Source organism: Podarcis muralis, chromosome 8 (genome assembly GCF_964188315.1).
Source record: "Podarcis muralis chromosome 8, rPodMur119.hap1.1, whole genome shotgun sequence".
In the NCBI taxonomy this organism is placed as follows: domain Eukaryota; kingdom Metazoa; phylum Chordata; class Lepidosauria; order Squamata; family Lacertidae; genus Podarcis; species Podarcis muralis.
This window is the reverse complement of record NC_135662.1, coordinates 41,834,402-41,958,064: the sequence shown is the minus strand read 5'-3', so window position 1 is coordinate 41,958,064 and position 123,663 is coordinate 41,834,402. Positions and strand designations below refer to the sequence as shown.

The following is a 123,663-nucleotide window of genomic DNA, read 5'->3' as shown; positions in this document are numbered from 1 at the left end:
CAAGACAGCGAGCAACGTTCCCCAAAACTCTCCATTAGACGAAATGTTACACGAAACGGGGGGAGCAAGGACAAGGGCAACAAGGAAAACAAACTAAGGGAAACTATAAATGAGGCTGCATCTTATTTTGTTTTATTTATTACATTTATATATCACCTCTTCAAGGTGGTGTACGTGGTTCTCAAATATCTCCCCATTTTATCTGCACAAGAACCCTGTGAGGTAGGTTAGGCTGAGAGACAGTGCCTGGCCAAAGATCACACAGTGAGATTCATGGCTGGGGGGGGGGGGCTAAATCCCCAGATTCTTGTCCAAATTTAGACTTGGTTCCAAAATGAAGACTGGATTATGGATTGGATTAGACCCTGCTAGATGCTTTAGGACTCAATGATCCCTGTTTTTGAAAACCTAAATCCTACACTATACAGTGGTACCTTGGGTTAATAACTTAATTCGTTCCGGAGGTCCGTTCTTAACCTGAAACTGTTCTTAACCTAAAGCACCACTTTAGCTAATGGGGCCTCCTGCTGCTGCCACGCCGCTGGAGCACGATTTCTGTTCCCATCCTGAAGCAAAGTTCTTAACCGGAGGTACTATTTCTGGGTTAGCAGAGTCTGTAACCTGAAGCATATGTAACCTGAGGTACCACTGTATAGGCTACCCGAGCCTTTGTTTTTGTGGTTTTGAACAACCCCCAGACCTCTGGAGAGATTTGACTCTCTTGACTTTATTTTTCACATTCTCCTCGTTTTTTAGAATGTTGTTCTTCAGAAGTCCAATGTGACTCTGCTGACAATTGTCCACTTACACATAAGATGAACCAAATAGCACCATGATCACTTGCTCACCTTCCCTGACATTGGCTCCATGACCAGCTGTTCTTGGGCACAGTCATTTAAGGTATCAAGAAACCTCTTGTCATGACCAGAATACACATTTACCCTGTCGATGTAAGGGCAACTTAAGTCACCCATTACTACAACCGCAATACTTCCTTCTTTCGGTGCCTCCTTTGACTTAATCAGTTGAAGCTAAATGGAAGTGGTTGGACGTGTTACCCAGTGGTAACCCTTAAAATCTCTCTTAGGAAATATAAGTAGGATCATGCTGCACAACTATAGGGCTATTTGTAACCTTCAGTGGAGTTCTTTATCACTAAAGGCTTGGCTTTACCATAGGGCAGCACAAGTAGCTGCTGGGGGCACCAAAAAAAGCAAAGGGTGCCACGGTTGTGCTCTATTGTTCGTGTGTAGAAACACACACATGCATCTCAGCTAGGGCTACCAGCCTATCTTCCACCCCAATCCTTCTGTTAGCACCATCCATCATACTGCCTCTCCTTTAATTGCCCACCTGCAATGTTATATGGCATTGAGAAGAGGATGAGTGTAGCACAGCAGTGATGACAACAGACAGGTTTGCTTGCTCATTGATTCTGCCTGTAATTGGTGTAGCAGCAGAGCTCTCAGTCGTGGAACATGCCTTCCCCTTCCTAGCAGTTTTGATTTGGGGCAGTTCAGCTGCTCCATCCATCTATCCGAGCTGTGTTGCTGGCAGGAAGCAGCGGTGTACCAGCCTTAGACTTCCTGCGCATAGGGATGTGTGTGTCTTTTTTCTGTTCCCTTTGTATGTTTTGTTCTTTCTCTGTTCTATGTCTCATCTCTTGTACTCCCTCCCATGGATTGGCTGATTGTCATTAGGACCGGTCTTTCTCAGATGGAAACAGATGCTATACTGCCTATTGTAAGATATATGTGTATGACAGAAAGAGAAATACGCCTCAATTATAGTGACAAAACAACTTCAGCCAGTTCTATTGGCATTGCTCCAAAAGAAAGGAAACTGATGGCATTGAATGGGATAATGATGTCCTGGAAGAATCCTGAAATATAATGAGCGTTGGACAACTATACTAGGCACACTGCTGGGAAAGTGTACTATGTTCATAGGAACCATACACAGATAGCAAATATTATACTTTTTTGTGGGGGAGGCGACATTAGTAGGAGTTTAGATTTCTACCTGCTCAGGCTCACAGATGTTTCCTGCAAAATTTGTATCAGTTTTGCATCAAATCAGTAATGCTTTTCCTCTGTAAGGAAAAGGTTACACTGGAATTGGACCCCAGTACTAAAAACTGATGTCTTGTCTCTTGAAAGCATACGATTGGCAGCTAGGAATCTTGGATGCAGCTCAAGCTGTAAACTGAGACTTTGTCCCTCAATTTCTGTAACGGTTTTACAATCTCTGATTTGCATATCAGTAGAGGTATCTTATTGGTTGCAAAATAACATTTTTTTGTGTGGCAATGATAACAATTTCTTTCCTTATCCAGGGTGGTTGTATGATTAGCCCCAAGCAAGATGGGAGTTGAAAAAAAGCAATTTGCGTCATAAGCGCTACTGGATCGCTTGAGCTTAGCAATGACTCACACCAGAGCCTGGAGCTTCTTGCTAAAGTATTTATTTATTGCATTTATGTCCCACCATTTCCTCCCAGGAGTTCAAGGTGGTGTACATGGTTATCCCCCTCCTCATTTAATCCCCTCAACAACCCTGTGAAGAAAGTTAGGCTAAGAGGTAGTGACTGGTGCAAGGTCACCCAGTGAGCTCCATGGCTGGGTGGGGATTTGAACCCCGGTCTTCTAGGCCCTAGTCCCGGGGTCAGCAACCTTTTTCAGCCATGGGCCAGTCCACCGTCCCTCAGACCTTGTGGGGGGCTGGACTATATTTTTTTTTTTTGGGGGGGGGGGGAATGAACGGATTCCTATGCCCCACCAATAACCCAGAGATGCATTTTAAATAAAAGGACACATTCTACTCATGTAAAAACACACTGATTCCCGGACTGTCTGCGGGCCGGATTGAGAAGGCGATTGGGCCGCATCTGACCCCCAGGCCTCAGGTTGCCTACCCCTGCCCTAGTTCAATAATCACTACACCACACTGGCTGAGGAACAGGGGAGGGTGTTTAATATTAGCCAGTTATTCTTTCTTGTTTCAGTATAGCCTCTTTAAAAGACCCAGAGATTCCTGAGCAGCTTAGAGAAGGGTAAAGGTAAAGGGACCCCTGACCATTAGGTCCAGTCGTGGCTGACTCTGGGGTTGCGGCACTCATCTCACTTTATTGGGCAAGGGAGCCGGCGTACAGCTTCCAGGTCATGTGGCCTGCATGACTGTGCCGCTTCTGGCGAACCAGAGCAGCGCAAGGAAACGCCGTTTACTTTCCCGCCGGAGCGGTACCTATTTATCTACTTGCATTTTGATGTGCTTTTGAACTGCTAGGTTGGCAGGGGTTAGAGAAGGGTACCAAACAATGGATTGTTTGGTATGTTTGGGATGGTAGTTAGAAGCAAGTAAATATGTTTGTCGGTCAGTTGATTTACGGTATAAGGTGGTGTCTATACGCCCATCCTGTATTTTTATAGTAGTGTCCAAAAATGTATTTCTTGCATAGATTGGTTCATTGTTAGGTTGATGGTGGGGTGAAAGTCATTGAATGTCTGGTGGAAGGTGTCCAGGGTCTGTTGACCATGTGTCCAGATAATAAAAATATCATCAATGTATCGCAGGTACAAGAGAGGTTTGAGTGGGTAGGCGTTTAGGAAACATTGTTCTAAATCTGCCATGAAGATGTTGGCATACTGTGGGGCCATGCGAGTGCCCATTGCTGTGCCACTGATCTGGAGGAACAGGTCATCACCAAATTTGAAGTTGTTGTGGGTAAGGACAAAATGGCAGAGTTTGGTAGCAAAGTCCATTGTGATTTTATCTGAAATGGTGTTCCTTATATGTGTGGGATGTTGGTATACAGAGATTCCACATCCATAGTGGCTAGTATAGTATTGTTAGGAAGATTATTCAAAGATTGTATTTTCCTCAGAAAATCTGTGGTGTCACATACATAGTTGGGAGCACTGAGGCCATATGGTTTCAGAACAGAGTCCATATAACTGGAAACACCCACAGTAATAGTGCCAATACCTGAGATGATGGGCGTCCTGGATTTCCTGGTTTGTGTATTTTAGGTAGAAGATAGAAAGTTCCTGGTCGAGGTTCTGCTGGTGTGTTTGTGAGGATCTGTTCTTGGATGTGTGGGGGTAGCTCCTTAACAATCTTGTTCAGTTCTTTTTTGTATTCTTGTGTGGGGTCTGAGTCCAATTTTATGTAAAAGGCAGTATTGGAAAGTTGTCTGTGAGCCTCCTAGATGTAATCAGTTTTGTTCATGATGACGACAGCTCCACCCTTGTCCGCCTCTTTAATTATAATGTCTGGGTTGTTCCTTAGATTATCTATAGCTCTCCTTTCAGCATGGTTTAGATTTTGTTGTAAGCAATGGTGTTTTCTGGTCACATCCGTTTGGATTCTGTGGTGGAAGCAATTGATGTACAGATCTAGTGTGGTATTGCATTCATCAGGAGGGGTCCATGTGGAATCCCTTTTCGTGTAACATTTTTTCGGTGGTAGTTGGTGGTCATTAATGTGTTGGGAGGGTGGTAGTTGTTCCCCAGTAGATTGAGAGATGTTGTGTTGTGAAGATGTTGTTTGTTCTACTTTGTCTTGTTCTTGTGTGTGTTGAAAGTACTCCTTCAGGCGTAAACGGCAGAAAAATGCTTCCAAGTCCCCACAGAACTGGATCATGTGTGGGAATTTGGCAGGGCAGAATGACAGTCCACGTGAAAGGACTGATTCCTCAGCTGGGCTGAGTGTTTGCTGTGAGAGATTGACAATATTGTTGATCTTGTTGTTTTGATTAGTAGCCTGTAGGTTGGAAAGGTTAGAGAGTTTTTTGTTTTTCTGTTTTTTCAGTAACTCCAGTTGAGAGTGGTAAATGGTTTGTTTTTCCTTGTGGAACTCTTGCCAAGCTGGGTGATTCCTAATAGAGTTGTCCAGTACAGAGAGTTCCTCTGAGAGCGTCTGTTTACAGTACAGAATGCCGATCAGGTGGCCAAACTCTACGCCAAAGGATAAATGGACATAAATCTATATCAGGAATCACAAGACAGAGAAACCAGTAGGAGAACACTTCAGTCTCCCTGGAAATTCTATACAAGATCTCAAAGTAGCTTTTTTATTACAAAAGAATTTCAGAAATAGACTGGAAAGAGAAGTTGCTGAATTGCAACTTATTACCAAACTTAAAACCATGGAGAGACCTGGTCTGAATAGAGGCAACTGGATTCTTGTCTCATTATACATGATAAAGCTATTTTTAGCCATCTCACCCATTGCTTTTTCCTGTAAGACCAATTGCAGTTGTTAACAGTTGTCAACAGGTTTACCACACCTATTGGCCAATCACCCATTCCCACCACCCTTCTGAGTAATACCTCTCCCCACCCTCTCACTATAAGGGTCTGGTGACTTCTATTTCAGTGTATCTGAAAAAGTGTGCATGCACATGAAAGCTCATACCAATAACTAACTTAGTTGGTCTCTGAGGTGCTACTGGAAGGATTTTTTAAATTTTGTTTCGACTACAGCAGACCAACATGGCTACCTACCTGTAACTAGATCTTTTCAGCTGAGTTTCACCCCACTGAGTCCATCTTTCTACTTCATAAATTTCCTGTATAAACAACCAACACTTTCACGAAGATACTTATTATGCTTGTATTTGCATAATACTTTACAGTCCTCCTGTGCAAATCATAGTTTTGTTTATTTTGAACATTTGTAACAGGCAGTTAAATAAAATGTTAGTGGACAGGCAGTGCTGTTGCTTTGTTAATACCAGTAACAACTGGGTATTTTGTATATCATTGAAGGGAGAACAAAATATTCAAGTTCAAGTGTTGGTATGTACAAAATAGATAACGTGATCAGGAAGAATACAAAACTGCTCATCACAGCTTGCAGCAATTTCTCTTTCGTGTTTTTTCATATAGGTCCACTACATCTAAGTCAAGGGATTTACAGGAATTCTGAGGGAAAAGAATAATAGAATTTAATCCAGTGTGAACGAAGTTAGCATTACAATTACTTTCGTGATATTAAGGAGTATATTAATTGAAACAGTTATGAATAACATTAATAATCATTAATAAATATGACTTTAAAAACAGCATTCCATAGTAGAGTGGCCATTCATAGAATCACAGAATAGTAGAGTTGGATGGGATCACAAGGGTCATCTAGTGCAATGCAGGAATCTTTTGCCCAATGTGGGGCTCAAACTTACAGCCCTGGGATTAAAAGTCTCATGCTCTACTGGTTGTAAAAAAAAACAGGTGTCTGCCAGTTCAGGCAGGCCTGTGCTAGTCCATCCGTGTTCATGGCCAGTGGGCCTTGGGCTATTCTGACTTCCTGGTATACGTGTGGTTGACCAGAGCTCAGCTAACTTCTCTAGCAGTGGATAAGCACATCATTACATCTTCACAGCAACCCTGAAAGGCTGTGGATCAGGGTAGCCCGATGACTGTTGTCCACGTGCTGCAGTCCAGTGCTACCCTCAGGACTAAAAGCCTGTTGGATCAGCATGCTGTTCCCTATATGACTAGGCAGATGCCTTTGGGCAGAACTTGAAGACAATCTTGTTCTCCTGCTATTTGTTTCCCAGCAACTAATGCTGAGTGGCATGCTGTCTCTGAACATGAAGATTTCATATAGCAATTATGGCTAGCAGCCACTGATAGACTTATCATCCATGATTTTGCCTAATCCCCCTTTGAAGACTTCTAAGCTAGTGACCATCACTGCATTGTGCGTCAGTGAATTCATACACAAATTATATACTGTATGAAGTAGTGCTGTCTGTTCGGAATTGACTGCAATCTGGAATTCCTAGATTTCTCTCACCGTAGTCTTTCTTTTTTAAAAATAGAAACAATAGCAAAATGCATTACGCTAAGGTTAAGGAATTTAATTCACCAATAGCACTTCAATGTCAGAACAACAAGACTCAGTCTCCTGATGCTGAAGCCAATTCAGGATTCTAGATGCTGTCAAAACACATATTAAGTAAGAGAATGTGCATGACACAAATTTCTTAAATGTATACTTAGGAGGGGAGTGGACAGTATTCCTGAAAGTCATAGAAATGCATAGTTCAGCTACTCCGTTTTTCATTTATTTTCAATTTCCCATATAAAAACATACCCATTCAAGGTAGTTCAGCTCTTCCTAACAACAGAAGCCACACTTTCAAATTAACAGTGTTTTCCATGAGATACAAAGAACAGCCAGCTTTTGTGGACACTATGGCCACCTTTGGGCATAATGCTAACTTATAGTTTTGTGTTACATGAACAAACCTTGGGCTCATCAGCTCTCCATCCCCTCCTGACAAAAAAAATAGTAGCTTTCACTTCCAATTTTAACTAATGAGTTTATTGCTACATCTGAGCTCAGACAAACTGTAGTTTGGGGAAACAAGTCAACTTCAAAGTATGGTTTCTGATCCTGGCTTGTTTCCTTAAACTTCAGCTCCCATCAGCCCTAGCTTGCGTGGCCAGTGATAAGGGATGATGGGAGCTGCAGTCCAACTACATATGAAGACCACAGGCTCTGCATTCCTGCTATATGACAAATGTGGGATGAATGCTGACCACAGTGGAATTCAGTTGTGTTTTCAGCTTGGAGAGTAGGTTTCGGAAGTCCATCTGAATGACTTCTGGCTAGCCTTGCTCTTTGGTGGTGTCCACTTGCCAAGGTCCCTCTACACTTAATGGGTTGGTGACAGGGTCTCTTCAGTTTCTGAGCCTTGTGACACTCTAGTAGCCCCTTTTCCCAGGATATAGGGCTTGGGGAGCAACAGATCCAGTGGGCCTCTTGCCCGCCCCTTCTTACAACCCTTTAGGGTTACCTCCAGTGCACTTGTTATACATCTTCTCACTAGATGACTGGAATAGCAGGGGAAACCTCTTGGCAAAGCCCCCTATCCTTCACTGTTGGTAGGGGAAGAGGCTATAGAAGAGCAAAGACATGGTTATCCCCTAGTCCTCTGCTCTTTCTCCAGCAAGCCAGTATTCCTCCCCAACAGTTGCCTCTGGACTATTTAAGCTCAAAAGCTCCAATAGCTCTTCATCAGTCCCAGGTGGTAGCAGATATGCTGCTGTTTTATATGATAATTTATTTTTTAATGTGGAGTACGTGGGTGGCGCTGTAGGTTAAACCACAGAGCCTAGGTCGCGGTTCGAATCCCCATGACGGGGTGAGCTCCTGTTGCTCGGTCCCTGCTCCTGCCAACCTAGCAGTTTGAAAGCACGTCAAAGTGCAAGTAGATAAATAGGTACCGCTCTGGCGGGAAGGTAAACGGCGTTTCCGTGCGCTGCTCTGGATCGCCAGAAGTGGCTTAGTCATGCTGGCCACATGACCTGGAAGCTGTACGCCGGCTCCCTTGGCCAGTAAAGCGAGATGAGCGCCGCAACCCCAGTCGGTCACGACTGGACCTAATGGTCAGGGGTCCCTTTACCTTTACCCTCTTTGAGGTGAGGAGACCAGAACTGTACATCGTATTCCAAATGTGGTCACACCATAGATTTGTAGGGACAGAGGAACTAGTGTATCATGGTGGGTAGGGTGGAAAGTAGATTTTAGGCAAACTATTGGAGAGATTGGATGGGTCTGAAGTGGTCATTGTTTTGGGACTGGATGAGACTGTAGACTAAGTCAACATGATCAGAAACCTTAAAGTGAGGATCCTCAGGCAGAATGGCCTCTGTGTCTATCCCTTTAAGAAGGCCCCAGTCTGTCTACAGGAGCCAGAGCCCAGCCAACAACGTCTGGAGATTTCTGATCCCAAACTTATAGGTCAGTAGGTAGATGGAGGTACATAGTCAGTAGATACGTATGTTTAAACTTTCCCTTTCTATCACATGTATTTTCTTTCTTCAAAACATCATTGTTTGTTAAGGTAAAGACAACAATATGTAGGCTAAATATATTCACAGAGCAGGAATGAATTTGTATTTCTGGGCCATCTAATTTACAAGATTTGGTCTAAGAAAAAGAAGTTGTTGCAGTGAGCTTACCTTGTTCAATATTTCTTTAGCTAGCACTAAAAAGGCATCTTCAATGTTAATATTGTCCTTTGCACTGGTCTCAAAAAAGGGTATTCCATATTCCCAAGCAAGCTGGAAAATAAAACAAACAAACAAAAAGGAACATGAGTCTGAATTCAAACACTACTAATGCCTAGAAAGTGCAATTCATAGCAAACTCAATTTGAAAAGTGGTTTGCACAATCCCAGTTACAAACTCTGTCACAGAATGAAATCAACAGACCTCATTTCACAGTCTATTTAGGGTTGGGAATGAATATACAGGAACCCCCCCCCCATTAACCGTGTTCAATATGTGCAGGACTATGCACATGTGCATTGCGCCAAACCCAGAGGTGAATAAAAAACGTCACAAAAAGGGGTGGGGTGGGGGTTTTCAGTTGTATCTCAAATATATGCATGGTGCCTTGGAACATAAGCCCACCTAAATGGGGGTTTGCTTTTATATCCATAGATATAATCTATTCTCTCTCCCCTCTGCCCCCCCCATTATTATTGGATAATAATAACCTACAGTAAGTCTCCTCAACAGCAAGATTTAACCAACAGTAAGTCTCCTTAATTAGCTGGGTTCAAACCAATATGGACCACACATTGTCATTTTCAAAGACTGCACAGACAGCAAACAGTCTGGGCTCTGGGATGCTGTCAGAGTCCCCATGCTGCCTTCACAAAGCTTAGTACGTGTGGAAAATCTGTTGGGTGTACAGGTGGAGAAAATAAATAAATAAATGGAGAGTGGGAAATAGTGGGTTCCCCCACTCCCCATTTATTTATTCCCCCCAACACAACATAAATGGGTTTTAACCACGAGTGTCTACATGCTCTCAGTCTTGTTTTAAATGTATTTGTTGTTTTGAGGTTTTCAACCGTTTTAATGTGTGAATTGCAATTAATAAATCAACGACGATGACCATGACAACAACAACAACATATTTCTACTATACAACAATAATTTCATTCTAATCTTAGGTTATACTTGTTTCAAACGTAAAATACTACCAATGTATGGACTCTACAAAGCTTTAAAAACATTTTTGCAGTGACATTTCTCAGACATGCTTTTCAAACATGTTTGGCCTTATGATCCCCATGGAGATCTTACAAAGGAGAAAAGAAAGGTCAAATAAATTGAGAAAGAAAAGAGCATGCATGCCTTTTTGAATAGCAAATCTAATAATTTCTCCTGAAATGAGTGTAGCTCCCTAGAAAATGTCTTTCTTCTAGGCTAGTGGGGGAGGGAGGGAGGCATACAATTTATAGCTATTTTGAGCACCTGTAATTACTGGTTTCTGTAGTTGATTACAGGAACAAATGAAAAGGATTGAATTATTCGTGCCAATAGAAGTAAGCCATGGGGAAATAAATAATTTAATGAATCACATTAGGAAGATTTTTAGAATCCCATCCAAAACAAAGGCTTGAATCCTAACTACCAAAATTTTGGGACGTTTAGCATGAAAATCTGAGGTGAAAAATGTGTGTTCTTGGGGTAAAAAAGAGGCTTATAAAGATGTGTCCCTGAAAAATCTCACATAGGTCTTCAACCTGGTTAATTAAAAATAATAAGAATCGCAAGTGGGTGTTTTTTTTTGCCAGTTAACTGGCAAATAAATGGAAGCTGAAGAGTGAGGGAAGCTTGTTTTGTGTGGAGCTGGTTCTCCAGAGGCAACGAAGCAGCTACTCCCCTGCCCTTCTGCTGGGAAAGGTGAGAGGAAAAGATGGGGAGGTGCTGCTTTAAGCTGCTCAAGGCACTTTGTGGTAGCTCCAAATAAACCAGCTTCCTTGCCCATCCCTCTCTTTGTGCTAGAACCTAGGATGCCTTGAGTTGGCGGCTCTTGATGGGCCGTGGTCAAGGAGCATGTTTGTTGGGGGGGGGGGAGGTGTGTATGTGTGTGTGAGTGTGCATGTGTATGTGGTGATCTTCAGAGAATGAAGGTTGCAGGATGTGATTTTGGACCCACCCAACAACAAACATTACCCTTGAGGAAACACAGTTCTTTGTGGAAAGAAGGTCCCCCATTGCTCAGTTAGAGGTATTCCTTCCTAAACCAAGGAAAGCGGGCACGAAGTGCCTGTTAAAATGGTGCTCCCAACCTAGAAACAGTGGTCATATGGTAAGAAAGCCCCCCTGGGGTCCTTTGGGAAGCAGGACAGGCTATAACATGAATTAATAATAGTAATAAGTAGCAGCAGCAGTAGTTGAAAGAAACTTTTAAACAAATAATTGCTGCCTGAATAAGCATGGGCACCCTTTAAGTCAATTAAACTTTTAGAAACTGAATAATCTAATTGATAACACAGCAAAGCACTAATATGAAGACCATTATTTGTTTATCTCAGTAAACACCTGAAAGCACACGGGGTTGTACCCAACAAAGTGGTCCCGTTTCTGCAAGGACTTCCACTTGTGCAATGCAACTTATACTGCCGTGCTCCACCAACCTGTTCTGGAGGTTCCCTTATCCTTCCAGAGCAGACTTTTTTGTGGTGGTGATGGGGGGTTGGGGCAAGATCAGGAAGAGGAGAGCAGAAGGAGAGATTCCATTGTGCAAGTAGAAGTCCTTGCATAAATGGGTCGACTTCACTGAATACAAGCCCAGATCCTTTTCTGAGGCTATTCTCTGAGGGTCATCTGTATTTGAAGAAGAGAGAAGGATGAGGATATCCAACACTTTTTGGTGTAGCACTCCACCATTAGAATACTCTCCCCCAGAGAGGCTCCCCTGTTGGTGCCATCCCCTTCCAGTGCCAAGGAAATAAATTGTATTTATTTAGATGTTTGGCTTAATACCTTTTAAAATACAGAATAAAACCAGAGCTAAGAAAGTATGAAACTCCTATTTTAATTTTCTGCTCCTTTTAGTGTTGTTCTATACGGTATCTAGTTTATTTTTATTTTTTATTTTTACTGTCAGCTACTGTCAGAAGCATTTGGAGCTGAAGAGCAGGGACAAAATGGTCCAAATAAATAAAATAGCTATATGAAAAAAGGGTGGTGGTGGAATGTTACAAATAGTAATAAAAATGGTAAGGTTTCCGTAAAGGCAAACAGGATTTCCAAGCTTCCCCATATAAAGTGCCACATAAAGGTTAATAAAGATGTAACTATTATATTCAAACAAACAACAATACAAACAGAAAACAGGCAGGACATAAATTGAAATGGATAACCACATAAAGGCATGAGTTTTAAAGCTGGAAAATGTTGCCTAGGCGTTTCTGACTGAAAAACAGCACATTTGTCTAGCCTTTAATATTTCTACCACCCACACAACATATGTCAGAACATCTCATAATTTTAATTAAGGGAATGTGTAAGGCTCTCTTAGAACCTGTACTTAGAGCTTATATGATGATTTTTCAAAAGAAATGTGTTTCAATCTTGGTTTAGTTCACATTCAACACTGTTCCAAAAAGGGAAGTCATACACAAAAGGCAGGGATCTCCAACTGGGTGCCCTAGTCTTAGTAAATATTCCCTCCAAAAACCACAATACACGAGAGACTTTGCATTCCTGCTCAGATCCTGTTTGCACTGGCTCAGCCTCTCCTACATTGAACATGTCCACATTCCACTGAACACAGTGGGAATATTTACCAATACTTTTTGCAGGTGCCATGTGGGCAGGCACAGTGGAAAGCGAGGGAGCTACAGGTGGGTAGCTACAGGTGGGTGGAGATAGAAAGCTTTCCCCCTCTGTGAGCTTCCTTAACTTATCTTAGGATAAGTTATCTTAGGATCTGAGCAATTTTTTTTTGTAATTAGATCAACTGATTAGTATGGGAAATTTGATTCAAATCAAATAATTAAAATTTATCTATTTGCTTAATGATTTCAATAATGACTTAAATCACTCTGCTCAGGACAAGACTAAAGTTCATTTGTGCACTCCCAAAGACCAATGAAGGATTTTTCATACATTCTATCTTTGAAGTCCTCTAAGGAAGAGGTTTTCAACCTTTTTGAGTCCACGGCTCCCTTGACCAACTACATTCTTTCTGCGACACCCCTGTGGGGCTCAGTAGCCCAGTTATATCACCCCTTGCCTGCAGAGCTGGCAGCCTCTCACTCTTTTTCGAACACCCTCCCTTGTGGAGTCTTCCCTCAGCCTCCTCTCATTTCCCCTCTCCTTGGGAGTCTTCCAGGCACCTGCTGCTGCCATCCCTGGTCTCTGAGCTGCCCCACCCCAAAGAGAGATGCCTCTCAGAGGCACCATTTGCCTGGGGAGCTTGTAGCTAAGGCTGCTGCAATAAACAGCTGTGCAAGCCTTTGGAAGGCAGAGACACAAGAGGGCATCAGAGGAGGGAGGGAAGAGGGACAGAGGCCAGTGTTGCCCATGGCACCCCTGACCATCATTCAAGGCATCCCAGGGTGCCACAGCACATTGGTTGAAAACCACTGCCTTACATCTTGGTTAAAATGGTGCATAGGATTACAGTCAGGCCTTCTGAATGGTCTGGAGATACCTAATGATATAGGGCTAAGCTGCCCCAAAGAGAAGTGCCTCCTCACACTGCCCCACAGGGGCCTGGGAAGAGGATGCCCTCAGCCTTAGTGGCCCGATGGAGACTGGCCAAACGTGAACATGAGGCCAGCACCTTACTCACCTTGGGAGGCAGCAATGGCAGCAGCGGGCACTGCCAGGCTTGCATGGCAGAATGGCTCCTCTTCAGCACCAGACACTCAACTCCCAGGCAGGCCTTGCACACAGCAGGCACAGCAAGGCCAGCGCAGCACCTGCCTGCCTGTTCAGCCACCCCACTTGTCTGTCCATTTCCAACAACAAGGGCTGGTGGACTGGCTAGCTGGGCTCCCTCGCCTGCTTGCTTGCTTACTCCAAGGCTGCCTCAGCTCCTGGCAACCAGCACCCCCTGGCCAGCCCCAGAGGCACCATTTGTCTGGGGAGCTTGTAGCCAGGGCTGCTGCAACAAAGAGCTGTGCAAGCCTTTGGGAGGCAGAGACACAAGAGAGCATCAGAGGAGGGAGGGAAGGAAAGAGGGACAGAGGCCAGTGTTGCCATGGCACACTGGTTGAAAACCCCTGCTCTAAGGATAATAGTGAGCTTGCTCAATGTTTACAGTTATATATGACAAAATGCTTCTAATTTATTAGCAAAGCAAATACTACATGATACTACTTGATGAAAGCAGGCAATATTGGCTGTTCTGCTCCCTAGGAAAATTGCACCAAATGGAGAGAAATCAGAATTATTTCCTATATTGTGACAAAGGAATGGAAGAGCAATTCAAACAAAATCTAGAAAGGAATGAGAAATGGTAATGGCTTGTTCCATTAACACAAAGTTACTCTGTTAACCATACAATTGAAAAAGGCATTGAACTATTTAGAAGCCAGAAAATGCGATACGCCAACACTGCCCCCTGGTTGAATATTCATCACGATAGCTTTTAGTTGACTAACCACAAATGTTTCCAAAAAAGCATGCAGTTTGCTCACCTTCTGTAGGAGGCCTGTATTTACTTGTATAGATCAAGTAAAAACTGTAATATTTGCATATTCCAGATGCAAGAGACTGATGCAAAATATGCAAATAATGCATTCTTCTTAAAAGGGAACTCTTATATTGAGATACCACTTGAAAAATCTGCCCTTCATATAGATATTGTATTTTATATGTTTATATCAGGGGTAGTCAACCTTTTTATACCTACCGTCCACTAATGCATCTTTCTCGATGGTAAAATTTCCTTACTGCCCACCAGTGCTTGACGGAAGGAGGATTCAACTTGTGCCGTAGAACCCCCTACTGCCCACCTAGAATCCTGAAATGCCCACTAGTGGGTGGTAGGGACCACGTTGACAACCCCTGGTTTATATTATATATTTTGTTTAAAAAAGAAGAGGTGAAACAATGTGATAAATGCCTTACCTTTTTCCCTCTGTTTTTTGGAATGACACGTTCGGTCTCCTTATCACACTTATTACCCAGCAGTATTACCTCCACGTTTTCATCTGTTTTCTATAAACAAATGAAGTGAAATGAGTATCACTAAAGTGGAATCCAAAGCATGCTGTCCAGCTCCCCCCCCCCCAATAATCATTTCCTCAATAAATATAAAAAACGGAGTCTGAGGCAAGTTGCATCATTATCTACAGCTGTAATGAACTAAGAAGGGATGGAACATGCTGTATCTGGAGCCTCATTCTGATGCAGGGTTCTAGCTTAATCACTATGCAAGGTTAAAGTCCTAGGCCTAGATCAATCCCATGAATTATGGCATTGCACCAGCGACACACCCTTTACACCATTCTTGTATATTATCGGGGGGGGGGGGGGAGCCAGAGAGAAAGGTGCCAAGGCAGAAGTTCATCAGTTACAATCCATAGCCACAAATTAAAAATGGATGAGGTGTGCATGAGGCTTAAAAACCGTGGGGGGGGGGAGGCTGCAAATATGTAGTTACCAGCTAAATGGAACTGATGGAACCGAAAGATACTACTCTGGGAAATCAAAATATTTTCAACATGCATTGTTCAGTGCAGGTGGGTAAAACAAAAGCCACAGTAATTAAGCAGAATAACAACAACCTAGACAGCATCTTAAATCTAGACAGCATCTTAAAAAGCAGAGACATCACCTTGCCAACAAAGGTCCGTATAGTTAAAGCTATGGTTTCCCCAGTAGTGATGTATGGAAGTGAGAGCTGGACCATAAAGAAGGCTGATTCACCGAAGAATTGATGCTTTTGAATTATGGTGCTGGAGGAGACTCTTGAGAGTCCCATGGACTGCAAGAAGATCAAACTTATCTATTCTGAAGGAAATCAGACCTGAGTGCTCACTGGAAGGACAGATCCTGAAGCTGAGGCTCCAATACTTTGGCCACCTCATGAGAAGAGAAGACTCCCTGGAAAAGAATGATTGAGGGCACAAGGAGAAGGGGATAACAGAGGACGAGATGGTTGGACAGTGTTCTCAAAGCTACCAGCATGAGTTTGACCAAACTGCGGGAGTCAGTGGAAGACAGGAGTGCCTGGCGTGCTCTGGTCCATGGGGTCATGAAGAGTCGGAAACGACTAAACGACTAAACAACAACAACAACAGCAACAACAACATAAACATCCCTGTTCAATACATAAGACAGACAAGATCAGCACCCTAAAAAAGCAACCCATTAGCAGAGCTTCTTATACCACATACACTCAACAGCAGGATACGCCTCTCCAAACAAACGGGGTTGTATGCCACTAAGGTTAACTCAGAGTAGACCCACTGAAAGTAATGAACCTAAGTTAGTCACATATATTAATTTTAATAAGTCTACTCTGAGAAGGATGGCTGATGTATACAACTCATTCTTCTCCCGGGGGTTGAGGTGCATTCTCAAACCCAGCTACCTTATTTGACTTATTCCTATGGAGAACTTATAGCTCAGTGATAGTATAGTACTTGCTTTGTTGTCAGAAGTTCCTAGGTTCAATCCCTGCCACCTCCAGCTAGAAGGATCATGTACCAGAGACACCACCAGTCAGAGGAGATGATTCTGGACTAGATGAACAAATAATCTGACTGTCACAAGGCACTGTTCTATATTATTCAGGCCTTCCTGCCCCCTTCTATATTTCTTTAAGCTAAGGAAACTACTTACTTCTTAGTGAATACCAATACAATGATATGAGAGGCACAAGCTGGAAGATAGATAGATGATAGAGATAGATAGATAGATTGATAGATAGATAGATAGATAGATAGATAGATAGATAGATAGATATAGATGATAGATAGATAGATGATAGATACAGATAGATAGATAGATGATTGACAGGTAGATAGATGGATCCTCCACAACCAAGTTTACTACATGCTGGGTTCTTGGTTCAACAAGGACTCATACAAGCTCCCATAGTGCTTCCCAAATCACAAGATCTACTACGAATCACCTGCCCGCCCAATTTAGAATATTTTCCTTGAAAGAGGGTGGTATATCATAGCACATGCTTACTTGCTTTTGCCCAGGGTGTACCCCTAAAGGCCTTGGCAAAGCAATGCACATAGAAATCAATGTTAGAAGAGAAGCCACTACTCCTATCCAGCAATAAGCAAGGCCACAATCCTATGTACATATGCTATGAAGTAAGTCCCATGCACAGGACTGGACACAAATCTTTACGTTTCTGCTTCAAGAAAGTCCCTAGCTCCTACTGGTGGAAACCAATCTCTAGCAAAGTATTCACAATGTTATTGTTATTTTTGACTTTCAATTAGGTGTCTCCTTGAGTTAGATTAACTTCTACTGCTTTCTGACAGCTCACAGATCCTAGGTCAAGACATATATGAACCACAGCAATAATTTTCTCAAGAACAGAGGGTAAAATAATCCCTGTGACTGAAGCATACAATGTGGGCATATAATGGATAGCTCTCTTACTTCAAGGCAATTGATGGCATCTATGAATATCTAAATTAGAAGAAACATGTTCTGAAACAGATCCTGGCATTTACAAATGTATGTGTATTGTAAAGTTAGTGATACTTAATGGGCTGGATACAGAGAACCGTGAATGATGTTATGTTCAAGGAACAGGGCTTTCCCACTCCGTCCTCTGAACTGCAGTTGCCAGAGCCTTCCGAAAAGTAAGTCCTGACAGTGTGAGATGTGGCACAGTGGGCTGCTGACAGAGTGAGGAAACGACATACACACACCTCTTGGGCAAGCCAACGTTTCTGCTTGTGCAAATCGCCTCTGGAGCCAACCAATTAAATGGCTTATTGGAACCAGTGGTCTTCTTCAGTTGTAAGAGGACAAATATCCAGAGACTTAACACAGACCATCAAAACTTGTTCTAATTCTTGACAGGGAAATGGGAGAATTCACTGAATTGCGTGTGTCAAGTTGAAGTGACTTGTTTGGCTTCAGTGAAGCTACAAAAGTCACTTTGCACAAAACATCAGCCTTGTGTTTATGAATTATAAGGGGAGAACAAAGCCCCACCCCACTGTGTTGATGTAAACATCTGAAAAGGCATGAAGGAACATGGTTTTTATTCATAAAATGTCAGTAGAGTTATGCCGACTCACAACTATGTTGCTTCATTTCAGCAGTACAGCAGCAGGCAAAATTATTAAGGTTACTGTTTCATCTTTTTAATCCACTCAACTAATCTCATTTCATAACTGCAGCTGATGTTCAGGATAATGTAGTCTTTCAAATGAAGTAAGCTCATTGCAAGGATGCAAAGCACAAGCTGAAAATAATGAATCAATCTGACCTGGATTAATAGAAGAAAATGATGGTTGTTTCAATAGGTACTGGAGCTTTACTCATTAAGATCATTGATTCTTCTATATAAAATTATATTCTAAGTTCCTAAAACTGCATATAATAAATAGAGTAGTTTACCTTTTTATTATTTAATGAGAGAAGTAGCATGCTTCCTAATAACATTTGATTTAAGCGTTCCACATTTGAAGAGATAGAAAAAAGTAGTACTTAAACAAAATGAAAGTGTGCGTCCTTTTTCCTGCATTGTGAAAGTTATGTATCTCATTGCCTGAGTTGTTCTTCCAAATTCATTTTTTTAAATCACAAAAAGGCAAAGAGAGCAACGATAAACAAATCATCCCCCCCCCCAAAATGCAATTATACATGTTGCTTCAACCGAAATCTTAAAATAGTGAGTAGCTTCTCTTATAGAGTTTTGAAAAATTCAGATTATTAACATTAGTGTTATGTACTAAGCTTGGATCCTAGAACAATAGGCAGGTAGGATCCTAGAATGCAACAACTGATTGGCTTGCAGGAGAAGACCAATCAGGCTCCAGGAGGGAAGCAGAATTGGCCAATTAGATGGGACTCGTTGTGTAAATAATGTATATAAAGGCCTGAGGTTTTGGGGGAAATTCAATCACTGTTTTACAAGCTGCAATAAAGAGCATGAAATCACTGCAGGACTCCGAGCATATTTCAATTAGTTTAAGAAATCTAGGACCAGTTACTTACATTAGCTTCCTATGGTCATCCCTTAAGCCAAGGACAAGAAGATCCTTCAATAAGGGAAAAATCGAGACTGATTTTACAGCTCTGAAGATTAACAACAGTCGGCTCATCATCTGGATTCTATATGATCTTTGGCCACAAGGAGGAGCAGTTTAATAACATGAACACCAGTACACAAAAGTAACAGATTATGCATAGAGGTTCAGTGCAAAGGACATCTTGTACCTGATCAGCCCAAAAGCTGGTATTAAGGGCCCAACAAGCTGTGATGTTAACATGCAGGTTGCAAAAATAAAAATAATGCAATGAGCATTAGCTGGACATAGGGTGAATCAGGCACTGCAGGAAGGGTGCAAGAAATCCCTGCTTCTGAAAGTGCTATTTGCATTGAGAGGAAATCCCACAAGGGTGCCAATGTAAACAGCATCAAGAGGAATCCCCCCCCCCTTGAGTTAAATTCATTCTCCCTGTCTGTTATACTCCTGCTAATTATAAGCCCTCCCCCATCTGATGGTACTTGCATTTAAAAAAATATGTATGTTAAATGCAAAAAGCACTTTAAAGCATCACTTGTAGGGTGGCCTTTGCAGTAAGGCTGCATGTTAAATACTTAGTTCAGTATTCAGATTTGTGGGGTACTGAAAAGCGTGAGCAAATTCACCCAGTCTTTACACAGAGGACCTGCCTCTGCCCTGAAAGCTGCAGCTCCCAGGCACGGGTGCGGGTAGGACTCCTCGGGAACAAGGAGGGCTGGTTGGGGGGGAACGCTTTCTCCTCTCCCCACTTTCTGCCCCACAAACTTATGAGAATACCTTTGTGTGTCATAAAATGGCCACCTCCTTCATCTTTATAAATTAATATTTGACTTCAAAGCCACTTTATACCATGAGCATGCTGAACGATGTTCTAAAACTGAGTACAAGTTTGCAAAATACAAGTTTGCTTTACAAATTTCTCATATGAGGGTGCAAGATTGATATAGTCCTTTCTCTCTCACAGGTGCTCATATTTTTTAATTGAGCACCTGTGAGAGAGAAAGGACTATATCAATCTTGCACCCTCATATGAGAAATTTGTAAAGCAAACTTGTATTTTGAAGCAATTTTCCTGTAATAAACATGCTGATTGTCTTGAAACTTGCTGCGATCAGCATTATAAGCTCAGAGTATTAAGCTGTCCTTCATTTGAAAGGTAAGAATGATTTAAATATTAAAGTCCCAGTATATCTTGACCTGTCTTGAAAAGTAATGTTTCCCCACAACAGAATCTGCAAGCCTTGCACATTATTAGCATAATTGGCATACAAACATTTACATTATTCTTTAATATCGCACTTGCTGGTTAACTCTGACAGATCTACAAAGACGTTGGTTGTGACACAGAGACATCGACAACTATTGGATTAATGATATTCAAAATGAAATATATAAAGCATTAGGATGGTTCTAGACTGCCCAGGGTGGCTGGGGCAACCCAGTCAGATGGGTGAGGTATTATTATTATTATTATTATTATTATTATTATTATTATTATTATTATTATACCACCATGGGTGGCTAACATCTTGTTCTTGGACTCCAACTCACATCAGACCCAGTCAGCATGACTATTGGTCAGGGATAATTGGAATGCAACAATGGTTGAAGGGCCGCCATTTAGCTAAACTAAAAGATGCAGAAATTCTCTGCACACTATTAGTACTTGCAGTGCAAGCAGATCACCTATTCAAAACAAGGCCAACATATTCAAAACAAGGTCAAACCCCATTCAGTCAGCTTTATGATACAAGGTGGTGGAGATTTTCAGGAGGGGTCACTGCTGGGGAGGGCAGAAATAACTCTTACCTCCCCACATGCTATAGTTGCATGCTAAGCATTAAGTGTAACGTTTAGCTTGACCCTGATGCATTATGCAAAAATTGCAACCTTTAAAGTCCTTAACAGATTAGGTCCAGGCTACCTGGGAGTTCCCTTCTGTGAAGTACAGTCGTACCTTCAAAGTTAAACGGAATTCGTTCTGGAAGTCCATTTGCCTTCCAAAATGTTCAAAAACCAAAGCGTGGCTTCCTGCAGCCAATCGGAAGCTGCAGAAGCCCCGTCAGACTTTTGGCTTCCAAAACACTCACTTCCAGGTTTCGATCGTTCGGGAGCCGATTTGTTTGGGAGCCAAGGCGTTCGAGATCCAAGGTACAACTGTACATCAAAATTATTAAAAGGGGGCTGGTTCCCAATGCCTCCTTGCCTGATTGGCAGGGTGTTCTCACTAATGACACCCCCATGATAGAACTCCTGAGCCAGCAAAGCTTGTCCTGCTATCTCTCTTAAGTTTTAAAAGAGATATGAAGACTCTTTTTTTAGCAAACAAAAGCAAAGCAGTGGCTGATTTTTTAATATCACACTTTAACCTGAGAATTGGCTCTTCCTACGGACAATTCATAGTTGTTATCGTTATCTAGGCGTGTAGCAGCATCAGTGTGTATGGCGCTTTATCAAGTACATCAGAATAGGTCCCCAGCCGAAATAGCTTACAACCTAAAGTATGATCATCTTTTAAGATAGTTTGCTTGTCTGTGTTCTAAACATGTTTTTCTCCTTTTCTATTATATTTTTAAAGAAATTTATTCATAAGCTGGAAGCTGCCTTAAGGGCTCTGTGGAATCATATGTATGGTGGGACAATAATTACTGACTCACAGGCAACTGAAGGAGTTGCTTAGGATTTGGCCAGACACTTCTTGTTTTACTCAGCAATGAACCCCTCCAAATATCCTATGCGATGAAGTCGTGGTTTAATATCTTACAAAAAATCTCAAAAAAACCTATCCACACAGCACATCAGCACCAATACAACACAGGAACAGCGCACAACAGGACATGTAGAAATCGCACAACTAACAGCATAATCCTATCCATTACATGGATGAGATAAGACTACACATAAATATTTTGGGAGGAATTCAACACGGCACTAAGCAGATCAGTCCATCGGTGCAACCATTTCTGCTTGCCTGATGGAGCAATCTGCCCTCTCCTTCCATGCCGTACTGTTCAGTGAATTCTCCTGACCCCAGTCCCACAGCCAATCTGTGGTGGCACAGAGGGAGGAGACGCCAAGGGAGCCCCATTGTGCTAGAAGAAATCCTTGCATGGGCTTTTGCTGGTGGGGCTCATTAGCTGAATTCACTGCCACAGGATGCGTGATGGCAGCTTGTTGGAAGCAAGATACTGGAGCATATGGGTATAGAATAGTCCATCCTCTATTCCCATTTACTGTTAAGAAAATAAAACTTTGCCCCATAAAGGTAAACACTGTTAAGTTGTACCCTGTGTAAGGCATAGGATGACAGTGAGAATTAATAGTCTCCAGCAAGACTTTCAGACTTAGAATTCCCTTGAGTGGGTAGGATGTTTTAATCTTGCCTTTTAAGCACAGGATTGTCTTTTAGATTTTTATTTGTTTTCCGTTTTATGCCGGTAAGAATGTAAATGTTTGTTTGTTTATATATTGTAAATTGCTTTGAGTTACCATGGCAAAAAGTAGCCAATAAATGTAATAATAATAATTAATAATTATAATCTACAATTTGATATAGAGAGGCATGAGAATACTGAATATTGCAGAATAGGAATGGGAGTCTAACTGTTTAAGACTTAATATATATTTTTGTTGATTTGCTGGTCTTTTACTATATGCCAAAGCCAATATTCTTATAATTAATTTACAGTGGTACCTCGGGTTACATATGCTTCAGGTTACATACGCTTCAGGTTATACTCTGCTAACCCAGAAATAGTGCTTCACGTTAAGAACTTAGCTTCAGGATGAGAACAGAAATCATGCTCCAGTGGCATGGCGGCAGCAGGAGGCCCCATTAGCTAAAGTGGTGTTTCAGGTTAAGAACAGTTTCAGGTTAAGTATGGACCTCCGGAACGAATTAAGTACTTAACCCGAGGTACCACTGTATTTTTGTTCCTTGCTCTCCAGGAATTAATCTTTGCATATTTCCTGTGAACATGGGCTTTCTCCTTCCAGAACGACAGATTCAGGATTGTATACAATTTTTTAACAAATACTAAATCTGTAGTTCACCCATGACTTCACCCATGTGCTCAAACCCATCCCAATCAATGTTAACGTGTTTGTGGGACATATGCATGTCCTTTGTCACCACCTCTACCACCCCATGTTCAAAAGCAAAAACAGAAATTTGGGGCAACATTGGGAAAAAGTTGGGTAACAACATGATGATGTGTCCAGGATTTTAACACACTGGCAGATGAAATGAGCAAGATGTCTAAGTGAGTAAATGCACAGGTGGAATGCAGGAGTTGTGAACCAAGAGAATAGAGAGCAAGACTGTGGTCCAGACAAATCATGCGGATACTTACCTCTCTTTACCATGATGAAACACTTTACACAAGAAAACAGGAAGAGAGAAACAGTGATAGATCATGGGATATACAGTGGATTCCCCATCTAAATAGCAGCAGCATTAAAAAAAAAAGGCACTCTGTTCTGGGTGCATTTGAGTGTCTGTCCCTAGCTTCTATGAACCTGTCAAAGATCATTGTATATTGAGAGCAAAGGCAGAATGGTATAAACGTACCTCATTTATATCTTTCATCCAGTGTGAAATTCCTTGAAAGCTTTCTGTACTTGTGATATCATAGACAAGAACGAATCCATGTGCTCCACGGAAGAAACTAGTAGTAAATGTATGGAATCGCTCCTGACCAGCAGTGTCCCTGTAATACATTGTAAGGAATCATCTGGTACTGCTTACATTGTAAGATTGTGAACAAAAAGTCCCAAATCATTAATTGCAGCTTTCTGTAAACAGAAAAAAGCAGAAGCTGCACATACAAATAAAAACCAGTTGGCATACCAGTTGAGTACTATGTTGCAGCTATGTGTGACTCAGTTACATTGGCAAAATCATACAGGAAACAAGATGTAACTGGTTTTCTTAGTTATACACAATGTTGCAAACAGGCAGTATTGCAAGACAAACCTTTTACACCACTTGCTTTGCTTATAACCACATTAGCACAAACTACTCTGTCTGCCAGTTGCTGCTAGGTGGATTTGTAAAATCAGGATGTCAGGAATCTCTCAGAATTCACAAAGGGTGTGCATTCAAAAGCTGCCCAATTTCACAGCCTACACCTCCCTCCCTCTCTCACACACAGAGTGTTAGTAGATTGACAACAGCAAAAACATAGTTTGTTCTTTTATTATATTGGGATCTATGAGCAGAGTAGTTAGCAAACCTTTACAACATGAATCCAAGCAGCTGTATGGCCATGATCCATTCACACACATTTCTTCCTATAGCAGGGATGGTAAACTTGTTGTGTCTCATATGTTCAAATCCCATCATCCTCAGCCAGCATAGCCAATGAACAGGGAAGATGGGAGTTATAGTAAAACAACGGAAAGGCCCCCAAGTTTTGTTCCCATTGAATGGGTTTGAAAGTAATAAAATATAAACTCTGTTTTTGTTACTGAACCCAAAGAAGACAACTACTTGTACTGAAAAAAATATGAATACATATCTTAGAATACCAAGAGCAGATTACTAATTTTGATATACTAATTATTCTAAAGTTTTGAATTTATCAGTTATTTATTATGTACACCACTTAGAGATTTTTTTTCTGAATGAATGATCTGTACATTTTTCTAAATAAATAAAAACTCACCATATCTGTAGTTTCATTGCTGTATCATTTACTGAAATGGTTTTTACCTCGAAATCAATGCCTAAAAGAAACAAGGGGGGAACTATTATTGTATCTATAAATATGAAAGGAGAACAAATCAAAGGAATAATAGAAGTGTCAAAGGGTGTAAAAAAAAATTCATCATCTATATATCAGTTCGGACCTCACCAAAGTACTCAGTGAAAGGGAAATCCCCATAGCTGTGCTTCCTTATTAGTTTAGAAAGAACTCTTCCCTTTCCCTATATGGAAGAGACTTTGCAACCATTTGAAGCAAACTGCTGCAGAATTTAAAAGATTGTTCTGTATTCTTTCTTTTTTTTAAGTATTATTTAGTTCAAGCCTAAGGGTTGATGAAATCTCACTAAAGCTTCAGTGTAAAAGAAGTGTAAAAAACCTAATTTATTGGATTTATTTCGTAAAATGAAAATCTAGAAGGATCATTACTTTAGCCAAATTCACTTATATGCCCACATCTATAAACAACATTTAAGAGAGGGAAATTTCTCTTTTCACATAGAGCTTGCAATACAATTTTATGTCTGTATACCTTCTGTACAATAACTGGAAAGGGGCATGATATGTAGTTGAGCACAGGAAGGTCACTTTCAAAACACTGAGCTGGAAATGCTTAAAAATAATAACTCAGCTGGGGATTTCCAGTCCTACATGAAAACATTTTATATTTGACATAAATTTTAATAATAAATTGACATGAGCATTTTATTTATAAAAAGAGAACTAGAGAGTGCTGAATCAGATGAAAATTTAATCTAAATTAAAATAAGGCATATTGACTTCTTAAATCAACTTTACATTTATTGACCTAAAAGGTCAATGAATGTTAGTGAAAAACAGAAGTCAATAAGTATTGCATGCATGAGTTATTCATAGCTTTATATAAAATTTCAAACAAATTTCACAAATGGACATGGCTGTGGGGAGGGGGATGAGAAATGCAGGGCCAAAGCCCACCGCATTGCTGATAAAATTAAGCCATAGTATTATATGACTATGATAACAAAAGTAGGCTTGATTACTAGCCAGACAAATGCTATTTGATCATATTGTTTTTGCCTGCATTTTCATCCTAGCTTCTTCAAAGTATCACAAGCATGGGACACAACAATCCAAACCCAATTCTAATAAATATTTTCAGGATTTTATAATCATTCATTGTATCATGAACACACTGTTGATGCAATTGGTTCTCAGCTAAAGTGGGTACTGAGCACACTAAAGGTTTCTGTGGAAGTCAGAATTTTCAGGTTGTGCTATCTGTTCGGTATAAGTGGGCCTACAACAAATCTGTATTACAGATTGAAGAAAGGGAGGAAAAAGCAACTTTCTTGAGTAACACTGGAACTTCCTCAAATAAGACAGACAGAGGTCAAAAGCTGAAGAAGAGAATGCAGAAGTCTCTTGCTTGATCCCACTGGTTGATATGTTCTGGTAGCACAAAAGAAATGAAGTGCTGGAGGGTGTCAGAACATCTCTGTCTGCAGAGAGCTTACAAATCTTAGGTGACAGACCACTGAATGGGCTTGGCTGCAGCTTGTCAGGCTCCATGAACGAGGTGGATGGGTGAGCTGGCTGTCAATCTACTTGAGCCAGAATCAGGTGACTGTTCCAAAGCAGCCAGGAGTCAAGGTGCCAAGCAGGAGCTGAGAGGGCCAAAGGCAAGTGAATATAGTTGAGGCAGGGATCAAATCTAATGGAACAATTGTGGAAAGAGAGCAGAAACCAAGGCAATGTCCTCAGTGAGACGTACTGATGAGCAAGCCTTGAAGCAAGGGTTTCCTTGATCCGAGTGGGCACTGATTTGCCCTTGAAATCAGCTGAGCACTCAGTCACCTGGTACTGAAGCCCAGATGGCACTCTCAATGTGCTGAGATCCACCAACCAGGCTTTCAGTAGAAACAGAGTTCTGGTGATGCATGAAGTCCTGGAATCTGGGAGCCCTAATTGGAGAGACTCTTTGTGTTTTACACAAAGACTAGGCAGCTGAGGGCTAACGGACACTGAAGAAGACCTTGGGATTTTAACTCTAAAATCAGTAAGCAACATGCACATAGCAATACAGTGGTACCTCGGGTTAAGGACTTAACTCGTTCTGGAGGTCCATTCTTATCCTGAAACTATTCGTAACCTGAGGTACCACTTTAGCTAAAGGAGCCTCCCACTCCCGCCACACCTCCACCTCACGATTTATGTTCTCATCCTGAAGCAAAATTCTTAACCCGAGGTACTATTTCTGGGTTAGCAGTCTGTAACCTGAAGCGTCCGTAACCTGAAGCGTCTGTAACCCAAGGTACCACTGTACAATGTGTAGTTTTGCAATTTCTCAGTGGTAAGCTATTGGCTACCCTGATAGGTACCGATTGTTTATCAAACCCATGTCAGTCTTAAGAAAGGACTCATTTGGATACAAAAAAGAAAGAGAAAAGGTGAAATCATCTGACAACTGTAGAAAAACAAAACCAGTTAAACATTTTGCAGCCATGCAAATGGAAAGAATATTCCCTTTAGTCCTTAATTAAGACATATGAAGCAGAAAACAAGTTGAAGTAAAACTACTTTGAATCCTATGATGAAGTGAAATGAACGATATTTATTTGAACATTTTTATATTTTAGCAAGAGGTAAAAAAAAAAAGTCTTACTTTTACTTTGACAGTCAAGTCATAAGGAGTTTTCTTTAGGATCTGTTCCCACCACTTTAAAAGTTAAGTTTTGCTTCCGAAGCACTCTGAGATCTCTGTGAGTAACTTGTACACAAAATCTGAAAGCACTACAATGAAATCCACTGCAAGGAAATATGTCGTGGAACTATTTCAAAACTTATTTGGTTAGGCATCTCCATGTTCACTTGGACATGCAAATCTTTTCCCCCCCATAAACTTTTCCCCTGGTGTTCAATGAGGTGCCATTGTTTAAACAAAAACAGTTATTCTTTATAGTCTGCTATTCTCAATGTGATGAGTCTGCCTTATGATCCGTATAAGTTTAATTAGAAAACTATAGCTGCTTATAATTCACAAAAACTGCATAATTGAAGAGGAAGAAGGGCAACCATCCCTGAGAGTTTAAGTGCTGAATAAAGTGCTTTCAATGAAAATTTACTGTGAATGCATTTTTTTTATTTTTTAAGAAAAGCAAATCTTGAACAACTAAATGCTACTATCCACAGTTGCAACCCTCCCAATATCGCCAGGAAACTACCAACTTGCAACTATAATTCTGGGGTTGTGAGCAGGACCTGCAATGTCCAAACTATGAGGGGGAAAAGCATTGTAAGTACTGAGAAATGACATTTTACCATATTGTATCTTCATCACTCTGCAGTCCTTTGCACCAGGGCAAAAGAGAGGGGATTCTTATTTCACCCAGATCAACGACTTCCCAACTACACACTGTGGGTGGGAGGGGGACACGGGAATAGGAACTGGGAGTGGAAAGAACTGGAAATATGTGCTCTTTAGAGAACTGATCTGCCTTCTTCCAGAGATACACCTTTTGAGTTGGAGCTGAGCTCTTGTTATGAATATTGGTTGTATTCACAAAGGTTGCACAATTGCAACATGCCCCATTTGTCTGCAAGATACTGTAAGATTTATGCCTAGAGGAAATCAGAGTTTACCAACTAGGTGCACAGAATTCCTCTTTAGTCTTGAAATTCTCCTAGTATAGATATATTTTGACTCTTGCCTGTTCATCTGGGGGAGGTAGCAATCGCATTCGGCAACTGGCAGTGGCAACTGGCAGCCACTATAGCTATACCCAGTATTTCCCAGCAAGCAAAATGTAATAGCCAGCTAAGGCTACAAGAAGTTGTGGCCATTACTTCTATCCATATGGAGATAGGGAATTAAATGCACTAGCCATAGACTCAACAATGCTTCCTCAATAAAGGAATCACAGCTTGGGTTCCAACCATTTTCAAAAAACGCTGTCACTCTCCCCTTCCTGGTAGAAAGGGGGGTGAAAAGTCAGCAAGTGCATTATACTTTTAAAATCACAGATAGCATCACATGGGACGACCCTGCACTAACACTGATCCTGACACCATGCTGATGTGAGCACAGCAATCACATCAGCAAGTGTTCCAGTCTATAGTGTAGATTCTGCAGTTTGGTTGTGCATTGCTATGTAACTGACATACAACAGATGTACGTGATGCAGATTGCTTTTACATTGGCTACACGGCAATGCACAAGCAATCTGCAGATTTTCACCCGCGCACACCCAGTCTTAGCTGTGCCTTAGCTGGAAAACAATTTGCAAAAGAGGATTTTAAAGCTAGTCACATAATAGGGCTTTTAAACATCAAGCCTAGCTGAAAAGCCTTGCTCAGTCCAAGGCATGCACAAAGCTGCTGTATCTAAAACCTTAAAGAATTAGCTCTGGATGATATTGCCAATATGATTACTTTAGAGTACGAAATATTCTGATTTTTATCTACTATAACATTGAAATGCTTTCTTGGTTATAACCGTTCCAGTCCTGTTTAATGAAAATGCCGCTTGTTTGTGCCCCTTCATTTCAAATCCAAATGAACTCATTTTATTATATTTATTATACAGTTTCTTAGAAACAATCTCTTGGCCACGCTCCAGCAAAACCAGGAAAAAGGGTAGGACTGGGCAAATGAGAAGAATGGAGCCATGCAAAGCAGAGGGGTGGAATCGACCCAGTAGTCTAGGATAGCCTTCCCCTGCCACAACTGTGCTGGCTAGGGCTGATGGGAGCTGTATTTCGAAATATCTAGAGGGCACCAAGTTGGGGAAGGCTCCTGAAGGATTACTTCCACCTCTTGCTCAGTTCCAGGTCTATCCTTCCCCCTGGCTTGTTATTCTAGTAGCCATGCTGACAGAAGGTGACCTAGGTGGGACTGAGCCTCCATTCCCTGGTTGGACTGCATGGGTGGATATATTTTTCTTTCTCTGTAAGAATCCAGCAGAGCAGCTTCCACCACAGCATGTCAAGAGCAGCAGGGCATCTATGGTGCTTCACAAGTAAAAGCAGCCTGAGCAGAGAAAGAAAGAAGAATCAACAGGTGCTCAGCTATCACGGACCTTTAGGACTGGCACTGCCTCCCTTTGGGGGTGGCACTGCCCTTGCAGTGGTCCTGTGATTTACAGATGCTCCTCCACTTACCCATCCAAATTGGCATTTCACTAGTATTAATGTGGAGCAAAACTATGTTATTGGTACTCATCTTGGTAATGTGAAATTTGCTATAGATAAACATGACAGATATTTGGTTTTACAAGAATTCCTTCAGTAGTATCTTCTGACTTTTTTGCTGTAGATTTAAAACAAAGATAAGAAACCTCTGGCCTTCAGGATGTTGTTGGACTACAACTCCCATCATCCATAATCATTGGCCATGCTGGCTGATGGGAGTTGTACTCCAACACCCAGAGGGCCACAGGTTCTCCACTCCTGATTTAAAAGGTACGTTTCATCATCCTGCTTCATTTGCTGCTTTCCCTTTTTATATTGTTTACTTGTGTGACTAGTGTAACATGTGAACCAAAATCCATGGATTTCAGCCACAGAAACATTAATGCTCTCTGAAACTTCAGATTTTCCCCATGAGATGACTAGAGTTGCTGTGGCCCAAACTATATTTTGCTCATATAAAGAAATGCAAAGTAATGTGTCGCAGCAGGAGGGAGAAACTCCCTGGATTCTTCAGCTTGACTCATCTCTGCCTCTTGGCCTCCCTTCTCTCTTGCTTTAGCTTTTGACTCCAATTCTGTACTTTTCTGTGCCGTAGAGTCTCCCTGCTCACTAAACCCTGTTACCTCTTCAGCTTCTGACATATCCTCCTCCCAGTCTGCTCCCTGTTCTCCCTCTGACCACTCTGTGTCACCCCATGACCAAGCCCTGGGCTCTGAGCCTTCTTCCCTTGGGGGTTCCCCAGCTGGTCTTTCCCACCATTCCTCCGTGTCTAGCTAGCCCATGACATATCAAGTCTTCTTGAAAATATCTCATGACCAGATATAATTTAGTTTTGTTCCTAAAGATGGAATTCTCATTTAATCACCTTTTAGGACACCCATAGCATCACTTTGCTGCAGGAGTGTGGTTTTATAGTTCTAGAAATCATGTTCTGCACTTCAAACTGAAAATTGGGTTGAAGACCTTTTAGACCTGTACATTAAAGAATGAATCATGTATTACAGGAAGGATAAATTTGAGAAATGTAATGCAATCTGGCAACCTTTTCTAGAATTGTTCTCTAATTGATTGTTCATCTTCTGCTGAAGTCTCACAGTACTCAACATATATTCCCTCTCTTTCCCCCATTTTATTATTTTCCCATTACATTAAAACTGTCTTTCTCAAAACCAACAGTTTCTGAGGAACACTGATTGGGCAAAGATATCAGGAAGGCCCATAAATCAGGAGATTAAAAAAAAACCCCTGCCACCTTCAATTGCAGTATCTTCAATTGCAACATTGATGTTTCTGTTACTCTCCTATTAATAATCCTAAAATTAACAGAATGTTGATATGGTGTGGTAAATCAGGATCTGTGCACATGGAGGGAGAACTAGATACTGCTTCTTGGTATCTATAAGGAACCCCTAATATCTAATCTGGTCCCCTAGGAAAATGGCACAAACGGAATGTGAATGTGATGGCCTGGGATTCCGATTCGGAGGATGAAACAGAGGAATCCCAGCCTGCACAGGAGTCCCCGCCTCCAGGGCCGGCTGAAGGCCTAGATGCTGAAGAGCCTGCACCTGTGGCAGTGCATCAGGAGCTGGCCCCAGGTGAAGCCCTTCTGGCCCCAGAGAGGCTTGACGACTCAGTGGCCACAGGTGAGCCTCCTCCAGGGCCCAGTAACCCTTCGGCCTCTCCTGATCTGCAGAGGCTTAGGACAGAGAGGCGAAGGGAACTGGTTGCCCCCAGGAGGAGTGCTCGCCTTAAGGCCAGAGGAGGCGGGGCTCCTGGGGGCCGGGACCGCCCCTGGCCTTAGAAGAGGATAAAAGCCCAGTCAGCCCGGCCCCAGGTTGCGGGAGCAACGTCGTTGTTGGCTTCGGACCTTCCTGTGTTCCTGATCCCTGCTCGGCCTCCTGTTCCTGACTATCCGGTACTTCTGTTCCCTGCTCAGCCTCCTGTTCCAGCGTTCCTGTTCCCCGCCCGGCTCTCCGCCTCGGACCTCGCCCCTCTTCGTGTGGACTCTGCTACACCCACGGTACCTTACCCCCAGGACCAGCACAGTTTGCTCCCGCCACACCCGCACTCCCCCTTCGTAGGGGTGCGTTCGGGAAGAGCCAGAGGCCATGGCTGAACAGGCGGCTGCACTGGTGGCTTTGGCCCAGGAGAACCAGGCCTTGACTCACACCGTGCAGCAGCTCAGTGACGCGGTTGTGGCACTTCAGCAACGCTTGGAAGCCCTACCGGCTCCTGGGGCCGACGCCCCGGCTCCGGGCAAGTACCCAGTGGCTTTGCCTGAGAAATTTGATGGAGCCCCGGCCAGCTTTCCCATGTTCCTGGCCCAGGCCAAGCTGTATATTCAGGGGCGAGCCCGGAACTTTCCTGACGACCGCACGAAGGTGCACTTTTTGATTAGTTTGTTAAAGGACCAGGCGGCCAAGTGGGCGTTGCCGCTACTCAGGCAAGACTCCCCCTTGCTGGCAGACTATACGGGGTTTTGCAATCGTTTGGAGGCTGCGTTTGGCAACCCCCAGAAAGGGAGTCAAGCCAACCGGGCGATTCGGCGTTTGAAACAGGGCAAGTCCACGGTGGCCGCATATACCACGGAGTTTCGGCTGTTGGCACAGGACTTGACCTGGAATGACTCGGCACTGCGGGACCAGTATCTCGAAGGGCTTTCGGACGAGGTACTGGACCAGTTGGCCACAATGGAACGCCCCACCACGCTGGACACTCTCATTCAATGGAGTCTACAAATAGACGACCGGTTGGAGGATCGTCGTCAGGCCCGGGGTCGCCGACACTTCCAGTTCACGGCACCAGCTTTTTCCGGCAGCCCCACGGTCACAACTGATTTAACGGAGGAGCCTATGCAGCTCGGGGCAGTGCGGCCACGCCTTTCCCCCGCAGAGAAGGTGCGGCGTCGGGAGGGAAATCTCTGTCTTTACTGTGGCGGAAGTGGACACTTCGCTCGGTCCTGCCCTGAGAAACGCCAGCCGCAGGGAAACCGCCAACCCCAGTAGCTGATGGCCCTAGCTACCGGGGGTCCCAAACCGTACAGAATGGGCCCGCACCAATGGACTTGCAACATCTTATGGTTTCGGTACGTTTATACCCTCCAGGTGGGCCCTGGATCCTCACCCATGCTTTGGTAGATTCAGGGGCAACCCGCTCCTATATGGACGCTGCTTTTGCCGCCCATCATCAGGTGCCACTTCGGAACAAGCCAGTACCGATCCAGGTGGAAGCGATTGACGGACGACTTTTGCGTTCAGGTGCCGTTACTCAGGAGACCCAGCCCCTGGTCCTGTGTCTCCAGCAGCACCGGGAGTTGCGAACTTTGGACATTGCCTCTATGCCCCGCTTCCCCCTGGTGCTCGGGATGGACTGGCTGGAAGCCCACAACGTTCAGATTGACTGGGTCAAACGGACCGTGCACTTCCCAGACCCATGTTCCCATGCTCAATCCGGAACGCTGGCGGCCGCGCCCTCAGAGGAGGCAGCACCCACGCTCCCAGCCGTGTACCAGGACTACCAGGACGTGTTTGAGGAACGGGGGGCAGACCAGCTGCCGCCGCATCGGCCTTTTGACTGCGGCATAGACCTCCAACCCGGAGCGCCTTTACCAGTGAGTCGCTTATATTCTCTAACAGAGCCAGAGCGCGAGGCTTTGCAGGACTTCTTGCGCAAGAACCTGGAGCGTGGGTTCATTAGGCCTTCCACCTCGCCTACCGCGGCACCAGTGCTTTTCGTTAAGAAGAAATGTGGGGAACTCCGCCCTTGCCATGATTACCGAGCCCTGAACAAAATTACCGTCCCAGACCGGTACCCCTTGCCCCTTATCTCGGAGCTGCTGGAGCGGGTGCAAGGGGCACAGGTGTTCACCAAGCTGGACCTCCGAGGGGCCTACAACTTGATTCGGATCCGAGCCGGGGATGAGTGGAAGACAGCGTTTGGGACCCGGTACGGGCAGTTCGAATATTTGGTTATGCCTTTCGGTTTGTGCAACGCGCCTGCTGTGTTCCAACGCTACATCAACCACGTGTTTCAGGACTTGTTAGACAAGTACGTGGTGGTGTATTTGGATGACATACTGATTTACTCCCGTGACCCGGCTCGCCATGAGGGACATGTCCGGACCGTGCTGCAGCGCTTGCGTGAGCACCGTTTGTACGCAAAGCTCAGCAAGTGCGAGTTCCATCAGCGGACTGTGGACTTCCTTGGTCACCGGCTCTCTCCAGATGGGGTGCAAATGGACCCGGGGAAGGTGACAGCGGTTCGAGAATGGGCGGCACCCCGGAACCGCAAGGACCTACAGCGTTTCCTGGGGTTCGCCAATTACTACCGGACCTTCATCGCTGATTATGCTCATCGCACCACCCCGTTGACCCGGCTACTGCGCCCAAAGACGCCGTTTTCCTGGGACAAGGAGGCAGAGGAGGCGTTTCAGGGGTTGAAGGCTTGTTTCCAGAGGGCACCAATCTTACAACATCCTGACCCCTCTCGACCCTTTGTGGTGGAGACCGACGCCTCCAGTACGGCTCTCGGTGCCGTCTTGTCTCAACAGATTGGTCCTGAAGCGCCACTCTTACCCTGTGCCTTCTATTCCCGCCAGCTCCTACCAGCGGAGCGTAACTATACTGTGTGGGAGCGGGAACTACTGGCCATCAAGGTAGCCTTTGAGGTCTGGCGCCACCATCTTGAGGGGGCACGACATCCGGTGGAGGTGAGAACTGACCACCGGAACCTGGAGTACCTCCAGACCACCCGCAAGCTGAACCAAAGACAGATCCGGTGGGCGTTGTTCTTTTCCCGGTTCCAGTTCCGGATCCGCTACATCCCTAGCTCTCAGAATCAGAAGGCGGATGCCCTGTCCCGGAAACCTGAAGACAATGCAGACACGGTACAGCAAGCAGAACCCACCACGATCCTACCTCCGGCTGCATTCCTGGCCACCCAGGAGGCGCAGTCACTGCAGGTTCGGGTGCGGGAACAGCAGCGGGTCGACGCTTGGGCCCAGGAACGACTCCGGGAGCTGGCTGAAGGGTCCAGCCCACAGTATCCGGGGCTGGTCCTGCATCAGGGCCTTCTGCTGCACCACGGTCGTCTGTACATCCCACCAGGGCCACTACGGCTGGAGGTTCTCCGGATGGCCCATGATGTCCCAGCAGCGGGGCACTTTGGACGGTATCGGACCACCCATCTGGTCAGTCGTGAGTTTTGGTGGCCCCGCCTGAAGGCTGACGTGGCTCGCTACGTTGCTGGTTGTGATGTCTGCCGGCGCGCCAAGGGACCTACCGGGCGACCCCCCGGCCTACTTCAGCCATTGCCAGTTCCACCGCGCCCTTGGCACACGGTTTCGTTGGACTTTGTAGTGGACTTACCCTCGTCTCGTGGCTGTACCTGCCTTCTGGTTTTCTCCGACCATTTCACCAAGATGGTGCACTGCGCTCCCTGTCCATCTGTACCCACAGCCAAGGAAACTGCTCAGCTGTACCTTCAGCATGTCTTCCGCCTGCATGGCCTACCTGAGCGTGTGGTGTCCGACCGGGGCGTTCAGTTCACATCCCGGTTCTGGCGAGCATTACACCAGACCCTCGGGACAGAGGTCTGCCTCTCGTCAGCCTACCACCCACAGACCGATGGCCAGACGGAACGGGCGAACGCGGTGCTGGAGCAGTACCTCCGGTGTTACTGCAGCTACCAGCAGGATGACTGGGTCGACCACCTGGCATTGGCGGAGTTCGCCTACAACAACGCGGTGAATGCGTCCACCCAGCAGACCCCGTTCCAGGCCAGTTATGGTTATCATCCACGGCTGTTTCCAGAGGTGCTGCCGACATCCGCGGTCCCGGCGGTGACGGAGTGGCTTCAAGAGCTCCAGTCCCAGCAACAGCTTTTGGTGGAGCAACTGCACCAGGCCAAGGAAGCGTACAAAGCCCAGGCCGACCGCCACCGCCAGGTGGGGCCGGAACTTCACGTCGGTGACCTGGTTTGGCTCTCCACTCGCCACCTCCACCCTTCTCGACCTTCGCGGAAGTTGGACGCCCGCTTCACCGGCCCGTTCCCTATCGTAGACCAAGTCTCTCCTGTGGCATTTCGTCTCCGGTTACCCGCAACCCTGAAGGTTCACCCGGTCTTCCACAGGTCCCTTTTGAGTCCGGTGGCCCCACCCGACGAGTTCCACCCGAACCGTCCCCGACCGCAGCCAGTGTTGGTTCGGGGAGAGCCTGAGTACGAGGTGGAACGCATCCTGGACTCCCGATACCGCAGGGGAAAGCTGCAGTATCTCATTGACTGGAAGGGGTACGGACCGGAGGACCGTTCCTGGGAACCAGCGGCCAACGTCCACGCACCTGCCTGCCTCCGCGAGTTCCATGCGACGTACCCCAGCAAGCCGGGTCCGGACCCTCGGTTGAGGGGGGGGCCTGGGAGGGGGGATGGTGTGATGGCCTGGGATTCCGATTCGGAGGATGAAACAGAGGAATCCCAGCCTGCACAGGAGTCCCCGCCTCCAGGGCCGGCTGAAGGCCTAGATGCTGAAGAGCCTGCACCTGTGGCAGTGCATCAGGAGCTGGCCCCAGGTGAAGCCCTTCTGGCCCCAGAGAGGCTTGACGACTCAGTGGCCACAGGTGAGCCTCCTCCAGGGCCCAGTAACCCTTCGGCCTCTCCTGATCTGCAGAGGCTTAGGACAGAGAGGCGAAGGGAACTGGTTGCCCCCAGGAGGAGTGCTCGCCTTAAGGCCAGAGGAGGCGGGGCTCCTGGGGGCCGGGACCGCCCCTGGCCTTAGAAGAGGATAAAAGCCCAGTCAGCCCGGCCCCAGGTTGCGGGAGCAACGTCGTTGTTGGCTTCGGACCTTCCTGTGTTCCTGATCCCTGCTCGGCCTCCTGTTCCTGACTATCCGGTACTTCTGTTCCCTGCTCAGCCTCCTGTTCCAGCGTTCCTGTTCCCCGCCCGGCTCTCCGCCTCGGACCTCGCCCCTCTTCGTGTGGACTCTGCTACACCCACGGTACCTTACCCCCAGGACCAGCACAGTGAATTCAAATAAGAAGATATACAAATCAACCCAGCTGGTCAATTTACATCATGATTCTACATGCCAGATTGCACTGTGCTCATAGCGAAAGGATTGTTTAAACAGCAAAGTTTACATACAAACCGCCATTTTGTCTACTGCTGCAAACCTTCCTAATACGGGTCAACCAGTGGCATGTGGAATTTGTGATCTGTACTTGAGACAAATGCTTCAGATGACAGCTCGGCTGATAGAGGATGAGGCTCTTAATCTCAGGGTCATGTGTTTGAGCCCCACATTGGGCAAAATATTCCAGCATTGCCGGGTGTTGGACTAAATGACCCTTGCGGTCCCTTCCAACTCTACAATGCTATGATCCAATCATCTGGATAGTGGTGAAAAACCACCCGGCTGAAAAACACAGACACAAAGTTGCCTGTGCGAAACAACCAGTCATTTTCTCTGACTCAGCCGAGTTGTAGTTCCTCCCATTCTGAACCCAACACGTATTCATGCATGAGAAGACTATCTCAGTCCACGCAGCAAAAAACCCATTTCATTCTCCATTATGAATTAGAACACCATTTGCTTCTGCGTTTCTTCACTGTGGTTACACAGAGTTGTTTAATAGCATTACAGTGGCACAGCCTGGTTTCAATACATGTCCTGTTCTTTCTCCCATCACAGAACTGACTGCCAATTCTTTCTGATTACCCTTTTTCACAGAGGATGGGCCTATTCGTTCTTCCCTTGCTCCCAGAGGAAGAGGACACTTTCCTTCTCAGAATCAATGGTCTGATGGCAGCTGCTTTAAACTGTAAACTTCCAGATGGGGTTGACTATAAAGAGCAGAGCTTCGTTAGCATATTTACACTAGATTGACGGAATCTAGCCTTAACTCATCTACCTCTCATAAAGATTCTGACATTTTTATTCAGTTTGAGAAATCAAATGGAAATCAGTGGGACTCCAGGATGCCCAAAGTACTACTCAGTATACAAGAGGATTTTTCGGTATAATTTTAATGTAAGTACCCGGTACCTGTTGCATTTACATATTCATATGCCACTTAAAAAAAAGAGGGGAATGAGAGTGATTCCCAATATGAAAAACACATTTACTTTTTTAAAAAGTCATGACCACAACCCAGGACAGAATCAGTTGAACTTAATTTAGTTAATTCAATAATCTTAAGTACTACCAAACCTGTTGGATTCTAAGTAGCCCTTAGCTAAAACCTGCAGGGGGTTGGACTAGATGACCCTTGTGGATCTCTTCCAACTCTACAATACTACACCTATCTGAGTCTATTGAAATATACATTATGGCTGTAACAGTAAATACTTAGCCATGCTCAGTTGTAACCATGCTAAAAAGCATTTGTTCACATACATCCATTGTTACTCTTTGTTTTCCCTTTCTCAGTTGTTGCTATCAAAATTTAGACAGTAAGGTCCTTGGGGGAAGGGACTTTGCTTATGGAAATCTGCAAAATGCCATTACACCGATGGCAGTGAATTATTATTAATAAACAAGATGTATAAACAGTATATTAAGAAGATCACACCAGAAGGAAGGGAAACACTCCTTGTGATTTGAAGGACCCAGACTGCTGAGAGAAAACAAAACATGAACAGCAAGGGCAGCAATGGACATTGGCATGAGGGACGTGTTTTCCCAGCACACTGTGTGTTACAAGTTGTTGCCCACAACATTTCTAAAAGGAACATAAATAAATGTTTCTACCATTAGAACAACAGGATGCAACATGCAATGGGTAATATTGCTTCCCTCCTTTCAGAGAGATTTCTTCACCAACCCAACGGGATTGGCTGCCTGAGGTCATCCTCACAGAAAGGCCTAAGGAAAGATGATAAGCCCTGGGAATCTTCCACTGTAACCAGTCCTTTTAAAAATAATTCAAGTAGCAGAACACACACACACTTTTTTTTTGTATGTGCCAGTCACAACAATAATTTCCCAAATTAATCACAGACACACAATGCAAGCATTTCAGTCCTTGGTTTAATCTGATCTTGATTCTCCTGGGCAACGAAATGTCCACAGACATCAAAGCTAGACATGAGAGTTGAAAGGATTAATTGCTCAGATGTCTATAGAATTAAGTCCTCTTCGGGCACTATAGTTGTAAGAAGCAATACAGTACAGCTGGGGCTGCACAGGAGATCAGCACTGTCAATGTGTAAGGAGCTTCCACTGAAAACACAAAGGTTCCCTCTGCAGATGTTCACTAATCATGCAAGAAGCCAGGAAAAACATAGACTCTTATGCAGAGTCAGACCATTGGTTCATTTAGCTTAGTATTTTTTCTACAGGTATGGCATCTTCCAGATGTTGTTGGTCTTCCATCAGCCCCAGCCAGCTTGACTAACGCTCAAGACTGATGGGAGCGGCAGCCCAGCAGCATTTGAAGGGCACCCTGTTGACTACCCTTGGTCTACCTATGCTGACTGGCAGAGGGTCTCCAGGATTTCAGACAGGAGTCTTTCCTAGCTCTACCTAGATATGCCAGGAATTGAACCAGAGACCTTCTGCTTCAAATGAAGATGTTCTACCAACCAGCTGCACTCCTTATGGGATGAACATTAAGGCTAAGCATTGCAACCTCAGTATATCTTAGAGAAATAAAACCTGAGGTTAGCTAGTTTTCTTTGTGGATTTTAAAATAATTCATTCAGTACCTTTGATCCCCACAGGTTACAGAGCACCCATGATCAGTGGCTCCTTCCACCTATTCATGTAGAGAATGATAATAAGCTCAGGCTATCCACAGGGTGGCCAAACTATACACAGAAGAAACAATGTAGGTGCAAATATCCCTGCACCACGACACACCGTTATTTGCAAATACACCTTTCCACAACTCTGCTTTTGGACTAACATGCCAATAAGCAAGCACAAAAAGTCCTCATGCAGTAGTGCATGCAGTAGCCAAATGTTATTTATGTAAAGTACACACCATCACTATTTCACAACACTTGAATTAGTGATGGCATGTACTTTACATAAATAACATTTGACATGACCATAGGGCATCACTGCATGAGGATTTTTTGTGCTTGCTTGTTGGCATTTTAGTCCAAAAGCAATTTCACATGTACTATACACCTGAATGGAATGTGGGTGGCGCTGTGGGTTAAACCACAGAGCCTAGGGCTTGCCGATAAGAAGGTCGGCGAATCCCCCCGATGGGGTGAGCTCCCGTTGCTCGGGCCCTGCTCCTGCCAACCTAGCAGTTCGAAAGCACAAAGTGCAAGTAGATAAACAGGTACCACTCCAGCGGGAAGGTAAACGGTGTTTCTGTGTGCTGCTCTGGTTCGCCAGAAGCGGCTTAGTCATGCTGGCCACATGACCTGGAAGCTCTATGCTGGCTCCCTGGCCAATAAAGCAAGATGAGCGCCGCAACCCCAGAGTCATCCGTGACTGGACCTTATGGTCAGGGGTCCCTTTACTTTATACACTTGAATATTCAGGGAGCTTGCAACCACATGTTCATGTGGAATACATGTATATAGCAGATTCCAGTGTGACAGTGTACACCTCGTGTATTTATATTGTACACTTTTAATCCATGAAGTGTGTCCTCTGTTGCTATACAATACATAATGTGGATTATTAGTGCACAAAAGTAGTGGAATGTAATGCTAAACTACTTACATTCTAACTTCCCACAATGTTTAAAACACACACACACACACACACACACACACAGGCACACTTCCACTGAGTCTAGTTTCCAGGTGCAATCTGCAAAGTAGTTACACTTCTCTAAATGGCCCTGACTATTAAAACTGAAACAGGAAACACAGGAAAGCAAAGTTAAATAGGGGAAATACTTGATTGCTTCACAGTATGATTCTGCATGCATTTACTTGGAAGTAACTGCCAGTGTGTTGAATGAAGCCTGTTACACATGCTTACAGTAGCTATGTGTATGGGGGTTGTGCTCATGGGAATAGCCAGGCTTTTGTTGGGGGGTGGCAGAACCTCAGTTAGTGAAGTGTTTTTCTTGATAGGGGAGGGGCAGCTGCCCCCTGCCCCCCCTGGCTACACTCATGGTTGTGTCAAGGGCTTCACAGAAAAGGTGGGTTTTGAGGAGGGTCTGTGGGTGCCAGACCCAAACTTGAGAAGCCACTGTAAATGCTAATAGCCCATCTGAACTGATCAAAGCCAAACCAGGGTGGTGGGCTCCGATACTAGCGGAACTATTCACTATGATAGATAGATCTGGTACCATACCTAACTCATGGCAGCAATCTATAATTATCCCAATCTTTAAAAAGGTTGGCAAAAAGCTGCCATCCAATTATCGTCCAATAAGTCTACTGTCAAACATCTGGAAATTGTATGCTAAACATCTGTTAAATAAACTAACTACTTGGCTTGATGGGAATAACATCATAGGTCCAGAGCAGGCAGGGTTCAGGCCAGGGAAATCTACGGTACTTTACGCAACTGTTTGGTGTTATCTCATTTAGCCACCAAGTACACACGGCTTCATAAAGTATGTCTTTATGTGGCCTTCCTTGATATCAAGGCTGCTTTTGACACTGTCGACAGGGGGCTGGTATGGTCCAAATTGGAGATGATGGGCCTAGAACCTAGATTACTTTACTTGATCAAAAAGCTTCACATAAAGAACACCTGTCGCATAAGAACAACACCAGGGAATGTAATGACAGAGCCTGTCATTATAAACAGAGGAGTAAAGCAGGGCTGTGTACTCGCTCCATCTCTTTTTAACCTTTTTCTTAACAACCTTGCTTCTTTACTAAAACAGGTGGATGCCCACAGCCCAAAACTCAATGCATCAAGCATTCCTATCCTTCTATACGCAGATGATGTGATTTTGCTTTCACGGACAAGAATTGGCCTAAAATGTTTGTTAAATTCCTGTATTGACTATCTGTCCAGAATGAAATTGTGCATGAACTTTAATAAAAGCAAAATAATGTTTTTGGGGAACTCACGCAAATGTTATAGCTGGGTATTTGGTGGAAAACCCATCCAGCAGGTATTCAAATTCAACTACCTGGGAATCACATTCCATCATAGGCTTCTATGGTCCTTGCACTGTGCAATAGCGGTCAATGCCACTAAGATGTCTATGCAGGCCATAATGCGTTTCTTTATAACAAGAGGTAATTCGCATATCCCCTCTGCCCTCAAGGTCTTCAACGCCAAAATTATAGCTCAATTGCTCTACGGAATTCCAGTCTGGCTGCCAGGGTTTACCCAGCTCATAGAACAAGTGCAGGCAGCTTTCCTTTTTAAGATTTTTGCCGTCCCACGTTGTGTACCCTATGCAGCCTTGAGTCTAGAGGGAGGTCAACACAAGGTAGAGACCGTAGCCTGGGCAAGATTTCTTACATGCTGGTTAAACATCTGCCTCACAACAGATAAAGATCCTCTCCTTAGTGAAGTTTTGCTAGATCCCTTTCTTTCCCCAGGGCTACAATGGTTTAACATAAAGGTACAGCAACTTGGGCTGTCAGTCGGATTTTTGCGATCATTGTCCCCACCATCTGCCAAGGCTATAATAAAAACCAGGTTGTGGGACACTGAACGCCAGGAACTGACAGCCGCAGCAGAGAAAACACGTTCCCCTCTTAACTTTCAGCTTTCTTGGGCACATGAAATTAACCTCCATTATCTTGAATTTTTGCTTAATCCTCAGGAAAGAAGGCCATTTTCACTGGCCAGGTTTAATTCAAATCCTTCAAACCTCCTATGGGGAAGGTTCTCGAGAATGGTGGAAGGAGAAAGAATTTGCCCATGTGAAGACCATCAGGTGGAAGCTCTTAAACATATGGTTCTTAAATGTAAACTATATGTTGATCTCCGCCAGCAGTTCCTAGATCAACTCTGCATCCCCAAATGGAAACCAGAGTTAGAGGTCATACAATTTCTATTATTGGGGAATAATCAGGAGTTCAGCAAGTTAGTGGCTAAATATATTTACAGTGGTACCTCGGGTTAAGTACTTAATTCATTCCAGAGGTCCGTTCTTAACCTGAAACTGTTCTTAACCTGAAGCACCACTTTAGCTAATGGGGCCTCCTGCTGCCGCCGCGCTGCCGGAGCACGATTTCTGTTCTCATCCTGAAGCAAAGTTCTTAACCCGAGGTACTATTTCTGGGTTAGCGGAGTCTGTAACCTGAAGCGTATGTAACCTGAAGCGTATGTAACCCGAGGTACCACTGTATTTGGTTTTTTGTCGTCGAAACACATTGCAGACGTCTGATCTCCCTGAAGACCTAGAGATGTAATGTTAGACTGCTTTGCCTCTTTAATTTGACAAATGTTTTGTGTCACTGGGAAGGCGGTAATTCTGTATTGATTTGCTATGGATGTCTGTATGTGATGCCAATAAAAGGTTTGAGAATTGAATTAATAGCTGCGAAGTTTTACCACGCAGTGTTTTCAAGCTTCACAGAGATCTTCAGGCAGACTTGGAAGTTTCTGACAGAACTCTGTGTGAGTTGGAAGACTGCACGCTACATTATAGATGAAACTACAACGCGCCGACTGTGTGTGCGCGCGCGCCTTATTATAAAAGGGAATAAACTGCTTTTCGAACCCCCAGGCAGCGGGTGGGGAGCAGCCAGAACGGCTACGTGGAGCAGATAAGAAAGGAAAGCGGAGGAGGCGGGCAAGTGAATGGCAGCTGCAGGCGGAAGAGCGATTACTCACCGACGGTGGTGATATAGGAAGGGGGCGGAGAGGGCTTGGTTGGGCAGGGCTCGGTGTATCGCCTCAGGATCGAGCTTTTCCCCACGTAGGAGTCCCCGGCCATTACTATCTTGGCCTGCAGTACTTTCTCCGGCTGAGCCATGGCCCACGAAGCAGAGAGCAGAGCGGCTGCAGCTGCTCCCGGCGCAGGACTGAACCGAAAGTTGCCCGTCGGGCGTCGCTCCTTTCCACCTCCAGACACGCGGCCAAAGGAGGGCCCGCCCTTCCTCCGCCGCCTTCCTCTCCGAAGCGTCGCCAAGCCTCGGCTTACGCGAGAGATTGGAGCTGGATTTCCCCCCAACAACAGCGGGCCGACTTCTGTTTTGCTGCTTAACTATATGCCCCCAGAGCAGGGCTCCCTGTGCCTTTGAACAGTGGTGTCTCAGGCAGAAATTCAACTGGTCAAGCTGTCCTCCCTCCCTCTCTTTCTCTCTTTCTCCCCCTCTCCCTCCCTCCCTCCTGGCTGCCTACCACGCAGCTGCTATAAGCACAGAGGGAGAATTGACATGACGGCGGATGTGACAACCCGTTCTCGACTAGTTGGGGGTGATGGTGGTTGTAGACTAGTCCATCCACAAGTCCTTGCGCCACAGCTCAGACTCCCAGGCATGTGGTCCAATCCTGAAGTGGCCTTATATGTTACCACTGCTCAGTGGAAAAACACTGAAGTCCTGCTTTCCTAGATCATAGAATCATGAGAGTTGGAAGGGACCCTGCAGTCCAACCTACAATGCAGGAATAAGCAGCTGCTGTCCCATACGGGGATCAAACCTGTAACCTTGGTGTTATCAACACCACACACTAACCAAGCTCCCCTGGTTATTATCTGTCTTATTAGATCATATCTAAAAGATAACGTAACAGGGGAAATGCTGGAATTGGAAGCCACGATTAGTGTGGAAATTGATTAAATCATAGGTACTCCTAGAGAATTTTTTAATTTTTCAGTTCATTGTTCCTTTCATAAGGTGGATGATGGCTAGGACTTGGAAAAGTTGAAATGAATCACCCTAATGGTTTTGAAGTTAATGTCTAATCCTGTGAGTTGTTTTACTGGCAATAAAACATAACGCAACATGTTCACTTGATAAAAGTTATGTGTCCTTATTTGGGGTTTGACAATTAATGGTAGGCAACTGAATGGCTACAGCTTCAGGTTTTGTTTTTTTTAAATTAATGTATTGAAAACTAAAGTAGCTTAATTTCCACTCTCATTCCTAAAAAGGTTATTGGCTTTAGTTGTCCTCCTTTCACTGAGTTCTAAACTGAGTTCTGTTGTCAGTTTGGGAATCCTGTATTCTTTGTAGTGGCATAGGCCATACAGCATTCTAAACGTACATCTCCTAATTTATGAAATATTATGCACTGTGTGAGTCTCTTTCTTTCCCACCCCTCAAAAATACTCTACTTGATTTTGTACCCTTCCCTCCTGAATCTCCAGTCACTTTCCTTTTCTCTTAAGCTTCTGCCTGAAAAAACCTCTTAAAGCTATTTCCAGTTTTTTTATTGTTCTGATCAATGATGTCAACTACCTGTTGACTAAATATGCTGCAATAGCGAGCAAAGGTTTTTAGGCATTGCATTCTTGTATAGGTGTGTGTGTGTGTATAGGTGTGTGTGTGTGTAGATAAAGAGATCGAAAAAAGAAATAGTTCCTACAAAACTATTTCTGTTTCTTTGCAGAAAAGTGCAGGTGGGGACAGGGGGGAAATTAATAAAAAGAAAAAAAGTCTCCACTGCTTTAGATATGGACAGAATATAACTCAAAAGCATACTGACTTGTGCAGGGGTGGCATTCAAAGGAAACTGAACATTTTGATTTGACCCTCTTTTCTTGGAATCTGTCTTCAGAATGGAGGATTAGTAGCAAGTTATTTGACAGTTGCATTCTACAATTCTGTGATTCTATGAAACTGAATAGGAAGGCCCCACCTTCACATATGTAAGATAGGAAAATATTGGACAGAAGGAAGGGTCAATAGCCTCCTTCATACATTAATAATTTGAAGGGGGCTCCATGCAGTGGTCAAACTGCAAATTTGCCCAGTTCCACAGACAACATCCTTGCCTTGCATATGGATGCCTGCAGTGAAGAAGCCGACACACTCACACAGACTTCTGTGGTAGCTGGAAGCCTGTGTGATTAGGTTTCCAGCAGTTGTGGAAGCCTACATGTATAGAGGTCTGTGTGTGTAAGTTTGCCTATTGCAGACCCACCACCCATTTAACTACGTGGAGCCCCTTCATGTAAGCTATGTGTGAAGGGGATCATATATTTTTAACCTCTCCAATTTTTCCAGCAGATTCCATTTTGTGGCTTGTGCATGCACAGTGGGATGTAAAAGTAGCTACTTGGCTGCTTCCAATGTTCTTCTGCATTCTTTTAAAAATGCAACTACTGTACAAAAATGTGACAATGGAAATATCTCTCATTTTTTTGGAAAATCAAATGACTTATCTAAAGGGCCAATATATTGATTTAGTGGCTGATTGTAGTCTATCCAACTGAAATGTTCTTGAAGTTGGTCCTCGCCATAAAAATTTCAGACAGAACCGCAGGCATTGGCTTTGCCCATCTCTCCTAATCTTTTATGCACCTACCGTTTCCAGAATCACCTCTATGAAGAAGAATATTCCTAGCTTGTAATGCATGCTTACCTAATGGAATCATGCTTCCAAGAACCCACAAATCTTAAATGAATTCTAAAGTGTGTGCCCTTGTGAATAGCAATATACACCTAAAATATTTGTGAGCAATAAGATCATGTTCTGAATGGTTAATTTTCCTACTAGGGATGTTAGCTCCAATCTGCCTGTTATGAATTACCATACATAAGAAAAAGAAATCTGTAATTCTACTCCTCCGTGTCTTTATTTTGGAGTCTGAAGAGATGCCTGAGAACTGCTTGGATTTCAAAGTGGCTTCTTGCCATATTAAGGACTTGATTTTAAAATATTTTCCAATAATTCACCAGGAAAGATTATGGCCTATGTGAGGGAGCTCTGCAGGGTATTCATAATGATTTCATCCCTCCCAAAATTATTAGCAGATACTGTGCTGGATTGGTAAATACCACGGTTTGCAAAAGGCAGAAAGCAACAAATGCCCTTGCAAACCTGGAGAAATCTGCTTTGGAGTGGTGGTGGAGAATAGTAAGAACTATAGTTGTTATAATGCAGTTAATGGGTGACAGTATGCTAATAAGTCAGATTAACTAAGCAGGTGATTCATGCAGTAATCCTTCTTGAAAGAAAGTGCCCATTTTGAGATGCTAAATGAGAACATAAATGCAGTCAGGCATAGAATCCTTGAAAGATAGAAAGTGTGCAGACCTGCTTCTTAATGTAATGGGTGAAATTAATTTTTTGGGGTGAAAGGGGCTCATTTTTCACATCCTGCAATCATTTTAAAGGAGTAAGGGTCGAAATCCTAAGAGATACAAGTATATTTCTGGCAAATGTAAATGAATGTAGAGACATAACATAGCAGAATTATATTACTAAAATTGCTGTGTTGGTCACCTGAGACAGGCCCACATGGACAAGGATGTATGGACAGTGAGAGCAAATTCACAAGGTCAGCACACTTGCGTGTCATGACACATGGTTTGGAAAGCTCTGCACTACACCAACTTAAATGTTTGTTCTGCCAGTGCAAGGGGATCTGCTCAACCTATCCCTGTGCAGCCTGTGTAACTTGGGGTTAGCATTATACCCTCCAGAGAGTGTGCTTTAATTACAATTAGAGCTGAGTTGAAACAATCCCCCTGACTTCTGAGTCCCATGTTCAGGATGCAAACCTGGACTCCCTCTCTTGTCAATAGTTTGAAGGGGGCCCTATGAAGCTGTGCAAAGCTCTCCCACTCTGCTGGGGAATGAAGTACAGTGGTACCTTGGTGAAATATACTCGGAGTCGAGAGTGGATTTCATGCTCTTTATTCAGCTCATAGTGGTGAGGAGGAATGGAAGTTCCCCCACAATATCTGCTTTATATACATTATTTACACACTGGGCTGCACGTGATTGGCTAATTCCATGATTCTCCCGTAGGCCAATCAGGTTGTGGATTCACTTCCACCTGGAGCTGGATTGGGTGGCTCCTGCGGACCAATCATACTGCTGCATTGTTCTAGGACCAATCAGATTGCTGCATTCTGAATCCTATTGTTCTAGGACCAATCAGACTGCTTCATTTGGGATCCTATTCAACTCAGTACATAACACTTGGTTTAAGAACAGCCCTGTTTACGAACCATTCGGTTTACGAACTCCAGAAAACCAGAAGTAGTGTTCTGGTTTGCGAAATTTACCTCGGTCTAAGAATGGAAGCCGAACTGTGGAAGGACATAGGTGAAAGGCCCTCCAGATGTTTTGAGACTACAATTCCCATCATCCCTGACCACTGGTCCTGTTAGCTAGGGATGATGGGAGTTGTAGTCCCAAAAACATCTGGAGGGCCGAGTTTGCCTATGCCTGGCATAGGCAGTCAGAATGGCCTTCAAGGAAGGATAGAAGTCTAAGTTGGCCACTTCTGGCTCTCGAACCACACCCATCAATTCCCCCCTTGCACTGGTATTGTTTCCCTGGTGTGGTGTTCTACAAATCCCTGCTAGCTTCAGTACAATAGCATTGCTACACCACTGTAAATATACCCCACTGGAACAATTTCAAAAAGACATCAGTAGAAAATAGGATTGCATTGTTAGATAAGTGAAATGAACTCTATTTATACAAGTTGCAGTCCTGGAAAACTTATAAAAAGCAAACCATAAATTAATATTAGAGGCCACTTGGCCCTTTAGTATATAATTAAATCTATCTAATGAGAAATAAATAAGACAGACAGAGAGTAATGGAACTGTAGGAGAGGAAACTCCTCTACTTGAGGCTTGATTATGTTGTGTGATCACTCTTACATTTTATCATAACAGATAAGGATACTACTGCAAATTTTGCAGTTCAGCGTAATATCTATAACTGGTTTTGATGTCTTACTCAGCTTTGTACCAGTTTGATTTTTAGAAAGAGTGTACATTATTTCCATGAAAACAAATATGAGGATGAGGAAGCATTTTCCCCTGTGTGCAATTCCTACTAAAGAATTTACATTCTTCTAATTTATTGGTTTACTGCATCACTTAGTGCACTCTGGAGATGTGCAGAATGTCCCCGCTGTTAGGAATATGCAGACGAAATTTACCCTTTTTGCACTGAGTCACTCACTGTCTCCTTGAAGTCATCATACTCTTTTCTTTCTCAACCCCACCCCCCTCTGTATGTTGGCAGAGAGAATCACAGCAATAAGGATGAAATCCTTCACCAAACAATGCAGTAGCAATCTGGACTATCAGTAAGAACCAACCAGAGGGGGATGGGATGAGAACAATGGTAAGGGTGTTGTTCATCCACTATTCAAAGGGCTCGGTGGTTTATGGACAAACATGCTACAATTTTTTTTTAGATTGGGGATAGATCATGGTAAACACCTCATTACTAGGATAAGTGAAGATAAGCACTCAATTACAATCTCCAGGATCTGCAGGTGTGAGATGATCTAATTAATATATGCAGACACAATTCAATTAGGTCTACCAGGATGCAGAAAGTCTCATTGATGGATTCTAAGATTACATCTTAAACTTTTTAGGCAAAAGAGAGTTAGGCATAGACAATTCAGGTGCAGAATCACTACGGTATCTAGTTTCCTGTGCTTCTCAAGAGTATTTCAGGAGATGGTTGTTGCTGTTGTTGTTTGGTACTTCAGAAACCAGAATCAAGAATTTGGGGTTGAGTCAGAATTTTCCAATCAGGCAGCTGCTCCTTTCTGAATCTGGAAATGCCCGTGTTTTTTCACCACCAGTCCCACTAAGAGTGTACACAACCAATGGGAGATGAGAATAATGCATATTCCTTTAAGATCATCTTGTTTGTATGCAAATCTTTTCTTCCTTTATTCTGTTTGTGTGAAAAAGATGGGTCATGTACCTTTAGGTTCTGTGTACAAATGAAAAAGAACAGGAACCTTGCAAATTATTTTATATGTGAAAAAGATTGTGTCCAAACTATGTATAAAAATATGAGTACTTTCACCTGGTATAGAACTGCATGTTCTGGTAATTAAATATTACACAGAAATATTACTACAGGGAATTAGAAAATGATGTATACACAAAACTCACATAACAAAAGGGAAAAACTGGTATTCAAGTGAAGCAATGACACATAAGCATATGGAATTCTACGATCTGATCCCGGCAGTGAATGATATTACATTTGTGAATTCTAAAAGCCAAATGCTGTAACACACGTACTGTGTAGTTCAGAAGTGTCACATTAATATGGAATGCCATGAATTTAATCATTAATCTAGTTCATAATTGTAATACTTCAGACAACCTATTACATATGTAGGGGGGTAAATTACATTAAGCGAAACTTATGCCAGTTGAAGATTTGAGCAGTCATCATTTTTGTGGGAGAGCAAATATATTATTCTTTTGCTAATGAAGTATCAACATCAAATCCTGTTTTGGATCAGAAGAAGCTCAGTAGCCCCAATCCAGTGATCCTTGTTGAGATGCTGCTTCTCTTTGACAGTTAGTATTATCAAAAGTTGCATATATACAAAGGGTAGCTGCAGACTGGGCACAAATATTTTCTAAGGCTTGCCCCTTCCACACCTGCTATTTGCAGCTGGTGCCAATGACGGCTTTTCTTTCATTGCAAATAGAGGCAGGCAAATTTTGACCATGACTTCAGCCAGGGCAGGGGGTTGGTGTAAGAGATTTGAGCCCACCCCAGTACCAGCTGCTGTTAAAAAAATCAGCTCCAAACATTTCCATACCAGGGCTAACCATCTGACAAGTGTCACAGCTAATTTGGTCTGAGAGTTAAAATAGTCTGTGTGGCTTTTAAATGCTGTTTGGAAATGCCCTTCACCCCCTGTCAATTATAGCATACACTTCTCCTGCATAATACAAGAGCAAAACTCTAATCCTGTTGGTGTTAGTATTATATCTGGCCAAGAGCTAGAAATGGGTTTTGCAATCTGTCCACTTTCCCCATCTTGTACCTACAATGTTCACTTCAAATATTGGGAGCACTTGCAAGCCTTGAGCAGCTATTTTAGAATTCAGGCTGCTGTGATTTCACAGTGTAGCTAGACCTATGGCCAGGGTGGGGGACCTTTTTCAGCTTCAGTCCCTTTGGGGAAACCTGGGGGCCCCTTGCCAGTGACGGATGTGCTCAGATGCAAAAGTGGTCTGAGCAATAGATGTGACTCTCACCTTTGCACAGAAGGCTACATTCCAGCCACGCAAAAGTGTGGTTGCATACACACAGTACCTTCAAAGCACATTTGAAGCACATTCTTTCCCTCAAAGAATTCTGGACACTGTAGTTTCTTGAGGCTTGCTGGGAATTGGAAGACTGTGAGGAGTAGACTGCAATGCCCAGAATTCTCTGAGGGAAAGAATGCGCTTCAAAAGTATACAGTCTCTGCAATCATATAGGGCAAGGTGACTTCTTCAGTGACTTCCAGGCACTATTTGTCAGTGAAACAGGGCAGGGATCAACACACTCACCCCCTCCTTTCAACCCATCTCCCTTCTTAATGGAAAAACAGCAGCAAATATACCTCTCCCACTTATCTAATGACACCACCTTATCTAGTGGGAGAGGGAAAATATCTCTTCCCACTGCTCACATTTCAAATTATTTCATTACGTTTACAGCATTTATTTGGGCAGTGAACTAGGAAGCAAAACAGTCTGGAATCATGGGATGCACGAAGCCATTTATCCAAAAACTACACAGAAAGTGTATAAATGTGAGGGGAGATGGAAGAGAGGAATAGCATTGCTTCTGAACAAGGAGCAGAAGGGAAAATAAACGCAGCCGAGCCATGGTTAAGTCACCATGTTGACTTGTAAAATAGCAACTTTTGTTTTCCAGAGAAGTAAAATGAATGAAAAAATATATAACCACAGCTGGTCAGAGGCTAAGCCAATGTGATAACAATGCAATAAAAATGTGTTTATATTCAGTACCTTACAATTAAAATAATACACTGAGTGGACACGTCTCTCTGTGAGGTATATGCTCTTCTTTTGCTTCAGTAAGGGATACAAAAGATAATGTCCTTGCACAGCTTCTGTAGTTTTACTTTGCAATTCATGGCTGCTTTATTAATCAACGCAAGATGCATTCATTGAACTGGATTAATCCTGCATAAGTAATTTTTTGAAATTTCCTGCTGAAGTTATTTTTCATTTCTGTGAACAAATAATTTATTTGGATTTTCATATATCAGGATCATAGAGATTTGCCACAGTCAGATTTTAATTTTAGTTACATTTGAGTTGGCTTATATATTAGGGCACAGAGTTTTGCATGACAGCCTCTTCTAAAATCTGTAATTGGTGTGGAACACTGACATGCACGGAATAAATCTGACAAGGTCCAGGGAGCCAAGTTCAGTTCCACTGATCAACATCTATGCTGCAGATTAACTGAATCTTTTATGGCATTACAAGCACTCTAGAATTCATTAGTGCATCTTCCCCTCCCACTAACCATTCTGACCTCCAGTACTAGTAAGCCTTCTTTGGGTGCCATAAATTTTAAAAACTTACAACAAAGCAAGAAGAAAATGAAATGTCCTGTTCTATTTCTCTCCCCCCCCCCACACCACCAGCTTCTCTTAAGTTTACGATAATTATTTTTAAAATATAAATATACAGCTACTTGCACATTCTGCTGCCTTCTTTCTTTCTGAGACGAGGTCTCAGTTGCAAGGATAGACTTTGGAGTTGGCCTTTTAGAAGAAGGTGTAAAAAAAAAAATGACATTCAACCCCTCAAAAGATTTGGTCTTCCATGTATTTATGAATAGGCCTACACAGTCATTTACTCACCTAACTCAAATGTTCACACACCTACGTGACAAAAGGATCTCAAAACATTAAATGTTAGATTATTTAAACTCTTCAGCAGCAGAGATTTGTCAGACAGATGCATTAGTACATAAGTTTTTATTTAAAGTCCCCTCGCCCTACAAGCAAGCTTCATTTACACATTCTAGTACTGTACAAAATTTACATTATTGGTTACTTGGTTGGTTTCCTTGGTCATGCCTTCCCAAAAATTAGAAAGATTTACATATATTCCTCATAAATGCTTTAATTATCTTTGTCTTTTTTTAAAAAAAGAACTTTTAAACGGACAAGAAATCCCCCATCTTTCCCATTAAAGTGGCATTTTAGCAGTGGCATGGGACAACATAGTGGCAAGTCCTGGTATTTTTAAACGCCATAAAATGTTCTCTCATTTGGAGTGGTAACAGGTTTCCTTTCCATATATTTATATATACATATAGATTTCTAAAAACCCTCCCCGCCCCCAAGTTATGATTGCACAACGTATTATTTTACAAGTAAATTTTTTTGATCGGAACAACACAAATAAATACAAAACTAACAGAGATTGCACTACGTAAGAAAAATGGGTTGAGTTTCCGGGACAAACACTCCAGCTTCAGGAACTCTGTAACAGGGACTTCACTATGTTTCCTTTTTTCCCTTCAGATACAGTTCCCTAAACAATTCATTTGCAACATTTGAAGAGACTGAATCTCTGCTAGTTTTCTGCAAGTGACGACAATGGAATTAGCATTAGCAAAACAACAGTAGCAGTAGTATTAAGAAATCCAGTATTTATTGTTATCAGTTTTATTACTTTCTTAGTAGCCTAAGTCTTATAGTTTGAGTTTCCTACCTTTCCTTTTGGTCAACTATGATGTATGACTTCTGCCTACTTGTACCCTGTGCCTCTCTGTTGTTCCCTTACACGTCTGAGATTTGAACATAAAGGTTTATTTTTGTAAAACTAGATTTGATTCTATATTGTCTTGTATTTCTGAATAGACAATTTTATTTTTCATACAGACTATAGGTTAGTGTGTGAACTGGCTGCTGAAGGGGTGGTGCAGCTTGTAGGATTTGGCATAAGAGTCCTAAGAAGGGCAAAAAAAGAAAATTTATTTCCATCCATTGGTAAGGTAAAGGTAAAGGTACCCCTGCCCGTACGGGCCAGTCTTGACAGACTCTAGGGTTGTGCGCCCATCTCACTCAAGAGGCCGGGGGCCAGCGCTGTCCAAAGACACTTCCAGGTCACGTGGCCAGCATGACAAAGCTGCATCTGGCGAGCCAGCGCAGCACACGGAAACGCCGTTTACCTTCCCGCTAGTAAGCGGTCCCTATTTATCTACTTGCACCCGAAGGTGCTTTCGAACTGCTAGGTTGGCAGGCGCTGGGACCGAGCAACGGGAGCGCACCCCGCCGCGGGGATTCGAACTGCCGACCTTTCGATCGGCAAGTCCTAGGCGCTGAGGCTTTTACCCACAGCGCCACCCGCGTCCCTTGCAAGGATAGGCTTTGGAGTTGGTAGTAGGAATCAAATCATATTCCTATGCCCGTACTCATTATTCCTGTGCAAGACGCCCAATGGGACTTGGATGGAGATAGGTAGGGCCAAAGTGTCCCATTCTACAAAAGCCTTGCACAGCACTAATGTGAAATAGCTGTGTCTAGCACGCTACACAAATATGACAAATACAGTGGTACCTTGGAACTCAAACAGAATCCATTCTGGAAGACTGTTTGACTTCCAAAATGTTTGAGTTCCGAGGCACGGCTTCCGATTGGCCAACAGCTAGGTTTTTGCACAGTAGAAGCCATGTTGGACGTCTGTGTTCCAAGGAACGTTCGAAAACCGGAGCACTTACTTCCGGTTTGTTGGCGTTCAGGAGCCGAAATGTTCGAGAATGGAGCCGTTCGAGTTCTGAGGTACCACTGCATTAAAGTAGAAGAAAACATATAGGGCCTAATTTGATGTTAAACATTAGTGTGACTAAACCCTGATGGCCCTTTTTAATTTAAAAGAATCAGCAGCTTCTAGAGAGTGCAATTTATAAACTGGGAGGCATACTAACTGTTCCTGCACCCACTGCTTTTCTGCTCCAAACCTCTCCCACCTACATTTCTCCTTGTAAGGTCACAAATGCATGTTTATCCTCAACACCCCTCCCATTCTGGGCTCAAAATTGCCTCAGTTGCACTGCCTATTGGAATTGAGTTGAGCTTAACTCAACTTTATACCTGTTATGGTAGTTCTATGCCCATATTTCTTTTCAGCACAGGTGCAAAGCTAGTTTATAAATATTTCAGTGTAGATCAGATTAAGGAATTACAGCTACTTGCCAATGATATGTGATACCACATAATCCTCATTTTAAGAAAGAATTTGTTCTTTGGTGTTAAATGGGGGAAAATAACAAATCTATTAGTCAAAATGACTCAAATATTTGTTAGTTTGTATCTGAAATTTATGAATTAATTTAAAGAATAATTTAAATCTTAAAAAAAACAAGAATTACTTGTATAGGCCAGAATGTTTAAATCTGAATAATACAAAATAATATACAGAATAATAAAATCAGGTTCTATGGATTACTCTGGATTTACACTAGTGCAAATAAAATCAAAGATTGGCACCAGTCCTAAAACCTCAATTGTGACACATCTGAAAAACTTCCACTTTTTTTCCTACACTTAGGCATGGGGATTTCAGAGCAGACTTATATGAGGGGCCAATCTGTTCAGAACAGAAGCATTCTCTCTTATGATCTGTCTTCTTAAGTTGTGTTACTTGCAGAACATGTCAGCAGCCACAGATTAGGGTTAAAATGGGGAAGCAATTCTGCAGTTCAATGCATTTGGGCATCTCAGTTTAGAATTAATTGTGAGCAACATCACCATGACTTCAACACAGATCCCATGCAGGTAAAATACAATGCACAATAGTAATTTTGTTCGTTCAGGCAGTGTTTGGATCTTTAGAATTATTCTCTTTAAATTTAGAATTGATATGAGGGTTTATAGCAGAGAAACGTGAGGATCACTCTGAAATGGTCATCTGTTAACATGTGCAGTGTTCCATGCTTTCAAGCTACTTGTTTGACAAGATACCGGTCTGTCTGAGGTGGGAACTATACTTAGTCCTTTTTTTAAATCATAAATGCAGGTATTGGGGATAGGGTCTTGTTGTATGTAGTACCAGGAATTCTGTCCCTTAAAATAGTTAAGTCACCCATCATTTAACAGTGTTCATTTCAGTACTTCCTGTATGTTATTTATTGTACGGCACACACGCAGGTAGTATGACAGTGGAGCAAGCAGGACCTGCCAGGGGCTCAGCTACATCTCCTTCTAGCTCTGTCCAGGTTCCGTTCTCAGGACTGTAGCAAATGGTAGAAGATTTGTAGGCTCCCTGTAAGACAACATAGTGTTGTTGAGGTAACAGATAAATGACATCCAAGCAAAATTTGAACAGCTTCAACTAGAAAACAACTGGTCCTTGGTTGCTCTGCAACCTTTACAACTAAGATGCACACACACTGCCTTGATTTAGTCATAACTTCAAAAAAACTATAGTAGAGTCATCTCGAAAGTAGGGCTTTGGGTGAGCCAAGTGCAAGATAGTGGGAGCTTGAGCTCCTGACAGTCAATTGGGGGGGTTTGGCAGGATGCTGGAAGTGATAATAGATAATCTAGTCAGCAACCCTGCTTTCTCTTTGTGAGAGACTCAGAGAGAGAATGCAGGAGGCAATAGCTGTTGCTGCTGCTCCTCCTTCTCAGGAGTCGCAATGCATCATGACAGAGTGCCAGGGGCTTGGTAAAAACCAATCTCTGTCCCCAGCCTGGATAATAGCGCCCAAGAATAGTCAGATTCCCCCACATCATCTCTTCTCCCCATGCTTTTGGGGATATACTTAGTTTCTTTCCTCTCAAAGCAGTAAAACTGCTTGATTATAAAGTTCACATCTGGAATAAAGGACAAATTCACGAAGGCAATAAATAACTGTGGCATAGATTGTTTGCATATTCTGCACATACAACTTGGCATGGTTAGAATATCACCCCTCAATTCAGAATTTCATTCTCACGTAAATAGCTTTGCAGCCATGTGTCTGGAAACTGGATAAAGGCTGCTGGAAACCAAAGCGTGGCTCACCACTATAAAATTCTGACTCTGCCTACATTTCATGTCCGATCCAGCTTCTTTCACTTTCCACATGCTGGCATAAGCCTGCCACTCCAAAAGGCTAGCTTGCATTGAGAGCAAAATGGGAACCTATGGCCTATCACTTGAGTCACTACTTGTGCTCCCACAACTGGAAGCATTCCAGGCAATCAAGTGAAGAATTACCGTTATAGAGACTGAATTTCAAACCCTTTGCAGTGCAGCCAACAAAACCTGTTCCCCATTGGGGTTGGGAATACTACCTTCATTTGGCCAAGACACTCCATATTCCCTCGCAAGATCTTACCACCTGCAGTTTTGCAAAGTAGATTCTCAAAAATCCCATACTCTGAAATATACTGCCCTTGTGGCACAAAATATGTCGAATCCATCGCACTTTTTTTATTTTACTGCCCATGTTATGCAAAAAAATTGATAAGTATTGAAGGAGGGGATTTATCGCACTGACACTTCCATGGTGCCTTATCTGCTGAACAATTGTAGTAATGGCATTGTGGAGAATGTGGCAAGATTTTTAAATGACACTATGAAATTACGTCACCATGGGTCCTAAGAGCTATCTTTGTACCTCATGATATCTGGACAGTTTTATCCTAAAGTATCTCCTACTGTATTTCATCAACTGTGTTGTCTTCTGATCCATGTATACGATGCACTTTCTTAAGCCAGTAAAGGAGATTGATTGATTGATTGATTGATTGATGTTAATAGCTTAAAAAGAAATAATGACTACTGATTTTGCAAAGCAGGTTATAAATCAGCCAGATATTTTCCATACATCAAAGATTCTGACAGCAATTTATTTAGATATGTATCATTCCCGCAGAATGGTTGCAGCATGCTCTCAAATGATAACTGTGAGATCCCTGTACGGACAAGGGATACATACCATACTCCAGCTGTAGCCTCCTACAAGGTAAATGCTGTCATCAAGAACTGCACAGCCAGGACCACTGCGACCCTCTAAAATAGGAGTTTGCAAAATATTCCATTGATCACCTTTTGGGTCATAGCATTCCACGAGCATGACATCAAGATGCGAAAAACCTGTACAACACAATTATCAAATAATGTGAAGCCACTTATTTTAAGAGAATGAGCACATGGTATTTCATCAATGACATAAAAAACTTCGCCCACCTTAGTAAGTTCATCATTAAAGACTAAATTGTAAAGAACAGGAGAAAACCTCTTAAAGTAAGAAAGTGAAATACTTTCCTTTTGACATCTTCATCACAACCTTCAGCATTGAGCTAACATTTGCTTTTTTCCTTAATAATAAACAACATATTGGCTGCCATTAGTTGCCAAAGAACATTCATGGGGAGTTACTGATATGTGAGATTAGAATGTTTTTTCTACTTCATGATACCAGGAGTGAAATACCAGGACTGAAATGTGAAGGTACTATGGAATATTTGAGCACTCCCTGCCCTTTATCTCTCTCACACGAGGCAGCTGAAGAATGGAAGAAGGAGAAATTAGAGTACAGAGATAAGGGAGAAACAATGAAAGGGAAGAAAGGTGTGTATTTTAGACAATAGTAGACATATGAGTAAAGCAAGAATGGAGAAATAATGAGAGGGGGAAAGTGGCCATTTTAAACAATGGCAGAAATTTGAGAAGATCAGAGGGTGATACTGAGAGGGGAAAGTAGCAGCTTAAAACAAGATTTAAGTACAGTGAGAAGGGAGGTGGGAAAGGCTCTATAGCTTCTGTGTTATACCTATCTCCATTTCTCCTTGTTAAAGCTGTTTGTAAAAAATAAAACAAAAAACTCTCAGTGTTCTCCATCCCTGCTTAACTCAAGCCTCTGCTATTGTTTAAAACTGAAATTTTTCTTCTCAGGGTCTCTCCACCCTTGCTTTACTCAAACTTCTTCCAGTGTTTAAAACATGCATATTTTCTCTTTTCTCTCTTCTCATTGTACACAAGCTTCTCCTTCCATGTGTGAGAGATAAAGGATGTGGAGCCATCAAATATCCTATAACAACCTTCACACAATGTATCTCACTTATGGCATCATGCATTGCCTCTCTTTGTTCCAGATTCAAAGTAGCAATTTAGAAGAGATAATTTATTAACAAAAAACCCCCAAACACCCATATATGTACAACATCCATCAACTGAACTTAACCTTCTCTAACTGAACAAGATCACTTGACAGTCATGTTCTTAAGATTCTGTCATCTTAAAGATACAGTAACATACACCATCATAGCATGTTAGCACAAAGAGGGCTGCTGAAAAGGAGAGAGCAGGAGGGATAGAAATGGTGTGTGTGTGTGTGGCCTGTATGCAAGGGAGAGTTGAAAAAGGAGAAATGAGGCGGTAGGAATGGGGATGAAAGGTGATAATGGTGCAGAATTTAAGAGAGGATTGCTCAGCCCCTGCTCCTGCCAACCTAGCAGTTCAAAAGCATGAAGTGCAAGTAGATAAATAGGTACTGCTCCATTGGGAAGGGAAATGGTGTTTCCGTGTGCTGCTCTGGTTTGCCAGAGGTGGCTCAGTCATGCTGGCTACATGACCCGGAAGCTGTACGCCGGCTCCCTCGGCCAATAAAGCGAGATGAGCGCCGCAACCCCAGAGTCGGTCACGACTGGACCTAATGGTAAGGGGTCCCTTTTAAGGCATGGAAATGGGGATTATCTGTGTCGAAGGGAGAAATGAGAAGAAGAGGGGGGAGAAGGGGGTGAAGGTGAAAAAGGTGCTCAGCAGTTATAAGGTGTGGGAGGAGGAAGGTGCAGGAGATTACCCTGGTGGTCGTTTGTGCAAGGTTACACGAAAGGGGGGAGGAGGAGGAGGAATAGACATAGGGGTGAAGGTGAAAAAAGGTGCAAGGCAGGGTTGCAGAACAGGACAGAGACTTCAGAAATGGGATGGGAAGATGAATAGTGAGCTTAGTAGTGACATAGAGTGGGAAAGGGAAGCTGTAGAGGGTTAATGGGGGGAGGTCAGGGGTGTTGGCAAGTGGAGCAAGCAGGGGTGTAGCCCCTAGTAAGATGAATGCAAATAATGATTTTTAGAAATAAATTCCGTAGACAATTTTTGAGATGAGTGTGGGATTTTAAATGTTGTTAAATATTACCCCTAAAATTAAGGACTTGTTTCTTTGCAGAGCCTTAGCACAGCTTCTTCTCCAGCTTGGGAAAGGATTTACAGAGGGAAATACTGTTGGCAATTTGGGTCAGAAATAATCTGTTTGTTACAGTGAATTTACGGTGATGACAAATCATCCATGCTTCTGAGTAATGGAAGTTCCCATTTTTGTATTATCTAAAGCATTCATTACTCATTTATTTAATGTAGTGATATATATATATATATATATATATATATATATATATATATATATGCTTTCGTAGATTTTCACGGGTATAGGTATGCAGGTTTTGGTGTCCTCGGGTGTCTTCCCGTGTAAAAGTTGGGGTGTCTAGGCGACGTTTCGACGAGGTCTCACTCGTCATCTTCAGGCTGGTGCTTTCGGCTTCTTGTTACTGGAACAGAGCAGGATCTCAGTGTTTGAGTTCCTATAAATACTGTTGAGGGGTGTGGTGTATAGCCTCCAATGTTCTGGGCCGAGAGGAAGTTCCCAGGCTAGTGTGCCTTTTCTTCTTTTGTTCCTTAGTTGCTTGAGGGATATCTTGAGTGATTTCTTGAGTGATATCCTGAGTACCACTTAGGTGGGTCATTAGGTGTGGATTAGTTGCTAAAGCCTTTGTGTCTTGACCTCTTGAACTTTGTGAAGAGTTTTTCTGAGAAGATGGCTGTAGTTGTGCTCTGGCTTGGCTTCGTGTATAGGGGCGAGCTGTGGTTTTGTGGCCTGTGCCAGCCAGATCTGTGTAGGGATTGCAGGGGGGTGCAGCATCCGGAGGTGCCATCATGGTTTGGCTACTGGATGGTGTCTGTAATTTATCTGTGGAGAGGGTCTGGGTTTGGGTCTGGTGTGGTTGATTGGTGATGGCGTTCTGTGTGCCTCTGGATCTGGTGTCAGTTTTTGTGGGGAGGGCTAATTTCCAGATGTCTGGCAAGCGGGATGTGTCGTCACGCTTGTTCATGTTGTGAGGGTGTTTCTCTATCTCGATGGCTTCCATGATTATTCTCTTGTGGTGATGTTCCATGTTAGAGAGCAATTTGGAATCTGCAAAATTAATTTCGTGTCCTGTTTCTTTCATGTGTTGGAAAAGAGAGGAAGTTTTTTCTTCTTTTTTGACGGCATTCTTGTGTTCTGCGATACGTGCATTTATTCGTCTGTTTGTTTGTCCAATGTACGTGGCTGGGCAGACTTTGCAGGGTATTTCATAGACCCCTTGGTTTTCCAACTGGATTTTATCCTTGGGGTTTCTGAGGATATTGGCTATCTTTTGGTTGGCGCAAAAGGCTGTTTTGATATTGTGTTTATGGAGGATTTTGCTAATTTTATCTGTAGTGCCCTTGATATAAGGAAGGAGGGCCATGCCATTGTTTTCTTCTGTGTCTTGGTTTTTGGGGGGTGTTTCTTTTTGGATTAGCTTCGTAACCCTGTTTTGCTGGTATCCATTGGCAATTAACACATTTGAGAGATTCTGTAACTCAGTTGTCAAGTGGTCTTTGTCAGCCAGGCGTTTGGTTCTGGAGATGAGAGTCTTGGCTACGGAGTTTATTTGTGCAGGGTGGTGGTGTGATTGTGCATGTAAGTAGCGGTTGGTGTGTGTTTTTTTTCCGGTAGATAGTGTGTCCTAGGGAGCCATCAGGTTTTTTGTAGATTAGGACGTCAAGGAAGGGAAGTTGGTTGTTGGCTTCTATTTCCATAGTGAATTGTATTTTGGGGTGTAGGCTGTTGAGATGTGTGAGGAAGCTGTCCAGTTTTTCCTTCCCGTGTGGCCAAATTACAAAGGTGTCGTCAACATATCTGAGCCAAAGTTTGGGTTTGTGTTCTGACTTGTCTAAAGCATTGGTTTCAAAGTGTTCCATGTACAGGTTTGCGATGACCGGTGAGAGGGGTGATCCCATAGGTGCTCCTTCTATCTGTTTGTATCTTTGTCCATTGTGGATGAAGTACGTGTTGGTTAGGCAGTGGTTGGTCAGGTCCAAGATGTATTCGGGGGGATTGTATTTGTTTTGAATGGCTGTCAAGGCTTCATTAATGGGCACTTGTGTGAAGAGAGATACAACATCGAAGCTCACAAGTAGGTCATTGGGATGTAGGTTTTGCTTCTTTATTGTTTCTATGAACTGGAAGGAGTTTGGAACGTGTGAAGAGATGGATTCTGCATAGGGCTGAAGTTGCTTGGCGAGAAATTTAGCGAGATTTTGTAGAGGTGAGCCTATGGAGCTGACTATTGGTCTGAGTGGTGTTCCCTCTTTGTGTATTTTGGGGAGGCCGTAGAGTTTGGGGCATCTGGATGATTTTTCTCTGGGGATGATTCTTAGCTGGATTTCTTCACTGATAGGAGAGGCTTTTATTTTGGATTTGGTGGTTTTTTCCAGATAGGTGGTGGGATCTGTTTTTATAGGTTGGTAGGTAGGGTCTTGGAGTAGATTTGATATATATATATATATACACACACACACACACACACACACACACACACACACACACACACACACAAAGATGCTGGCTCAAGGATCATGCTAAATTGTGTGGCAGGGTTTTAAACTTAGTTAACTAACCTAGCAAAAATAGTGTTTATCAAAAGACAGAATATTACATTGTTTTGCTATTAAAAATGTGACCTTTCAAATGATTTCCTCCGATTGCATACAGTCGATCATTCATTACAGCCAATGCATGGATTGCTCTCTTTGTGTTCATATCTTGTTTTCTAGCCCAGACATCCATTACAGGGTCATAGCAGTACAGCCAGGGAACGTATTCACCATTGTGGACACCTCCTACAAATCAAATATACCTTCATTAGTTAAAGGAAGCACCCCACCTTAAAAGAATAACTGGGTTTTGTTTTGCGATGAAGGGGAGTTTAGAAAACAACTTGCCAGAAATATAGATTTTCCCATTATGTACAGCTCCTGCATGTGCCGCCAAGGGCTGTGGTAGGGAAGATACATAACGCCATTCATTTGTCTCTAAATTATAGCATTCCACACTTGACAAGTAGCCAGTCTCATTTCTCCCACCTATCACATACAAGTTTTTGTCAAGCCGACAGGCATAAAAACTGGCTCTCCTAGAGAAAAAACAAATAGAGCAGTTAGTTTCTAGTGACTAGAATTAATTCCATCATTCTGTCTTACAGAACTTATCACCTGCTATTCTAACATGAATCCCCCCACTCATTTATCCCTGAGAATATGGGTGACTTTCCCCAAAAAGGTTGCAGTGCACTCCCAACTCGGACAACTCCCCACCTCCCCACCCCAAAGTATCACCCAAAATTTCCAAAACTATTCACTTGTAATGATTTCTGGATTATCCATTGCAATTTCTTATTTACAAAAAAGGAATCATTAGGAAAAATCAAAATGCCAACATCATAATGACTTTATGGAGCAGCTACATATGGAATACAAAAAAGATAGCGTGGAGTTGGAAAATGTACCAAAAAGGCAACCAAAATGACCAAGGAGCTGGAGCAACTTTTCTACAAAGGAAAGTTAAGAATTGGGGCTTATTGATTTCAAAAAAATGCAAGCAAGGATGGTGTGTGCAGAAAGGAGACAAAGAGAGGATGTAGGGTGTTTTGCGGGTATTTTGGGAGTTTATCTTACATATAAGTTGCTTGGGCAACAGCATTTGTTAGTCCTGGCAGTTCAGCTTTGGAAAGTGGACACTTAAAAAGGTCTAGGTGGTGCTTGATTGAAGGCTATTGTGAACCAGCATCCTCTGTGATATCACAAGGGCTCATGAGGCACACTTCTCCTAGTATGCCTGATTAGAGGATCTGCAGGATTCTGGAGTGCATCCCAATGTTCACCCACTATATTGCTCCCCTTACTAGATGTACTAAATGATTAGGTCTAGAATTGTTCTGCTTCAAGCAACTGCTTGGAATACTTGTTGCATTGGTTCAAGTCAGTTCACACCTATACAGGGGGTTCCAGGGCACGCACACTCAAAGACATTCACATGAAATGTCTGATTCGTTCTTTTTACTGCAAATGCTCCATATACAAGATGCTGAAGAGAACTCGGGCGCTCCTGCTCATGTTGACCTCAGTGTGTCCAGTGGCCTATTGGTGAACTGGGGTTTGTGACTGGACTGTGAAACGATTCCCTCTGAGCATTCTGTGTGTAGTCTTTCAGAAGAACAATTTATGTAGTATTGTCAATTACCACACAATCACTTGGTGAAGCAGAAGTTTAACTTAAAAGCAATTTTATTGGCAGTGAAGATTTAAGCAAGAACTCATTAATGTTTAGGATATTTGGTTCCATGGAAGGATAACAGCAACTCAGTAAGATAAAGTAAAAAAAAAAAAGGGGGGGAGGGGAAGGATAGATAATGTAACAATAATAAATTATCTTGACATTCACTTTCTTTATAGTCCTTCATGGGTCATTGTTCCCAATTTACTAAGAGAACCACATCATCAGATTTTTTTCTTCAATTATCATTTTTTTTCTTTTTTCTGCACTACTGCAAATAGAACAACTTTCCTTGTATTACATTCTTGCCATCCAACAAAGGTTTATCCAGCTAACTCTCAACAAAGTTTTGAACATCTCCTTAGTTCCAGGGTAAGGAATCAGAATTTATGGAGACTGTCTTACCATGCTGTGCTGTCAAGTCATTTTTAGTACAGTACTCCTGAACGATATATTTCTAAAAACATAGGAGACACTTCATTTCCCACACAACCATGAAAGCACCTTTGAGCCTTGCAACAAAGTCCATTTTTAGTCCAAATATGTTTTCTAGCAAATGTAGTATATCTTTCCTTTTTAACAGGATGTTGAGGCGATGAGCACTATCAGGATCACGGCCAACGTGAGGCCACTGAGAAACACAAGAGAAATCTCAGCATGTTGTGGGAAAGCCCTGAAAGTTTGCAGAAGCACAAGAAGTCTTTAAAAAAGACAACTTAAGACAAGCAATCCTCACACACAAAAACACACTCCAGCTCAATGAGGATTTGAGGATTGAGCATATCAGAATAGGGGAGGAGTGGAATGTCCTAACTGGAGAGACTAGTTAGCTAGAACCCTGAACAGAAGCACTCCTATTAGGAAGGAAGATACATCTCAACATTTTATTGCAGGTTCCACTGGTTACTTCTGCACAGCAGCTTTAAGATTTGCATGTGATCATGCAAGGACCCACTTCCTTGAAAGATAAAGAGTACTGTTAAAATGCTCTTGGATTCGCAGAGACTCAGGCTCTCTCTCAGAAATGCACATGTTCTCTTCATGTTATGTGTGTATGCATTACTTTGCACACATCAGCGCCAATCATTTATTTGCTCCTTCAGTATGAAAGCTTTACTTAATACCAAGTGAATTTAAAAGGTTATGAATAAAACACTTTATTATCCTGTGAGAAATATGTATGTGAGACATATGCTTATTTTTTTATATTAAAAAGATATGTTTTAACTATCCAGATTGAGCCAGATTATTTAAAACTTCATCTGATGGAGGTTATGTCTGTGTGACTAAGAGAATAAATGGTTGTTTTCCATCTCAGCTATCTTTAGAAACAAGTTTCCTCATAAATGTATCCTCTATGTGCATTCTTGACTTCATCCACATAGTGTCACTGTTAGGAGCAGAAATGTAACAGTCAGCCTGCTTCATTCTTCAGATTAAATGTGTATTTTATGGGCAAACTCCCAATAGTAAAGATTTTAAGTTTCCCTTATCCTTCTTTTCCACTAAATAAATTACACTTGAGCCATAGAGCTCTAGTTAATTAATGTAAAATTTAATTGCTATAAAAAGTCCTCCATGATAAAATATTGCACTAAAAATTCAGTTTAGAAAAGAAATCATCCCCTCATATACATCTAGTCCTGAGAAATATATTGCCATCTCTAGTAAAAGAAATTACATCAAATTACTCTTGTGGATCAGGATATTAGTCCAGCTACAGGTCCTGCAGTGGTTTGTGAAAAGTCTCTGCAATGAACTTAGCTAAATTTTACAATGCAGTTACATGGGAAAAGTAAAAGAAATTCTTTCCTGATCCCCGAAGGCAATGAATTTATGCCCTGAATCTTGAAGTTTGATTATCAGTCTTAGATTGAAAAGCTACCAGAGTTATTACTGATCATACCAATGCCAAGAACCCTTTTAGAGAGACCCTAAAATCAGCTGAAGTGATTTTAATCAAAAAATATGTGTTATGTAATTTGACAAATTAGTCTTTCTTTGCTTTAGGGTGAACAATGAAAAGTGGGTATGCTGGAATATAGGAGAATGCACCTGCATAGACTACTGGTGAGACTTTCTAGAAAGCTCTGGAAAAAAGACAGCCAAAGACAGCTACCCTCCAGATGTTGTGGACTGCAGCTTCCATCAGATCCAGCCAACATAGCCAATGGACAGGGGTGGTAGGAGTTGTTGTCCACAATATCTGAAGGGCACCACATTGGCTACCCCATCTCTGGAAGATTAGGAGCACAGGATCCTGCCAGTTAAGTGCAGTAGCAAGTTTTACATGATGAGAGGACAGAGACAGCACCTTCCCACTTAGTTCACTTCTCTGACCGTGAGAGAGAACACAACCAAAACCTAGATCATGACCTTCTAGACAATCTCCTACTGTAGGGACAGAAGCCAGGATGTGTTGCTGAACACACACCTGTTATAGGGAAACAAGTCTAAACCCCACATTCAATCTAATGGAACTATACTGCTCCACCAGATTAAATAGGGGGATAAGGAAGCTGTTTCTGGAGAAACATCTGGAGAAAATCACAGCTGGAGGAGTCCATGAGGATGCTTTTGCCTCAAATATCATCTTTAGGACTTTGCCACGGTAGTTTTTGCAGGTATAGCTGTTAAAGTCAGCCAGGGAATATGAGAGTCCATCTGAGATTTCAATGACATGCTTTATTATCTGGACTTATGGTAAGGGATCACTTGCGCAGTTCCACTAGGACATCACCTCACCATCAACCTGAGTCTAGAACACACTGTGCAAGAGGTTCACTTTCTGGACATAAATGTGCAACTATTAATGGACATATAAGCACATCCTTATATACAACAACATCCATTCAGATTCATAGGATTGGACAGACCCTCACAACTAAAATAATTCACATCAAACACCCAAAGTGAAAAATCAGATCAACAAAGCCAAACTGTTCTTAGGTACCAATCTTCTACACAACAGATCTAGAAGAGAAAACGACAAACTACCACTTGATGTCACAACAGCCAAGTCAAAGCCACTTGAGCCTATCATCAATGATCTACAGTTCATCTAGGACAGACACATCCCACACATAAGCCTTGAGTGGCAGACCTCCAGTTGCTCTCAGACAACCCCCTAAATAGGACAGATACTCAGCAGCAACAGTGGGCCATACAAGAGGTATGGACACAGGGGCCAGCTCCCTATTAAAGACCAAGAAGCTGACTCTGTCTACTCCATTTTATCAAACGAACAGTTTTGTGATAGGTCACTGTTAAATATGTAATTATCTGCATTACATTTCCTTCTGACCTCACTGTTTACACCCACCCACAAAAACCCCCATGTAACATGCAATCCAGCAGCCTGTTCTTATGTAGAGGTAAGCTAGCTCTATGGCAGTCCATGGAACTGGTGGTGATGAAACAGTAGGAGTCATAGCAGAAGACTTACAATGGATTGAATAAAACAGAGGCCAGGACCCATTTTATAACTTAATCTGTGAGACAGTGATAATGGCGAAGATGGCTTTTGTGTCACCACTGCATCTGCTCATAATCATCCAACATAGCTTTTCTAGGTGGTCAAAGAGCTATTGCAACGGAGCCTTTCAGGATGAGTTTGCCAAATACTTTGCAGGAAAAATTGTACCATTCATTCCAATTTATAAGCCACTGTTTGGCCAGGGCCATATTGTGCCTCTTTTATGCTACTCTATGTTTCTATGTGCTTCTTGATGTTTTGAAATTCTGGATGTTATATTGTGCTGTTTTTAACAACTGAAAACTAAATTTATTACATTGTTAGCTTCCTTGAAGGTCTCTTGGAATACAGAAGAGAAACAAATCTTCCAGGGCATGGAAAATCCTATCTGTGTAGGCGCATCCCCATGTGTGGGACTGCAGAGGACTCATAAAAGAAAATATACCCTTTCAAACTGTTCCGTGCTGCTTTAGACAGCCATTTTCTCCGATGTTTCTTTGCTTCCGCCATGCTTCTTTTCCTGCTTTCATTTTCTGAACCATTTCTTTGGAGGTGGTATAGCTGTGGCCATTGGACTTTCTGAAAGTTCACGGTGGGGAGGCAGGTCGCCACCCTCCATCAACTTCTCAGCAAAATGCCCCCCCAGGTGAGCGGAGCTGACCACCTGTTACTGCTGGGCTGGCTTTGTATGGAAACTTGCTCATGTGCTAAAGTGGGGTACATCTAAGTCACAGATTTTCAGCCTCATCAGCATTGTACCAACTATGTCAATAGCTAGGACTTCAGCGCAAAGGCCAATTTACATCACAAAGAGGGTGCAATTGCACTTGAAGTGCAGTACTATAACAATTTTTTTTTTAAAAATGGAAACAATCCAGCAAAAAATAAAGTATTTAATTTGCATTAATTTCAATTGGAGGAAGTTAAATGCATACTTAACCCTCCCAATGAAATCAGTAGGACATAAATGGATCATGTCCCAGTTTTCTTAACTAACTAATACTGACTCTTCATTGCAGAGGCCCTTTTTGATCAGTATTCAGCACCCAGTGCAGTGCTGTGCAGACGTACAGACTCTGCAATGCCCAACAGATGGTTGGCTGAATACTTATTGGGGAAGAAGTGAATCCATGTTCTCTCCCTCCAGAGAATGATTCATGTGGATGGGCTCTCCAGACAGGGTCACAGAATTTTATTCCCTATCATGTTTTAGTGTTACTGAATTTTTCTCAAAGGAGTTTTTATTTGCTATGCTTTCTGCTGCAGTGGGTCTTGGTTATATTTGTTTTAGTTTCAAACTTGATGTCTGCCTGTCTTATTATTACTGGTTTATTCATTTTTTATTTGCGATTATACTGCATTATCTTTACAATTACTGTTTTTATAGAAGCAATCTTGAGGGAGTTTTGACTTCTTAAGGCAGCATATAAATATTTTAAATAAAATAATAAATATATTGTTAAATAAATTCTTAATAGTTTTGTTGTTGTCACTCATCCTGAGAACTTTGTTATAGAGCACTATAAACAAACAAACTATTGCTTCACAGGAGGAGAAAAAAAAACATCCTTATTGCACACATTTTGTCATAAAAAGGAGAGAATAAAAGCTCTTTAGTAAAGAATAAGAATGACTAAAAACTGTCTTGAAAGGCACTTGACTTAATAAATTGGAAGTCTCCAAAGAAGTCACAAGGGACTAGTCAGTAAACAATTCACATATTTTAAAATGTCTAATCACATTTTCAGCAATACTGTCTTATCCTCAGAGGCTCGTACAACACTGAAATAATTGATCACTGTGAATTATGTAGGCTCAGCTAAGAGGGTGAAGGTTAATTATCTCACTTTAAGAGCCCGGCAAAGAAGGGTTTTGATAATTAGAACACCATTTTGAAACAGAATTTGGACTTCTAAATACTTCAAATGATATTTTAAATATCAGACAGGTTTATAAGAAAAATCTAAAGCTGTCCATTTTTTTTTAAAAAAACCCTCATGGTACAAGCTCTACAGACACTAAATCTGCCTTAAGTTAGAGGCAGTGAGGCTGTGACAAGTAGATTTGTTCAACTGGATAACGAGCTGAACATCTTCAATTTTTATGGATGTCCTAGCTATAGTGTATCCCCAAAAGCTTTATATACTGTGCATCTGTGTTGTATTAGGAGTTGGATAATGGCTTGCATAATAACTACATATTTATAACCGTTCCCCAACCTAAAATCTAGGGAGTCCCTAATCAAGTCTCTCTCTATGGAAGAGGTTGAACAACATGGTGTAGAAGTGGATTATACATACCCACTTTAATCTGGTTTAAAGTTTTGCAAGACATTTTATACATTTAGGTGCTTGATTTCTGGTCCTTCACTGTTCCTTATTTTATATTTGGCTTCTTTTTAGTGTGATTACTGAACACCTCCATGCTTACCTGAGGTCTGAACTTTTCACAGTCACCCTGACATTGTATTAAACAAGACGATAGATTAATACATTACTTTAATAAGTAAAATGGCTGGGGAGCAAAGAATGCTTATGGTGGGCGGAGAAGGTTCAGGACAAAGGGAGAAAGGTACCACCTTTGGGTACCTCTCATCTTCCCCAGTGTGCTTCTGCCAGCTTCTTCTACCACCTGATTATATGGAGTGGGCAGGTACAGGACCTAGTGGGTGCTGCCATTACCAGCCTAAGTGACCAAAAAGGCAAGGAATGGTTGCTCTGCCAATGCATGCTGAAATTCAATGAAAGCAAAGCAAAAATATAATAGAAAATAGTAATTGTGAAATAGTTCAGAGATTTGAAAGAAACACTGTTTCTACAATTCTATGAAAAGGATGTAGCAGTTCAGCTTTTACTTGAAAGTACCTTCTTGTCAGCAGAAAGATAATCTAGCACTATTATATTTTATTTGCTAGTGCAAATCAGTTTCAACACTTTCACCATTCACATTTTCACCGCTAAGTTAAACCCCAACCATCTTCCTCTCTTAGGTAAAACAGCCACCCTTTCCCCAACCCCAAATATATAGCAAGCATTTACCTCTCTTGCATGGGTGGAAGTTGTATCCAGCTGTTAAATCTAGGATCATACCGGCTAACAAAGTTTGTACTGTGCTTTCCTGTAAAGAAATTAGTTTCAGATTTAACTCTCTGTTTTCTGTCATTACAAATCACTGCAATAGTATATTCCTTTCACTTGTCAATCTTTATCGAGGTCTTCTCTCTAGAGCAAAGCATGTAAACACACAAAATCAACAGCCTCTAACTACAGTTCTTAATAGGTATCTATGGAAGTAGTAAAAAACAAAGCATTTTAGCTCTGTCTCATAAGGTTCCCTACAAGTCTCTCTTTAAGACAGAAACCCACTAGCATTTTTTTTTAAGTGTCATAAATCTTATGACAATAGGAAATTATTGTTCTGAGGGAGAAGGGCTTCTCGTGGCATTTCATGAATATTTTGTAGCAATCTGTAGAACCATGGGTATATCTGACATTCTTTCTTGTCTCCCCAGTTTGCAATGGGAAGAGGGTGATGTTGATTGCTTATAGGGAGGTGAACACATCTTTACCAAGTGCTCAGGCATCCTTACGTTAGGGATTTGATGTTACAATCTTGAGATTTTCCCATATAGGAAAAAGAGGAAAATACATACTGCCTTTTATAATATTGCCTTTTAGAAGGATTTATATGTGCCATCTAAAAATAATGTATTTCTAGTGTCCCTAAGTCACAAATAAAGCAAAACAAAGCAAAGGCTAATTGTGGAAGTCTACATTATCCTGACTACTAACCTCTGGCACTGCATGCCTTCAAGATATTAAGATTGCAGTATATTTTACATACAGATTGACATCAAAGCAAGAAGACTGGAGCAAGGGAGTGCATGGCAATTTCTGTTTAACACCTGAGCCTTCAGCACACAAGTATCTCAAAAAGCCCTCTTGTTTCTTGTATGTGTGACTAAAAAAAATTGAATCACAGCTACATGACAACCCAATCATGTATCTCAGAAGGAAATAAATGTGTAGTGGGTAGTGCACCAGGTAAATAATTTTAGTGTAAAGGAACCCCAAATGCTTACAACCTCTTTCCTTTATACACTGAATTTGCATTAATCAATAAAATACAGTTTTGTCTCTTTGGTGTTTTTTAAATTTCTAACAGAGATTCTTACCCAACAGGCCTTCAGGGTTTGATCTAAAAAAATGGTTCATAGTGAAATGAAAATTCCACACCTGTGAGGGTGAAAACAGTGTATTCTCCATCCAGCATAGGTAGATGCTATTTACGGGACTGAACATGCAAAGCCGACGAGTCCAAACAAGTGGAGAACTTAGTTACCAGACAATTTCAGACTGCACATATAATGTGTCCCAAATCTCACCATTCTATGCTAAGGAAACCATAAGGTCTGTAAGGAGAGCAAATTGTGCATTCTGGTCTTTGAGTACTTAAGATAATATTTTAGTAATGTTAAGCAGCTCTCATATATGAATGTCTAATTACACAACAATTCTAACAGTGGAAGTTATCCCAGAGATTCTGTTCATCAGTAATCTATATTCAATGTTTTTCTGGAACAATGCCCCTCAATTCCCTTCATGTACAAAACCCCCCTTCCAACCGCCCACAATTATGCTTCTCCCTCTTTCCTTCTTCACCTTCCATCTATGCCTTCCCCAGCCCCTTCTTTCAACACTTACTTACTTGTATCTTTCCTTAGTCACACCTGCTCTGATCTCTAAATCTTCCTTCCTCCTCTTAATCCCTTGCTGGAAACTGTTCCTCACATTCTTCCTTCCCTTTCAACTTAGCACTGAATGGTGATCTACATAGCCGTTTGAAATACATGGTAAATAAGCAGCGCCACATTTAATAGGGAAATCAAGCAGGGCTCCTTTGAATAATAGGGAGCTTGACTGTGCTAGATGGATCAGTGATCTCACTCAGATGCCCTCTGTTTGGGGAGGCAGGGCTAAGCCGACTCCCACCCCTCTAATATGCTTCCCTGTTAGGCAAACTACCTTGCCGCTATTAAACTACCTTGCCACTATTAAAATGAGATGGAAGGAAAAGAAGTGGGGCAAAGTAGCCCAGCAGTTAGGTGTTCCTGTACAATGCTTCCCTTTGCAGGTCAGTGCTCCACATAGTTCTACTCTAGCCATCATGAAAAATCAGAGGGAACTCAAGTGTGAATTCTAAAGCTGGGGAGATACCCCATCCATGCCACTGTTTCTGCTAAGAGTGCCATCTAATTTGGGGGGGGGGTCAAGGGTATTTTAACGTGGGAGAAGGCTTGAGGAGTTGCAACAGAAGTCTTCAAACTAGTTCTATAGGTTACAGTTCTAGAAGTAATTATTTGCAACCTTTTGTGCAGTAGCATTTCAGGAATAAAGTAGAAAAGCTATTCTTCCAAAACATTGATTTAAATAATTTTTGTAAAAAAAACCCAAAAACCTACCGGATACAGGCTCATGGAATGGACTAGTTTATCTCAGTTTTCAAGGAAAGGAACAGATGTAACGCTTCGATATAATTTGGTTTAGTGCAGATGCTGAAATGGGTCTTTCACAATAAAATATATGCAGTATATGTAATTTCAGCTGGATCTTCTGGCATTTTGAAGTGAAAATGTGTACCTGCAAGCTGTTTTATAGTTTGCCAGTCATAATTATCTCTGTTACACAGACTGCTACAACTGCAACTCTGTCCTCATGTGCAAGCTCTTCAACAATGTCTTGACAATATTTTAAATTTTGCAAGGCATACTGTTCTCTTTTGCTTTGTTCAGAAGTCTGTTAAATTGTTTAATTTCTCTCTGCAGAAAATTTATGAAGTAATCAAATAAGGAACACATACTACTAGATAATCTCTATGTGAATCCCTTGCACAAGATTAGAAATAAATGTGTAGTGGAACAATCAAACAGTCTTTTGATACTGCATACATAACATTTTACCTGGAAGGGACTGGCTTGGAACTGGAAGAAAAGCACTGACTGTAAACATTGCTTTACTGCAGTAAGAAATACACAGAGTGTTGAGAAGCCAGGGTCCTCCTTCCATCAGGCTGTGGTACAGGATGGAAGAGAAGGGATGCAGGGCCATTTCATCAGCACAGCTGAGACCAGCACATTTGGCTCTTATTCTCTTTGAACTGTCTCCCTACCAGCTGGTCCTCAGAAGAGCTTGTAACTAAGAACCGCTACCTCATTGTGCTTTTTCTTCCTCCCTCCTAATCTATTTTCCTTTTGTGTCATGCCTTTTAGATTGCAAGGCTGAGGACAGGGTCTGATTTGTTTGTATTGATCTGTAACAGTGGTGTAGCGTGGGTTGTCAGCACCCAGGGCAAGGCAAGTAATTTGAGCCCCCTAACCCGTGGATTTGCACCCCCTAACCCATGGATTTGCCCTAACCCCAGATGTTGCGCCCGGTGCGGCCGGCCCCCCCCTGCACCTCCCACGCTACGCCACTGATTTGTAAACCAAGATTTCTTTTTCAGCTCAAGAGCAGGGTAGAAAAAATTCTAAATAAAATAATATAAAAGCATGAAATGCTGGTTAAAACTCCTAATAGCTGCCATGAAATGCCTTAGTCTGGAAAACACTGTCTACACATATAAAGAAGATGTGGTAGCTTGAATGACAAAGGCACCAAAGCCTCAAATCAGCAGTTTGGCTGCCCGTGGAGAGGAACTAGAACGTGTACACAGAGTTCCTCACATGAAAGCATTCCTCACATGAAAGCATTCATTGCTCGTGTGGAATATTCTCCCACCGTATGTGGAGTTTCTCTGCTACAGGTGAAGGGCTTGGTATGTCACAGAATGCTGTTGACAGCGTCCTCAAGCTTTTTGGGTTTTTGGGTAGCACTCAGTTCCCAAGCCCACTTACTGTGTTAGCTGGGTGGGTGGGTGGGTGAGAAAGAACATAGTTAGCTTTTGAAGCATAGGGCCTTCATTTCTGTGTTTCAAAATTTTCACTTTTCAGCTTGAAATGGTCTCTAAACATAAAATTGGCCTTAAGTGTAGTATACAAATGGCTTCAGCAAGACCTTAAAAATACCTGACTGTGTACATGAGGCTGTGTATCTCTTCTGCATGACATAGCTCTCTAGAACTGCGGCCTTAGAGTTTTAATGGAACTTTGCAAGAACAAAACAAAACTGCTTTAATCAGTTTTATTGATCTTGTTCAGATATCACACTAAAACCATAGTTTAACATAACAAGAACAAGCTGCAGCAAGATTCAACCTTGCATGCTCACACTTTGGCATGACCACTAGGAGGAGTTGTTTTTGCTTAACCACAGCTTATCATACTGTTTGAACCCAATGAACTGTTGTTAATGCTAACAATAGTTTGAAACAAGCCAATGTCAAATCGTGGATTATGAAGTTGGCTTATTGAAAACAAACCACTGTTAGCATTAACCACTTTCTGAACTCCATGGGGACCCGCCAGAGGAGGTATGAATATGTTAGTCCAGGTTTGTGGCTCACTCTCATAATGTTCAGCTATGGTTTAGCATAATGTCCGAATGTGCCATTGTGAGCTGTTTGGCAGTCCACTTCATCCAGAGGTTCTATTGCTGCAAGTGAATTTAGGGTCACAGCCTAATGGGCTGATTCACATACTACATTTTTTTGCAGATACGGAATATTATTGTGTTTGCATACATAAAAAGAGACATGAAACTGCAAATCACAAACTCCTTTAAACAGCATCTCCCTGGAAGGGCAGCTGACTGTGGGTATATAAGATCTATGGCTGCAGTCATATGACCGAAGACAAATAACTTGAGGTACATCTGCAAATGGATATTTTGTACTTCTGTACTATTCACATATTCTTATAGTTCCATTAGTTGTTATGTACATACCATTAGGATTCCACTGGTCTTCTCCTCCCAATACGAACAAGAAATTTTCTACTTCCACAACACAATGGTGGGCACTATTATACGGCATAACTGTGAACAAAACAGGTATTCTTTATCAAGCTCCATTTCATACAATGGCTGCTTTGAGACATTTACTTCAGGAAAGCTCCAAACCATAAATGCAGACATAATATTAGTATGCTTCAGTTCTAGTACATATGTCAAGTAAACTAAAAGTTGCTGGTATCCCATCTTTATGATATCCCTTTTGGAGAAACTGGAAAAAATAACCAGATTAAATCACCACCAATTTCCTTCCCTTGTATTTGCTTGCTGTCATATTTTGGTGCTCTAAGCGCACTATCCCAAACTGGGCTATGATGTGCTGATCTCTTCAGCATCAACACTTGTAGCTGAATCCCAGCAAACACAGGTATACGTGGGATCTTAAGGCTACACAGCCCAGGGTCTGTTTTAACAGCTGCTAGTGTGATTTATGATACACAGAAGCTGTCATAACAGCTGCTCCAGGCTTGCAGTTCCTGAGGGGGTGCCGAATGCAACTTCACAAGCCTGTCACAGTTGTGTCGTCAGCTATTGCACAACTTGTGGGCTGAGTAGTCTTCAAGACCCCAGGTATGCTGTAGTTGAAGGGGCCAATAATATACTTTGTAGCAGGTTTGCAACTTTTTTAAAAATGAAAGAGACATGGCTAAACCTGCAATTGTCAACTGTGTCCTGCAAGTACCATGTAAATAGCAAGAAGATTAAATAAAAGCAGCACTGCAAAAAACAAAGAAAACACCCTCCACAAGCTTAGTACTGTTGGCAACATTTCCATAAGAAGAGTCAAAGTATTCAGCAGCTTTCTCTTACACAGCAATGAGCAAGCTGCATTTCCATACAGTTTTAAGTTTTTAAATTAAGGTCCTGCTGATTTAATGCCTTCTCCAAATGTATACGCTTAATTTCCTGTACAATGTCATTAGCAGCACAATCAGACATTTTCCATCCATCTAATCAGGGAGCCCTTTGTTGAAAGATCAAAACTGTTTTACCATAGTTGCAACATCCTTTTTTTTTTTAGGATAGGATTTTTTTTGAGGGGATGGGAGGGGAGAGGCAAGCAGGAAATCTTTTTTCCTGTTTCATCCCCCTCCCCTTCCCAGGGCTAGAGCTGTAAAACAAAAATATGCAATTTTAATGCCATAATATGTATTGCTCTGTGGAATGCAACACTATCAAAAATCGTATGTTGAAATGCATACTTACACAGGTTTAGCTATCATACTACATGCAGTAGTTCTGGCCCGGTGTCACCAGTAGGAAAAATAATGTCCTTGTTCAGCTCATCATATGGGCACCTTAAATCTAGGTGAGGACAAATGGGGAGGTGATGTGCATGTACAGGCAGGGAACTTATTGCTTGAAACGGATCAACAGAGCACTTAGGAAACCAGTGCAGTGGGAAATCAATATGACTCAGGGCCAGCTTTTACTTTGTGCTCTTTTGCCAGTGCCAAAAAAAGAGGCAGCCTATCTCACACTTGGATTATTTTGGGTGATATATCTCTCATTTCATTTGTTTTATTATCTTTTATTTTTCTCAATGCACTCGAAGCCGTATAGCATATGCAAATAACAATAAGAAATATGTGCAGCTTTCTTGTTGAAGACACATTTTCTTAAAGATCAAGTAGTCTCGTTTAAGCTTCTTACTGATTTTTATTTTATTTTATTTTATTTATTTTGCCTATGCAGTGGTGAATAAGCAAGGTGCAAATTTAGCTTCCAGTAAAGGTCAAACATCATTTTCATAGTCTGTGGTTGTACAGCTGCCTAAGCAAAAGCAATTGTTAGGCAGCTAGGCTAGTGAAAATGCATTAATTAATGTTACTTATTGCTGGTAGATCTTATACAGCCATTAAGCAGCTAGACATAGACACTGTTAATTTTCAAATTACTTACACAGTTGTTCCACGTAAGTCAATGAGATATTTTGGAAGATGAAGCTTAAGAACTATAGCTTTGGAAAATGTATTGATAGGTAGAATGGCTTAATGTCATGTGTAGATTTATATTCGTATTAGTTCACAACAGCCAGTATGTTAATTTATAACTCAGGGGCAAGTCGGAGATTTGAGCCCACAGGTAAGCTTTCTTCTGCAAGTTAAATGTAACGCCATCATTCCATGCATTACTAAAACCCTCTCCCTTAAGAGGAGGCCTGAGCAACTTGTGAGCAGCCCACTAGAAACAAGGCCACAATACACAGGTGGTGATCTGTGCTTGTTTTCTGCCTCACATGTTGTGGAATCCTTCTTCAGATCACATGAAATCATGAAAAGCAAGTTCTGCCTCTTTTTAAACTCATGACAAAATACTCACACAAAATTGATCTGGAGACCCTTCATATTTACTCCAAAGATACTAAGAGCGGATCTGAGGCTCCTTTCCTGTTACATTGCAGCACCTTTCAATTGCATACCCAGAAGCATGGGGGAACCACTTCATAGTACAGCGATGCCAAATTGTAGAAGTTGGGCAGGGTGGTCACGTGAATAATTGTTTGCTTCCCCACAGGTTGCCAGTTCCATGTGAAATATTCATGTGATCACCCCTGCCCATGTTCTTATGTTATTTTATTTATACTGCTCTTCAAATAAGCACTTCCTGGTTGGATTAAAGCAGGTCGCATGCGCACCCCGTGCAGAATGCATCTGAATCATGCAGAAGTGATTTCCTTGTCCTTGGGCATGCTTCTTAGCATGTAATGTACTAAGGCAGCAAAACTTCTTTAAACACGGCTTTCAGAGCTAAGTGGCAACAATATATGGCCAGCAGTACTCCGTTTGTTTGATGCCATGTGTAAAAATGGTGGAATATCCAACTTGTAAAATTACCGGTATTATGTTCACTCCAATGACACAAGTGAAAGTTGCAATGGAATAAGCAGAAATAAATGTTCTAAAATGTCCCTCAGGTTAAAAAAACAACAACGCTCTGGTTCCAAAATGTAACTTATAAAAGAGCATATGACAATTCAGAGAACTACATTACTGGCTCTGTTGGGAGTATGTATTTTTCAGACAGAAGCTGCCGCCCTTCACCAAAATTTAAAGGTTCCACTAGGCACGTGTGAGCCCTTGGGCACACCTACAATAACTTTCTGTCTGATATGACACATTTCTGCCTTCTGAAGGAAGCAGCTACACTTTTTACATTGCCCCTCATCCCTCCTGCCCCAGGATGCCTTTTAGACCAACTTATTACATTCACTAAGAATTCATGGGTGTAAATAATGCAAAGCATGGGCCAATGTGTAGTCCACTGATGCAGACAGCTGCTCTTATTAATTGCACACTGTCCTCTGCTTTGCTGATTTATTTTAATATGAGTCTCAGATTCCCTCATCTTTACATTTCATTTCATCTCAGGTGAGTACCTCTCTTCCCCTCCAAAAAAGGTATTGGAAAAGAAGTTTGTACGCCACGCTCAAACACAGCCCAGTGTGAGTTTTTAGCGTGTCAGTCAGTGAGTTAGAGGGAAAGGGTAAAGAGAAGCTAATCAGGATGAAATGAGATTAAAGGCTGTCTAATTTTACAGCAACTGTGATCCATCAGCCACTGTGAAAGTGACAGTGGAAATGAATGATGGAGACAGACAGGTGGGGTTGTACATTTCACTGATTTATCCTCAAATGCACTGGGCCTTATTTTATTGAGTGAACATGACCGCATTTATCATGACTGTCATCTAAACCCACTTCCCTCCATTTAAAAAGGTCACTTTACTAGGAGGAAGTAGGATAGAGGCACTTTCAAAAGAGGTTTAAAAATCTAATAACATGTGTTTATAAAGCTCTCTGCAAGAACTCTCAGCTTTATTAAACAAACTAGTGGAGTTAAATGAAAGGAGAAAACACCAATAAATAAGAGGAAAAAATTGACATCTGAAAAACATGTGCAAGACCCAAGGTCCTAGAAATAAACTGCACCTATATAGACATATCAGAGAGGACATGCGCAAACCAACAGCTTCTCTTCTGGCCTACCTTCTCCCCCAGATGTTAAGGTCCCAAGATGATGAGAAAGCAGAGTTGTACTACAGATCACTTCTTTAAAATTTCAAAAGAAATCTGATCCACTTAATCTGTGGAGCAGAACCCTATTCTCAGTGGGGGGCGGGGGGCGTTCGTTTCCTTCAGTATCTGTGTTTCTGCATTCTAGTATGTAGATTGTTTGGATTGAACTTGTACAAGTATTTGGTTGTGCATCATCAGCAACCAGTTTGGGAAAGGATTTATCTTGCCAAAATCAGGCAAGGCAAAAGCAAAGAGAGACTTCCCCCTTTCCTGACAGAGAATGAGTGATATCTTCTCTCTCACTGTGCACACGCATCCACTTCCAGTTCTGCCCTTCACCACATCTTTCCCCACACTTTACTATGGTTGCACAATATTTGAATTCTTTTTCTTCGTCAGATGCTGTGTCTTGTAAGATTGTTTCATTGATCTTAACTAATGTGTTTCCACCAACCAGAAAACACACAGGTCCCAGAAAACACCTTGAAAACACAACAGGTTCCATAGGCCTGAATGGCAGGTATATATTTCTAAACAAACAGTGGGCACAAGCCAGGACACCAGTTTCTCAAATGTTTATGGGTGCCCATCTTTCCTTCACATCATATATGGTTACCGCAGCAAACCTAAACCACACATAAAGTTTGAGGCAGCTCTAAGTCAGCAATGTATCACCAGGAGAGGCTGTGCAGGCACTAAAAAAGCCTTCCACTGTTTAAAAATAATTCTATAACCCCTTCCTCAAATTTGCTCATAATTATTCAAAAATTAGCACTTGCCAATAAATTTCAGCATAACAGCTGTCTAGGAGATGTTCACTTTGAATGCAAACGCATTCATTATTTGTAATGAATTACTAACTACCCAAAACACAGTAGATTTCTGGTCACAAATATCTGGGTTGGAGAGAGGTGCTTCAGATGGAAGAGCACCAAATGAAGATAAGTGGACAATGAATACTTTTGTGTTACTGGATGAACTGAAAATCTGCTTTGATTTTTAAAATGCTTGTGAGGTCTGCTTTGCCAGAGATACAGTCACAGAGACAGAAATCACTTGGAGCAATTCAACAGTAATGTTACACATAGGTGTTAAGTTCTAATGGAGACAGACATACTGTACAGGGTTCTTTAAAAACTGTATCAACCAATCCAATACCTATCTACTATAATTTTTAATGGTTTTTTTTTTTACTTTGTAAGTCTCCTTGAGACAATTTTGTGAAAAAGTGACAAATTAATATAAAGAAATAAATACTTGTAAGTAAGGTTCAATGGGACTTACTACCAGGTATGTGGGTATAAGATTGCAACTTCAGTCTGTCAAGTTAGAAATGATGACTGCAGTATCTGTCTGTTTTTAAAAACCAGTCACACACTCATCCTTTACAATTCTAGATGGAGTCACTAGATGGTGTTCATAGCTGCCTGCCCTTCTGTGCCCCACCTCAAGATGCTTTGAATTATTATATTAATCAGAATTTGCAGCCAACCACAAACAAAGAAGTGAAATGTAACATGAATAGCATAGCTAGTTTTCTCTCCAGCAGTTAACTTCTGTTTGTGTATCCAGTTCAAAGGAAAGAAATCAAATGTCGTGTACAGAAAACAAATGCATTTGGTGCCAATCCTGACAAGTGCTGAGTTCCTACAACTCTCACTGATTGTGACAGATTTGGCACAAAATGTGCCTTGTGTTTTCTTGTCTCAGTTCCCCAAATCCAAACTGAATGAGAAGCAGTCCATGATTCCACTGGCAGTCCAAAATATAGTTTCCTACTCCATACTTCAGTCCTGGTAAAATAATTGCTTCTGTTTATTGTTTCATGGCTGCTTTGTGGCTGTGTCTCTGTAGTTCCACCATGGGTTCACCACATTTTTTTCCTGTAAAGTTTGAAAGCTGTTTTCTCATAGTTGTGCTCCATGCTACAGAGGCTCAACTGGCCTCAACCAGAAGTCAGGCATTTAGTGTTACTGTGGGACACTCTTCCAGCAGAGATTCATCAAGCTTTCCTTACTTTTTGACTTTCAAGCATCTCTTCAATACTTTTTTATGCCAACAAGCCTATGCAGTTATTTAAAATCTCTTTGAGGAGCCAATCTTCCCTCCATTGTCATTCTGGCCTCATCTCTCCCCAAGGCAGATGCTGGAGCCTCCCACTCCCTGTTGTAGACCTTCTTAGTTCTCATGTCAAATGATTTGTGCTTCCAGGTAGGTATATATTCTTCATCAGTTGCCATACTCTGCTTCTTGTTCTCTCTATGCTTCCTTCTGTCTTCAGGACCACTTTTTAGTCCCTTGCCAATCCTCTTCAGCCTACCAAAACTTGTCCAAACAGAGTTAAACCTAGTCTTATACTTTCTTTGGTCACGATCCTCAAGCCAATCAATTTGTTTCTGATGGAATTACAAAGCCCATTTGCCTATAAATAAGGACAATGAGATTTGAATGCAATATCCACTAACTGACCAATCATAAACCAATCAGTTCTGAATGCCACTGCTGTTAGCATAAAAGGTGAAATGCAGCCAGCAATAGGAAGCAGCTGTGACAGTTTAAATGTCAATTGACTAACAGACCTTGAATAACTTTGTATATTCTCTCTGCTTCTAGCCAGCAGTTAGAGACAATACTTCCTGACAGTTAGCCATTTACAACCCAATAAGTGTTTAAATTGTTAAAACATGGTAGGTTTACCACACAACAATATAGGTTCTCCACACTGTAGGAGCTTCTGCCACCATAGTGCTTTTGAAAGCAACTGTTCATGAGATAAAAGCAGGTGATACAGTATTTGGATTCAACAGGATGTGATACAGGATTGCTGAATGGTAGCTTAAGTATAGCTCTAATAGCCTGTGTAGATTCAACATTCAGAATTTGCTAACACTGGGTATCTGTCTTTGATTGTTGTTGTTTAGTCGTGTCCAACTCTTCATGACCCCATGGACCAGAGCACGCCAGGCACTCCTGTCTTCCACTGCCTCCCACAGCTTGGTCAAACTCACATTCGTAGCTTCAAGAACACTGTCCAACCATCTCGTCCTCTGTCATCCCTTCTCCTTGTACCCTCAATCTTTCCCAACATCAGGGTCTTTTCCAGGGAGTCTTCTCTTCTCATGAGGTGGCCAAAGTATTGGAGCCTCAGCTTCAGGATCTGTCCTTCCAGTGAGCACTCTCTGATTACCAGATGCTGAATGGAAATCTACCAAAAATTGAATATGTATTACTTTGTTGACTGACTCCTCACTTTCATGGATTAGAGTTTCCCCAGATTACATGGATGTGTGGCAGCAATCAATTATATGTGGAGGATGTCCTCAGTACAGCAATGTACTTTAAGTTCATCAGTCCTTTGGTAATTTTCTTTGTTGCTCCAAATGCATCTGATATTGGAAACAAGAGAAAACTTATGTGCCTGTAGACTTGACACCTTAACACCTGGAGGATAATATCTGATATCAGAGCTTCTGAGAATTCCATCTTCAGAATTCTGTAACTGCCACCTTGTCTATAGCATGATTTTGATTCACACCAGAGCAGTAGAAGAAGGCAGAAACTGAAACATCTTGCTATAAAAAGGTCATCTGTTTTATTAAGTAAATTTATTTATTTACTTAACAAGATTCATATATCTTTTATCGCAAAAACCTCAAAGAAGTTTATATATACTGGTAACTATAAATAAATAAATAGCTATGTGAAAATACCAATAAATATTGAACACAAATATAAAATAATCCTGTGCACGCTATCTGTGACAGTTTCTTGCAAATAATTCCCTATCCCCCTAGAAGTGTTATATAATAATTTTAGCAATTATCACCAATTTTGTGCCCATTTAACATAGATTTAAACTCTGATTCTCACTGATTGTAATGATTGCATTTCATTACCATTCAACTCCCACCTTACAATTTTCTCCTTTATATACCTGCCTACTAAGAATTCACTTCACGCATCTAACAATGTGGGTTTGGGTCCTCAAAAATGTATGTTACAATGCATTTATGACATAAATTTAAGGTGCCACAAGACACATTGATTGTTTTTACTGCAAGAGATTGGCATGCTATCCCTCTGGTGTTTTTTTTAAAAGTGAGATAGTGATGACTTACAAAAATGCTACCCCATACATAATGTATTTCCAATCCTGCATCCTGTGCAGTTTGCTTCTCAAAAGAATATGGTTCCCAAGTTTATTTATGGCAGGAATTCCTACCTTTAACAGCAGTATGACAAGCAGAAATTCAACAGGTGACAATTTCCGCTTCATTGAACTTCCATGCTCAGAAATGTTTCTCTGGTACAATTTTTCCCTGTCATGCAGCTATTAAAGGCTCAAGAGCCCTGCCAGAAAAAGATAGCAATCCCAGGTGGCTGCTATGGTATTTACATTATGCTCAAAATTCCTCAACAGGAAACAGCAAAATATAGTTGTTGTACTACCACTAACTACTACTCCTGATATACTCCTCTATATGCCGATTTTTCTCGCTTAGCTTTATCAGTCCATTTGCAGCTAGGATATCACCTAGTTTTGACCCTGTCTTGCTTGCATCAATCCTTTCAGCAGTTTAACCTGCCTTCCCAGCACTGAATCACTGACTCATTTTCTTACATTATACTGTACTAGATTTGTTCACTGGCTTTGACTCACTCTTGGTCTTTTTTCCACAATGATCCTGGCCACAATCTTTTAAGGTAAAACTAGACAGCAGCAGATAAGTGTTTCATTCATATGGTCTGTATGAAGCCTTATTCTACATTATTCCCAACACATGTTCACCGAACTCATGAGAGTTGAGTGAGATCATGCCAGTAAGCCATGATTCTGGTGGTGTATGCTCAGCTTCAGTGAGAACAGCCGTTATGCATGTAGGGTCAACATGTATAGGACTTCTCCATATAAAGAGAAATCCTCAGCCAGTCAGGATTCCCTTTATGTAGAGGAGTCCCTACAGAGATTTCAGATAAGGAAGAAACAACTGTAATTATCAAGACATGTTAAATCTCTGTATCACTCTGTTCTGTACCACCCTATTCCGCCTTGGTATTCCACACCTGGAATACTAAAATGTTGAATCTATCCACAGAAAATGGGCAGTTTTCTGATTTCATGAAGAGCAATTTTTAAAGAATATCTTGAACTTTAGAGTTTTTGAGGTGTAAAGGTGACTTTTATTTGCATGTGCTAGAAAGCATGCAGAGATTCTCTTAAGGAACACAGGAAGCTGGGAAAATCAGAAAGAAATGAAGCTACAAGATGACCAAAGGCTGAGCATTATGACGTAAGTGCTAAATAGGTGCACTATAACAGGGTACACAGAAGATATTGAACAAGTGAAACAGCCCATAACAAAAACTGCATTAGTTTGTGTTTGGAGTATCTTCATCTGCTCTTTGATATATCCAGGGAATAACTGGGAGTAGAACAGTGCTGCTGACATCATGTCTTACCTATAGCAACCATGTGACTCCCAAGTCTCTGCTACCATCTTGCAATGCTCTCCAAGAAGGACACCTGGTTCCACTTCCCCATTCAGTCCCTGCCAATGAATTTGCTCATAAATAAGCACACTAGCCTGGAATTTGACCTAGCAGCATAGGCCATTCCATTACTCTAGTAATTGCTTTGTTGTGAGTACTGCAAATGAACAGAGTTTTCCAAACAAGGAAAGACAGTTTGCCTTTTCCTTTCCTGAAAAAAGCAATGAGAGGAAATGGTCACAGAAAATTAACACAGTGCATATATCTTGGGATTTTTGTTTCTGCAAGAAAATCAGAACATGAGGAAACCCCAATCCAAGATATTAAAACATGTTCAGCTAAATAACAGAGGTATAAAAGCCGCATCCAATAATATTAAAGGTAAAGGTAAAGGTACCCCTGCCCATACGGGCCAGTCTTGACAGACTCTGGGGTTGTGCGCCCATCTCACTCAAGAGGCCAGGGGCCAGCGCTGTCCGGAGACACTTCCAGGTCACGTGGCCAGCGTGACAAAGCTGCATCTGGCGAGCCAGCGCAGCACACGGAACGCCGTTTACCTTCCCGCTAGTAAGCGGTCCCTATTTATCTACTTGCACCTGGGAGTGCTTTCGAACTGCTAGGTTGGCAGGCGCTGGGACCGAGCAGCGGGAGCGCACCCCGCCGCGGGGATTCGAACCGCCGACCTTTTGATCGGCAAGTCCTAGGCGCTGAGGCTTTTACCCACAGCGCCACCCAATAATATTATCATCTAACAAAACACATTTAGGGAAAGCTCTGATTGTTATTGAAAGATATTTCAAATGGGAAACATAAAATTTCAATCACAAATGCCACAGACGTTGTGACAATCTGGATTTCCATTCTTCCTTAGAACTTTTCTCTCTCATTCTTAGATATGCAGCCATGCATCATTAATAGGAATGCAGCCATACATCATGCTTGCCACTGGCATTGTATAACTAAACTCTACCATAACACACACGCTCTTGCTGCCCTCTTTTCTTTCAGAAACACCCCCTGCCATTTTTATGTGAAATGTAAGCCCATGAGTTTTTTGAAAATTGGCTTGATTTTCTAATCAATCTTACATTTGCACTTTTATTATAATTTGATCCCTTCATCTAATTTTAGCTATATTTGTCTTTTGGCTTTCTGGTTTGCTGGACCAGGTTAAAAGGAACGCAAGGCAGACTTGGCGTCCACAATAAAGGATGGTGAGGGAGAATGGGGGCTAATCAGGCTTTATGCTTCTGTCTCTTTTTTGTACTTTTATTTATTTTATCAATATTTTATTCCAGGGAGAGGCCATAGCTCAGCGGTAGGGTACATATTTCCCACCCAAAAGCTCATAGGTTTGATGCCTGACATGTCTAGGTAAGGCTGGGAATATCCACCGTCTGAAACCCTGGAGAGCTGCTGTTAGCCAGTGTAGACAATACTGAGCTAGATGGACATTATGCCCATTTAGGTCAGTGCCTGAAACTTCAAAAGAAGCTTCACAGGAGGGATTATGCAAACTGGCTCTGGGCTGGTGCTTAATAGGCATTTTTCATAGGTTATTTTTCAATTAGAACGGGCTTGTATTGGACCTCATCATTTTTTACTGAATTGTGTGTTTCTGCACAATGAGCCATAGAATCATACAACTGCACAGGTGGAAGGGACCCTGAGGGTCATCTAGTCCAACCCCCTGCAATGCAAGAATCTCAACACGCGGTCTCCGATCCAATTTGAAACCATACTATTTGGAAATGTGCTAACAGGTTTATTATTATTATTGCTGGCCATGATATGCTTTTGTGTCTTTTTTGATATTATTTTGTTGCTTTCATTTGTTAATGGTTTGTTACTGTTATGAACTGCTTTGAGCTAAACTTTGTTGCTGGAAAAGTGGCATACAAATATTAAATGAAACCAATGGCCCTGGTAACAAGCAGCTGTCTAAGTTCCTATTTGTTTTGCCATTGTCTGTGCATTTTTATTATGATGTGAGCTGTTTTTGATACTTTTTGAGGCAGACATGGTGGATAAGCTTTTAAAAACAACAGTTACACGAAGACAGACTGATGTAAATACTGCATTTCTAAGTACAACAATTGCATGTTCTAGGGGAGTCATTAGTTCTTCAGATATCCAAAGCCTTCATTAAAGCTGTCTAGCACACAGTGTTGAGGCTGCTGCTTTAGTAATGTGCCAGTGCTTGCTCAAGCTTTACAATGCAGGGCTGAGACCAACCTTAACACAGCACTGAATCAGAAGCCCTGGTGCTTGCAACTGCTGAGTGAATAAAGTGAGATGCAGAGAATTTATTGGGGCCACTGAGAATTGTTCATCAAATTAAATTTGGGTGTCAAAATGTTTATAGTTTGTGCACAACTATGATAAATGAAAACTGTCAATCTTCAAACAGTATAATGGGGACATATCAAGAGATTATTCACCCCAATTTCCTCCTTTGTCCCTATTATTCTATGACTAATCAAAGCAATTTGCTGTGCCTTTTTAACACTAATTTTGAGCAAATGCCTAAAGGATTCATTGGCTCTGTCTCATGTTCAGGAACAGAAATGGCAAAGTATTCAGGAGCTGAAAAATGCACCCTTATGGCAGAAAAGCGGCAAGGAGCGGCAAACCAGCAACCCCAATTTAAATACTCTCTTTAAAGAGGTAGCATTACAGTGGTACCTCGGGTTAAGTACTTAATTTGTTCCGGAGGTACGTTCTTAACCTGAAACCATTCTTAACCTGAAGCAGCACTTTAGCTAATGGTGCCTCCTGCTGCCGCTGTGCCGCCAGAGCACGATTTCTGTTCTCATCCTGAAGCAAAGTTCTTTACCTGTGGTACTATTTCTGGGTTAGCGGAGTCTGTGACCTGAATCATATGTAACCTGAAGCGTATGTAACCTGAGGTACCACTGTATAATGCATTTGTGCATTTATTTTTTAAAAAATAAATACATATTTTAAACCCTTGTCTCATCTAGATGACTGAAAGGAAATGAGGGAGGGGTGTTGGGATTATATAATCCAGTTGATCCTTGCCTATTTTATAATGTGTAATTTTAAATGTATAATTTTACATGCTGTTTCCATATATGCTATAATGCAAACTATCCCTTTGGGGGATAGGCAAGAAATGTACAGGCAACTCCTCATGCATGCAGGGGTTACATTCCAAGGCACCACACATTTATGTGAAATCGTGTATATTGGGACCACCACTGAACCCTATAAACCTCTGGAAACTCTTGAGAAACCCTTTTTAAAAATCAGCAGCACTCCTGGGATAGCACTTGCAAAAGCTTGTGGGATTGTTAGATGCTGTTTTCATGCCATGTTCGCTCTTTTGGGGGTGTGCAATTTTGCCCCTTTAAGTGCCACTTCCAGATTGATGGCGATGCACGTGTCTCAAACACGTGTAAATGGGGAATTGCCTGTAAATCATTAATCAAGATGTTTCTCTTCCTTAATTTATAACTAGTATCTTGTAAACTTTAGCTTGACCTTGCGTTTGGCACCGCCTAGCAAAGTGCTCAGCCCAGCCCAGCTTCATGCAGCCTCGCAGTTTAGGGGAGTTAGAACAATAAAACGAGGAGATAAAACAATAAATTAAGACAACAAAAGGAGTTAAGAAGTAAAATGGAAGAGAGGAGAAAAACAAGTGCTAAGGGTTGGTTATAGAGCAGAAACTTGCCTTAGAGTTGGCCTTAGAGCTCAAAACCCTGCTTCAAGCGTTCGGCAGCCATCTTCCTCCCATTAAATTAACAAAAGATTAACTGACTTGAAAAACAACACCTTCTAAACCCTATTCAGGTGTCTCCATGCAATCTCAACATGCACTGCCAAAGAATCTACCCTGCTTGGGATAAAACTAGCAAGAGTCCATTTCCCCCCACTGCACAGAATTAGATTGCTCCCCAGTCTTGCATTAGGGAAGCATGACATTGCACCAGCAAGGATGTGGCAATATCCTTTTGCCTGTGGGATGATGGCAGTATGAGGAAAAACCTGGGTGACTGGGAGCTTGATGAATGAGAATGTTGGCTTAGTTCATTCCTTGGCAAATGTGGCTAGAGTCTTGATGTAAAATTCAATCTCCTTTGTAGCCACTAATTATATTATACAGGTGATATTATTAAAGAAACACCAGTAATAAAACTAACAACCAGTAATGACATCTTCTTTTCAATAGTATGCAAGAAATTGCATACTAGGAAGAAATCTAATTCCAATTGGATTCTTTTTTTTTTAAGCCCACTAAGATTGTTTTTTTTTTTAAAAAAAACCTCAGTGATACCAGGATAGAACAGCATGTGTTTTAGCCCTGGTTCATCCTCATCTTCTTAACCAGTACAACAAGACAAAAGCATTAAAGTAAAATTAATCATGTCAAAAGATTTTAGCAAAAACAAGTGAGACCATGCAGAAAGCATCGCTTTGTCTAGGGTGAAGTCTCGCTCTGATTAAAAACATATAATGCAAGTAAAAGTAATACATCATTGCCTTAGTGTTAAGGAAATTTTTGGAAGAACTCCACAACCAGAAATATAAGAAATCTATATATTCTTTATCTCTTGCAGGTTTATTTCTAACAAGTGAAGCAATACTGTTCATTAAAATTCAGCCTAATATTTTTTAAAAAGGACTGAACAAAAACATTGTCGTAAATATTACATAATCCGACTACAATATAAACAGCAGTCTCTGCTTTTCATTTGACTGATGTGTAAAAACTTCAGTGTTAAGCAGATTCCAAACTCAATTTAAAGTATAATGAGAGTATTTATAGTGATAAAGTCACAGTCAACAATGCAAAGCTTTTGCTGCTACTCTGAACCACCCAATTTTGCTATATGTCGCAGATAATACTCGTTTATTTTAAATGCATGTTTTGTGCAGGCCCTGTGTTTGAGAACAATGGGTGAGTCAGCAAAGAAGCTTTTTTCTGCATTTAGCATTTTCACTTAACTTGCAGAACACAAATGAGATAAAAACACTTGTTCAAAATAAGATATATTTGCTTGCACCCTTCAGTCTCCTTTTCCTTTGTTTCTAGATATCCTATGAAAAATACAATCACTTAAAAGTACCATGCATGTGCATGTGATGTTGTATTGCACACAAAAATCTCAATTCCTTCGAATCTTTCTCCCCTTCCAATATGTCATTTAAAACTGGAAGCAGCCCCATGCTTCTCCCTCTGGTTCCATGACTAAGATTGGGAGCGGCCATATCTCAGTAGGTTTGATTGCAGAAGGTCCTAAGTTCAGTCACTGGCCTCTACAGGTAGATTGCTGTCTGAAACCCCGGAGAACCACTGTGTGTCACAGAAGACAGTACAGAGCTAAATTGACTCATCATCTGGCTTCATATGTTTCTATATGTGCCCTGTACTTCTAAGACAGTGCTTCTCAAGCTAGCTGATATGGTAGAACCACACCCCCCCCCATGTGCCAAGTCAAGGTACCATATTTAGTTCCTGAATTATCCCACCCAACCTGGGCTGTGGTGGAGCTGCAGGGGACTGCATCCTATGGCTCATGGACCAGCACCAGTCTGTGGACCACCACACTGAGTACTGCTGTTCTAAGAAAAGTGCAATTATTTCTATTGATAGAAATACTTGAGGGATGTTGTGTAGCCAACAGTAAGTATAGATGATAACAATAACCTTGGTCAGCATATATTCAAAAATCAAACCAGGCAAAGCAAGAACTTTTCCTTGCAGAGCTACCGTGCACGACATCCACACTAAGCCTGCAGCTCTCTTCATTTCTTATGGAGACCTACAAAATAAATCAACTGATGCAGCCAGATATTGCTTTTCCTCTTAGAAATGGGAAAAAAGATATAGGAAGGATGCACCTCCCCACTCATCCAAAATCTCACATCTGATTCTTTATTTGATTGCATCTCCAAGATCCATAGTTCCAACATAACATTTTCCTTAGTCCTATGAGAACATCAAAGCATTCATCCAATTATGCTTATGGCTTCTCTCTCACTACTGTCCAGTTCTATAGATGCCAAGATGATGCAGCATAAAGAAGATATGGAAATCTAGGAAACTCTCACAGGCACCAATACCCATAGCACTGAAGAAAAGCTGGTAATGTTCACACAGGCCAAACACCTACATCCCCCAAAGACAAAAGGGCTTCCAGTAGCCCCAGACTCTTTCTTTCCCTTCCTAGGAAGAATGCCTTTGGGCTCACTTGAGGCTGGATACATTCTGTGGAAATATAAATAAAAATCAGGAGTGGTGGGGCAGGCATGGTGGGCACCACTGGGGGTGTTTAGGAGACTACAGTGCCCACAAGTGCCACAGAAGGGATCCCAGATCAAAGGTATCCCTCTGGAAGCAATTTGCTGGGTGGGGCAAAGGCGCTACAGTTGCTTCCTGGCAAGTGGGCTACTGTTGCTTACCAGGAGGGAAGGAGTGAGTCAGTGGTGGTGACATGGTATCTGGCTTCAATGGTGCATTTGCACTATGCAGACCACTGTGCCGCTTTGCCCTCTCTGTCCCAGTAAGCAACTGTGACCCGCCTGCCAGGAAGCTACGTAGTGCAGTGGCTCTGCTCCACCTAACAAGCTGCTTCTTGATGCCCCAGAATTTATGTGTTCACTTGCTTGCCACAATGACACCGATAATGATCTGATAGAGACACTATAGATAACTTCCAGGAGGCCTGGATCCTGGAGACTTCAAAACATCTCTACAGACAGAATGATTTCAGAGGTGCTCCACAAACTGTAGCCTCTGTAGTGGCATGTTCTGTGTCCATTAGCACCGTTTCCTAGGATACAGTTACAAAAGAAACTTTATAATGGGTTCTAAAACAATGGCCTCAGAAAGCATGTTAGCAACCTATTCATGTGGTGAAAATCACATCACCTGAGTGTGTTCTTCCCTTTGGTGTCATGAGAAAACATCATCTGTTAGAGTAAGTACATTAATTAAAAGTGAATTAGTTTAAATATTTTATTATATGTTTTTCTTCAGCTGCTTTTTATATTTTTCTTCTACCTAATGTTACTGAGCTGGGTTATTACAGTGTGATTTAAGAAGTCCTTTAGCGCATATCTGGGGGTGGGGAGAAAGGGTTTTAAAAACTGATTATCAAAGTTTTCTCTGGCAGTGTCTAAGTGAAGCCGTCTCATCTTCCCTCCAATATACGAGCTGCAGAAAGCTTACAGAACATTGATTGATTCTGTGGCAACCTTATCTCCCCACTTCCAAAATGCTGTAAACAGCAACTTCCAGGCTTTGTTTAGTCTTTCTTATTTGCCATTCAGAGCCACCTTGGCGAAGAGTCCTGCAACCAACATCAAAGGCTACTAGTGTCAGAGGTGACCAAAGAAGTAAGTTTTGATAAAGATATTAGGTCAATATTCTGGTTTGGTGCTTTATTTTCCTTTTGATTGTGCATACTCAGTGCTAGCCACCAACACACCTGCCAAGTCAGTTATAATTCTTCATACAGCACATATAGAAGGGAAACAACAGTTGAGTGGTTTTGGGAGACTCCAGTCTGGAAGCACCAAATACTTTTCCTACATTGTATGAGACCAGTGAATTAAAAGTGACAGTCAAGTCTTTAAAAGCAGTAAGTATGCATTTGATAAATATTTCATTTGGTGCTGCATTGCAAGTGAGATTCCTGATGTACATATTCCACAGTGAGTTCTCTTTCATTTGCTCCTGCCTGAGAACAACTCTACTGTACAATCAATCTCAGAAGCGCAATCTCAGAAGCAAACTGAGTCTTTTTTTCAGACTAATATTTTACTGTATATAATTAGTTTTTCTTTTTTTTAAAGAAAGATCTTCCAATGTAAACATACTATGTATACTCTGATATACTTTCTTTTTACAGATGAAATTCAATTGGTGGTACATCTTGTGTAAGTGAAACACAGCAATTCCTGTAAACCTGAAAGCTATGACACCTTATTTGGTTGTTGTATAAATCTCTTCTTTTAAACAACTAGGGAAGGAAGGAAAGTATAAACACATACAAATGAGGATAAAAGTGGTATAGAACAATATATTTTGCTAAATGCACATTTTCACTCTATGAGAACCTGCATCTGCCAAACATGCCCTCTTCAGTACTATGAAAAATCTGTGACTCTGGTCATCCCAAAGGGAGGCAAAAAAATGGAAGCCAGTAGTAATACATGTATACACACATACACAACTGTGTCCAGTGTCGCAGTTTGAAACTACACTTGAGTCCTGAGAAAAGTGATATAATTTTCTAAGATACTAAGGAACATGAGATGGGTCACTAAGGTCTCATGGGCACAATTAGTACCTTTGAGCACTGGCAGTAGTTGGAGCTATTGTACCGGTGCTGTTCCCTGCATGGTACATCTCTCTCTCTCTCTCTCCCCCCCCCCCCCCCCCCGCACCAAGCTTGTGTTAGCTCCACTGCAGGTAAAGTGGCCTCTTAGGATCAGGCTGCCTGGGAAACAGCATTTCTGTTAGAAAATCTAAGTTTCACAAGTTGTCCGGCTTTTAAAGTATGGCTTTGATTTATGGATCAGAATTGCTCGTTTATAATTTTATCTGAACAGCTTTAGGCAATTCTGACAGTTAAAAATGTAGTTTTATTGACCAGTGCAGCTAGTCTGCCCACAAGGGGACCAGTAAATACACAGCCTACTGCACCAGGAAAAAACACTATTATTTGATTCCATGACCACGTTAGATTGGAAATCGTAACCACTATAACAATAAGTTCCAAAGCTTAAGACAAAATGCTTGCTGTAAAACATAGTTGCTGCTGAGAAAGAAGGGGACAGATCTGGATAGAAAACCTGCCAGTACAGTTTACTGAAGCTGACCTGTACCACTGATACCTGGCTGTGTCAGTGAGAGCTGTGGAAGACCACAACGGGAGGGAGGGGGCAATTCTCTATGGCATGAGTGGTGTAAAAGGGTATGCAGCACAATGCAATATGCCATGAGCTCTAAAGTATAATATAAATAGGACACAATCCAATTAGAAAGCTAGGAATTTCCAAGTTGCATCAGTTTCCGTGTGAGTGATCTAGGCATGTTTTGAACTCTCCTACTTAAATTAGTGGCACTTGGTCTTAACTGGCTGGATTGTGTCCACAGCATATAATATACACTGTAATAAAAGGCAAAGGTACCTAGAGGAGGAGGCAGGTTTATTTAAGAAAGCTTTGCCAGTTTTCACTATAAGCGTACTAAAATGATTTTAAGACAGATTTAATTTAGGCTTGTTCTGTTCTACAGGTACTATCTCCTACAATCTCAATTTACTCTTCCATTGTGAAACCTGTGTAATATATAAACAAATCTCTGTAGGGAAGCAAATCAATAAAGTGTCTAATTTGATTAACCATGTTTTAAAATTCATCAAGGTAATTCAACGTAAAGTAAACTGCTTACTTGTCAGTATTTTCCATGTCTTCTTTTCATCATCATAATACTGAACCAAATTGCTGGGTAGGCGGTCAGGTCCAGGGGGCAGTCCACCAACCAACAAAAGCATTTTCTTGTTGGAGCGAATTCTTCACCCAAAAGAGAGAGAAGATGAATAACCACATTATTGGAGAATATTTTTAGTAGCAACAAAAACATAACCATCATAGGAATGTTCACTGCTTGTAGTTTTCTATTTCACTTTTTTTTGGTTTTGTTTCCTTTCCCTATCATGTCTCAACAACTTTTTGAATCAAGCAGAAGAAATAATAAGAAAAGCTGCATAGCCCTCTACTTGTGGAATAATAAGTTTCCTTTATGCAATTTGTTAAAGGTTTATTCTAGAATGACCTTTTTCTCATATTATCCCTTTAAATCATCACTCTTTACAGCTGAATACACATGAAATGCTCTGGAGTTGTACTAAGGTTAAACATTAAAGTTGCATGTCAAAAATCGTATTAGTCAAAATCATTATTATAAAGCCATTCTGCACCCAAAGAACCTTAAAAAAATTAAGGCTATGCAGCGAGATTCTGAACCAATTCTTTAATCACACACTGAAACTTAGATTCCAACACTTCTGGCACAATTAGTAGCAGTGTGCTAACAGGTACAGGCTGAACTCTACTTACTTACAAAACCCTTTTTTTTGTTTTGTTTAATTTAGCCCTACATTGCCTCCCCTCCCTCCACAGCCCCTCCTTTCTCTGCTCTCCCTCTGAGCACCACTGGCTATAGCAACACCAATTGGTAAAATGAGACTGTGATGTTGTTGTGAGCCTCCCCAGAGTGGAGCCCTGCCAATGCTTGCCACTGATCCAGCGGCATGAACCTGCTCAAGTGTGCAAAGTCACTCTAATTCCCTCCCTCTGTTTTTCTACCTTCTCCCCCAGGGGGCAGCCACTGAAAAGAGTGACTACCCACCCATCAAGAGCTGGCAATTCGCTGCTATTAACCGTGACCGTGATTCCCAATCTGCCTGGCAGTTCTTAAGAACAGGACTGCAACGTCTCATATGCAGTAAAAGCTGTAATATGCACCCTGGCCTCCATCGCTATACCTGATGAATGCACGTTTCTTTGTAACACTAATGGCTTTAACACAATTTCAAGAGAAAAGGGGAGAGGAGACCTAGACCCCTAGATGAGTACTGATGCTTTAATAGTCACTTTACATATAATTGAACATCTATCAGTTACAGAAGCCTGGAAAAGTGATAAAATTCTAAATAGGGAACCATGGTAAGGCAATTCATTCTACTGTGATGTGAAATTTTAACTATATGCACATGCTATGGACGTATGTTATATGCCTGATGCAACGTCTCACTGCAGGGTTGCTGACCTACTTGGTTACCCTGCAATCTTTATTGCATTAATCAATGGTTCTGGAAAGCAAAACAGGACTTGTTTCCATTAACCGGTTTGAATTATTACTGAACCATTTTAGGTACATTAAAAAAGAGGGCAACACTTCTGATGCTGAGATACTCTGTTAATATAAAAGTACTTCAGTAAAGGGAGCTTTATCACCAATGTCCACATACTGCATTCTTACAACAACTACTACTACCACTACTACTACTACTACTACTACTACTACTACTAAAGCCTGCATATGTTTGACCAACTAATTATATTAGCATGGTGCTCTAATGGAAACATTCATGGGAAATGAACTCAAGGGAGTTTGGAATTCTGTCTGTATAGCCTTCTTATCTTAATTAAGATATTGAAGGTGCAATCCTATTCAAGTCTGCTCAGAGGTAAGCACCACTTAGTTCAATGGGACTTCAGATGTGTGTGTACAGCAGATGTAGGGAACCTGTGGCACTCCAAATCTTGCTGAAATTGGCCATGCTTGCTGGTGGGAATTGCAGTTCAACAACCTCTGGAGGGCCAAAGGTACTACACACATGGTGTATAGGATTGGACCACGAAGATTACAATTACAACAAAGGCTGCAATCCTAAATGCACTTACTTGCACCCTCCTTCATAAGATTATACAATTCTTTATTATAACGCCACAATTCAGTGCTATTCTAATGTGCACATTACAGAACATATACAGCTCACCTCCTGTGCTTGGGTTTTATCTCTAACCTAGCAAATCAGAAGCAGATGGCCACACAATGTGGAAGTCACAGGCCAGATGTTATGCCAAAGCTAAGTCCACAGGACCTCCAGTTCTTGTTCAGGCTGCCTGTGCTACTTGTGACTAGCGGTGGGCAAACTCCTCTTGGTCAGAATTGGGCTCTTAAAAAACACCCCAAGTTTCTCCCAAACTCAGAAAATAGCTTAGTTCTCTCCAACCCAGTTCTGAGTTTGTTTTGGACTTGGCTGCACCCTGATGATGATGCTGGAGCATGACAGGATGTGATCCATTTACCCAGGGCTGTCTTTAGCAGATGCGGCGCCAGGGTGCAAATATCTGCCCAGCACCCCCAAATTACCACGGATAGTGTTGGGGTGGCTGTAGCTGCGCAATGCCAGCCATTGGGGGGGCAACTCTCCCCCATGCCACTGTGAGAGAGCAATCCCCACAGAGGCTTGGGAAGGAAGCTGTGCGCCTGCCAGCCATATCGTTGGTGGGGCGCAGCTTCCATCCTAAGCCTCTGCGGGAATCGCTCTCCTCCTGAGGAGGCTTGGGAGTGAAGCTGCACTCTCCTCCCGCAGAGGCTTGGGAGGGGCGCAACTTCACTCCCAATCCTCTGTGAGGACCGCTCTCCTACTGAGGAGGCTTGGGAGGGAAGCTGCATGCCCGCCAGCCTTATGGTTGGCGGGGAGCAGCTGGCGGGTATGCAGGGAAAGGGGAGGCCACTGGCAAAGCCACACAGCTCCTCCACTTGCTGGGGCACCCCTGAGAGGCCGGCACCCTGGCGCGACACACCACTAAGCCCTATGGGAAAGACGGCTCTGCATTTACACACCAGCTTCATCCCTCACACTTGCCGTTTATGTTGCTCTAGTGACAGCAGCGACGGCAGGGGAAAGGTGGGAGCTCTTTCTTCCCTTCTCTAATACCTTGCATGTTACTTAATGCTCAGTGCCAGACACACAGGATTGTGGTTTTCCATCACTACTGACATGGGAAATGACATTTTGCAGCACTTCTTGCCTCTAGTACACAGGCATAGCTGCATGCCAGACATCAGTGAGGGGAGCAGGGCTCGCTTCCCATGCTCTTGGTGCCTCACCAAAGCAACAACAAAGGAAAGGGAATGGGAGGAGACTTGGAGGTGTGGGTGTGGGTGAGTGGGAAGAAAGAGTGGGAGAAAAGCTTAACTTACTTTCTGGCTCAGAATTTTACCCAAGTTACAGAACTTTTAGGGTTGTAATGCTTGCTTCACATTGAACAGTATCACGTATCTGTTCTAAACTGTGCTCAGATAATGCTTGGAACGATCACTACTTGTTTTTGTCCTCCTCCCTCATTTTCAAAATTTTATTAATATAACATGACAGTATGTAGCAAAAACCATCATACATCAAACCATCACTATTTGTGACATTTGTGCCGCAGGTAGGCCTCTGGATAGTACATTATTCAAGCAAGGGAAACATTTCATTTACAAAAGGAGTAGCATTGAATATGAAGGAGCTTGCTGCTTAAGTGCATGTGCACATGAATCTAGAAATAGGGCTTGGTGTTAGTTTATTTGCCAATTTATATTTAGCCATCATGCCAAGACTGCCTCTTATAGTAAAAGATAGTTATTACCTGCTTTAAAAGAAATCAGACACAGAATAGCTAGCAGGCAGTAACAAAGTTAGTAAATTTAAATTCGAGATCCCTTTGACCCATGAGATCAGAATCAGTTCCACAGTCACTGTCAGCATGGACTACCTTCTGATTCATGCCTGATAGATGAAAATTTCAATAACGCTTCATTCTACCCAATCTCTCCAAAGGGGGAGTAGAATAAACCATGTTTTAATTTGAGTTAAGGATGGCTGAACACATAACAAGAGACTGAGCAACGTTAAGCCATAAGTCACCTAAGCATGGTCATCCTTAATGAGAGAGTAAATTGTTTATTCCAACCGCCTTGTGTAGCATGTTCTATTTCTATCACAATCAACTTCACTTGTACTTTAAAATTCTGAAAACCATTGCAAGTTTGGCCAATAAAGAAGCTTATTTCAATTTTTTATTAGTTTTTGCATTTCACATTCATCTAAAAAACCATCTTCAAGCCTCATAGCACTATGAAGAAACAAAAAATAGTAAAAGTTGTCTTGTCTGAGATGCAGGATGGCTGGCGACACTCTGATATGAATTACCAAATAGTGGTAACAGGTAATGTATACTTGGGCCCAAATTGTACAATGTGAACACGTAGAAACCAGAGCTGTGTATGTGTAGCCCTTTCAAAAACAACAAACAAACAAACAAACAAACAAACAAACAAACAAACAAACCAAACCAAACCAAACTGCAAGTTGTGCCAGTCACCTGTTCAGTGGAGAAAAGAGAAGGTGGGTTGTTGAGACAGACCTCAGTTTCCACTGCCAAAAAACTGATTTGGTGTGATTTTCAGCTTATTTGAGGATTCTACACATGCACAGATACTGCTGGACTGAGGAATTGCACATCCAGCATAGAATCCCTTTAAAGATGCGTGCAGAAGCCTACTTATGTACATGTTTCACACACCCCCCAAAAACAATATCCTGAGATTTAAAAAAATGAAAAATGACTAACAGAATGCAGCATTATTAAAAGCAATCCACAGTTAAATCCTATCAACTATTTATGGAAGGCTTTCTGCAGTTTGTGGGGCGTCATAACAGAGAAGGAAATTTCTGATACCTCCCCTACAACAAAAAAGAAATAGAAGACAGTTGGACACCAAAAGTGCTGAATTCAGTGGGTCTACTCTGAATGTGACTTAGCTGGATACCATCCTCAAGAAATTATAACTTGAGGATGGTATCCAACTAAGTCACATTCAGAGTAGACCCGCTGAATTCAGTAGACTTAAGCTGATTACATAGTAAAACAGCCCAAGCTGCAAAAGAAAAATAAAACAAACTTTTTTTCTGAATGCTGTACGGAAAAGCACATGAATCCAACCTTTGAAAGGGAAACTTTGGAAGGAACTTGGAAGGGCATATTTTAAAGGTCTAACAGCCTATATTTCCATGCTATACTTTGCTGCATATTTTGTGATTTTAAACATCTGCTGGGATTTTCTCACTACTTGTCCCCAAAGTGGATCTTGGCATCCAATAATTCTTTTTCCCTTTGTACCAATAGCTTCTTCCTAACAAACTATGGTCACTAGCCAACATGGATCCATGTAAGGTGAAACAAACTACATTCCAGTTTGGACATAATTACAAGACAAGGCTTCATGGCTTGCTGCTCCCACTCACACCAGGGTAGGGGTGAAGTCAAAGCAATCAGATAGTATGAACTACCATGCTGCTTAACCCTGATAAGCTATTAACCATGGATTAGTATTATGTGCAAACTAGCCATATATACCTCAGCAGTTCTAAACGGCATAGGAGTGATAGAGCTGTCCATGCTGAAACCTCTAATGATTTCAAAATTCAGGCCCACTTCATATCTTATTAATAAGTCAGGCTAAGCCAAAACATTGTTTAGCAAGACTGTGTGAACATGTGGACTCCTAGAAATGTCTAAACCATGCTTATAATTAAGCTCTCTTCAGACTAACCACAAGCTGCAGCCAATAACAAACCTTTGGTTGGAGCTTGTGTTTAGTCTGGACAGTGCTCAACCTAGGCTTGCCATACGTCAGGAAAATAACCGACATGTCCTGGTTTTTGAGTGTAAAAATGGCATCGGGGGAATTTTGCCAAATCAGCAAAATGTCAAGGAAAACCCAGGTGTATGTCAACGCGATGGAAAGGAAAAGCAGCAGAAACAGCTCCAAAAACTCAGCCATTTGGGTTTGTTAAAAAAAAGAGAGAAAAGCTCAACAACATTGCGGCAACTATCAGAAATTTTACTTTTTGAGATATGGCAACTCTAGCTTAACCACGAGCCTGGATTCAGATGACATGCTAAGCCAAACTTTCTCATAACTCCACACAGAAGCAAAAAAAGTGGCTTCAGATCCTCTCCATTAGCCCACACTTTTACACTAAACCACTGTTTGGGTTAGTGAAATATGAATCAAACTATTATATTTTAGGTCAATCTATACCTAAGACTTTTCAAGTGTACCCCTAAAGTTATAAAATATGAATGTCACAAACATGTTTACAAATATGAACATAATATAGGTACAAGTGTCTGGGATCCATCATTATCTACAGCTCCCTATTCATAAGCAAAACTGGGTTTGCCTCTGTGTAATATGTGAAATGCTCCAGAGACATGGGGGCTCTTGAATTAAAAATTTCCAAATTCTGGAGATGGAAAAAATTCATCAGCATAACATAAATATTTGTTCCCCTCAATTTTAATACCTGCCCAACTGTTTTTGTGTGTGTGTGTGTGTGGGGGGGTTGGCTTCTATGTTCACTTGTTATGTGAAGAACTTGTAAAGAAGGGATTGGATTAATGAAACAAAGAGAGAAGGGGCAATCTGCAAGAGAAAGAAGACAGCCGATGTGCAGGTCACAAAGTACAGAGTTGGAGTACTGCTTAGAAAAGAAGTCCTATTATTTTGGTTTTTCTGCAAGTTTCCCCCCCCCAGTTGGAGGTTTATGTGAGGATTCTAACAGCAGACAAATTAAAGGCAGTATTAAATGCTGAAGTGGAAATCTTACAAAAATGGAAAAGGAAACAAATAGGAATAATGTGTATCTTGTTCCCAATTCTTCTTGATTTTTCTTTTATATATGTAACTACAGTGTCCTTTCCTCACTTGTTTCTTTGTGTCTTAAAATTACTTGTGTCTTAAAATTATTTCTTCCTTGGTAGCCACACTACATTTTTCATTCACCTTTCTTTTCTTTTATGAACATGAAATAGCCAGGCCAACACAACTGATTTCACCTATTGGTTTGATTATGCTATCCTTGTTAAGTCACTTAACTGTATCCCAAGTGCTTTTGCAACATTTTAAAGTATTTTCCCTTCATGTTGCTGTATCCCTGCTTCAGATTACTGATACAAACAATGCACCAACATTTGTGTTTGTTTTAAAGCAAAAGCTGCCTCAGGAGGCTGCAATTCTGAACACAGAAACAAGAAAACCTTGCTTAGCCCTTTGTCCATTGACAGTGCACACCCCGATCCTACCCCACCCACAGCCACCATCAAATCATCCATAGAAATGATTTCCTTAGCAAGGTTCTCTTAGAAATATGATCTGGAAACTTGTTCTTGCAGACCTGGAGGTTGCCATTACCTTTAAAAAAATGTTTTTTGGGAAAAGAACCATCAACCATGTCTTTTCTTCACTGTCTTTCTGAGTCACCAGCTTTTGCCTCAGGCCAACAGAAAATTTGTAGCATGTAATCTTGATTTATCATTAAATATTTTGTTTAGACAAACATTAATAGATGCTTCTTTCTTTCTTTCTTTCTTTCTTTCTTTCTTTCTTTCTTTCTTTCTTTCTTTCCTGTGGGACTGCACAAGTAGGTAGGTGAATTTAATTTCTTGAACCCTTTCAAATGAATCTCTCACACAAATACTGGAGCCAGTTTCATTTTCTTGGCCTCCACAGGCTCAGTGTATCACACTTCATTCAGGGTTTACCCCAGGCAGCATGGTGACCTACTCAGAAAGCTTTGGCAATCCTCTATTTGGAAATTGCAGCTCTAGGCACAGAAGAGTGTACAAAACTCCAGCACTGGTTGGACATTCAAACTCATGTCATTACAATTACATGAAGCTAGAGTGAGGCTGTGGCTGCTCTAGCACAGGCACACACACTGAGGGCATAACTGTAGAGGAGAGGCAGCTTTCCAAAGAGTTATCCATCCCTTGTTCATCAGAGCTAAGAGCTAAATGGCACCTTAAACCTAGGTTATGGGTGCAAGAAGGGAATGTCTAGGCACACTTTTTTATAACAAGAATTCAAAGCTGAAAATGAATGAACTGCAGCTAAAATATTATGTTCATTTTTCACATGGTCTAGTCCTTCCTCTGCCCACACCCTTAATATTCCTAACAGGGTCTCTTCTCCAGTCTTCAGAAAGCAGCTGGAAGTGGGGAGGCAGAAAAATGTCCTCCTTTCCTTCCATCCTGCAGTTTTATTCTGAAATCTTAGGCGCAGTACCACGCCCCGAGTTCAGAAATTGCTCACGCTAATGAATTTTCCTGTCGCAAAGTGTGCCGAGAACAATGGGAGTTTTGAACTCTGCTTGTCACGATGTGGAACCCTGTGCAATCAGGGAGCCATGTCATGGAGAGAGCCTAGACACACAGAGCTGGCTCCTCACAACAGATGTGCCCTCCCAGGGAATGGACAGCAGCAGTGTGAGGGGCTGACAGAGATGTGATGGCAGAGATGGGCCCACTCCCCAACTCTATATACTGCTAGCTAGACTTGGAAGAGTGTGCCCAGCTTCACAGACATATAACAGGCTGTATTTATTCATTGTATTGCAATACACTATTTTTATTTGTTATAGCTATTTAGCTAGGATTGGTTCCTAAAGTGCCCTATGACTAAAATCCACAGGAAGCATTTTTACTATGGATTTTTGCTACCATATTATTACTGATATGTTGGTGTGGTAGGGGCTGTCTCCTCTGGTTCCTGGCAGTTAGTTATAAACTCTGAATTCCAGGAGGGAGTGGAATCAGAGGTTGGGTGATGCTGGTAACAAATGCCAACCCACAGAAGTTTTCTGGCCCCTCAGTGTGTTCTTTACTATTCATTTTATTTCTATATTTATTTATTTATCCTGCCTTTCTTCCAACATGGAATTCCAAGTGGCATAAATGGGGGTTTCCAGACAGCCTCCCATCCAGGAACTGACCAGACCCAGACCTGGAACTGCTTTAGCTTTAGCAAGGTGACCGAACTACGTGCCCTGAGGCTATGCTCTTGTACGTACATATGAGTCGGACAGGTAGGATGTATTATACTAACACTATTTACAGTGATGAACAATTCAAAAATTTCTTGGCAAGTTGTCTGCTGTACATTTTCCTTTTAGGAAGTTTAATAGGTTTTTTGGTGTGTTTTTTTTAAAACCCTCTTGTGAACTGGATATACAAGTTTTCACTTTCCCTATTAGTCAGATTCTTGCTGATTGTACTGTCTCACCATTACTTCAGGTTTGTACAGAAAATTCACATCACAGTGTCCTGGAGAAAACACTGTCTTTGATCGTAGTGTCTTGAGGTCTGACATCATGGAGAGCTGTGCTTTAAAGAACATGAACGCTTCTCTCCTCCCTTTCTGTGAAGGGAGCAAGCTGGTACGTGATCAGAAATTATGCAGTCCTGATTTATCTCCTTAATTTGCTCTATTGAAACACTGCATGTATTGCACCCCAAATCCCATCTTAAGTTTATCCAAGTCTCATAGGAATTCTAAAAGTAATGTTTGTTCCTTTGTTATGGCTGGTTATCCATTTCCCTCTGAGGCTTCTAAAAAAAAAAAAAAGTCTGCTGTCTCAGCCATTACTTTCTCCAGCCTCCCCCTCCAGCCTCCCCCTGATCAGTCAGCTTCTGTTAATCTTGGCAGGGTTTATTTGAGCTAAATCAGTTATCTCCCTTCCAATGACACAGCAAGAGATATATGCTACTAGAAATATTTGGAGCCATCTTCCTGAAAATGTTCCAGGGTAACAAATAACCTAGCTGCAAATCCAATGCCAAGAAATACTTTTTTGTTCTTTAAAATGACTCCTAGTTTTAAGAACCAGTGACAGAGATTATTATTATTTATTGAACAGCTGACAGCATTTCTATGGGGCGTTTTCGCTATGTTTTTGCATATTTGATTACTTTTGATATTTGATTACTCTGCATGGATTGTGCCAACCATAAACTGTGGTGCTATTTTGAAGTTAGGGATTTATTATGCCACTGTGACTGCTGTTTCTCCTGATGACCTCCAATGACTATTGCCAAAGGGCGCTGGTTGTTTGGGGGAAAGCTTCAGGGTTGGGGCTGTTATTTTGAATCTGAAGTTTATCTATTCTAGGCGATGTGGATATATGGTGGCCAGAGGACAATATTTAATTTATTAAGTCCAAAACACTTGGATGGCACCTTGTACACCTCCTTCCAGCAGCTCTTGCAGGCAAGCTGGTGCCAAACGTATAGGTCTGCTTTCCTTTGGACCACATCAGTGAGGCCGAAGGAGGGGTTGTTGTCTGGGAAGCCCAGGACCGCTATACATACTGCCCAGGCTTGCACCCAGAGGAGTGCTGCTAACACAGCAGTTTGACTTCATCACTGGAGGCACATTCCATTGTCTCTTGAGACAGACAGATGCCAACATATAGTAATCATCTTACCAGCTTGCGCCAACTTTTTATGCACAAATTTCCAAATATTGTTGATGTCTTCCAGTAAATTTTCACAGAACTCAGGCCCTGTTTGATAACTTATACAATTAATAATCAACACAATCAGCACATCTTGGCTGGTTTGATGGTCAGTGCAAAGTGGCTAAGAAAGTTCTGGCTAAGGCAATTAGGGATTCACATAAGAATCCATCAGAGGAATCCATGGAAAATTTGATTAAACTTAGATTGGAATGCAAGAGTCTGCTCAAAAACAAGAAAGCGGAATATATTAAACCCAATGTCAGGAATTGGGACTAGCAGTAATGGAACAGAGGAAAGACAAAATCTGGGAAATGGGTTGTAGCCCTGAGCTCCTCAGGAAAAAATACAAGATACATATATGATTCATAGATAAAATTTATCTCCATGTTTTTTGGTCTACTAGGTAGAGACACATCTCTAAACACTGCACAGCTCACACAAAGAGTACAAAATAGGAGCAGCAGATAATCCAGGTGGGTTCAGTGGATGATCATAGTGAGGTATTTCATATATACAAGAACTGTGTCAAAATGCTTGTGATAGCTTGCCGGTCTCATCTCCCACTTTCAGTCCCACAATAATCACCTTACTACTTGACTTATTATGACATATTTATAATACTTGACCTCAGAAGGCAGATGTTGTCTCACATGGTTCTTTCTCTACACAGAAAAGCAGCCTTCAAATTAATATGTTTGGCAGAAGGCCATCCATTTGATACAGAGTGTTATAGTTCAATAATAAGGGATACTGGCAGCAAACTAAGCAGCAAGCTAAGGTAAGCTGAAGGATCTGAATGTGCTTAGTGAGTTCTTTTTGGCTTGTTTGTTTTACTCCCCCTCTTCACTTGAACAGCAGGCCTCCATTCAGCTCCATTTCAAAGTTATGCCTTGTGAGATGGAAGGCAACAAGCATAAGTATGCTGCATAGGAATGAGCAGGGCGGCAAAATGGGGAAGTGGGAGCATTCAAGTGGGTCCTTAGAGGTTAAAGGAACCTCTAAATATATATAGGAATCATGAAATCATAGAATTGTAGAGATCTAGTCCAGTCCCCTGAAATGCAAGAATATTTTGCCCAACATGGGGCTCGAACCAATGACCCTAAAATTAAGAAAGTCCTATTCTACTTGAATGATCTACCAACTGAACTATGAGAAACTTGCCTTTTCTTTTTCTTTTTAAAGCAAGCTCAACAGTCTCCAAACCCAATAGGGCTGAGGTCTGTACCAGGGGATATTTAGGTACTTAAAGGTTTGGAGGGCATGGACCCCTTGACACAAATTTGCATAAGAGCACCATATGCTAATGTGTATAGATGCAAATTTAGAATTTAAATGTCAGAGAAGGCAAGTCAGCCTATTTCCTATCCAAATCGCCCTGTGTAAATTCTTCAATTAATTTGCACCCTACCCTGAGCACCTAAAATGAGTCCTCCTTCAATTCTTTTACTCCCAATTAATTTCCCAACATATCTTTATCAAAATCAGTTAAATTCCCTTTCAATTTACCCTCAAATTATCTCTCTAAACACATTTATTCTTCCAAATTAATATCCTACCCAAATTGACCCTTTACAATTCCATTTCCCCCAAAATCATTACCCACACAGAAACACTTGGGGCACTTAGAAAAAGATTTGGAGCTCAAGCCCCATGAACCCAACTCTAGTGGAGCCCCTGGTCTGGACATGCATGTTGCCCGCTTACTGCCAGTGAATGTTGCCAGCATGGGAGCAGCTATTGCCTCCAAGACCAATTTCCTTCCAACAGGAATCTTTAAACAGAGAGGAGGACCCTTTCTGTATGTGTTGTGGGGAAAATACAACTGGCTTGCAAGAACATGCATCTTCAAACCCAATTCCCTCTCCCCTCACACTTGTACCCAAACCAAACAGGAGAATGGGTCTCCAAAGCCCCTCATCTCAAGCAAGTGCCAGGCGCTCCCCTTCCTTAGTTAATATTTGATTATGGTGCCTATAAAGAGCAGTGAGCATACACAGACTGCAGCTAGGATTTCAACCATACTTATATCTCATAACTACACACAGATAAACAAAGCCTGCCCCTTGGAAAACAGAGTGGCAAAACTTGATTGAACTTTAGAATGATAAAAATGATTAAAATTGCTTTATTGGTCATTGACAATTATATGCCTTCATGCAACGGACTTTGCAGTAAGTCTAACTTGACAAGTATCAATATCTAGCTTTTTAAAAAATATAAAAAAGCACTCTAGTGAAGTCCATTGTGTGATGGACCCTTTTAGACAACTAAGTTCTACTCAGTGGTGAAAGAGGCAAAGAATTACAGAGTTCTGGGTAAACGTGTAAACCATTGTCTTGAAGTATCCAACCTGATTTCCACTGCACAGTCACTGTAACTATCAATATGTGAGACATTAAAAAAGAGCTCATGCTCCCAGGCAAATGGTAGTGAGCTGGAAAAACAGGTGGGAGGAAGAGGTATCATGGTCTTTCTTGCTAAGACTTCCTAGTGAACCAAGATTAGTAGAAAAACCTAAAGAGCCCTTTCAAACATCCAACTTCTCCCATTTGCTGAGAGGCAAAGGTGATACCACTTGCCTGGAGAGAGCTATTTCATTTTTCTCAGTTTATGGGGAAAGTGTGGAAACAAAGTAAACTTTTATTCCAATTCTTTCAATTCACAGCTCTAAAATGTAATTGAAAATGCAAAGGAAATTATCATCTTTAAAACCAGTCACCAAGAAAACCATAAGCTGTAATGCAAGGAAGAGTTTCTGCCACCAGGACACTGATGACTGGTTGCTAGTCAAATAAGGGGGAAAGCTGAAGTTGATGCTTTATTATTACCTCGAGCAAGCCATATAAACATTACAATCTCCATATATGCATCTTAGCATTTGCCTCTTCATTCAGCAACTGAGAGTTAGCAAACAAATCAGGATATTGAAACAAAGCATAGTGTGCTATCGTGGTTTGTTAACAAATTGTGGTTTGAATGAACCACAGTTTCTCATATTCAGACAAAACAGGAAACTGCTGCTTGTTACAAACTGCAAATGGAAACTTTAAATCTCCTCCCCTTGTGTGTAAAGCAGAGAGGGGAGGGGGCAAATCATGCATGTTATATTCAGCACTTTACAGGGTATAAAGCTGTACTTCTTTATACAATTCTTAGGATTAAATTCCTCTAAACTCTGAAATTTTATGATTTCTTTCTTATGGAAAAATACATTTTCCATAGTTTTTAGAACAAACATTTACATTTTATGGGTGAAAAGTATATCTTACTTTACTACTGATTCTCTAGAACTAGCATATTGGTATGATCTATATAATGCATTTGAAATGTAATAAATGTTGGCTATGGTCTTGCATCCATTGAAGGATTTCATTTTGAGACAGACCATCATCAAAGGTATTATAGTTTCAAATATGTGCACTTGTTTTGCAGCAGTGATAACAGTATTATCTTATTTTAGGGCTGCACTGCAAAAGATACATAAAATTACTACTTCCAGAGAGCAACTTGAGAATCATAATTCAGGCTTTTGGCTTTTTACCCTTTCTCTTTAGTGGGAGTTTAAAGTTTGCAAATAGGGCAAATCCCAAAGCATCTGCATGCAATAGTTTTAAGTAGTGCATTAGGAACAAAAGTGTAATTTTAAGCAAATCAGGAAGACAGTTATCAAATTATGCTAAAGGCCTGATACAGCCCCCATTAAAGTAAATGGGAGTCTGCAGCAGGATGTTAATCAGTCTTTAAGAGCAGGTGTGTTAATTCTATGTTACTTCATTATAGAGTACTAAGCAGATGTCTATGCCACTTAACTATTTACCTCTCAGAAAGAAACTAGTCTCTTTTAAAAAGAACCATATTCATAAGTATCCCTTATCAACATCTCATAAAACATTTCATGTAGTTCTAATTTACCTATGTCATTATTGCTCTCTGGAAACCAATAATCATGTCTGGAAATCATTCTCTATATTCATTTCTATCTATCAGACTACTTTATTCAATAAGTTTTAAATATGCTTTCCCCCAAATAATTCCAAATAATGTTCCCATGCCTTTTAAAGAATCTCTTTCATTTAATGTCAAGCTTTCAAGGATCATCATTTGTTTAGTTTAAAATTTTATATTTAATTTCTTCAGTTTTAATTAAGTCATATGGAACAGTTAAAAAACCTTAATCGGGTGCATATAAAATTTGCTTTGCTTATGAACATCTTTGATTTATTTATCTTTTTGTGTATATGCTAGACAGTATCGTGGAATAATTATGGAATATTAAAGAAAGTCAAACTATCAAGATACAAGAGTAGATCATTAATGGATATCAATGATAATATCTAGAGTAAAGTTTTAATATGACTACAGAGGTTAATTTGTTTTAATACTTTCAATATGTCCATACAATGTTATATGTGCAACAAACAAGTTAAATCAGTATCCACATTTGAGTACAAAAGTGAGAAATACTGGGTTGTAACCAATGTTAGTCCTATTCAGTGTTGACCCATTGAAATTAATGGGCTTGACTAACTTAGGCCCATGAATTTTAATGGGTCTACTTTGAATATAGCATAGATGGATTCAACCCATAGTTCCATAACACTGCAAGCCCATACATATCTACTCAGTAGGAAGTCCCATTTAGTTCAGTGGGGTTTACTCCCAGGTAAGCAGGTATAGGATTGCAGCCTTAATGACTACATAATAAGGTCAGACTATGTCTGTTCTGTGCATTTTTTGCTTAAAGAAAAAAGATAGCTTCCAGCTGCAGAAGTATCAGCATCCCTGACACCTGTAAACATTCAGTGGTCAGAACACCACTACATATCCTTCAAATGATATGGACCAGTGAAGCTGGAAGGTATCTGCACTGAACCAAACAGCCTGGTATCTCAGCAATCCACCACAACACAAACCCCATCATGTCCCAGGTGGTGTGCAGAATTGAGGCTGAAGTAGGTAATGTAGTCTGTATTTCGAAAGCCAAAATATTATCCTAGAGACAGTTGCCAGACATGTTACTGTTAAGGCCTCAAATGTGCTTTTATATTTCTTAGTGCTCCTGTTACATTTTTTCCTAATACTTGATACTAAGATACACTAAAGTGTAGCTAGATATTTTACAAAGCCTCTCTAGAGACAAAGAAAGCCAGAAGCTCTGCAGCTATCATCTGCTAAAGTTAAATGTTTAAGTTAAACATGGAGTTTTTGTTAAGTTCTGAACAGGGAAATAAAACACCATAATATGCAAAACACTATGGATCTCACAATGCTCTTTTCCATCATGCCACTTTAATAACAATTCACTGTTAACCATATATTAAAAAGACAAAATAAAAGTTTTGTGACATGTGCAGACTTTCAGTTTAACATTAATATTAATACATACAACAAAAAGAGGCATAGCTACACACAAAAATATAATATTAAACACTTCCCATCTCTTTCATTTCCCATAGTAGCAATTTAAAAGATTTTTATTATGGATTTTGCCCTTTGTTTTCAACATTATGGTTCATTCACTCATTTAACAGGAAAATATATATGATGTCACAAACACAAACAGTATGACATCATGACTATTCCTGGGTAATACCTGCATTTTATCAATGACAGTATTATAAGTAAGCATAGAAAGTACTTTAAGAGCTAGATGTAAACCCAGACATCTGCACTGTATTTGGATTGTTTTATAAAACAGGTGAAACATTAAACTGGGAATAATGTGAAGCATGTTAATGATTAACACATTTTAAGTTGTACTTTTTGCTGTTAAATATAACTTGTACATTGCATTGTAGTATCATGGGAACACAGCATTATATCAGAAAGAATTGTGGTAACTTCCACAGTAGAAAGATGAGGAGCTGGCAAGATACCATCCCTGTAGAAAGGGCCCAAGGAGATCATAATGGGATTTAAAACTGATGCTACTAAGCCATGGCTGTTTGCCCATCCAATTTTCTCCCCATATTGTATTTTAGGAGACATCTCTTAAATTATCCAACACATTCCACTTTCCCTTGACACCAGTCTTGTTTGCTGTGCACTGCACCTCTAACAAGTACTGTAGTTCAGTGACTGGGCAGCTTAACACTTAAGGAGAACATCACAACCTGTTACTGAAGTTTTCCTTTCCTTTTTCAAAACTGTGTTCTCCTTTTGTCCTCCCCTCCCCTAAATCAAACAAATTTAAATAAATTTTAAAAGTACTTTGCTTTCTTCAAAACACCTCACCATGGGCTGTATCAACAAAGCATCTTCCAGAAAAGTGTGGGTGCAATTCCTCATACATTTTGACAGGTCTCGAACAGGGCAAGCTATTTGCTTGAACTTTCCCTACAGCCCGAACTTTCATCCAAGTGGGACTGACCTGTATCCTTTATCACAAGCTCATCCACAAGAGCACAAGCAGAAATCTACAGCACAATCCTATATAGGTCTACTGAGAAATAGGTCCCCATGTAACTTCCTTCCACATAAGGGTTCAGCTTCAGTTGTCTGCAAACTTTCTGCACGTGTTATTGATGCAGTAGGAAGTGACTATCCAAAACAGCTGCAGCATCTTTAAAGGGCCCCAAATATCTAAGCCATGGCTCCTTTTTGAGCCACGATATCCCTGTGGCTGTTGCTATAGTGTCCCCCCCCCCAAATATATATTTCCTCTCTATTTTCATCCAGTGCCTATGGGAGGGTGTGTTCAACCCACCGCCTCAGCCAGGCGCTGTCCCTGTTTTGCTCACAGCTCTGTAGTGCTGAAGTCAACTTTTGAACCTCAAGTTTCATGTACACACGCAGCTAATCCAATGCAAAGTATGAGGCTTTATCTGAGTTGGACCCCCCCGCCCGCTTCGCCTTCTCTTACTTACCTGCTGGCCAGGCTCTGCCTGCAGTGCTGCCTGAAGGGCATCAGGTGGTAGTTCATGGCGTCCAGAAGCAGCTTCTGGCAGACGGGGTCGGTCCGCATGAAATCCACCGACTGGACCCGCTCGACGAGCTCCGGGGCCGGGATGAGGGCGAAGCGCAGGCGCTTCATGAGGTCCGGCGCGTACTGCATGCGGGTCTCTCGGTCGTGCTCCAGCCACAGCACGGACATCTGGAAGAGCGCCAGCTCCGACTCCACGGGGGGAGGCAGCGAGTCCAGCAGGGCGCGCATCTCCTCGAAGTTGAGCAGCAGCACGTCCTCCACCAGGTACTTGTTGGCCAGCTTCTTGGTCTCCTCGAGGCCGTGCAAGGCGGCGATCTTGCACACCTGCTTGTAGTTCTGCACCGAGATCTGGTCGTTGAGGAACTGCACGCACAGCTTGGTGACCTGCGGGATGTGCAGGATCTTGCTGACCGACAGCACCTCCTCCACCGTGTCCAGGGACAGGGTCACGTTGGCCGTGTACAGGTACTCGAGCACCAAGCGCAGCCCGATCGACGAGCAGCCCTGCAGCACCAGGTTGTTGATGGCCCGCGGGCTGGCCAGCAGCTTGTCCTCCGGGGACGAGGAGGGCGTGCCGGACTCTTCCTGCTGCTGCTGCTGCTGCTCTTTGGGGGGTAGGCCGTCCTGAGCACCTGGTCCGACGCCCAGCGGGTGGTGGTGGTGGTGCCCGCTCCCCCCGCCGCCTCCTCCGCCTCCGCCTCCTCCTCCTCCGGCGGTGCTGGAGAAGAGCGATCGGAAGTACTGCGAACACGAGGCCAGCACGGCCTTGTGGCAATGGAACTGCTGGCCTTGCGCCGTCAGGGTCACGTCGCAGAAGAGCTGCTTCCTCCACAGCAGGTTGAGGCCGTGGAGCAGGTTGTCGCTATGGCTCGGGTCGAAGGTAGACGTTCGGTCCCCGGACCTGGACATGGCGGGCAACCTCAGCGCACCTGCCTGGAAAGCCTCCTCCGACCTGGGCAAAGAGGGGGCAAGGCGGGGTGGGGTGAGGAAACGAGTGGTTGAGAGGCTGGGGCTGGAGGGGGGCACACAAGAACAAACGCGGAGCTTTCACAGGCCTGGCGTGTCCATCCTTATCGCAAGCACCGAGACGCGTCCTGCTCAGCCGCCCCCGCCGCCGCCACGGCGGGCTTGGGGCTGCTTAAAACTCTCGGTGTGCTGCCCTCCCCCCGCCATGGGGCTTGGGCTTTCATCTCCAGCAAGCGCTGCTGCTTCCCTCCCGAAATGGCGGGGGGCGGGGGTGGGACACGGCTCGTGGGCAACTACTTTCTTTCAACCCGGGAGGAGCGGAGGAGGCGCGCGCGCCACTTGCGCGCCACACTGCTGCTGCTGCTGCTCCCTTCGCAGGAGGCGGGAAAGGAAGGTGGGGTAGAGTTTGGGCTCTAAACTCTCAGAGAAACTATCCAGACGAAAGAGAGGGCGGGTGGAAAAACCACGCAGCCCTTTGCCAAAGTCGAGGGCGGCCAGGCCGCTCTTTCAGACAGCCTGCCTGAAGATGCCCCTGTCGGATGCCCCTCCCCTTCCCCAAACTGCGCCTTTCCCGCCTTTGCGAGGGACGGCGTCTGCAGAACCGCCAGACGCTTCGCCTTGAAGCAGCACCGCGAGGGCGGGGGGGGGGGGGGAGAGGAAGGAATGTCCTCGTCTGTGGGAGAGGAGGAGAGGAGAGGGGGCAGCGGTGTGCACCCAACTCCGGCCGCCTCTCGCTGCGCGTGCTGCACTGCATTGGGCAAAGCGGGGAGAGAGGCAGGCCGAGCCGAGTCCCCCCGCGGTCTGGCGTTGATTCTGCGCGGGTTGCTTTTCCTGTGGGCGGAAGGCGGCGCCGCTTTAACTCCGGCAACTCTGGGAAGTTCGAGTGGGGAGGTGGGTGGATGTGAAGGGGGGAGAGAGAGAGAGATTGGGGGGCATGAGGGAAGGAGAAGGAAGAGGCGGGCGGGCGGAGAAAAGTGCCCCTGCGCCGCCAGGAGCCGGAGCTGCCCAAGCCAAAGTCGCCTGGACTCTGAGGGCGGCGGCGGCGGCTGAGGGGAATCAATACACCGAGCCTTAACCTGGGAGTTGCACCTGCTGGCGCTGAGGGGAAAGAGACCCGCGCTGGCCGTCGCCCGCCTCCGGCAGAGCCGAGCCCTCCGCGGCAACAGCCAGCGCCGCCGCCGCCGCCGCCACGGCTTCTCTGCGGGATCCCGGCGAGGGCTGCTACTTCCATTGTAGCTTCCCCTTCTGGTGGGCAGCGCTTGCAGTCTTCGCCTGTGGCCAGGTGGCAGGGAGGTCCCCTTCCCCGGTCACTTCCCTTGCCTCCCAACAGTCGGGGTTTCAGAAATCTCCAAGAGCCTCTCCCTTTAAGTGGACCCGGTCATTCCTCCCCCCCCCCCTCACACACACCTCTCATCCGCCCTCCCCTTCTTTCTTCCTCCTTTGACCATTTCTTGCAATCGGAGTTTATTCTCCAAAGACGTGCGTGTAACACAAGTGCCCCCCACCCCGATCGCCACATACTTCTAAGCCCACGGAAACCACACGCACACACACACACACGCCCCGTTTTCACGACAATAAACAAGCCACGAGAGAGAGAAAATACTCAAGACGGATAGACCGAAGGCCAGAAACTTACCTGCTCCACAACCAGCTGCCAAAGTAAAGGTTCACTTAAGCTCCCCCCCTAAAAAAAAAAATCAATTGTCCTTCCTTTTTAAAGGTTTGATCGCTCCTTCCAAAAACAAAAACAAAAAAACAAAACAAAAAAACCTTCTGGTGCCCAACTCCAAGCAGTCACTCTTTACAATTTATTTTGTCGTACATCATTTGATCACCATGAATTAGCAACAGCAAGAAAATGTACGAGAGGGAGAAGGGGAGAGAGAGAGAAAGAGAGAGAGAGAGCGCGCGCAGAGCTTTCTGCAAGAGAAGAAGAAGAAAAAATGTACGTGTGACAAATTATGCTACCAAGAAACAACACATCATTATCCTTGGGCCTGGGGCTCAGTGAGTCGTAACGAGAGTAATAGGAAATCCACGGTTGGGGAGAGAAACGGTCGTGCATGGCCGGTGGAGAGAGACCATACAGGGGGATGGATGCTGGAGAGACTCGCAAAATTATGGCTCAAGGCTATTGTAAAAATTGTCGAGCGTAAATGACTGCGATTTCAAACATCTTTGGAAGAAAGAAGGGGAGAAAGCGACCCCCTCCTCTGCCTCTCTCTCTCTCTCCTCTCTCTCGTCTCTCTCTCTCTATAAAGAACCGTCAAGTTTTAGTGCGCATTGCTAATTAGTCAATTTCTCTCTGCCTTCACAGGCTGGCGACTTTGCTGCTGAGCTGAAACTGCTAATTTCTGTGACCAGCTTTTTTTCTTAGCTGTGATCTGGATGAATGAGTAGCTGTCTCACAGAGATGACAAAAATAAACTCTAATCCCCCCCAAAAAATTTCCACTACATCTTTCTCATGCATAGATTTATGATCTTCAAGCGCCCAGTGCAATATGCAAACTTTTGTGTCTGCACAGAATGGTGTTGGATTCATACTGCACTATATTTGTTTTCTGCCTCCCCTCCCCTCCCTAGCTGCCCCATGTGATGGAAATGTCTGGTCTCAGTACAAGAGATATTGTCACCCCTCCAACCCTCTGTTATTAGTTTGACAGGGTACACCCTCCATTCATGCATATGTGAAGGAGAGAGATGAAGAAGCAGAGGTAAAGTGAGGCTAGTGCATAATATTAGTACTATAGCTGTTGCTTTTTCTTTGATTCATCTGCACCACCTACAATTTATGCTCTTGTTTGAAAGCATATTTTCTCTGTCATTTTGTCTGGTTAGACAACTGTCTCTGTACTTCACTGTCAGCTCCTCAGCAAAGAAAAGGTTCAGAAGTCACTTTTTATTGTCAGATTAGCATATTGCCAGATTCGCCTTCCAGTTTAGAGACTTTGCAGTGCAGAAGCCTAACCCAAACCGCAGGAAAACAACTACCTACTCTTTAGCAAGCAGAGCCTTTCAACTTTTTGCCTGATCTAGAGATACTTATGAACTTGCACCACTCATTTCCTAGGGCGAGGTAGGAGGTGGTGGTGGTTTGGTGCAGCTTTTGTGGATGCTTTATTAAATTGAGTCATAGGTCTTTGAAGAAATTTTGGTGTGTTCCTCCCACCAACAGGCACTGGAGTAGTGGACAAATTGTCCACACTTGATCCTGTGATATATTACATCCTCACTTTTATAGCTCTCTTCTTCTGTTGTCAAATCTCCAAATGCCCAAAAAGGAATATATGACCTTGAATAAAAATCCCATTAAAGGAGACTTGAAGAGAAGCACTTCACAGAAAGTTGGAGCTGGGATAAAATCTTAAGATTCCCAACTAATAAGGCTCTAGTAATTAAAATGCATGCCAGGGGGTTTATCTGGAACACTAGCCCTTATTTTCTTCCTTCTTAGTTTACAAAAGAATGCAAAAACATCTGCTGATGGAAGGAAACCAGCTGGAAATCAAATTTTACAGGAAATGGGGAGACCCACTTTGCGGTGCAGCAACTGATATCATAAAGAAAATGAAGGTGCCAAATGATTCAGATTAATTTACACTTATTGCAATGTAATTTATACAAGAGTACATTTTCTTAATGTAGCATTACGTGTCTTGGCATATTGCATTGACAGGCTAAGGGCATAGTCTGCATTGGACAGGGGAGTATTCAGTGCACCCTGTCCTCACAAACCACCTAGTGACCCCACACTGATACACCAGAGACCTTTATAGAAGAGCGCAGCTAGCAGAAAGATGGAGATAACCCCATGCAAAATGATCAGTTTTGTGTTACTGAATGTTTGGTGTGTGCTAAAGATGTGCCAAAACAGGAGCACAGAATGCTCGTTTACACACACATACACATCAATAGCAACAGCTGTGGAATGTTACTAAGGCCCTTGGGAATAGCAGTTTTTCTGTCATTCCATTGCTGTTGAACTTTACTGTATTACTTTCTTTTATAGCTGTAAATAACCCCTGAAGGCCATTTTGCATTATATTACATTAAATAATTAAATAACAAATTATGTGTCACACAATCCTATACTGCCTTAAGTTGTGAAGAAGTCCCTCTGGAAGTTCTGTCTAGCAATTTTTCATTGCATTCTTGGTGCTGAGAAATGAGAGTTCCCTATTCATTAATGGAAAATAGTTGTTTTGTTTGCTATCCAGATTGATCCCCAAAGTTAGGTTTTATGTCCATATGCCAACGAATGATGCGTGTTCAGTGTCACTGCAAAAGTAAACATGATGTGGCCTGAAGTCCAAAGTTTACCCTCCACACTTTGATCACCATCGTTCCTTTTGGGGGCAATATTATATGAAGCAACCACTGTGGGTTCATTAAAATCCCATGGAGTTTTATTTATGGACCTGATATAAATAATAATATAATAATAATTTATTATTTCTACCCTGCCCATCTGGCTGGGTTTCCCCAGCCACTCTGGGCGGCTTCCAACAGAAGGTTAAAAATATATTAAAACATCAGTCATTAAAAACTTCCCTAAACAGGGCTGCCTTCAGATGTCTTCTAAATGTCATATAGTTGTTTATTTCTTTGACATCTGATGGAAGGGCGTTCCACAAGGCAGGCGCCACTACTGAGAAGGCCCTCTGCCTGGTTCCCTGTAACTTCGCTTCTTGCAGTGAGGGAACCGCCAGAAGGTCCTCGGCACTGGACCTCAGTGTCTGGGTTAGACGATGCGGGTGGAGACACTCCTTCAGGTATACTGGCCGAGGCTGTTTAGGGCTTTAAATGTCAGCACCAACACTTTGAATTGTGCTCAGAAATGTACTATCAAGAAGGGTTTCAGAACCAATAGAGCCCCTCACTCACATATATAGGTTCTCCACACTTACTACTTGTCTGTTTGCTTTCAGCTGTAGAGTTGTCCCCCCCCCCCAAAGATAGCAATTTCATAAGTAGAACGTCAATAATGAATTTCACCCTTCCACTAAAAAAAAAAACCAAAACCAAAAAAATCCCATGACATACTTTGTGCAAAACAGAGCTACAGGTTCATGAGCTCTCTATCTTACATGTTTAACAATCTGGGAGTTATGGCAGGGCTATATGGTGAGGTACACATTTAATAAATAATAACATGATTCTAGTGAAACATCATAAATCTAATATCATGCCAAACATGTTGCATAAAGATGTATATTTTACATATGAGTACCAATCAGAAAAATTGGTTCACAAGTTTCTGTAACCCCAAACTTTGCCTAGAGCTTCCTAACAAGAGAATGGTTGGTTTTCTCCAATTCTTTGTTCCCACTGTAGCCCATGTGTCCTGGAAAATCCTGGCTCAGAGAGACCAAGCATAACAGCAATAAAGTGGAACAGAGGGCTGCAGGGGCAAAGTGGAATTGGAACACAATCTTCTCTTGTACATTAGAGGACACCTCTATTGGAACACCCCAAATTTGTCTTCAAATAGAAAGACAGCAGTAGATTAATTTTAGCACAACTAGTCCAGGGTGCAGAAATCGGTTCCTGTGTTTGGTCTATTCAACTGAGCACTATCAGCAGTTTTAATCTCTGCTGCTTTTACATTTTAGGTGGAAGACAAAGTATAACAAGTAGCATTCAGCATGGGGAATGTGTAAATGTGTTTTTGTGATAGCAAATTTATATATAAACATAATACCGAAATACAAATACATGCAGGGTTCTCAGCAACTGTCCATCAAATAGTTTGTATCAGTTAGACAAATTTTTCCTTTCGACTTCTAGATCCTAGCATTTTCCTGACCACCAATGAAAATAACCAGATATCAAATGGGTTCAGTAGAAATTAAAGGAATTATTCTCTTCTGTTTTACTACAGGCAGTATCATATTTGTGAGAGCTGTTGACCAAGAGTAGAGTAGAGTGTATACTTTACATTAAGAAGATTACATATGCCATATCTATGTTTATCCAGGTATTTCTGGGAAAGGCTCCTGTTTGAAGCCTTGGAAAGCTGTATTCACAGTCAGTATAGATGATACTGGATGGGCCAGTGGTTTGGCTCAGTGTGAGTAAAAGCTGGTTCCTTGACAGAGAAGGAATAGTGATGAGTTGTGCTCCATCTCTGATGTCACTGGTCTTTATGACTTGGAAGAGTTGAAAAAAAATTATGCAGGTTTCTGCTTGCTGGCTCATGCTCACTATCCTCATCCTCACATTAGGAGCTTGATCTGACCAGTCCCTCCAGCTCTTCAAAAGTCAATACCTGTTGGCCCTCAATTAACTCTTCCACTTCTTTCTGGATGAGATCAACAAAGCCATCACCACCCACTTGCCTGGCCATCTGCACAATGTCCTCCACCTCAGTGGCAATGCTTGGAAATCCCTTGAAATCGTGCACACATATTCCTTCCACAAGTTCCGCCATTTACGAACACCTGAAATCTATTAATTTCTTTGTTTCGAATAAAAGACGGCAACAGCATACTGAGCTAGACTTACTCAGGGCCAAGCCATGCATGATGCAGCAGGTTCATGATGGAATTGTCTTGCATTGTGTCATTAATTAAAAACAAAACAAAACAGGTTCAGGGAGTTCAAAATTGATCCCTTCTTCATTTATCCAATCTTAATCACACATATCACAAGATTCCACTAGCTCTTCATGGGGGTAGGGTGTTTTTAAAAATTCAAAACATATCTCCACTTATGTATGGCTTATTCTTTTGCACTATTTTGATTTGACCCCTCTTGGAGTTTTTCCCCCACCCCAAATTGCCGAGGAAAATAAAATGTTTGCTTTATGGAGGGTTTCCCCCCTAGTTCTTACCATTGCAGGAAATCACACAAGCAGAGAGGAAGTTATCTTCTTTTTTTATGCTGAAGCACTCGACTTTCATGGGATTCTTTAAAAAGCTAAATTACATAAAGAAACTGTGGGGGAACTGAACGCCTTAGGCAGTTGATAATGGTTTATGGAACCTTTCATGTTCCAATCATCAGTTGAAATCGGACTTAGGTCAGAAGAGACTGAAAATAATTACCGTCCTATGGCAGCTGTGAGCTTGGATGTGATGAATTGGTGGCTTCAATAGCTGTACTTCACATTACAAAGACAACTTCAAAACAAACCACTACTGTAATTTGTACTAATAGTTGATGTCCACTTGCCATTCCAAACTGAGGAACCACTTACTTATCCACTATATATTTTGGAAAATGGTTTGTCTGTCTGCCTGCCTGTCTGTCCGTCTGTCTGTCCGTTCTCTGTGCTTTCAGATGCTTCTAGAGATATTGTCACCCAATCTGACATGATTGTTCTCGAGGTGGAGACAGTTTTCATCCACATTTGGACACCATCAGATGCAGTTTTGAATCAAGATGTCAGACCGAAATGTTGCAAACCACCACACCAAATTCCCACTTGAGGGTAAGGCCTGTTACAGTGAGGTGGTGAAGGCAGGGCCACATTGCACAACCACCGTCAAGGCAACAAGTATCACTGCCATTTATGGAGAGGGTAAATTAATTTAAAACAAATTTTAATTCATCAAGTGAAACACAGACCAAGAGTCAGCTTACCCGGGGCTCCAAAAGCCTGCTTTTGCTGCTTTTGTGGTACTGCAAAAACAGGGTATGTCAAGTGTCTAAAAGACCATGGTTGTTAGACTGTGGTTGGATTGCTGGGTCTCAATTTCTGCAGACCTGTTTTAAAGTTTCATGGCTTGGTGATACCCTGTGGCAATAAGTTCCTTGGTCTAAAATAAGTATAATAAAAACGTTTCCACCATAATGTTTACATGGCTTATAATGGAGGTGAGGGGATCATGGTTAATATCTTCATCTTGATTACGTCCTTCTAAAAGAGTAATGAAGAATGTCAATCTTCAGGATTGCTAACTGCTATGATTAAGAAAAGTCAGCATTAAGGCACGGTATTATTAATTTGGTAGTTTTCTTAAGCACATCACATCTTTCAGCCTCTAATACCATCTTGTTGCTAAATTTCAACATTAAATTAAGCATGTTAAAGAACTGAGGACTGACACTGGGACAAAGTCCACATATATTAACCATGCAGGACAGATGTAAGCAGAAATGGGTGGTTTGTATGCATTTTGTAATGGAATATAAAGGATAGAAGCAATCTTTGTGGGAGGTGGATTAATTCACCACCAGTAAATTTGACCCATTGATGAACCTTATGCTGATAATATAACAAAAGGACAGGGTGTAGAAAACAAGATCCATCTGCTGTGAAATTCCTTCCTTCCTTCCTTCCTTCCTTCCTTCCTTCCTTCCTTCCTTCCTTCCTTCCTTCCTGTCTTTCTTTTTAAAATGGCTGTAATTTAGGTATATGAATGTGCAAAATATATCTGAAATAATAAAAAATGTTGGATTTCTGCTGTTGCATAATAAATGCACAATGAAAATATGCATTTATTTCATTTTAATTTATTTAAATCTTATATCTTATGTTCTTCCATCATGAAACATTAAGGAGACATACACAGGGTTTCCAAGAGCTGACTAGACATAGGCTTAGCTTCAGCAATGTTGCTATTGCACTCTATTATTGTTACTACCACCACTACTACTTACTAGTCTTTTTTACTTACAAATGTAACTCAGAGTGATTTACAGCCACAAATAAATAACACATACATTAAAATATGACTTCAGAACATACTCTGGGACCATAGATAGAAAGATAAGAGTGCTTCTCTTTCCACTGTGTTGATGTGATATAAGAGGTATGTTAAGTTTAATCATTGCCATTTAGCATAAGGATGGGATACCTGTAGCAAAATGTTGCTGAACACTGCATCATCCCTGACCATTGCCCATGCTGAATCAGGCTGATGGGACCTGGGGTCCAGCAATACCAAGAGGGTCTGTGATATAGATATTATTATTATTACCAGCACTACTACTATCATCATCATCATCATCATCATCATCATTATCATTACCAACAAGTCCAAATTTATGGTGACCCATCAATTTATGGTCACCTGAATTTTGGACCTTATGTCTTATCTGCCACCAGTCAACAGGGATTAGTTCCCAAGTGCTAAAATGCAAAACTCAAGCCTTTCTGACATTCGGTTACAAGGGTCAACAGAGCATTATAACTTACCAAAAACAAACAAAAAACAAAAATGTACAAGGCGTTCATTGTACCAGTTATGGATTACAAACAATAATTATTTTGAGTTTGCTTTTAAAGCCCAAGACTTACCTGCAAAGATTTCACAACCCACTGCAGGTCATGGCCCACTAGTTGGGAAATGCTGATTTAGAAGAAATAGTTACCATATCCCGCTTTATATAAGTTGTAAAGTGTAGGTTACTATCTGTAATGTAAGGATATGATAAAGAGAGTGAAAGATACTGCCTACTATCCAGTTAAAATTTGTTGTTCTTTCTCTCTCAAGTGCATTAAAACACACATGATCTTGTGAGAGGTGTTAAATATTAGGTTATAGGAATGACTCATGATTTTGAGAAGTTACAGTTCACTATACCAGAATACTTTTGCCTTGGCTGTGTTGATGAAAATGAATTTAATACATGGAATGTCATAATATAATCATGTGACAATGCAGAAAACAATTTAGGTGTCTGCCACACATATATAATGCCTATTAATATCATTTATAGACACTGATCTATTAAGTCGTTTTCTACTCCACCTTCAGACCTTTTGTGTGGCTTGCCAGGCAATTACTTTGTCAAATCTGACGAAATTGCATAATAAATTGTATACATGCATCAAACATGAACAGCAGAGGGGTATAACAAGCTGTGTATTTCCAGTCCACTTGCTCTTTCATCTAAAGAGTAGCTTCTGTTTTGAAAAGCAATTCTATATCCTCTTCAAAGGCTTGCATAAAATGAGTGTATACATTTATCTATCAAACTAAGTAGAAATAATTGAGACGCTTAATATGCACAGTAATAAAGAAACGCAACAACAATTTCATTATTAATGTCTATTGATTATTTATGTTTTCAAATAGACAAATGTAACTTCTAACATTTTATCATGTTAGCCTATGTATGCATTTTGGCTTTACCTGTTTATTGGCAAATTTACAATCCACATTATGGGTGTTTTTATCACTGTACACTCATTTGCTATGTGCACAGCCGAGGTCAGTTTATGAAGTGACTAGTGTTTACTCAATTTGATTACTATGTAATGTAGCACAGACAACTCCCCCCACCCCCACCCCACCCCCGAGTTTTGGAATATTAACTGTGCAAAAGAGAGCCCTGTAAATCTTTACCTAAAAATCTCCAAAGTTTAGATTGATTCCAGCAGTGGGTCTGTATTGATCTAAAAAGCTTTGCGTTCCTAACTAAAAACTAATCTTTATTTCACCCTTTAGTGACTGCAGCAATAAATATGTTCACTCCTACTGGAGTTTAGTGGATTAATGGTTATTGGAGATTGTGGCTTCCAACTGAGGCTGGTAAACTTTAACCTTTGGAGGACAACATGAAGGCATTTACCCCTTGTCATCCATAATAGCTAGGTCCGTTTTTGACAGTTACCTGAATGTTAAAGAGGAGTCGGAGCAGGAGATAGGAAATAAAATGGCAGCAGCACACTTTAGCTATTAATCATACCTTAGGCTTGTTACTGTAATCAGATCCTTATTCATTTTTATGCAAAATAAATTAAATGAATTATCTTGTCACACTCAAAGATATCTGGTTAGCATGCCTTTTTTTCAGGCGCACTGCCATTTAGCTAAAAAGAGCAATGCAAACCTTAAAATAAAAACCTTTCTTTTCCCCTTATAGTTTTGTATGGAATATGAGTGAATGATGGCTTTCTCACTGTGAAGATTTTTGAGACTGCCTCTATTTGACTAGAGTCATTAGCAGTCTCGTAGGGTGC

The 123,663-nt window shown here is 42.0% G+C and overlaps 2 protein-coding genes across 6 annotated transcripts; both read right to left on the bottom strand.

Annotated features, from left to right (window-relative positions):
- Positions 1–5,598: 5,598 nt before the first annotated feature.
- Positions 5,599–44,035, bottom strand: LOC114600648 (ras-related protein Rab-10-like). Its single transcript, XM_028737076.2, has 6 exons — positions 43,584–44,035; positions 24,664–24,724; positions 23,568–23,706; positions 14,895–14,984; positions 8,972–9,073; positions 5,599–5,923 (listed from the first exon to the last, which is right to left on the bottom strand). Exons 1-6 carry the CDS (start codon positions 43,723–43,725, stop codon positions 5,846–5,848), a joined length of 612 nt encoding a protein of 203 aa, XP_028592909.2. The 5' UTR covers positions 43,726–44,035; the 3' UTR covers positions 5,599–5,845.
- An 8,601-nt stretch (positions 44,036–52,636) lies between these two features.
- KLHL14 (kelch like family member 14) lies at positions 52,637–114,993 on the bottom strand. 5 transcript variants are annotated; one of them, XM_028737075.2, is made up of 9 exons: positions 114,386–114,993; positions 111,722–112,732; positions 94,382–94,503; positions 75,384–75,473; positions 70,542–70,620; positions 62,699–62,889; positions 62,438–62,596; positions 57,612–57,769; positions 52,637–55,948 (listed from the first exon to the last, which is right to left on the bottom strand). In XM_028737075.2, exons 2-9 carry the CDS (start codon positions 112,687–112,689, stop codon positions 55,808–55,810), a joined length of 1,908 nt encoding a protein of 635 aa, XP_028592908.2. In that variant the 5' UTR covers positions 112,690–112,732; positions 114,386–114,993; the 3' UTR covers positions 52,637–55,807. The 5 variants fall into 5 exon arrangements, with proteins under 5 accessions (XP_028592908.2, XP_028592904.2, XP_028592906.2 ...); XM_028737071.2 differs by lacking the exon at positions 114,386–114,993 and adding an exon at positions 113,823–114,101; XM_028737073.2 differs by lacking the exon at positions 114,386–114,993 and adding an exon at positions 113,836–113,917.
- Between the last annotated feature and the right edge of the window lie 8,670 nt (positions 114,994–123,663).

Bases quoted from the DNA above. Each gene is read 5' to 3' on its own strand.
- KLHL14 (XM_028737071.2), bottom strand. From the start codon at position 113,977: ATGGAAGTAGCAGCCCTCGCCGGGATCCCGCAGAGAAGCCGTGGCGGC. The intron at 112,733-113,822 runs GTTAAGGCTCGG...CTCTTTGCCCAG, and splicing joins CCAGCAGGTGCAACTCCCAG to GTCGGAGGAGGCTTTCCAGG. The intron at 57,770-62,437 runs GTCACATTTTTA...TGTGTTGTACAG, and splicing joins CGGAGGAAATCATTTGAAAG to GTTTTTCGCATCTTGATGTC.
- LOC114600648 (XM_028737076.2), bottom strand. From the start codon at position 43,725: ATGGCTCAGCCGGAGAAAGTACTGCAGGCCAAGATAGTAATGGCCGGG. The intron at 24,725-43,583 runs GTGAGTAATCGC...TGTTTCTTTTAG, and splicing joins TTCCTATATCACCACCGTCG to GCATTGATTTCGAGGTAAAA. The intron at 14,985-23,567 runs GTACGTTTATAC...ATTTGTTTATAG, and splicing joins GGATGAAAGATATAAATGAG to AAAACAGATGAAAACGTGGA.